The following is a 132,611-nucleotide window of genomic DNA, read 5'->3' as shown; positions in this document are numbered from 1 at the left end:
AGTGGTTAAAACCGAGGGTTTGTATAGGAGTCACTGGACCAAGTTGTACTAATTGTCGCCGAGAAAATGACAGGCGGATTTGTTAGAGTCATTGTTTGTTCGGGATTCTATTATACTGAGAGATCATTGTATGAGTTAGTTTAGGGAACTAATGTGGTAAATCATAACATAGAACACGGTAATATTAGTTTCTTAACGTAACACATACTCTAGTTTTTTTAGCATACTAGAACCCTAAATATATGAGGATTCTAACAAATTGGAGTAGTGATGGAAAACAAGAGTGAAAGAGACTAGATGTCGATGAGGCATGTGAGGGATATTTGATTCAAATGGTGGGTGCGGGCCGGGGGTTCTTCGGTCCAAAATCACATGCGCGCAAAAACGTAAAAAAATAACGTAAACTGACCCGACCGAACAATGACCCGAACCCGATTCGATACCCGACCCGATGACAACCCGAAACCGATTGTAACTCGATGAAATCTGTTATTTACCCAACCTGTGATAACCCGTTTTACCCGACCTGTTGATAACCCGACTTGTCATAGACACGACCAAATATTAAATTCAACGATAAATCTATTTTAATTATTTATTACTAGATACTGAAAAATAAAATGCGAAAAAAATTAAAACTTAACAAATTAACGTTTTTATATAAATAAACAAAAGTAAAGTAAAACTAGTTTTGTTTTTACAATAATTTCGAGTTATTTTTTGCAATTTGGATGAGATGAAAGGTAGAAATTGAATCTAACATCTTAACTGACAGTCTTTCTCTTTGTCTGCGCGACCTATGTCAATGTGCTCAACAACGAGAAAAACGGTTACACTATCACACAGGAGACTTGCATTGGCTCGAGACCCACTCACTTACCCCTCATTCCAAAAATGAAATTCAAGTTGCAGGAGTAAATGTTTTTCACTTTCACATTTTGAGACGACCAAATCGATCATTGGTTCGTAATCCATATTCACTTTATATATGTATTGACTTGACAAAAACACGCGATTATTTGGTCTATAAAAAATTTAACTCTAAAATAAGTTAAACAATATTTTTTACAATACAAAATAATTAAAATGTATAAGTTAATTATCAGACCCGAGTTTGACCCGACCTGAATTCTATCTGATCCAATTATTATCCGATCCAAATCAAGACCCGAACCCGAAAATAATTGTATTGCAAACCGAATTAAACCCGACTCGATAAGACCCGAACCCGAAATTACCTGCTACAAACCGACTTAAACCCGACCCGATAAGACCCGAACCCGAAATCAAACCTGACCGAAATGTGACCCGACTCGAACCTGACCTGAACCCGGGATAGGAAGAAACCCGACATGACCCGACCTGAAACCGACCCGACCGAACCCGAACTCAACCCGGATGGAATATTGACCCGACACGACCCGACCTGATCATGACCCGAGACCCGAGATAACCCGACCCAAATCCGACCCGATGACCTGTTTTGACAGCTCTAGTACTCATGACTATTCTATATTGTTATTCCTTTTTTTTCAGTTTTTCCCTTTAACTTCCAACAACATAACAAAAATCACGACCCATTCCCATATTTTGTTCCATAAAAAAATTAAAACAGAATATCCGAATATTAATTAATTTCCAAAAGAACTCCGCACCCCCAACCTCTTTTCCTAATTCTTTTCGAACTTCAAGGAACCTATAAATATTTAATTACTTCTCCAATTAAATTATTTCTTGTGGGCCACCCTCTTTCCTTTTTTCTTCCTCAACCTCGCGCTATAAATTCACCTCCCACCCCTGAGCCTCAGCGGTTTGAAGCAACCACTTGACTTCTAAACCTTCAAAACCTCTAAGTTTCTCTCTCCTCTCTCTCTAACTCTCTTCCTACAATGGAGGTCCAACAAAAAACCCTAAACCTTACTTCCACCTCAAATACAATCAAATTTCTATGCAGCTATGGCGGAAAAATTCTCCCTCGTCCTTCTGATGGTCAACTTCGTTACGTCGGCGGCCTCACTCGCGTTGTCTCCGTTCATCGTTCCATATCCTTCTCCGGTGAGCCTCTTTTTCTCTCTTAATATCGCGTTTTCTGTATCGAAATTTTCAAGTTTTGTTCAATCTGTGTCGATTTGAAGGTTCTAGAACTGATGGATTAAGCGTTTTTTGGTTGATTTTACAGAATTAATGACGAAGCTCGAGAATCTATGCGGTTATTCGGTGAGTCTCCGATGTCAGCTACCGAGCGAAGATCTCGATGTTCTAATTTCGATCAAATCCGACGACGATCTCGTCAATGTATTCGAAGAATACAACAGAGCGTCGTCGATTTCCGGTAAAGAGTTGAAGGTCAGAGCAATTCTATCACCTCCAAAAACCTCGTTCTCAACGTCACCAGCTTCATCTTCTTCGTCGTCGTGTTCTGGCGCTGATCTCTCTCCTACAAACGGCGATCGTCACAGATTTGTCAACCATAGACCACCGTTGCCAGCTGTTCGACGACCTTCTCCACCAGCGAGAAGAGTTCCATACGGTGTCGTTCGGGATTGCTACTACTACCATCCTTGCCATATTCAAGCCAATTTTCGGCCTTCTTCATACTTCATCCGTTTGCACTAAATTATTTTTCAATAAAACAATATTATTTTCCTCCCTTAAATTTCTGAAGTAATTAAACAATATATACAGAGTAAATTTTTTTGGCAATATGATCAAACGTTAAAAAAAATATATTAATCGGCCTTTATAGTTTTTGTATGGGGTCAATGTAATTAGTTCTGTAAAATATAGTAGCAGCAAGTTCTGTGTATACTACTGAGAATCCGGAGTTGTTGAAATTCGATTGCTCAATCCCTATATTTTTCCGGTGATTCTCAGATTCTAATGCCTATTTTTTTTGGCCTTGGATTTTTTGGAATTTGGACCCCTCAATTTTAGCCAATTTAGGGTTTTCGTTTTTTTTCTTCTTTTGTGTGGTTAAGCGATTTAATCGCAAATTCCACTACTCCGTAATTAAAACTACCACGTATGCCCTGTGTGTGTTGTGTCTTGTGTTGTTGTGTGTGTGAGTGTTTTTTTTTATTTTAAAATAAATATTTTGGCCTTATTGTATAGTACTCCGTATATATATTATGTATATGTATGTAGTATACGTATTATGTGTGTATGTGTATTGTGTGTAGCGTAGTGTATTGTGTCCGTGTAGTGTACTTCATATGTGTATGTGTATGTGTATGTGTATGTGTGTTTTGTGTATGTCCTGTTTGGGTTACTACATGGTTTGGTTGATCATTTGTTATGAATTTATTCTAAAATAGTCGATTCTGTATTTGATCATTCATATGAAGGTGCATTACTAATTTCTTTGTTATTTCCTTGATTATTGCAGGTCAAAAAGGGCAGAAGACATTGTAATGATTCTATTTCTATACAGCTGAAATATTGTTGGACTACACTTAATGAATTATGACTAAACCCCGAAACTTACGCAAAGTGATAATGACGTTTCTAAACTAATCAACAAATGGACAAATTATTTATTATTCCTATTCCTAGGAATAATGAAAAAACAAATGACGAAATAGTGATGAAAGAAAAAGCAAAATAAAACAAAGAAGATGGCAAGTGGAAATGGGCCTGGGCTTTGGTGGGCCTTCAATGATGGAGATAAGGATATGATCCGCACTTGTGACGTTAAGTTTGGGTCCCTTGGCAATAAAATTAAGGGAATACTTGAACAGTTTTGGGAAAAGGTTAGTTTATGCGGCCTCAATGTGGACGTGTCAACCATAATGTGGGACCCATTTCATACGATTGAGTTGAATTGTGTATAAGATAAGATTGAAAGGGGGCTAACAAATATGGGACCATGGCTTTCTGGCTATTGTTAGAGGCAGAGAGAGATTACATTAGTATCCATTGTCAACCATATGGAACACTCCATTCGTTTTTAAAAGATTGCTCCATTTTCTATTTATTTAAATTCCAATTTACATAAACTTTCTTCACCTATTTACAGTGAAGAATTTCACATACTAATACGCAAATCACTTGATGTAACTTTTATAAAGCAAAAATAAAAATGGATCAATCTGTAAAGACACTAGAGACTAATTTGGTTGATATTTTAATACACGAGAAGTCTCATTTATTTCCTAGGAAGTGAAGAGCGAATTAGTTGTTTGGTTGACATGAGCATAGGAAGTAAACTTCGATGTGAAACTTCCCTCCAAAATGGAAAAGTTGCTTACCTAGGTAAGTAAAATTTCTCATGAGAATTCTAACTTCCTATACTCAATCAAACAAAAATATTCCATTCCAATTTATTTTGACGTGCTTATTAAAATTATTATGTATCAAATGGATGTCGTTAGTACATGTTGTGCTTGAATAATATGATTTTAAAAATATAGGATTACTTTAATTCAAAAAATAGTTACTATGTCTAAGAAAATTGATGTGTTAATTTATTATACGGAGTAGTTACTATGTGAACAATAAAAGTCACCGGATATGTGAAAACAGTGATAGAGTAAACCTTGTACAGACGACTAGACTGAAAAGTATTATAATATTCGTTAAGGTGGTTGAAGAATTTGGAAAAGAATAATGTTAGAAAATGTGTTGGAATAGTATAAGGTGAGAATATTTTGTAATCTTTAGATTCACGTCGGCTCCCGCGTATGAGGAGGTCAAGACTTTAGAGTCAAGAGAAGGGCGCGGAATCAAATAATATCTGCTCACAGAGTATCTTATGTGGCTTTATCTACAAACGCATCGTATAGAGGCAACAATAGATAAGCTAGCTACAATGAGTTGATGACCATGCCATGGAGTCATGGACAAACCCGACAAAGCCCGTAGGGCCGTATTCCTCCCATACCGAAACTGACTACCATAAAGACAAAAATCATTTTATTCACGTACTTTCTTTTTGGTGCGAATGAGCCAGAAAGGCAATATAGATTACAAATGAGAAGGAAGATCGAACCTATGACCTACCGTATACAGCATCAGTCTTAAACGCTAGGCCAAAACATCGTTGCCTCGTTGGTATTCACACACATATATTTACTTGTATAATACCAACATAATTGTATTACTTAACTTTGACAATGCTCTCAGTTAAGTTGGAGTATTAAAAACCTCAAAGGTGTAGCTCGTGAGATCTTTCATGAAATCTTAACTAACACCGGTAGTTCGGTGTAAAGAAGTCACTATATTTAGAGCAACTAGCTCAACCACGTCACAAGGCGGCAATCCACCTCAATAAACGTTTGCGTTGGTGAAACACATGATTGAAGGCCACATGTAATGTCAAATGAGTATCACTGAAAAAACACCATGAGACTAGAACTGTAAATCATTCAATTTGGGACAAGAAACTTCAGATTGATCAAGAAAGCTGTTTAGAAGGTCTTTGATATTCATACTATACAAGATTAATGATGAATGAACACTTTACTAAGCCGCAATAAGCTCCTCCAAACTAGAAAATCGAGCAAGAAGTACCTGCAGTCGTCTTCAAGTCCTGGCAGAATACTAAGCAGTTTCCTGTTCGAATTCACCTTCTGATTCTTCAGCATTGTCCGCATCATCGTCGTCTTCTGCATCATTGTCAATTTCTTCTTTATCATTATCCAGCTTTGTTTTCCCGATCACAACTACGCTGCTATTTAACTTTTTTATTTCGTTACACTGCGAAAAAAGGAAGTAAATGGAAACCATTTATATTCAGCTGCTAAACTTTTTCCACATTTCCTAACCTGTTTGGTTGCATCAGAAAACATAAAGGAAAGCTTGACCTTTTAAACCATATTATAAAGCAAGCAAAATCACATCCAATTATTCCTTTTCTTAATAACATCATCCTAACCAAAATTCTCAGAATTAGAGCTGAATCTTAAGCTTTGACAGAACAGACAGAGAAGTTCATCCATCACAAAATAAATGCCCTCCGTTTCTATTTCGATGCCCTGAAGTGCTTGTCTGCTGTTCTTTAAATAATACTGTAGCTTGCATTACATTCTCCCTCCCATCTTGTACAATTACATAAGAGGCTTTTTTATGTCAAATCTGTGATAGTCATTCAAAAATGATGGAAAACATTAACGAGTACGTTCTGGCCTGTCTAGACTATGCTGTCCATTCATTCCAGGTCACAAGATAAAAAGCATCTAAACTGAGAGAGACAAACAATGTGCCACTTGTTCCAAAGAAGTGCTAATATTTTCAAACTCTTAGTTTTGTAATACAGATTGCAGAGTACAAGTAATATCTAACCAAGAGAATGCATACAGTATACCCTTTCCTAGAAGGTGTCGTAGGTCCTCGTCTGAAATTAGTTGTCTTCTATCCTTGTTTAGTTTGTGTGGGTTGGTGGTTACGCTCACATAAATCTCAAATTATGGTATTAATAAACCCGGAAAAAGTAAATACTGTACCAGCCCCGCATAGAGTTTATCAGCCTTCTGTCTTTCAGAGTCTCAGACAAAGGGAGAGGTACACTAATTACTGATCATATAGTTCAAAACTTATGCCACAAATGCTTTCTATAGCCTCCTTTACACAGCTAAATTTTTACCAGTTTAAAACCTCGGTAATTTTCATAGGCATTATGTTGTAAAGCTAGCGCCTAATCTAGAATATGAGGAGTGCAGTTATGCCAGTCATCAGTCATCACCCAGTCATATTAAACCAATCCTTTTTTACATGATTGGGCTTAAATGCTAATGAATTATGAAGTAATCCATATATTCTTCTGTACTCTAGACACTCTCAACCACCTCCTTACCAATCCTATTTTTCAGACCAAAATATCCTGCGTGTAGGACCCAACACTACATCACATCAAATTCTAATCATTCAGTGTAAGATGGGCAAGTGCAAGTTGCAAAAATGTAGGTGCCAACTACAAATCAAGGTCTTTGCAAGAAATCCAAGCTCAAAGGGGAATTTCCATAAGAGCTTCCATCAGCATAGGTGGGTTTGATTGGGAAGAAAGAAAATCAAGTTGCATAAGTATGATCCGAAGTTTAAAACCAATGTGATCCATAAGATTGGTAACACAATAAAATTTACATGAGTCACATCAACTCTAATCGTCTTCCAGCTCGAACTATAACTTCTTTAGTACATAGTACATAAAAGTAGGTCTACATTTTCATTCAAGTACAGTGAATTGGTCTCTCTTAATCTACTGCCACATAATATTGATAAATTATAGATAGTTACTTCCAGCCAAGACCACAAAGTGCCTAATCAAAATGTTGTTAAAACCATGCCTCTTGTGATTATGTGTCAATCAAAATTCAAAACTATTCAGCAAAAGTATCAATTCAATCGCGAACAACATGAAGCTTCTAAAAGTGGACTACAAATTCACAGAAACCTCAAATCCTTAAAATCCCACAACTTTACCAATCTCCAAAATGTTTTCACCAAGAAAATATCTGATGTTACCAACACGATTGTAGTTGGATGGAACTATTGCTCGTCAATGTTTTGCTTGATTGGCAATTATACACACTGCCTTGGAAAAATCCACATACTTTGAATTTCTTCTAGCAAAAACCCTAATTATCAATATATTTTTTTGATACATCAGCCGAATAAGGTACAAACGTAAGCAAATGTGTAATGTAATGATACTAGTGATTAGTGAACAATGATTTAACTCCTAGGGTTCATGACAGATGTAATCAAAATTAAATCAGGCGAAATGTATCACCGAAAACACGAATTGTGATAAAGGAGTTGGTGAAATCGGGCATAATAACAAGGTGTCGATTTGAAGTTAGAGCAATCAAATTGAAGCTAAATTGCTGAAATTGCGAACAAAATTAAAGAATAATTGAAGGGGAAAGAGATGTAAGGACCTTGTCTAGGAATTCGGATTCTTCCAAGGCTAAAAGTTCGTCGTCGTTTTGGGCGTTAGCTAACTGGTGTTGTAGTAGAAGAGACGCCGGAATCATCCGCTCCGACGACGGAAACTGCGTCATGAACGCCGGAAACTGCAGCATTTTCTCCTGCTCTTCCTCGTTAAACCTTGTGTGTAGACGTGTAGCGTACTTTACTCGGCGAGAATTCGTGAAATCACCTTGTAGGCTGGTTAAAGCACTGTTATTCTGAACTTTTTTTTAGTGGGTCGGTTATTCCAAATATGGAAAATTATAAATAAATAGACTTTAAAATATATATTTAAATTTTATTTTTATTCATTAATTTCACATTTTATTCAGTTAATTTTAAATTTTATTCTGTTAACCTTAAATTTTACGGATTTTTCATGAAATACCCCCGAATTTTGGCGTAATTCACCAAATGCCCCTCGACTTTCAGAAATTCACCAAATGCCCCTCACAAATGACTTAATACCCAAAATACCCTTACTAATGATGCGCCGTTAGTCCTCCGTTAACCTAATTTTCAAATTCACCAAATACCCCTATTTTAATACTTATTTCACCAAATACCCTTATTCAGAAACTTAATTCACCAAATACCAATAACTTAAAATTACTCATTTTGATGCTCAACGGCTAGTTTTTGTGTTTGAAAATTAGCCGTTGCTTATTGTTTGCTTATAAATACTCTTTTTCTGACGGTTTATTGTAGTTTTCCTATTATTTTGTTAATTTCATATCATTTTTGTCATGAGTTTTCTTTCAAAATCATCATCCACACCCAATGAGTCCACATATGTAAGAGTCCCAAATAAATTTTGTTATCATGGGAGAAAATTTGACATCCGAATATCTGATACAACACTCAATCTGAAGCTCCGGTACAACACTAAAACATAAAACACTCCTAAAAACACCTCAAAACGTCGCAACTCTTCAAGAAAATAGCTACTTCTTTTGTACCTTATTCTTTATGTGACCAATTAATTATATTTACCATGCAATCGGAAGGTATTCCTTTTTCAATATGGGAAATATCTTTAACATATGCAAACAGATTAAAAATAAAGCTCTTATTAATTTTATTCTAACGCATATGTTCCAGCTACCTCGGCTTCTATTGCTTCCATGCCACATATTTAACGTTAACTCCCTTTTGTCTCCTGTCTCTACTGCCTCCAAACATCTTTCTTCAATCTCCTAACTTTCTCTCAACCTTACAGTCGAGGCATAAAGGTTTTCCCACTTTTCTTTTGAGCTAGGTCCTATTGACATGGTCAGATTTATGGACAAATGTCTATTTTTGGATTTGAGGGAACAAGAAAAAAAAATGAAACTAAGGTATGTTCCAAAGCTCATGAACCAGTGAAAAAACATGAATCTTGGCACAAAGATTTGCCTCCAAACTCAAGATTTTCACATCATGAATCCAAGTTGAAATCGAGGTTGTGATAAAAATATATGTGTTATTGAACTTGATTTCTTAGTTTCTTTACCATTCGGACAATAAGAAAATTAAGGTGTTAGCTTTAGATTGAATTACTTCAGCTTCACTTACATAAGATCCCTTTGAAAATGGGGTTTTTTGGCCTTTTGCTCAGCTAAAGTGCATTGTCTTTACTGGATGAGGCCTGAACTTATTGGATCATAATTGAAACTTACTGAGTGTTGTATCGGAGCCTCAGATGGAAATTTCCTCCCATAATATTAGAAATTGTTTGGGACTCTTACATATGTGGATTCATGGGTGTGGATGATGATTTTGAAAGAAAACTCATGACAAAAATGATATGAAATTAACAAAACAATAGAAAAACTACAATAAATAGTCAGAAAAGGGGTTTTTATAAGCAAACAATAAGCAACGGCTAATTTTCAAACATAAAAACTAGTCGCTGAGCATCAAAATGGGTAATTTTAAGTTATGTGTATTTGGTGAATTAAGTTTCAGAATAGGGGTATTATATGAAATAAGTTATAAAATAGGGGTATTTGGTGAATTTAAAAATTAGGCTAACGGAGGACTAACGGCGCGTCATTAGTAAGGGTATTTTGGGTATTAAGTCATTTGTGAGGGGCATTTGGTGAATTTCTGAAAGTCGAGGGGCATTTGGTGAATTACGCCATAATTCGGGGGTATTTCATGAAAAATCCGTAAATTTTAATACATTTAATTCACTTTTTTAGGTTCTTTTATTTTCACCTTTTTTTCTTTTTTCCAACAACTTAATTACAAAAATTTCATGTTGTTTGCACTATTCACAAATCACAGTTATTGACATATACTTTCCCCTTTTTTTGGGCCCTGAGTGAAGTTGAATTTAACTAAACTGAACTGAATTGAATAGAGCTGAACTGAACTGAATGAAGCTGAATAAAAAATAAAATAGTACGAGTAAATATAATACAATAATAAACAAAATATAATAATAAATGATAAATAATAATATAACAATGCCAATAGTAATAGTAATGGTAATAGTGACGACAACAATAATAATAAATAAATAAATAAATTAAGATGAACATTACAATAATATTTAACATTGTAACAATACAGATGATAATAAATAAGATCATTAAAGACGAACATGAACATAATATCGTTCTTTTGAACTTAACTGAATGGAACTGATGAATGGAGCTAAATTGAACTGAACTGAATAGAGTTGAAGTTAATTGAAGAAAATAGAGCTCAATTGAATTGAATTGAACTGAATGAAATTGAAATTAAGTTCAAAAGAACAGGGCGTAAGTCCCAAAATCAGGAAATGAACTTTTGGATTTATCGAAATCGGACCTATACTCGATTGGAACCCATTTAGTTCATGATGTGCATCTCCATAATGTCTTACGGAGGGGGTTGATAAACCATTACTCGTGATTGGCCTCCAAGACCAATACCTGGGGCACTAAAGTAATTTCACATTAAAAAAACACATTGTACAATATTTTTTAGTACAATGTAGTACCGTAATTGGTATTAATACATTCATAGTTCTTATTGGTGTAAATAAAAGACATATTGGTACCTAATGTGGTTCTATGTTGGACCATAAGACATGCGGTAGTGCTCTATACCGGATATGAGGCTATAATTTCCATTTATGGATTGACGAGTTAATTACGTTCGGATCGACTCAATATTTGATTATTTTCAAAGTTATTCTTAAGGTTCTTTGCGCTACTTTTATGGAGGAGGATCCTTCTGGAGTGACATCTATCAATCCAAAAGTTCTGACGATTTAATGCAAACCGTACTACAAATTTCATGGTTGGTTACCCATGACCATAATTATCCTCTTTATATATTCACTTTTGTGCTTAGTAATGAACTGTTTCTTATCGTTGTAAAAAATAAACGACGTTATATTTCTTATGACCCAAAATACGGTTACACTATTTTTTTCATTTGTCCCCGAAACACCGTTTACTTTCCCGTTTTAGGAATATAATGAATCCACCAAATATTTAATATATCCCTTTTGCACACTACTATTTTTTTATACCTAGAAATGATCGAGACTAGACACTTCGTCACATTTATTGGAATCGAACCTAGATTCAATTGGAACATGTTCAGAAAATTTAGAACTAGGCAAGAGTGGAATTAATGGTGGAGGATGATAAGATCAAAGAGATAGAAGAGGTAACATAAGTAGCCATTGACTAGGGGCCCACCAACGTTTTTTCGTAACGGAAAACTTTAAGGGGTGTCAATTTTTATTTTTTTTATTTTTTAAAGAATTAGAGCATCTCCAATGGTTGTAGCTAGAGATTTCTTTGCAATTTTTATAAATTCCAAGCTAATAGCTTGACCATTGGAGTTAAAATAATAAATTAGCTTGGCCAAGCAAATTAACTTATTTAAGCTAATTTGCTTGAAAAAACTTGGCCAATGAAATAATATTAAATTAAATTAAATTAAAATATTGATTGACAAATATGACTATATTAAATATCAAGCTAGTAGCTAACTACTAGGGTACTAACTAGCTAGGAAGGAAAATAGCTTAAAATATTAAGTGGCATGACAAGCTAATTTAGAAATTAGCTTACCATTGTAGATGCTCTTAAGGACTGTGTTAAATTACAAAATCGACTTTTGTAAGGGATTAAACGACAAAAACTCCAACTTTTTATATACGACGTAGATTTTATTAAAAAATAAAAATTCTATTTATTTATTTTTGTTTCTCTTTTTTAATTAGTTGAAAAAAAAAACAATGGGAGTATTTCGCCCGCTTCAGTAGTCTGCCGTCGTTTGCTCGTCAGTCCTCACTCTCCCCAATCAACGAAGAAATCGCCGGCGATTAATTTCATTGAACATACCAACAGAAAACCTCAACTTTCCGGTAAATATTCCTCTCTCCTCCACTTCCCCGGTTGTTTCCAAGTCGACAATTTTTTCGAGTTTGAACAATTAATTTAATTGAATTTCACATGTTTTCAATATCCATTGATTATGTTTCCATTGCTCCCGCCAGTAGGTTTGGTGGAACGGTGGTGTTCGGAGAGATTGTGAGGGATAATATGGGCGGAGGGAGAAAGAATTTGAAGAGGGAAGTGGAAGATGACGGCTTAACTCTCCAATTAGGTCAAAGTATTATGCAAGTCGTGTCGCTTCGAGGTTCTAATCTTATTGAGGTAATAATAATGTGTTCTCATTTGCTTATTGAATTTGTTAAATTTATTTCGAATGTTTGTTTTGTTTTGTTGGGGGTGTAATTTTGTGGAGATTATCTACCATTGAAAGGGTTTAAAGTTTAATGCTTTGTTGATATGGAAGCTAACAATTTTAGTTTTAGGGTATGAGAGTTGAGTAATCTCACTATTTCTGCCCGTTCTTTGGAAATGACTATCTTTGTTGGGATATTGTGGAATACATGAATTAGCTATAGAGCGTTGAATTACTTTACAAGTTTTAAGGGTTTGATGACTTTAAAATCCACAATTACTTGATTCGCTAGAATGTGACTGGGTACGGGTTAGCAATTCGCCACCTAGTTTGTTAAATCAGACCATAAACATACCATTCTTATGTTATATTTGGCTTTTACGGTTCGCAGTTTGTAGGGTGATTAGGGAATTAGGTAGCACTGCTTTAGTCTCTTGCTATAGAGTGCCAACGTATACACTCTTCTCACCTGTTCTATAGCTGTATCTTATTCTTCAGAACTTTAAGAAGCCTTAGCCTGTGTTCAACACTTCAGCTTATAAATTTTTAGTGGATAACATGATAGGGATTCGTAGATGATTCACTGAAGTAGTCCTCTTCACACTTTGTCTTTTGCGGCGGAGTTGTCTTTCATAGTTTCACTAGGTTAGTGCCCGTGCGATGTACGTTTGTAAATTTTTTATTATTTTTTACATTATTTTTGTGTGAAACTAAATGTTTAAACTTGATTAGAACAAGATGGTATTTGAAAAAGTGAAGTCAATTGTTTGTTACAAACTTACAAACATTATCACATGCCATTTGAAATGGAAAGTTTGAACCGCTGCTAGTCAGCTTTTATTTTTTTAATAACAAATTAATTTCATGGATAAAAATCATACATGTATATAACCATTAGTCAACTTAAAAAAAACATCCACACGATAAAATAACAAAAGAAATAAGACGCAATAGATTTTCTTTATCTGCCAACTAAAATATTTCAGTAATCCACATACTCTGCATGTCCATGGATGACTGTTTGGATGCCCTGCACTGTTATAGCCAGATAAGGACATTCTTCAATAACTCTAAAGTAGACAAACCTGTAAAGAAACTCTTTAATGACCATGGATGGCTAAATGAAATGCACACTAATAGTTTTCTTAGATCATGTATCAGAATACCTATTACAAAGTCAACAAAATTTAGAGAAACATCTTTTTAAAGATATCGTGAATGCAGTTAGATACTTGTGGCATATAGATGATTTTTTGGGGTTTCTACAAAATGCAAAGCAAAAGTAACAACAATTCAATGGAAGCATTAAACAAATAGGTCAATGATTTCGCAAGATATACTATGCCATGAAACTGGAGACCAAAGTGGGACTAACCAAGAGTGACAAAGGAAGAAAAAAATATTCAAACACCAAATAAAAAGGAATAAAAATTGTTTATGTTTCAAAATTTTAAAATAAGTTATTAAATTAATTGTACTAATTATCAACACCAACACCATCCATGTCACTGAACTCTGAAAGCAAGCCAATTGATTGAAGTTTTACCTTTAAGAATTAAGGTACATATAACTATATAAGCCATCCAAATCAAACAATTCCATTTTACTCTACAATTTAAGCTTGTTTTTAAACATTGGTTACAATAAATTAAGGGAGGCCACAATTTAATCAATTCAACACTGATTTTCTCTTTTAAAACAAATTTATCGTTAGCTTTCTCATTAATTGAGATAGAGCAAGGAAGAAAGGAGATAATTTTCTACTCAAATTTTCTGAAAAAACTAAATACGATAAAGAGTGAATAGCAATTATCATATTTAATTATCAAATTTAATAACAATTATAGTACCATTAAACTGACCCTAATTAAAACCGCAAAATCAAAATAAAAACATTAGGCTAAAGGAAATGTTGACCCCAATTGACATCTCCGTAATCCTTGTCGCCGACGTCGTTTGACTTTCACCATCCTTAGACTCCACAACAATTTTCAAAATTAAGAATCTTATAGCATAACCAAAACAGAGGGAAAAAGAGAAGACAAAATTCCGTTTGAATACAACTAAAGCCCCTCAAACATTAAAATTTTATGGAAGCAGTATAAAACATATGTCCCAAATGATATATGTAGAATTGAAACTGGAGTAGATAAAAAGAAAATGGATAAGAAATTATCAGATCTAATAACAATTAGAATAAAATCTAATTAAAAAGTGAAAAAATCAAATAAAAACAATTACTTGAGCGCCTTTTTATCCCTGTTGAAATAATATACATAAGAAATCCAGCTTCTCTCTTTCAATCATTGTGTGAAGATACAATTGAAGAATAGAAGAAAGACCCACTATAAGATGTTTTGGGATTTCAGTTTGGGAATTACATAATAAATGATAGAAGGAAGGATAATAGGACATAATGGAGTGAGAACAGTGAGAAGAAATGAAGAATGCGAAAAAAAAAGTGAACGATCAAATACTTCGCGTTCCGCAACAGTAGTCAATTAAATATTAAAGTTAAAAATAAAAAATAGAAATCTTTTAGCAAAAGGAAGATGACATCACAAGTGAATTAGGCGGGATTTTTTTATATAAAGCCGCCATGTGTATAGTAATGACATCCGCGGTATTTCTTTTAGTAATAGTTCTAGATTTACCAGCTAAAGAAAGCATGGCCCAATAGTTATGATTTTTCTGACATTTGGTATAGTCTATAGACTGCTAGGTCAAAGGTTGCAGTCCTCTACTAGCATGGTTCACAGCTTGTAAAGTCTGATGGTAATGTGGGGAATGGACTTGCAAACTTTGGTTCGTGACCCTTTTTGGTTGTTGTATGTGTTTCAGGTTACAGATGCTGAAGGTGAGAAGTCCTTGGCTCTTTTTCCGGCTAAATTTCAGAAGAGTATGTGGATAAAAAGAGGTTAGTTCGTGAGAATATGAAGAACGTTATATATATCATCTTTTCAGCTGAATTTTCCCCCCTTTTTCTTAAAGGTTTTAGTTGCATTAAATATTGACGAAGTATCATGTTCTCAATGCATAGGGAGTTTTGTCGTAGTAGATGACAGCGCTAAGGTGGAGGCTCTTGAGTCTGGTAGTAAGGTGGGATGTATCGTATCCCAGGTTCTCTTTCATGATAAAGTTAGACGTCTGCAAAAAAGTTCTGACTGGTAAGATCTCACTCCTGTAGATCTCGTTCAGAATTTGTTCTAGATTCAGTTTCTAGTGTTGAGAACATCTTGGTTTGTTTATCTTGTTTTGTTTTGTTTAGTCAAAACAGTTTTATGATGAAGAATTTATTTTGTAATTTGAAGTTATGTCCTTCTATGATGCTATTTATTTAACTTTTACTAAATCTCGTTATCTTGAGGTTATATGTTGAAGCTTCATCAAACTTGTATTTAGTATATTGATAAAGCTTTTGAAAGAGGGATGATGCAACAACTACTGTGGAGTAATTTCTAACCTTCACCAGGTGACAAGTAGGAGTCTAACTAATTGTTGTAGTCAGCCTGATCAAGAAGTCCCCACTTTAAAAATACCTGCGGTCTTACTGCTGGATATACATAAGGGGCAATGAGCAATATAAGGTGTATGCATCTCAAAAGCATTGTCATCTGCTCCCCCAATTCTTCCATAATAGTAAACATCTTTAACCTTTGCCACTGAGAAAAGCTTTTCCAAAGTTCCCCATCAACCTTCTATGAGCTCTACAATATCTCACGTGATCCTTGTTTTCTAGGATATACAGTGTAATAGGGTGTATTATAATTACGTGACTGTTATCAGGGACTCATGTCACTCAGCTGAAAAACTCGGTGGCTATATTTTTTGTAGACAAGTTAGTTGCCCTATATCCTGTTTGCTATCTGCAATTAGCTATTTTATCTGAATTCATCTTTTAAGTTTTAACTTTCTCTTTGAAATCTTTTTATCCAGCTAGCCCCTCTAACTTTTTTACCCCTGATTGTACGAGCTGCTTTTTCCATTGATCCCCCGTAGGCTGCTTTTTCCTCGATTTAAGAATTCTGATTGTTCTAAATGTACTCGCTTTGATTTCTGTGAGCCTCTGAATCCATATGTAGAAGCTTGTTTGTCTTGCTAAATGACACCTTGCCTTACAAATGTTATCTTGCATCTCCAATTGTGGAGGGCTCTTAGTCCATTGTTTTTTCATGATCATTTTTAGCCACAAGCTGATGTGTTCGAGCTTAGGATGCTAGAGTTCTTCTGCCTAATTCGTACTTATTTTTCCACATATTCAGGGGTTGGGGACATTATAGATGGATACTTAAATACTCGCTCTGTCCCTAAAAGATTGCCCCAAATGCTTTTGTTCACTTTATTAAGCATCAAGTACACTCAAAATCAACTGGGTAGGTGAATTTGTTTTTTGTTAGATTAAATAATAGTGTGTGAGGAGAGACACGTGGGGACCTAAACCAAATAAGGTATGGGACAAATAAATAGGGACATCCATTTATGGTATATGGTGCACTTTTTTAGGGACGGATGGAGTACTTTAATAATTGTATATTTCCCTCTCATGAATGAAGAGGATATATGTTTCAGGGCTTGGTACACCTTCCATATCCTTAGGAGTTAGACCTAACTCCATGTAGATCCTCGGTGATAAGTTTTTTTGATACTAAGGTGTTGGTTGCACTGTTATGCAGTTGTGGTTAATAAGGACTAGTAAGAGATTGAGGACTACTGTTTTATTTTGTCATAATAGCTCGTCCTCAGCTGTTGTGGAAATGTGGACTATATAATGTAGCTTCTCCTTGATTGATTTTATTGGATCCTCCTTTGTCCTTAATTCTTTGTTGCCTTTCATTTGATTGGACATTGGACTGTTGGAGTGATCAGAGCTCAAAATCAATTAACTTCGTAATCTAGTAGGGTAGTAAGTTATCACCATAGCAACGAGTGTCATATTAAATTGCGCTTGACATCTCAATCATTAGTGAATTCAGGTGTATTTTTTGTCTTAGAAAAAGTGGTCCTTCTTTCCATGTAAGCTAGACGACAATAGTATTTTCTTATTGTTCTTCTTTCCTTCTTCTCAAGACAGATGATGTAATTTTGTCTTATTTCTTTTTAAAACAATTCTAAGATCTTTTCCTGCCAAAGCTTATCCTCAAATCATTTCTATTATCTCATTTTGGCTGTTCTATGCAGTTGAACAAAAGCTTTTTGCCATAATTATCTTTCGAGTGCATAGCGAGTCAGAGAGTTGAATTAGATAACTTGAAAATGTTGAAACCCAGATTCAAGTTGAATAATTTTGAATAAAATTGAAATTGTGTGAGACAAAGTACTGGTTCAAGTTGCACTATTTTTTTTGTTTCGTTTTGACAGGAGTGAAAAGGAGCCAAGCTCCCAAATCAGTTACATATTCCTACATAATAAAAATTCTGAATACTAGAAATTATTTTGGATAAAATGTTCCTCCATCCGCACTTGGTGTCTCTTTACCGAATATTAATTGATTTCTTGTCCAAAGGCTTGATGGTCAGGTGTCTCCAATTCCTTCTTTTTGCTTCAGAGATTCCTTCCAACATAGCCTTTAACCCTGCTTGTTCCTTGCTGCTGCAATAAATCCTAGAGGAAACCCCACTTCCATCCATCCCATCCATGTTCCAGTTGATTTTCCCTACTTCCCCACCCCACCCCTGAACTCACCATGAGTGTTAACTATTCTCCTTTCACAACTGTTCTGACCCCCAATAAGATGGTGAACATCCCTGTTGCTTCTTTGTTGTCTTCTCTCAAAACCAGGAGGTTCGTCAATGTCCATATAGCTTTCAAAACCCACGGTTCCACTGGTTCCTCCTCATTGTTCTTGACCTGACTAACTTTCTCCTTTTCTATACTTACCATTTCAAGCTTGTAGTCTCTCTCAATGTTCTCCAAAATGTTCCTGGCATTGCAGCTCTTGTTGTTGAAACTTGAAAGTAATGTCGTTCCTCATGCACCGGATGGACCAAAGTGTTGCTCTGAAGTAGCCAGTTTTATTGTTGTCTTTTTCCTTTTGATTCCTGAACATACGAAGCCAGTTCCATATCCAGTTTGCAATTGGAACATTTGTCTGGTTTTCTGTTCTTAACCCCAGTCTTCCAGCTGCCTACATATGTCTGCTGATAGTACAGTCTCTAAAAAGATGTTTAAGACTTTCAACTTCCACCTTGCAGAACCTGCACGTAGAGTCAGTAATAGTTCTCCTACGTATAAATTCTTTTCCTATAGGCAGTGCGTTGTTGAGGATAATCCCAAGAAAGACTTTCCATTTGTTCATCTTTTCTTTCCATAGGTTCTTCCAGTTTGTTTGGTGAAGCCTTTGCACTAGTACACATTGATTGTTCACATTGATTGTTCTTTGTATATCATAGCCACTCCTCACTGAATAGTGCCCATTCCTATCTTTTCTCCAAACTACTGTGAAGTACTGTGTCCTTGGTTCCCAGGCTCATAGTTCAAGTTGCACTATGATGTCTGCAGAGTCCGTACTTTTTGGTGGAACAGAGGTTATAATTGGACTATTTCTTTTCTCCTGTTGTTCAGATAGTTGAGCATAGACCATTCTTTTGCATTTATTAAAACCCATGTAGGGTATTTTGTGTGTATGAAGCGTCCAGAAGATTGAGTATTAGAGAATATATTGAGTCAAGCGTTGATATTGCATTTCGAATGGGGTCGAAGATATTATTCAGAATTCTGGATCATAAAGGATTAAAATAAAACGATTTAATAAACTTCCTGTACTGCTTCTTTATTGTACATATCACACAACTATTGTGTATCAGACGAATGGCTAATTGGAAACAGCTTTTTTTGTTATCAGAGGATACCGTTTTGTATGTCAGACCCTATTATCCTTTTCAGAGCGGAAGTTTCATCTGTAGCATTGGAGTAGTGACTTTGCTATGTCATTGAGATTAATTTTTTAGTATTTTGCTGGTTGGTGATTTTTCTTTATATAGAGACATCGAAGGTCTTTTTGTTGTGTAGAAGCTGACTCGTCTTCTCAAGTGAAGCTCCTTTTGTGACCCAAGGTTATGCTAGCGGATTCACAGACTCCCTTTTCTCATTGAGTCAAGTGTCAATAATAAAATATTGAACTCTGTCTGTCCTATGCTGATTTACTGCTAAACTATGTTACTCGGACTCGGGTACCCATGTCGGACACGGGTACATGTCCAAATGTCCGACTCGGTTATTTTGTGGAAAAAATTCATGATTTTAGTCCAAAATGAAGTGTCCAGTGTTTGTACCCATGTCCGAGTGTCGAGAATCTGACACGGGTACTTGAGGTAAAATGAAGAGTCCAAGTAACATAGCTACTAAGATCCTCGCCAATATTCTTACCTGTTTTTTATAGCAGACTTTTGGTACTTTCATTTAGTGCTCTGGTTGTTCTTCTCAAACGTACATGAATTTGAGGGTCTAGTAGGAAAAAATCTATTTCAAGCATGCTTTATGGTGTATGTGGCAAGAGTGAATCAAAATTTTAGTCCCCATAAATTTTAGTATTACTTTTTGGTGATTTTGGGCAATTGTTAGCTTAGCATTTGTGTTGTACACCTTTGAGATGTTTTACCTTCAGATTCATGCTTTCATAGGGTATTTGTTAGAGACCCTGTTTCTCCTTTGAGCTGTTCTGTCTCCATGTATATGTACGGGTGCAGTTTCCTTGCAGTGTTCCACTTTCATCCTGGAGGATAAATAGTGGAATTATAAAATAAAAAGTGGGTGATTTATTTAATGAGAAAGTTGGACGAAAGTGATAGAGATTTCAATTTGTTTTGCAACCAATTTTGATGTAGAATAAACTATGTAGTCCCTCTCTGGTGTGAGTGGCAAAGGTCATTTTCCTTTTCACTGGAGTCAATAGGCGCATTCATTCTAAAACCATGTGATATGTATTAGTTTGCCACAAATAATGGAAATGGATGATATATAACTAGATTACCATGAAATTTGATGTTTCCGGGAGCATCTTTTCCCCCCAGTTACTTCCATTTTTATAATTGCGCCCAAATTTAGGCACGCGACATGTTTTGGCTACTAAATTATACTGTTTTTCTATACAAACTTTCATATAATTAGCCTCAAAAAATGTTTGGAGTTGATTCCTTCCAAGGACAAAAACAAAAGAAAGACAATTAAGAGAATAATCCATTGTCCTAGAAAATCTCATCATTGGAGTACTACGGATTGAGTCAAGTAAATTGCATATTAGTTGTCCTATAAGGCTACAATTCTGTCAAAATCTGCACAACTAATTGCATTTTAGATTAATGCTTAGGTACTACTTACTATAAGCTTTTCGAGAGTTATGTCAACATTTGTTGTGCAATCAAAAGTATATACTTGATATATTACCTCCGTTCTGATACGTTCTTTATGGTTACTGTTTTCACGCGAATTAAGGTAAAGGAGACTTACGTCATTTTTCTGTGAACTGATTTGCTCTCAGACTTTTATTTCAAAAGATAAGTCACTTTGGAAGATTTTTATGCACCTCTCACAAGTTACTATTGCATCTTTTACCAGTTACCATTTTTGATGATAGCTTCTTGTCTTTTCAGGCCAGAAGCATTCAGGTCAAAAAACATTGACAGTTCCAGTAGAAATTCCCCAGGACCTGCTTCTGAACATGAGGAAGCTGAAGAAACAGGCTCAAGCGATGATGATGGACTTCCACCGCTTGAAACAAACACGAACAGGAGAAGACCGTATGAATTGAACGCTGGTTCGGCGTCAAATTCTGATGCAGATACAGACACTGACGAAGAATCTTAGACAAACAATTTTCTGGTGAACAGATATTAATCTTTATATTTTACTGAAATTGTACACAGAATTCTGTTAAACTCAATTCCCTGATAGTGTTACTGTTGAGATGAATTTATTCAGTTATTCAGGTAGTTCATGTTAAACTGAAAGTGTAAAGTAGATTCATGAAAGTTCCAAAATGAAGTTCCAGTTAAGTGCTATTTCTCGATTTGTACACTTCAATAACTTCACAAATTCTTACTCTGTATGTACTGTACTTCATAGCAGGGGCAAAATGAATATTTCAGGATAGACTTAAGAAGGTTGAATCTCAATAACTTTCACCTATGCATCCCATTTTGGACTGACTTAATTAATGTAAAAAAGTTATTTCCTCCGTCTTTTAATACTCGCAACGTTTGGACTTTTGCTACTATTCATATAATCTACTTTGACTATTCTTAGTGTTTTTTATATAAAATAAAACATAGTCATGTGGGATCTTGTTAGATTCGTCTCAATGTGTATTTTCAAAATATTAACTTTTTATAATTTTTGCATAAAGAGAATTGAAGATATAAATGATCAAAGTTGTGCATTGGCATGCGTGAAACTAACCAACGGAGGAAGTATTAAAAACAAACCCTTGTATAAGAAAAAGAAAACCAAATTGTCAGTAAATTCCAACCCAACACCACGTGTGAATATACCCTACATACTCAGCATTTAACCTCTCCTTCACAGTTCACATACAACGTTCCAAAAACCCTAAAGCCCACATTAAATTAAGCTAATTAAGCCGCAATCTCAAGTTCTTACTGCTTTAACTACGGTAATAAAAATAAAACCCTAATAATTACCCTCCAAAATACGGATGATGCTAGAGGTACACTTGGTGTACACTAGCATCTTACACACCACCTATGAAATGATGCCAACTCATTTTTCTTAGATTCCCTTCAAATGAAATTTTCAATTTGAATTTCAAACTCAGTTTTAAAATTCTAATTTTGAAATTCAAATATCTTTTATCTTTCCAACAACAATAATTAATTCCAAAAAAAAAGAAAAAAAAAGAGGAGAGAGAAAACATTTTTTCCAATCTCCCTTTCACGTTTCTCTCCATCTCTTGTTCTTCCTTCTTGTTGTTCTTCGTCTTTTTTCAATGGATTCAAGTTTTTTTCTGGTTTATCATTTTTTACATTGGTCTTGTTCTTATGGATGTTATACGGTATTTTTCGCTGGGTTTTTTCTCGGGCTCGTGAAGAGGGGCAGCACCACCGTAGACCGCCAGCGAAATAAATTAATTGTTCTTGTTCTTATGCATGTTCTAGGTTTCAATTAATTGGCGGATGACTTTTACCGGCGGCGGAAAAGCGACGACGGTGGTGGTTTATCTTGCTTTTCCTTGTGGTTGTTCGTGTTCTTCGTAGTTAATTTGGGATTTTAGGGTTTTCTGTATTTTCAATTTGCTTCATTGAAATAATTTAATATGTTATTATGATTTTAGTTATTTTGGGATTTCACTTACTGTGGGATTCTAGTTAAATTGGGATTTAAGAGTTTTTCCGACTTTAGGTTGTTCTTGTTGTTCCTCTTGCTGTTCTTGTTCATTAATTTGGCCGGATGAATGGTGGCCTCTGTCGGCGGCGGAAACAATGGCTTTTAGCGATGGCGACTTTTAGGGTTCTCGAATCCCTGTAAAGCCAAAAAAAATTCATTATTATGACTATAATTTTTACGGGATCATTTCAAATTTTCAGAAAATCATAAAGAAATAGATACGAATTATTAATTCAGTGTTATGGAAATCAAAAACCTTTATATAGGATCATTTTCTCTACGAGAAAACGAAAAGAGGAACTGAAGTTACTTGTTAAAAATATTTATGATGTAATTGTTGATGTGCTGATACCCCTTGCTATATTGGTCACTGCAATGAATAAGTTTCTTAGTAAATATGAGTGTACCTGGGTTCGATTCCCAGTAAGGCCAACATTTTTTTCAATATATTGACTTTAATTTTACGGGATCATTTCAATTTTACGGGAGCATGAAATTCATTTTTACACAATAAAAAACCTTTATATGGGATCATTGTATCTACGATATAATCAAAAGGGTAACTGAAATTACTTGTTAAAAAGACATAGATTAAGTACAAATATGATGTTTTAACTCTCTTTAACTCGCTTTAAATTGAATTTTAACATTTTGATCCCATAATTATGAATTTTATTTATAAGTGGGGGGCAGTGTTTAAAGTGACGTTTAAACTTCATATGGGAAATAGTGGTAATAAATTATATGCACGTTTGAAACTATTTTAATTTTGATCAAAGTTGCACGAATTTTTTGGAGGGGTATATTTTACGTAATTTTTTTTGTTTTAAAAGGATCAAACAATATTTAGATAGGAAAAAAAAACATTAAAAAAAAACAAAATCCTAAGGTCTTATAGGATTCGAAACCCGGTGTTTTATGAAGTTTAGGAAGCGTTCAAGTAACCAATATGACAAAGGGGTATCAGCACGTCTAATTTGCAATACAAATTTATTTGACATTTTAATAACGGATTCTTTTAAAAAGAATGATCCCATAAACTAATCAAAAGGGTAACAAATATGATATTTTAACTTGCTTTAACTCGCTTTAAAGTGAAATTTTAACATTTTGATCCCATAATTATGAATTTTATTTATAAGTGGGGGGGCAGTGTTTAAAGTGACGTTTAAACTTCATATGGGAAATAGTGGTAATAAATTATATGCACGTTTGAAACTATTTTAATTTTGATCAAAGTTGCACGAATTTTTTGGAGGGGTATATTTTACGTAATTTTTTTTTGTTTTAAAAGGATCAAACAATATTTAGATAGGAAAAAAAACATTAAAAAAAAACAAAATCCTAAGGTCTTATAGGATTCGAAACCCGGTGTTTTATGAAGTTTAGGAAGCGTTCAAGTAACCAATATGACAAAGGGGTATCAGCACGTCTAATTTGCAATACAAATTTATTTGACATTTTAATAACGGATTCTTTTAAAAAGAATGATCTCATAAACTAATCAAAAGGGTAACAAATATGATATTTTAACTTGCTTTAACTCGCTTTAAAGTGAAATTTTAACATTTTGATCCCATAATTATGAATTTTATTTATAAGTGGGGGGCAGTGTTTAAAGTGACGTTTAAACTTCATATGGGAAATAGTGTTAATAAATTATATGCACGTTTGAAACTATTTTAATTTTGATCAAAGTTGCACGAATTTTTTGGAGGGGTATATTTTACGTAACTTTTTTTGTTTTAAAAGGATCAAACAATATTTAGATAGGAAAAAAACATTAAAAAAAACAAAATCCTAAGGTCTTATAGGATTCGAAACCCGGTGTTTTATGAAGTTTATGAAGCGTTCAAGTAACCAATATGACAAAGGGGTATCAGCACGTCTAATTTGCAATACAAATTTATTTGACATTTTAATAACGGATTCTTTTAAAAAGAATGATCCCATAAACTAATCAAAAGGGTAACAAATATGATGTTTTAACTCGCTTTAACTCGCTTTAAATTGAAATTTTAACATTTTGATCCCATAATTATGAATTTTATTTATAAGTGGGGGCAGTGTTTAAAGTGACGTTTAAACTTCATATGGGAAATAGTGGTAATAAATTATATGCACGTTTGAAACTATTTTAATTTTGATCAAAGTTGCACGAATTTTTTGGAGGGGTATATTTTACGTAATTTTTTTTTGTTTTAAAAGGATCAAACAATATTTAGATAGGAAAAAAAACATAAAAAAACAAAATCCTAAGGTCTTATAGGATTCGAAACCCGGTGTTTTATGAAGTTTAGGAAGCGTTCAAGTAACCAATATGACAAAGGGGTATCAGCACGTCTAATTTGCAATACAAATTTATTTGACATTTTAATAACGGATTCTTTTAAAAAGAATGATCCCATAAACTAATGTACTGATCGATTTAAAAAAATATAACATGATTTTAGTTTCTTGGAAAAGGTTTGTAGTACATAGGATAAATAAAATCCATAATGATTGTGGTTTTATCGATTTTGATTTCGTCATGTAAATATTGATCCCATAAATATGTCATATAAAAAAAAATTAAATTATATGCACGTTTGAAACTATTTTTATTTTGATCAAAGTTGCACGAATTTTTCGGAGGGTATATTTTACGTAAAATCTATTTTGTTTTAAAAGGATCAAACAATATTTAGATAGGGAAAAAAACATAAAAAATGTATTTGATTTCTTTATGTAAATATTGATCCCATAAAACATGTGTATTAAAAAAAACAAAATCCTAAGGTCTTGTTAGGATTCGAACCCCGATGTTTTATGATGTTTAGGAAGCGTTCAAGTAACCAATATGACAAAGGGGTATCAGCACGTCTAATTTGCAATACAAATTAATTTGACACTTCAAATACGGATTCTTTTAAAAAGAATGATCCCATAAACTAATGTACTGATCGATTTAAAAAAATACAACATGATTTTAGTTTCTTGGAAAGGGTTTGTAGTACGTAGGATAAATAAAAGCCATAATGATTGTGGTTTTATCGATTTTGATTTCGTCATGTTAATATTGATCCCATAAATATGTGATATAAAAAATTTTTCCTAATTTGAAATTTTATTATGAATTTTATTTATAAGTGGGGGGCAGTGATAATAAATTATATGCACGTTTGAAACTATTTAATTTTGATCAAAGTTGCACGAATTTTTTGGAGGGGTATATTTTACGTAAAATCTATTTTGTTTTAAAAGGATCAAACAATATTTAGATAGGGAAAAAACATAAAAAATGTATTTGATTTCTTTATGTAAATATTGATCCCATAAAACATGTGATATTAAAAAAAACAAAATCCTAAGGTCTTGTTAGGATTCGAACCTTGGTGTTTTATGAAGTTTAGGAAGCGTTCAAGTAACCAATATGACAAAGGGGTATCAGCACGTCTAATTTGCAATACAAATTAATTTGACACTTCAAATACGGATTCTTTTAAAAAGAATGATCCCATAAACTAGTGTACTGATCGATTTTTAAAAAAATGCTCATGTTGCACGCATGTCAGGGTTGCAGTGGCCATCATGACAAGTGGGTATCAACACGTCTATAGTTTAAACATAAATTCTTTTCATCTATTTAGATGGAGAGTATGATTTTATTTGTTTTTTGATGTACTTAAAATTGTAATGATTCCACGACATCATAATTCATGTTAAAATAGATGGTTTTAGTTGTTATCGTATTTTATGTATCATTGCAAAATCATCTGTTACGATGGCATTAGTTTAGAAAATTTTATAAGCGTTTTTATACAATAGGATTATTATGACCACACCTTTTCCTATAATACAATACAATAATAAAATAAGTCGTGAAGGCTTGACAAATGAATTAACTTCGCCACTTTAGTATTCACCACATGTTATAGATATGTTGAATTATGAACCCAAGTTCGATTCGTAATGCACAAAAAGGGTAATTGGGAGAAAATAGTTTTATTTTTATTTTGATTTATTTTGTTAATAATAAATTTTATATTTGAGGAGTTCATGTATGAATTTGTGGGAGAATTACAAGTATAATAAAATCTATACACAAACTTCTTATTAACTTCATTCTATATAAATTTTTTGATAGCTTACTATGTTGTGCTGATACCCCCTGCTAAATTGGTTACTTAATCATCTCTACACTACGGTAAACCCGTGTTCGATCCTACTGAATGGTGAAAAAAAAAATCCTCTTTTTACTTCTGGTTTTATGTGAGAGAGTATATTTTATTCAAATTCTAAAATCAAAATACATTTATAAGTATCTTTTATTCAATTTATAGAATCATAGACATAACTCATACGATTTCATGTAGCTTCAACATCCCATCCATTGTCACTTAACTAAACAAATAAGCCATTGTCACTTCCAATTCATCATTTCCAGTTTCGAAAAGTCGAATAATAACACATTACATATCTAGTTCTCTTTTACACATTCTTACACCCAGTATATCGCAACTGAAACTAATTAAATCTTAATGAAACTAAATGAAACTCTCTTGGTAATTTCATCAAACAGGTTATATGCATTATTAAACCCATGGAAGTTTCTTTAATGGCAAACGTTTAGCTGCGTCGAAAATGTCATTTGCAGTACTTTAGAATTAGAAATTCATTGAGATAGTTACAAGCTTCGAAAATAGCGGAAAATATAAAGATAAATAGAAATTCAGAGTGGAAAAAAATAATCACATGGAGGTGAAAGATGAAAGTTGAGATGAAAAAATTCAGAGTGGGAAAAACCAGAAATATTCTTTGCTTTGCAGTTCCTCTTTTTATAAATGGAGGTGAAAGATGAAAGTTGAGGTGAAGAAATGTTTTGGCGCAAAAATGAAAATGTGTAGTTTGGCGCAAATACCTCCCGCTCAAGAGAACAAAATGGCGCAAATCACTGAAAATAATTGTCGCCAAATTTTTTTTTTCACAAAGCTTTTCCCTCTCTTTTTTTAGTGGGATTTGTGAGGTGGCATAATTTAATAGGTGGTGTGCAAGATACCTTTGCACACCAAGTGTATCCCTAGCCTTTTCCCCAAAATACAATTAATTAAAACTAGTTCTGTGATTCTGTCTAGAAAACCCCAAAAGAATTTACAAACAAAAACCTGTCATCACAACAGCTTTTGTTACGGGGCCCCACAACGGACAAAGACCAAGACCAAGACCAAGTCCACGTGGCAGAGACACACTTCCCAAACCTTCAATTTTAGCCGTTAATCTCACCGGAATTCAGAAGCCAACGCCAAATGTTGCCGGACGATGCGACTCCAGTTTCCGACCATTCTCTCTTCCCCACAAGCTGCAAGCTATCTCCGGTGCCGGAATCTTAGCGGCTGATCTTAACGGCGCCGACTTACACCTTGTCAAAACGAACGGCTCGTAACCGCCGCCGCCGCCGCCTTTCACTCGCTTCTGCTCTATGAAGTTTGCCACGGACCCACCACTGGCTGGGAAAGATATTGAAGACCTACCTGGCTGAATAGGAGGCTGAGCCGCTTGTTCGTAACGTTGAGGTTTGACAAGATGAGGAGGCATCGCCGCCACAGCCGCCTTATTAGCCACCTTCTTCTGGTGGCGCTCTGGTAACCACCGACTGAAATCAGTGCTACATACCCATGTTTCTTTGGACACTTCCATTGACACCTTAGGCTCACACATCATTAAAAACAAACAATCTGGCAAAGTTTTCTTCTTATTATTTTCTCCTTCCATTGACTTTCTTGCTTCTTCGTCTTCTTCAACTTGTACTTGTTCTTGTTCTTCAACAACAACTTCAACCTGGTCTTTCTCTTGTTCTTGTTCTTCCTCATCTTCTCTCTCTTTTGACTCGGCTGTTGACTCTTCTGAAGAATTCAAAGAATAAGAAGATGCAGATATCTCACTGCTTTCACCTCTTTCTCTTTCTATTTCCTTTTCTTCGTCAACAATTGAAAGTTCGTCGGTTTCTAATAATGCAACACTTTCTCTCTCTTCTTCTTCCGCCTTGGCTAATATTTGAAGTAATTCCTCTAAATTAATTGCAACCAAATCTTGCTCATTCTTATCATCTTCAACCTTCTCTTCAACCAATAACCCCTCAATTAAACACTCATCTGCATCAATTTCATCTTCAATCAACTGGGTTTCTTCCAAAGTTTCACATTTTTCCTCTTCTAACATTTCTCTGTTTTCAATAATCAGTTTTTCCTCCGTTTCATTCTTTTCTTCACCGGCGAATACCCGCAAATCTTCAAAATTTTCCAAAACCTGATCGATTTCCTCTACAATTTCTTCTGTTTTTACCTCAATAATTTCCTCTGTTTCGTCTTCCCTAATTTCCCCTGTTTTAAGTTCCTTAATTTCCCCTGTTTCCACTTCTCCAATTTCCTCTATTTTCCCATCCAATACAACTTCCCTCTCGACTACCTTAACTTCTTCATTCTCATGTTCAACATTATCATCAACACCATCATCATCATCATCATCAACAACATCATCATCTGGTTGAGGAAGAGGAACCTCCCAAAGCTTCCTTGAAAGAGAAGCCATCTTCAACGGATCAGATCTACACCTCATTAACAACAATGCATTCTTAGGAGGAACACATACACTTAATTTCCCACCCTTTTCATCACAATCATATTCAACATCATTATCAATAATTTCACCACTTCTTCCATTATTATCATTATTCTTCAAATTGTTATTAGTAAACAAATCATCAAACTCCATATCATCAAATATCGACCGCCTTCTAGAACAGTCCCTTTCCATCATCATCACCCTATTCTCAACCTCTTCCTCACCTCCCACCACCAATTCAATATCCCTCCTCCTCTTCCCTCCGCCGTCACCGTCGCCTTCTCCGTCTTGTAAAGATACTAACCACCGAAACACAGCACATGAAGTCGGAGATGGGGTTTCTTTCTCCTCCCCCTTGTCTCCCCCACCGCCGCAAAAACCACCACTACTAAAACAAGACGATTTGCAGGGGGAAAAGCAGCTAAACTCCGACCCAAATGTTCTCAAAGCTTCACATATTGTCAATGGAAGATGGACCCACCTTTGATTCCTATGATTCAAACCACATTCTTGTTGATTTTGCTGATTCTGGAGTCCTTGGTTTGTCCCTTCATGAGAATGAGAGTGTTCGATTCGTCGAAAACTCGTTTCTCCACCACCACCAGCACCGCCGCCGCTGCTTAAGCGCTTACTTCGGCAAGCTCGCATCTTCATCTTCTTCCCCTGCTTCTTAGTCTTCACTCTAACCTGACCAATGCAGGTGACTTTAGGGGAAGAAGGCTCGGGGTTGTCAGCAAAACCAGATGACCCCTTGTTTTTCTTTGAAGAGGGAAACATGGCTGGAGATTGAGCTCCACGTCTAACACTACCGTTGTGGCGGAGCCGGCGGCTGATGGAGGTGGAGAGAGAACCTTTAATATCGGAGACGGCGGCAGCACGGGCGGGGCTGAGGATAGATTTGGAAGAGAGTCGCATAGAAGAAGACTTAGAAAGGCGAGAAGTGAAGCAAATGAAGAGCTCACTTGTACTTGTGCTTGTTGTTCTATGAGGTCTTTCTATGTCCATTATTTGATGGGTTTTTTTTGTATTTTTTCAAGGTTTTTCTTTTTTAATTGGATGAAATAATTGAAAGGAAATACTGTAAGAGTGAATAGTGTAAAATTGTGGGTTGAAGAGGAAGAAGATGATGGGATGTGTGAGTTGTTGTTGTTTTTAGAATGGTGGAGAGTAATTAAGAGAGTGGGGAGAGAGAAAGTGAAAGATAGAAAAAGGGAAGTTGATAAAAAAGGATAGTGTTTGTCTTTACACAAAAATGAGACGGTACCAATGATGTCTTGGCCTAGTGGTTAAGACTGAGGGCCTGTGTACAATAGGTCTCAGGTTCGAATTCCCCGCCCCCATTTGTAATTTGTATTGCCCTTGTGGCTCATTCGCACCAAAAAAACAAAAAACAAAAATGAGACGGTGCTCAAACGGCTGTGAACTCTTGATTTTTCCGTCAACAAACGGCCGTTTTCATCTAATTTCCTTTCTCCTTGAATTTGCATTCTCCTTTTATTTTCCCCCCAATATGTTGGGCCGATTAACTGGGCGGGCCTCCTAATCTTATTGAGGTACTAATAAAGTAATAATGTGTTATCATTTATATGAATGTTGATTTCTTGAATTTGTTAAATTTATTACGAATGTTTGTTTTGTTGGGTGTGTAATTTTGTGGAGATTATATACCAAGGGTTTAAACTTTAAAGTTTAATGCTTTGTTGATACAACGGCTAACAATTTTAGTTTTGGGGAATTAGAGTTGAGTAATCTCAGTATTTCTGCTACTTCTTTGGAAATGATTATCTTTGTTAAGATGGTGTGGAATACATGAACTTTTAACTGTGAAATGTTTATTGCCAATTAGTTGCACAAGCTTTAAGGGTTTGATGACTTCAATCCATGATTACCTGATTTGATTTGTTAGTATGTGATTGGGTGCGGGTTCGCAATTTACTACTGTACTTATTTTGCTAAATTAGACCAAAGATATACCATTTCATGCTATAATTCGCCTTTTCAGTTCACAGTGATAGTGGACTGATTAGGGAATCAATTAGGTAACACTGCTTTAGTCTCTTGCTATAGAATGCCAATGTATACTCACTTCGAACCTGTTCTATAGTTGTATCTTATTCTTTAGAACTTTAAGAAACCACACTTTAGCTTACAAAATTTGGAAATTTGGGTAATATTAATCTAACCTTTGGCCGATTTTCTTTTATTAAGCTCACTTACTACATATTTTTTAACAATCTCACCTTTACTAGCAAGGTTCACAGTGTCTACAGTCTGATGGTAATGTAGGTTAGAAGGGAACGGACTTGCAAACTTTGGTAATTAAGTAACCTTTTTTGTTATGTGTTTCAGGTTACAGACTTACAGATGCAGAAGGTGAGAAGTCCTTGGCTCTTTTTCCGGCCAAATTGCAGAAGAGTATGTGGATAAAGAGAGGTTAGTTCATGCGAATATGAAGAACGTTATATATATATCTTCTTTTTCAGCTGAAGTTCTGACTGGTGAGATCTCACTCCAGTAAATCTCCTTCAGAATCTGTTTTAGACTCAGTTTCTAGTGTGAGAACATCACATCTTGGTTTGTTTATCTTGTTTAGTCGGAACAGTTTAATGATGAAGAATTTATCTTGTAATCTGAAGTTAATTAAGTCCTTCTATGATGCTATTTATTTAACTTCTTGAGGTTATATGTTGAAGCTTCATCAAACTTGTACGTAGTATATTGGTAAAGCTCTTGGAAGAGGTATGATGCATCTTCTATTGTGGAGTAATTTCTAACCTTCACAGGGTGATAAGTAGGAGTCTAACTCATTGTTGTAGTGAGTCTGATCAAGAAGTCACCACTTAGACCTGGTTATTGGACAAGGTAGTCTAATGGATGTAGGGTTAGTGTCAAGTTAATAGGGCTTTTATTGGGCAAGGCTCTTATTGAATATGACCTTTATTGGACAGGGTCATTATAGGGTCAAACTTATACCTAGGGGTGTAAATGAGCCGAGCCGAGCCGAGCTTTACCCTGTTCATGTTCATGTTCATTTAACTTATGCGAGCTCGAGCCCGAGCCCGAGCTTTTAACCGAGCTCAAAAATTTGTTCAAGCTCGGTTCGTTTAAAATATTTTGTGTTCGCGAACTGTTCGTGAACGGCTCATTTATTAATCGAGCCGAGTTTATAAACGAGCTTTCTTAAACGAGCTTTAGAGTATAACCACTTGAAAATTAATCTAACAAATTATAATTATATCTAATAATAAAGATTAAAATATACATTACTTTATTTGATAAACAAACTAATAATTTAGAAAGAGTCAAAGAGCAATAATTTAGCAATTAAAATTTTATTTCAAAATATTTTTATTCTATTATAGATTCCAAAAGTCAAAAACATGATTTTTATTTATATTTGAAAAATGTATATATGGTAAATATGATACATAACATAACTAGACGAACTTGTTCACGAACATAAATGAACGAGTTGTTCATGAACATAAATGAACAAGTTGTTCATGAACTTAAATGAACGAGCATACATATGTTCATGTTCAAGCTCGTTTATTAAGCGAGCTTCAAAAGTTGTTCAAGCTCGGCTCGTTTAGTAAATGAACGAACATGAACGAGTTTTAAACGAGCCCGAGCCCGAGTAGTTTATTGACCGGCTCGGTTCATTTACACCCCTGTTATACCGCAATAATTTTGAAAACTAAAATAGTAATGATACAAAAAATTATGTGTATAGCTTCGTATTCACACACGGCTCTTTTGTTTTTCATTTTTCATTGCTCGTTTATTGACCCGCCCACTAACGACCCCGCTATTGACCCGCTGCCCGCTTTTGACCCGCCCATTATTGACCCCCTAAAAACGACCCTTTCATTACTCGACCCACTGTTGACCCGCACCAACCCTGATCCGACCAGCCCGATAACCAACTCTATGTTGGTATCTCTCACAAGTTACTGATAGCATCTTTTACCAATTACCAATTAAGATGATAGCTTCTTGTCTTTTCAGTCCAGAAGCATTCAGGTCACAAAACATTGACAGTTCCAGTAGAAATTCCCCAGGACCTGCTTCTGAAACCGGCTCAAGCGATGATGATGGACTTCCACCCCTTGAAGCAAACATGAACAGGAGAAGACCGTATGAATTGAACGCTGGTTCGGCTTCAAATTCTGATGCAGAGATACAGACACTGATGACAAATCTTAGACAAACAGTTTTCTGGTAACTTCTCTGTAGTAGCTTTCAGATGTTAGTCAGATACTCAGGTGGCACGTACACAGACATTAATCTCTATATGTTACTCAAACTGTACACAGAAATCTGTTTGTCAAACGCAATTCCCTGATTGTGTTAATTGTTGAGATGAATATATTCAGTCATTCAGGGTAGTTCATGTTATTCTGAAAGTGTAAAGTAGATTCATGTTTTTTTTTATGGATAATTAAGTGTATAATGCATTTATCATGCTGTTATAATCACATCTTTCTCCTCTGTTGGCCTTACTTACCACTGATTTTGGCTGTATTACACCTGCAAGGCTGCGACCAGCCACATTACATATGAGTTGAATTTGTGAAGATTATGTAGAGTTAAATTTCATGAAAGCATCATTAGCATAGAAATTTCACAAGTCTCTAGCGTTAGCTGAGTGATTATGTTCTAAGGTAGACCACTCTGCCTTTTCTCTCGAAACTACCCTTCAAATAGTCAAGAAAATCCCCATTTTACCCTCGCACACACTAGAAACTTTTAAAAACGCCCTTACGCATGGACTATGGGGTCACACACTGTGTCGGTCCTGTCGGACCTATCACTCCATGGGACCACGGGTCTACGGGAGACACATGTTGAACTGAACTGAACTGAATTGAACTATCATTCATAGCCATCATAGTCGAGTTGTATGAGAAAAATCTTGGAAGTATTATGGTGTGATTCTGGTTAAGAGGAATTTGGAACGTACATATCAGTATATCACGTGATAAATGGGCGACGAATACTAACATCCAATTTGGCACCGTACAATATATGTGGTTGGCTTGTTGGCCCACCAAACACAATTCGGATAAGGGAAGTTAATTTCTCACGTTCTTTTTGTTTTGGCAGGGTAGCACTGAGCAAGTTAGCAGCAATAAACAGCATCAATTCTTTACGTTGCATGATATTCTCTCCCTAAATACAGGAAATTTATAATCGTTTATGTACGGGGTGTCCTACCGGCACCACCTGGTACCGGCAGAACTCCCCGTACGTAAACTTAACCTGCAGGTAACCTGGTCATCTTAGGTAAATATCCTCTACCGGCATTTCTGCGAGACAGCCTACCGGCATTATCATGGAGACAACCAGCCAAGGGTCACTATCAACAGGTCGCTATCTAACCACAAGGGACCTACCAGATCGTACCCTTGGATTGGTCTATATAAGGAGCACCTCATTTATTGCTATGAGGTACACAAACACTTAAACACACTTCTTTCTTACTCTCTAATCATTTCTTAATCATCTCTTAATCTCTCAGTAATCTTACTTAAGCATCGGAGGGGGGATCCTCGAACCACCCCCGAGGCTAGTTAATCCATTCTGTTGTGCAGATATCAACCGGCAATCTCGACAGGAATCCAGTATCCCACAGTCAGCTGTTCTCATTCCACACCCGAAACAATTGGCGCTAGAAGGAGGGGACCTTATCCCTTGAAACGGTAGAACAGTCAGCATGGATTTCTCACAGAAAGACGGTAAAAAATCAAAGAAAAGTCAAGAAAAAGCAACAACCCCACAACCGGCGACAACCTCCAAGTTCCAACCCTCACTTCTAAACCCCGTCCATCCGTCACAAGCACAATCAGTTATCAGCCCAATAACAAAAAACACCTCGATACCGGCACAAAGAGAATTTACAGTGGAGGACGATGAGGAGTTAGAAATAGAAAGCCCTGCCAGAGAGCAACCGAAAACTCCGCTGGAACAGACGCTGCAGGAACGCCTGTCTCCCCTGTCGGAAGTATTCACGGGAGAGCAATTGAAAACACTGTCAGCGGTGATGGCCGCTTTGTCAGAACTACCAGCCTCGCAGCAGCCAGGATCAGTCAGCAGTCTAAGAAAGACCAGGCCGACGGTTCCCCAGTTACCTGTTACTCTGTTAGGGATCTCCTAACCGCCCTGAATCAAGAAAACACCCCAGAAAAAAGAAAGCGCTCGGATCCGGCGGAAACAGAATGGCCGGAAACAGAGCAAGTCCCCATCGTGGAATACGAACGAAGAGCGCCGGTTCTACAGATAGCTAGACGGCAGACAATCCAGCCAAAGGATTCTCCCCTGTGCCGAGAAATCCTAGAAGAAAGGATGGAAAGGATAAAAATCCCGACAGGGAGATACGATGGGACGACAGATCCGGAGGATCACTGCACCACATTCGAACAACACATGATGTTGTACACTGATTCTGATGCCATGTGGTGCAAAGTGTTCCCATCCACACTCCTAGGAGTTGCAGCGAGCTGGTATAAGGGCATAGAGGCACACTCCATATACAGCTTCCGACAGCTGCAGGCGTCGTTTTTGTCACGATTTGTGAGCAAACAGAAGAGAAAGAAATCATCGGGAGAGTTGATGTCGTTCGCTCAAAGAGATAGAGAGCCGTTAAGGGATTATCTCACCCGCTTTAACAACGAGTCAATCACTATCCCCAATTTGCAGCAGGAGGTTGCCGTTCTGGCTCTTATGAGGGGAATGCAAGAGTGCGAATTCAAGAAATATCTCAGCCGAAAGTCATACACCAATCTGGGTGACGTCCTGCACAAAGCCAACGAGTACATCAGGGGGGATGAAATGATGAAGATCTCCAATGTGGTAGTGGCAACCGGCGGAAATGTCGGGTACAATCCAGGCTATAACCCACAGACGGGAAAAGGAGGAAACAATTTTCATCAGAGCAATAATCAGCAAGGGGCAGGGCAGAGAAACCAGAATAACAGAAATGCCAATCCACAAGGGCAGAGAGGCCGGCAAGACAGAAGGGAGTCCAGAGGACTCTTTGATAACTACACTCCGCTGAATACACCGCGGACGGCAATTTATAACATAAACAACAAGATGGATGGCTGGAGAAGGCCGCCACCAATGCAGAGTAGGGAAAGGAATGTCAAGAAATTCTGTGACTTCCATAATGAGCACGGCCACCTAACAGAGGACTGCAGAGACCTCAAAGACAACATTGAGGATATGGTCAGAAAGGGGTATTTCTCACAGTATAGGGCAAGGCAGGGAAATGGTAACAACAACTCGGTGGGAGGAAACCCTACCAATTCATACCGGCCACAACAGCAAAATCAACAACAATACCCTAGAATCGAGCAACCATATCAGCCGCCTAGAATAGAGCAAAAACAGCCGGAAACCAGTGCCAGAGCAGAACAGAGGGATGGCGGGAAAAAACCACCCGTGTATGTAATTTCTGGCGGCCCAGTCCACGGAGGGACAATAAGCGGCGCCAGTAGAAGCTTGGAGGAACACAGGCACATGGTAAACTTTCATAACACAAGAGTGTGGCCTAACCCACCCAGCATACCAGTGATGACATTCTCGGAATCGGATTGCAGAGGCATCATTTTCCCGCATGATGACCCACTAGTTCTTACAATTGATATAGCAAATGCCGATGTGAACAGAGTACTGGTAGACGGCGGCAGCTCAGCAAACATCATCTTCTGGGAAGCTTTCAAACAATTGCACATACCAGAGGACGAACTTCAAAGGGTAAACTACCCAGTAATCGGTTTCTCAGGATCTACAGTGTACCCAGAGGGTAGTATAAGGCTGCCGGTGAAAATCGGAGAAGGATCCGAAATGCGAGATCTCATGGTGGATTTCCTAATCATTAAAGTGCCAGCGGCCTACAATGTGATCATCGGTCGCCCATTCATACATGACGTGCAGGCGGTAGTCTCCACCTATCACTTGACAATGATATATATGTCGAACCTGGAAAGGCCGGCAAAGATAAGGGGAAGTCAGTTGGCGGCAAGGTCCTGCTACTTGACCGCTTTGAGAACACCGGGAAGAATGGTCCCAGAAGTGAACTTGACTACTGAACCGGCAAGGCAAGAGATACACTTGACTACTAAGCCGGCAAGGCAAGAACAACTGTCAAAAAGAAAGAACCGCACAAAAAGGGGTCGAACCGACCTAAACATGGAACACTTTGATGAAAGGCCGGTATCAGCACCAAGACCAATGCCAGATGGTATGACAGAAAATATCGAGCTGGAGGCTGGAAACATGGATAGAACAGTCGTGATCGGTACGGAAATGGGGAGTGACATGAAGGTCAACCTCATAAGCTTGCTGAGAGAGCACGCTGACATCTTCGCATTCTCGGCGGATGAGATGCCTGGTATCGATCCAGAGATAATGGTTCACCGATTAAACGCCGACAGAAATGTTAGGCCTGTACGGCAGAAAAAACGTAATTTCTCCACGGAAAAAATGACAGCAATACAAGAAGAGGTGGATAAACTTCTGGCGGCAGGTTTCATTGAGCCATGTGACTACCCCGAATGGTTGGCAAACGTGGTAATGGTAAAAAAGTCAAGTGGGTCATGGAGAATGTGCGTAGATTTCACCAACCTTAACAGAGCATGTCCGAAAGATTTCTACCCCCTGCCACGGATTGATAGGCTGGTAGACTCCACTAGCGGTCACGCAATGCTCAGTTTCCTAGATGCTTTCTCAGGGTATCATCAGGTCAGCCTGCATAAATCAGATAGGAAGAAGGCGGCCTTTATCACAGATGCAGGAGTTTTCTGTTATAAGGCGATGCCGTTCGGGTTGAAAAATGCAGGGGCAACATATCAAAGGCTGGTTGACAAGGTGTTTGCCGACCAAAAAGGCAGAAACGTGGAGGTCTATGTAGATGACTCTATCGTAAAAAGCCGGAAGGAGGAGGATCATGTTAGCGACCTCCGAGAAACTTTTGAAACTTTGAGAAAATACAGGATGAAATTAAACCCAAAAAAATGCGTCTTCGGAGTAAGGTCGGGAAAATTCCTGGTTTTCTTGGTCAGCGAGCGTGGCATAGACGCCAACCCTGAAAAAGTAGAAGCAATCATCAGTCTGCCGCAACCCAAGAGCATAAAAGACATACAACGGCTGACAGGAAAAATGGCCGCCTTAAACAGATTTGTGAGCAAGTCGGCAGATAAGCAAATGCCCTTCTTCACAACCCTGAGGCAAAACAAGAAGTTCAAATGGGGGCCGGCAGAGCAAGAGGCCTTTGAAGCTCTAAAAAGTCACTTAAAAAACCTGCCAACAATAGCAAGGGCAAAAGAGGGCGGCAAATTACAACTGTACATATCGGCGTCGCCAAAGACAGTTGCAGCAGTACTGGTAGCCGAAACAGAAAACAAAGGGCAGCAGCCGGTATATTTTGTGAGCCATGTGCTAAACGGCCCAGAAACAAGGTACACGTTGGTGGAAAAAATGGCATATACAGTCCTCATCGCGGCTAGAAAGTTAAGACCATACTTTGATGCGCATACAATCGAAGTGCTAACAAACTTTCCTCTCGAAAAAGCCATCAGCAAGCTAGATACATCAGGCCGGTTGCTAAAATGGGCAATAGAGTTGTCCGAGTTTGACTTGGAATTCCGGCCAAGAACTGCAATCAAAGCCCAGGCATTGGCGGACTTCATAGTTGAAGCGTCATACCAAGAGGATGAAGTACAAGCTGAAGTATGGGATGTGTCAGTGGATGGTTCAGCTGCACAGACAGGCAGTGGGGCTGGAATAATCATGAAATCGCCAGCAGGAGACATTTTTGAGTATGCTATAAAGTTTACGTTTAACGCGTCAAATAACGAAGCAGAATACGAGGCAGCAATTGCCGGCATCCAAATGTGCCTCGCAGCAGATGCCAAAAGAGTAATACTGACAACAGACTCCCAGCTGGTAGCAAGTCAATTCAGCGGAGAATATGAGGCCAAAGAACCTTCGATGGTCAAATACCTGGAGAAGTTGAGGTCGGTGTCGGCTCAGCTAGAGAAATTCAGCATTAATCTGGTACCCCGAGCAGAGAACACACTGGCAGACGCCCTATCAAAGTTAGCAAGTTCAAATGTCGCTGACTTGAAAAGAACAGTCATGATGGAAGTCATGAATAAGCGAAGTACGGAGTCGGAGATAATACGGGTCATGGCCATCACAACCACCTCAGAATGGTACGATAATATCCAAACATACATACAGACTGGAGCCCTACCAGCAGATTTTGCAGAGGCCAAAAAGACAAGAAGGGACTCGGCTTGGTACATCATCCTGTGGGGACGGTTGTACAAAAAGTCATTTAGCCTGCCATTCTTAAGGTGCCTGACAGCATTCGAGTCAGCAAGGCTGATCGAAGAGATGCACGAAGGAACATGTAGAAACCATGCCGGTGGAAAACCCCTTGCCATCATCTGTCAAAGGCAAGGCTATTACTGGCCAACAATGTTAGAAGATTGTCGAGCTTATGTAAAAAAGTGCGAGAAATGTCAAAAGTTTTCAGCTGTAATAAACTTGCCGGCCAATGATTTGATGCCCATTCTGAACCCAATCCCATTCGCACAATGGGGAATGGATATTGTTGGACCATTCCCAATGGCGGCTGGAGGGCGCAAGTTCTTGATAGTAGCAGTGGACTACTTCACCAAGTGGATAGAAGCAGAGCCGGTAGCAAAAATAACGGCAAACCAGGTGAAAAAATTCATATGGAAAAATATAATAACGAGATTCGGGCTGCCGCAGGCAATAGTTTTTGATCATGGATCACAGTTTGATTGTGCACCCATACAATGCTTCCTGGGATTGTACAGAGTAAAGTTAGCTCACTCATCAGTATGTCACCCACAGAGCAATGGGCAAGCAGAGGCGGCGAATAAGCAAATCCTGGCTGCTCTGAAAAAGAAACTAGAGGACTGTAAAGGCAAATGGGCAGATCTTATGCCAGAAATTCTGTGGTGCAACAGAACTGCTATCAAGGAGGCTACCGGCGAGAGTCCGTTCAAATTGAGCTTCGGGTCTGAGGCTGTCATACCGGCAGAAATGGCTCTGCCAACCATGCGAATCCATCACTACGATGAGGAGAGAAACGATCAGCTGCTGCGACACCAGTTGGATTTCATGCCAGAAATCCGCATGAAAGCAGAAGTAAGTTCGGCAGCATATAAAAGCAGAATGAGCAGAGCATACAACAAGAAAGTGAAGCATCGGCCTCTAGGAGTGGGAGACCTGGTATTGCGGAGAACGGCGGCAACAGGAAAAGGAAATGCTCAAGGAAAGCTGACAGCCAATTGGGAAGGACCATACCAGATATGGGAGGAAATAGTCCCTGGATCATACCGGTTAATGCAAATGGATGGTACCGCGCTCAAAAACTCCTGGAACGCCAGTACTCTGAGAAAGTACTATGTTTGAAAAACTATAATGATCATGTATGAGCAGACTGATTGCAATAGCAGTCCGCATTTTGCTGTTATGTATAATTAGGGCGGTCCTCAAATACGGCCAGTCCATAAATGAAGGAAGAAAAAAGCAAAAAACAAACGCGGCACAAATCAACACACAAAGGTAATGTATGGATGTGATCAGTAACAGTAAAGAAAATAAATGCCGTCTGGGCACTTTACTGTGAAGCGTAGCAGTCCATAATAAAGTTGTTGTGATTAGTAGCTTTGGAGAAAATAAATGCCGTTAAGGGGCACTCCATTGTGAAGCGTAGCATTCAACGAAGTGTATGGATGTGATCAGTAACAGTAAAGAAAATAAATGCCGTCTGGGCACTTTACTGTGAAGCGTAGCAGTCCATAATAAAGTTGTTGTGATTAGTAGCTTTGGAGAAAATAAATGCCGTTAAGGGGCACTCCATTGTGAAGCGTAGCATTCAACGAAGTGTATGGATGTGATCAGTAACAGTAAAGAAAATAAATGCCGTCTGGGCACTTTACTGTGAAGCGTAGCAGTCCATAATAAAGTTGTTGTGATTAGTAGCTTTGGAGAAAATAAATGCCGTTAAGGGGCACTCCATTGTGAAGCGTAGCATTCAACGAAGTGTATGGATGTGATCAGTAACAGTAAAGAAAATAAATGCCGTCTAGGCACTTTACTGTGAAGCGTAGCAGTCCATAATAAAGTTGTTGTGATTAGTAGCTTTGGAGAAAATAAATGCCGTTAAGGGGCACTCCATTGTGAAGCGTAGCATTCAACGAAGTGTATGGATGTGATCAGTAATAGTAAAGAAAATAAATGCCGTCTAGGCACTTTACTGTAAAGCGTAGCAGTCCATAATAAAGTTGTTGTGATTAGTAGCTTTGGAGAAAATAAATGCCGTTAAGGGGCACTCCATTGTGAAGCGTAGCATTCAACGAAGTGTATGGTGTGACTAGTAGCCGTACAGAAAATAAATGCCGTTTGGGCACTTGTACTGCGAAGCGTAGCAACCCATAATAATTTGTTGTAATTAAAAGTGTTAGAAAAAATAAACGATGTCAAGATGCACTCCATTTCGAAACATAACAATTATTTCGGAGTGTATCATTTCAACAAGATAGAAATATAGAAAGGCCGTCAACAAATAAGAGTTCATGCTAATAAAATGGAAGTATCATACACAAAACGAAGTAAACATACAATCAAAAAACTACTTGTTATAAATGCATGGTTACAGCAGAAAAAACACTAAAAACCGACAGCCATCACCAAAAAATCTTGCGAAGTGATTAGCTGATCACAAGGCACAAAAGATGTCGATTAAAACCGACACCCCTACAATAAAACGATGTTCTAAGATATGTTACATCAACAATAAGTGCCCTAACAGCATCTGGCAAAAAGTCAAAAGCCAACCGCCTAAGCTATAAAACCCTAACATGTACGAGGCCGGCTGGGAAAAGTAGAGGATCCGCAAGAAGAGGAGGGTGATGACTGCCAAGACCGTCAAACGACATGCTCATCACCAGACCAGTAGGCATCTTCTGGAACTTGCAAGGGGGGCAAGGTTTTTTGATTGGCATTGCAAATCACAGCCTCGGGTAGCTCCTGAGGCTCAAAGCCGGTAGCAACCTTGTACAGCTCCTTCTCCTCATACCCAGCCTCAAATTCTTGCCACCCATCCTCATCCAGCTTCTTCACATGGCAAACGACCCGATGAGCAGCGCACCAACCACCGTTATGGCGCAGAGTAAGAATATCATTAAACCAGTCAGACTGGAGAAGCTTATCAACAGCCCTCTTGGCGGCAGTCTTCTTCACCACAGGCAAACTCTGGTTAAGATCAGTCAGCTCCTCAGTCAGACCGTCTGCCCTCTCAGTTTCAGCCTTCAGCTTCGGCTCAACCTCTTCCAGCCTTCGGTTCGCCGCCTCCAAATTCGAAGAAGCACTCTCCAACTTCTTCTCGTTAATCTTCAAAGCAGATTCAGCCGCCTCAGCCCGCTTCTTCAGCTCGGCAATATCAATGTTATTCTGCGTCAGCTGCATCTGGTTCCAACGATAGACATAGTACAAATCCATGTTGGATTGAACAGCCTAAGAAACAAAAAAAAAAATGGCAAGTGAGTAATCAAAAAATGGCCGGATAGAAAGTTGTAGCAAACTAAGCAAGAAATACCTTGTACAAATCGTTGAAATGCTGAGCAGCAGGGGCGTCAATCTGACCCTGTGGCCTGTCAGCAGGAGTAATCAGATCCCGAAAAGCACGATAGCCCAAATCCCCACCGTCCTTAGCAGAATCCGTCGCCACCGACTCCCCACACAGCAGATCAATGTTTGGGTAGAACTGATCGGTGGGTTCGCCGCCAAAAGACCCGAACCATGATTTCATTGCTTCCGGGATCTTAAAGGGGGTATCCTCAATCCAACCGCCGGTACGAAGCGGCAGATGATAATTCAGTCGAGAATCACCAGACTTGTTCTCGCTGCGACTGACGGGAGGCATACTAGAGTTACCACCGGTAACAGCAGCAGAAGTAGCTTGCCGGTGGAAGTCCTCAATAAAACCGCCGACAATACCCTCGTCCAAAATCTCAATAGAAGCTGGTGGAGACGGCTGCGCCTGAAGGGCGGTATCAGTAGTTTTCTTGGCGGCAGACTCCAAGACCGGCTCATTTGCCTCGTGATCGGCGTAAGCATCATCCTCACCAGTGGCCCTTGCCCTCTTAGTCGGATTAGACCGACTGGAATTAAGAGACGACCTTTTTCGGCGGGTTCCACCTCGGCCTGTTGGATTGGATTGCATTGTGGATGAAGGCGGAGCTTGAGAAACAACGACAGAGGAGGATTTGGATTTGCAGGCAGCACTCACACGATTCTTTGCAACAGTGGCAGTAGAGCGACGAGATGAAGCTCGGGTCGAATACGTTGATATGGTGTCGTACTTTCCCTTAGGCGGCGGAGGCTGCGTGCACACAGGTCGCCAATTCTCGTCAAAACCGAGAATTTCTCTATCCAATGTTTTAGTACCTGCAAAGACAAGGACTCAATTAAAACCGGCAAGAAACTTATGCAATACACAAAGCTGTAAGTAGCAATAATAAGTACATCCCATTCGGCTGAAAATATGTTTACCAAAGCAGTGGGTGTTGCAAAGGCCGACAGCGGACAAGGGCTGATTACCCAAAATATAATAGGCATTAGGGAGCCAATTTCGATTAACAGCCTGTTTTTTGCTGAGGCCGACATCTAAAATGTCACACGCCAAATAATCAAAAGCCTTTCTCTCCCGCCGGCCCAAACCACGCTGGTCATACTGCTCCATTCGAGGCCGGGGTTTAGAAAATGTCCGTCGGAGCAAAAAGCCGTCAGGAACTTGAACGAAGTAAAAGCGATCCTGCCAATCTTTACAGCTCGACAAAGGAGGATGCACAGTCTTTCTCTTCGTTGCGCTATACGCCGACATCCACCCCGTCTCTCCATCCTTCTTCAACCATAACAGCCGCTTGAACAAATTCAACGTCAGCGGCCATTGTTTAAACAAACACAACCAGACATATGAGATAACAGTTCTGATGGTAGTAGGGGTAACTTGGGCCAAGCAGACGTTCCAGGCCCGGAATATTTTCTCAACAAAGGGGTGCAGAGGAAAGCGAAGCCCAAAATCGAAATGCTTCGCATACACAGCAATATGGCCGGGAGGACAGTCGAATATAGTTGCACCTTCATCCGGCACTACCAGCTTATACTCAGCCGGCAATCCAAGAAAAGTCCCTCCATGAACCACATGATTCTTCTTTATGATCAGATCGCGCCAAGACGTCAAAATCGCGGTTGTGCGAGGAAGACTTTTTAAAGGAGGGAGTTCTTCTTTCCTATGAACATCCGTGGAGTCGTCGGTAAAATAAGGCTGTTCTTTAGCCTCATCCGCAAGAACTTCAGCGACTATCACGTCGGCCGGATCGTCATCATCTGAACCAATACCGTCGTCTCCAATGTCTGCGTCATCCCTACCAGAAACGCCAGCATCTTCACCATCATCACCCCCATGAGCATCAACACCCTTGCCGGCGGAATCCTCAAAGATGGAATCACCATCGGAGTATTCGCCGGTAGCCATATCAATATCATCATTAACAGGCTCTTTACCAGGGCGGCGGCCACTAGTGCTAGCCGGTTGTTCGGAAGCCATCCTATCAGCCTGACCAAAAGAAACACCGAAGTTGCCAGTATTAGTTCCATACTGCCCGTGGCCACTGCCGGTGGAATTCAAGAATTCCCGGTAATCACGAATATAATACCGCACCGAAAGGGGAGAAACATCTAAAGCAGGCTCAGAAGCTGGAATAGGATGCTCGCGAGACCTCACTTCCCGTATCATTCGAGCCCGCAGATGATGTAGGGCATAACAACGCTCTCTCTCAGCCTGATTCAAACCCTCAGCATAAACCTCACGAATGGCAGCCCGTCTTAAATTAGATTGAGAACACGGCTCCTCCCGGGCCCAACTACAATTACTCTCTTGAGGAACACTCCAACCGGTAAACCCAGAAGGCTGAGAAGAAGGGTTGTCCCCACCCACATTTTTGGTCATTTTGTTTTAAAGGCGGCGGATAATTAAAAACAAGAAAAAATTTGACACCACAGAAATGCAAAAACAAAAATATATGTATAGCAAAGAGTAGCAAAATAGAGGGGTGGGTACCTACTGTTTTTTCTGGAGTTTGAAAGACAAATGAAGCACGCGAAAGAGAAAAACAGGGAGAACCTACAAAAACACAGAAACGAAAGAAAATCAAGCACAAAAATAAGAGAGGGAGAAAAACCCGATATTCGGTAACAACGAAAAAGGAGGCTAATAAACCTTGGAAAATTCAAACCACAACAACAGCAAAAGCTTGAGAATCAAACAACAACAAATTTCAGCGAAAAACCCAGGGGAAGAGAGAGAGAAAGGTCGGAAGTTCAAGAATAAAGTGGGTGAAATGAAAAATCTCGAAGAGGTTAAGGCCTTTTATTGGTAAAAGGGGGGTATGCAAAACGTCACGACCCGTAAGTTAAGCAGTTAAAAGGTCAGTTACATTCAGAATCAACGACCCAGATTAAGCGCAAAAAATAAGGCACAGGATGAAGGCCACGTGGAGGAACGTGGCTAGCAATCTCCCGCCACTTGTAAGGGAAAAAATTCGAAAAGCGGTAGTCATCTGAAGTATTCCCAAGGGGGCTAGTCGTCCAAATCTTTTTCAAGGGGGCTAGTCGTCCAAACGGCAATTTCAAGGGGGCTAGTCGTCCAAATCTTTTTCAAGGGGGCTAGTCGTCCAAACGGCAATTTCAAGGGGGCTAGTCGTCCAAATCTTTTTCAAGGGGGCTAGTCGTCAAAATCTTTTTCCAAGGGGGCCAGTCGTCCAAATATTTTTTCCAAAAAGGACCTAGCAACAAAGTCATTCATTCAGAGCGAAGGCAGTCGTCAAACTGTTCGCGGTCTTTTCTCATAAACACTCGCAACGCAGTCAGCACCTGCGCTTCACTCTGAGGGGGCTAGTTGTACCACCAGGTATCAAAATAATACTTATTTTTTCCCATTAAACTCAGAGCAAGCGCAACAATGATCATATATGCGCTTACTCTGAGGGGGCTAGTTGTACGGGGTGTCCTACCGGCACCACCTGGTACCGGCAGAACTCCCCGTACGTAAACTTAACCTGCAGGTAACCTGGTCATCTTAGGTAAATATCCTCTACCGGCATTTCTGCGAGACAGCCTACCGGCATTATCATGGAGACAACCAGCCAAGGGTCACTATCAACAGGTCGCTATCTAACCACAAGGGACCTACCAGATCGTACCCTTGGATTGGTCTATATAAGGAGCACCTCATTTATTGCTATGAGGTACACAAACACTTAAACACACTTCTTTCTTACTCTCTAATCATTTCTTAATCATCTCTTAATCTCTCAGTAATCTTACTTAAGCATCGGAGGGGGGATCCTCGAACCACCCCCGAGGCTAGTTAATCCATTCTGTTGTGCAGATATCAACCGGCAATCTCGACAGGAATCCAGTATCCCACAGTCAGTTGTTCTCATTCCACACCCGGAACAGTTTATTAGTCCAAATTTTCCAACACAAGCAAAGTGAACTTTAATTATCAAATTCTTAACTGCCACTGCTTAGATTCTCCTCTTTCACTTTATGTAGAAAGTCATGCAAACATTAAAACTGCTAAACGTAAGTCTTATATACTTATATGGAATATTAAATAAATACAATTATTTTATTCATTTTTGGTAAGAAGAGCAATCAAGACTTCTAGCAAGTAAACTGCATAGTTGAAACTTTGAAGAGATTTAATGAGATGAAAACCCAACCAACCATACCAAGTACTAAAAACTGGATGTATAATCGCTTTGAGAAAGTAAATTTCAATAACGGTTATATATATCTAAAATATTAGATGGGGATTATGTAAATACATTAAACTTTCAATGTTATTTGGAAAAATTGACATGAATAATCCCAAGATTATCAACTTTCACCAGTCTTTTAAAAATAATTTCAACTTTGGATTGTTTTATAATAGTACCATTTTTAGGGGTACCTTCTCAAAGTAATACGAACTATTAATTTTCTATATATTATAGACCTAAAACGGATTAGTGTAGGCAAGAAAACTGATAGTTTAGTTTATTTGAGAAGATGCCCTCAAAAGTTAGGATTATTTTGGAATAATCCAAAGTTGGGATTATTTTGAGAAGAAAGGTGAAAGTTGGGATTATTCATGTCAATTTCGCCTATCAAAAATGAAAATAATTGTTTAAAAAAGAACAATGGTATAAAAAAAGAAAATTGTATATATATATATATATATAAAATGGTACATTGTGCCCTTGTTATGTGTTTATAAACACATAACGGTTAGTCGCCTCTCCATTCTTGTGAACAACATTTCATCATTTGAAATACGTAGACTTAATGCTTAACTATATTTGGAATTTATTTCAACACATTAAAAAAATAATGCCAACAAATTAAATTTAATTCCCGGTTAGTTTAAAGAAAGTGGATGTATTTCTGACACATATCGCTACGTGATCCCTATTTGTGTAGCTGAACCGACTAATATATGATAGCTACTGATACGACATAAAACGTTTTAACTTAAACGGTTAGTTTATAAAATTGCGCGTAAAAGTAAATACATACGGAGTAAGGCTGCGTTCTATTCACCTGATTTCCACTTATTTTTTCTGAACTTATCTTATCTGAACTTATCTGAACTTATCTGAACTTATTATAACTTATCAAAACTTATTTTAGTTATAAATTGTATTTGGCCAACCCTTATTTTTCCTGAACTTATCTTATCTGAACTTATCTGAAATTAACTGAACTTATCTGAACTTATCTGAACTTATTTTTACTGAAATAAGTGGAAATAAGGTGAACAGAACAGGGCCTAATATGGAATATTCCGTATTATTATATTAACAACTTAACATATTTAAATGTAATTAAATCAATTTATTATGAATTGTAACGAAATTGGTAACGAAAATGCAATTTACATTCTCAATTATTATTTGCTTAAAATGGGTGTACACAAAAGTCATTAGTCAATAAAGACAAACTCACTGTTTTATTGGATTTGTTTCAAAGAAATCCAATTTTGATAAACAAAAAAATGCACTGACATTTCCCTCCTCTTCTACCTCCTCCCTCGTGTCACTTTCCTTCCTCTTCCACGTTTTCCCCCATGGCTTCCTCTTCAATTCATTTTCTCTCTCCTCCCTTTGCTTACATAACGTCATAACCCACCTCCCTTTCTCTCTCTAATAAATTTCAAGAAAACCCCATTTTTTCGCATCAAAAATCAACCCAAAACAACAACAATTACCGCCATTAATAATGAGATTGTATGTGTATATATTAGAAGCAAAGGATTTACCAGTGAAAAACTGTAGTTATGTGAAGCTTCAAGTGGGTAAATTCAAGTCTAAAACCCGGATTGTTACAGGGTCGGACCCGGTTTGGAATGAGGAGTTTGTGTTCCGGGTTCATGAATTGGAGGATGAACTTGTTTTGTCAATTTATCACCATGATGGTGATGATGATTCTTATTCCCGGTTCTTTAACGTTTCGGGGTTTTTGGTGGGTCGGGTTCGGATTCCGGTATGGACCGTCGTCGGCGAAGAGAATGAATGTTTACCCCCAACGTGGTTTTCCCTTCACAAGCCTAAAACTGGGAAGAATACGAAAAGAGATTGTGGTTTGTATTTTTGATTTTCTTGAACTCCCTTTTTGAATATTTTTTTAGTTTTGTACTATTGTTCCCATTTGTATATGAATGAATGAATAATGTGTTTAGAGTTTGATTGAGTATTTTGCATTTTGGGATTAATTGTTACTTTGATAGTGTAATTTGAACTAGTAATGTGACGACTAAATCCGGAGAAAGGTAGTATTAGTTTGAAAGTGTGGAACAATGTGATCATTATGTGTGGCTATGAGAGTTGGAAATCATTGAAATCTTGTTGTTTAATCATCATATCCTGTTCATTGGCTGGTATGGGGTTGTGAAGACATGCAATCTTATACTTAACCGATCTAGTTTAGATGATTAAATATAAAAATGTTGCTTTGCAATGGAAGGAAGGGTTGCTGAATTGCTGATACTACAAGTTATTATCAGTTTCTTGCTTTAGTAAGGGTTGAATGGAAGGAATATGGTATGCTTATTTTCTGCCATTCAACTTCAGACATGCTTGTTATTTGAATTTCTTGCTGCATTGAAAGGTAAAACACCTTCATGTGTGGATGAATGTGAAAATGTATCCTAAGAAAATATGCTCAAAAGAGTATGATTCAGAAGCTTTGTAGCTCATCTTGTTAATTGGTTGGCTAGGATTTTCTCACAACTTCGGCATGAGCAGAAACGCGTTGCCTTAAACAATCATGGATTGCAAGCCTGAAAAGATGCTCTTAAACTGTTATATAATAGGGGTGCTATTCAGTGATATTTAATATTAAAGACTAGAAGCTTTAGAGCGTTTTGCTCTTGTTATGTGGATATTGTGTCCAAATAATTTGAGGTTCAGGAGTTGCTCATCTTTTGTGGGTATTATGCGCAGAATATAGGCTATTCAAACCATGTATTTTGTGTTGCTGCAGCATTGCTCTTGAAAAGCTTGTAGTGGTGGAGTTAAATGCTCATCTTATGAACCAAACTAGTAGCTTAGGTTGTCATAAAATGTAGAAGCGCTTATCTTACCTACAACCATTTCATCAAACGCGTAAACTTCGAAAATTTGGTCTATACTTGTTTTGTTCAGTGGTTTTTGTTGGAAGAGATTATAATAGGACGTACTTTATTTTGTACTCAAGTGAGCACTGAAACTAACTTGTAGCAATTGTTTGTTGTTTCAATTCTTCATCGTCAATTAGGTTGTACAGTCCTTTTTTGTTTTTGTTTTTTCTGAGTGAGATATGATAAAACCATCTTTTTTCACTTGGTAGTTGGTATCAGTTTCTATCTTAGTTTTTGTTTCTGCTGTGCATCTAAACAAAATAACCTAACACATGTAGGAAAAATTCTTTTGACTCTCACTCTGCACGGAAGAGAACATCTTGCTAATGCGGGTCTATCTTTGTCTGAAGAACCAAGTATCAGAACATCTTTTGATAAGCAAGAGAATAGCCCTGATCATTTATCTGTAAAGTCCTTTTCTCCAACAACTCCTTCTCCAAAGGCTCGACATGGAAAAAGAATGATGAAAGCTGTTACTAAACGTTTGGAAAAGCTTTTGCATAAGAATGGGGAACCCTCTAAATCTAAAAGTGACGAGTCTTCAGATTTAAGTGTTAGTCCATGTGAGTATGAAGATGATGTTCAGGAGGAATCAATCTCATCTAGTAGCTTTGAAGAAGGATTAGATATGATGCAATGTAGAGATGAGGAAGTAGACCTGCCTGAGAACCTGCAAGGCGGAATTCTTCTTGATCAGACGTATGTGGTTACTTCGAAAGATCTTAATGCCTTTCTGTTTGCTCCAGATTCACAGTTTAGGAGAGAACTTGCAGAGATACAGGGATCAACTGATATACAAGAGGGTCCCTGGACATGCAAATCAGCGGATTCACCACGTTTAACACGTTTGGTCACCTACACAAATCCTCCAAGCAAATTAGTCAAGTCTGTTAAAGCCACTGAGGAGCAAACTTATGTGAAAGCTGATGGTGTTGAGTTTGCTGTTTTTGTAAGTATAGCTACACCAGATGTTCCATATGGGAATACATTCAAGGTTGAGTTGCTGTACAAGATCATGCCTGGTCCAGAATTATCTTCAGGTGAGGAATCCTCCCGTCTTCTGATTTCTTGGGGCATAAACTTTTCGCAGAGTACCATGATGAAAGGTATGATTGAGGGTGGAGCTAGACAAGGTGTGAGAGAGAGCTTTGACCATTTCAGTAGATTGCTGGCTCAGAAGTTTAAAGTGTTGGATAGTGAAGATTCATCAGAAAAGGATCATGTATTGGAAGCTCTTCAAAGGGAACATCAATCACATTGGGAGTTGGCTACTGAGTATTTTGGGAACTTGACCGTATTTTCCGCCACCTTTTTTACCTTATATGTAGTAGTACATATTCTACTTTCTGAGCCTCACAAGCCTCAGGGACTTGAGATTAATGGTCTCGTTTTGCCTGACAGTTTTGGACAGCTAATCACTTGTGGGGTCTTAGTACTTCTATTAGAGCGTGTATATAACATGGTTTCACTCTTTGTGCAAGCCAGATTACGTGTAGGTAATAATCTACTCCTTTATTAGTTATCTATATACCCTAATTTGAAAGGTTTAAATCTATTTATACTGTGTGCATATCTTTATCGTCGTACTCTATATGCAGGAAATGATCACGGGATCAAATCTCAAGGTGATGGGTGGAAAGTTACTGTGGCTTTGGTTGAAGCCGTCAATTTGCCGTCATTAGATGCAACAGAACTTTCTGATCCCTTTGTGGTCTTTACCTGTAATGGAAAAACGAGGACAAGTTCTGTACAGCTTCAAACCTGTGATCCACAATGGAATGGTTTGGCCTTCGCTTATAGTATATCTTGTTCATGTTTTTTCTCCATTTGATCACTGTTTTTGATGGACTTTCTATGAATTTGGGCAGAGATACTTGAGTTTGATGCTTCAGAGGAGCTACCATCTGTCCTTGATGTGGAAGTATTTGATTTTGGTGGCCCATTTGACCCGGCAGCCACACTTGGGCAGACAGAGATCAATTTTCTGAAGCACTCGGCAACAGAGTTGGCTGACATGTGGGTTCCTCTTGAAGGGAAGGCTGTTTCCTCACAGGCAAGACTGCATTTAAGAATCTTCGTGGAGAATAAGAAGGGAGTTGAAACAATCAAAGAATACCTCACGAAAATGGAAAAAGAAGTTGGAAAGAAGGTAAGGAATTACTGTATATTACTCCTTTTTTAGGGCTGCTTAGCGAAGAATTGCGCAGTTAGTTATTGTTTCATATAAAATTCCATTTGATTGTTATGAATTTGTGTCCCTTGATGAGAGAGCTGATGTAACTTGTAATGTATTTGACAGTTGAATCTTCGGTCTCCCCATAAAAATTCTTCGTTTCAGAAGCTTTTTGGTTTGCCCCCAGAAGAATTTCTGATCAAAGATTACTCATGTTCTTTAAGGAGAAAGATGCCTTTGCAGGTAACTCTGCATGAATATAGTATTTCATTGTGCAGTGGAATCATATGCAACTCGTGATAATTTTAGTGTTGATTGTTAGAATCATGATGCAACTCATGCAAATCGTTCTCTGCATTCATTCATTGAATAGGTTTTATAATACTAATGCAATTTTATATCCCAGTTGCATGTTCTTTTTATCATACTTTCCATATTTTTTTCCCCAATATGCCCAGTCGCTTACATTTTCGTTTTACCTGCTAGTGCCGACTTATTCTTTTTGCATGCAAGTGTACTTATAAGGTATGCGAAAAGAAACATGTTATATACTGTAAAGAATATGCGGGTGCAATGATCTAAGCACTGAATAACAGTTGCAATCCATGTTTTGGATGAGATATTAGAGTTATCAGGAATTGTATAGCAGTATAGGTGTGGTATTTTTAATATTTTCATATAACTCTAATATCTTATCTCTAACATTCCATATATATTTTCCTTATTTTTTAATTTTTATTTTGGTCCAATATGATTGACAGTAGTCTGTTTGTTACAAGTGAAGGATGATGTTATGGTTGTAGAGAATTAGGAATTCTCTTGAGTGGGAGCCAATGCATTCATGTGGAGAAAATAAATTAAACAAAGAAGATCTCATTTGATTCAGCTATTAAGAAACCTTCTAAACTTCTAAAGCATAATTACTCTTTATGTTGCATGGATTTGTTGTGGGTGGAGATGTAGAGTGAGTCTCATTCTATATTGTACAGGCATCCTTTGAATGAGGAGAATGAACGAGAGGGTAATTTGTATTCTGCAAATTATTGTTCAGAATAGTTAAGGCATCCTTTGAATGTGGAAAATGAACTGTCCCTTTTGTTATAGCCATTGACTGGTTTCGGATTATACCATAATTCATTTCTCTTTCCAAGCATGGGCTGAATTAGAGTAAGACATTAGTGTTAACCTTACCTTCTAATCAATTTTATGGCACCCTAAAAGTTGTGAATTTTGCAGGGTCGTCTCTTTTTATCAGCAAGAATAGTGGGATTCTATGGTAATATCTTCGGACACAAAACCAGATTTTTCTTTTTATGGGAGGATATAGAAGATATTGAAGTACAAGATCCCTCAATGGCATCGTTTGGTAGTCCTACTCTCGTCATAATCTTGCGGAAAGGGAGAGGCTCAGATGCAAGGCATGGAGCCAAGACTCAGGATGAAGAGGGAAGACTTAAGTTCTATTTCCAATCGTTTATTCCATTTGAAGTTGCCAGCAGGTAAAATTCTGCTGCTGCTCATTTGGAACTTTATTTTTTACCGTGACTGCTTTTTACGGTGTGAAATCATTCTCTTTTTGTTATGGGTGGTAGGACAATTATAGCCTTATGGAGAGCAAGAACAGCTTCCCCTGAGAAGAAGGCATTGATCACAGAAGATCAGGGGAATCAAGAAAGTCTGTTGGTTCTTCATGAAAATGACAGCTCTCTTTTCCATGTTGAGGATTCGGATAAGTTGAAGATTTATTCCACTACTGTTCCAGTCGATGTAAGTGGTTTATAACTTTATATGGCTTCTTTTTTTTGGCTATAGCTTAGATTGTCTGTCTTCCAGATGTTAACATGTTATACTTTCCCGGCTTTTTTAAAAAAAAACTTGCACCATTTAGGTTGGGCACAAAAATTGTAAATATCAAAATTGCCCATATGATAACAAACAAAAGAGAGGGAAAAAGTTAGGTAACAACGATAAATGTTAAATGTGAATAAGGGTAAAGGGAGTATTTACTATGTGAAGACATACCATAAAGAAAATGGTGCAACTAATATGCAACTTCCATGAAAGGAAGTAAAAAAAACGGAGGAAATAAAGTCTTTGTCACTTGGAATCTGTCTCACAAAAGATCCTTGGATACATGCTTAGACACACTTTGAGTTAGATCCAGAGCGGACAATAATTCCCATAGAGAAGATGTCTAATTCTTGAATTCTGAAAGTGTTAGGAAAATCAGGTAGTTGTCATTATTTACTCATAATTTTGTAGAAATAGTGGATAGTTATCATCTTTTTATAACAAGATTAAGTCTAATTACATTGCAGATCAAATCCTTGATGAAAATGTTTGGAGGAGGAAACCTAGAACGTAAAGTCATGTCAAAATCTGGTTGCCTGAACTATGTGACAACAGAGTGGCAGACAGTGAAGCCTGATGTTTACGAAAGACAGCTTTCTTACAAATTCAATTATGAAGTCTCCGTGTTTGGAGGTGAAGTTCGATGCACACAGAGAAAATCACTCCTTGGTAAAACAGATGGATGGATGGTGAATGAAGCCATGGCCCTCCATGATATCCCCTTCGGTGACCACTTTCGTGTACGTTTTACTTTCTTTTTTGCAACTTAATATAGTGGTTCTAGTTCGATCTGTTTTTAGGTACGTTATTTCTTAGTACGGAGTACAATTTTGATGTGAATTGCAGGTACATTTGAGCTATCATCTTGAAAGTCTTTCATTGACCAAAGAAGCATGTAAATGTGATGTATACCTGGGAATTTTGTGGCTAAAAGACTGCAAATTCCAAGAGAGAATCGTTAAAAATATAAACGAGAAATTCTCCCGCAGATTAAAGGTTATTTTTGAGCTCGTAAAAAAAGAGATTTTATTGGCGAATGACCATTCGTTACAATTGTAATAGTTCTTTCTTTCTTTATTTCTTTTTTCCTGGGAGGAAATGTAACGACCATTGTTATAGACAGTTATTAGCTGTAGAGTTTATAGTAGTTCTCTGTTTTCTAGTTTTTTTTTGTAGGGTGTAGTTTTGGTTGAAATGTAAAGCACATAGTTGGTGAATCAATGATAGTGATTTGTTCATTTTTTAATCAAGGAAATTGTTTGTAGTTTTTTAGTTTGTATCTGGGTTAGAAATTGTTTGTAGTTATATCTTTAATCATGTATCTACTAGTCAAACTTACCCAACTAACTTAGTAGCATGTTCTCAAATCTGAATTAAGATACTTCCTCTGTTTCGAAAATACTGCACCAATTATTTTTTACACTATTCACACTACGATTTGATCATTTTTTGTGATTTGTACGTAATGAAATTTTAATTATGTGGGTCTTGTTAGATTCATATCGATATATATTTTCTAAATATGATTTTTTATAATTTTTTACTTAGACACGATTTAAGATATTAAGAGTCAAACTAATGGTTAGAGGAGTAAAGTCAACTTCCTCGTTGAGGCTCCGTGCACTGGGAAAGCGCTCCGATCGCTTAAGCGACTACGTTCCTGTTGATCAAGTCAGACTCGAAATCTAGTTTTACGGAGATTGGAGTGTGCGAATCATAGTGTGATATTTTTGGAAAGGAAGAAGTTAATCATGGTATGATATTTTTGGAACGGAAGAAGTATTATTAATCATGGGCAAAATATCTTCACCTACCCTTCCCTATCTCTACACGTTTTTTCACTTATCCTTTTCCATGAGCAATTTTTTTTTTCCCACCTCTCTCTTAGAGCATTGTTAATGGCGAAGAAAAACTTTGCCCAATATGAAAAATAAGTGAAAAAAATTACTTATTAATGGTGGAGAGATTTCGCTCACCTGTAGGGTCCGACCATTTTCACGCTTTGGGTGGGAAAATATCTGCCAATTTTGATGCGTCATATGTCCCGTTATGAGCATCTTGTAACGGATTATTTTTCAATGGCTGCTTTTTACATTTTTCATTCTTAATAATAAAATGTAAAAGTTAACTTTTACCATCTTAAGAAATTTGACAAATTGTTTTACCACTTCTTAAATGCAAGATGGATGCAAACGTTATATTTTTTTTTTGAGGGCAAAGATTAGTGCATGCATTAATTTAAGGACAAAGTGTCCATAAGTACATACGGCGAAATCTCACTAGGACAGTTATTCACCCAAACTTGTTCTGAACCAAGAGGCACTAATCTAGCTAGATGGTGGGCAACAAAGTTCCCATCTCTCCTAACATGAGACCAATTAATAAAATCAAAATCATTACATATGCTAAAAACATCCCCCATTAGAGAGTCGAGGTCGGTGAAGAAGAGAGCTCCTTTCGAAAGTCTATTAATGACAATTTGACAGTCAGACTCCAGGATCAAGCTCTTTACTCCGTATCTCCTAACCAATTGCACCGCGAAGATGATTGCTTTGCATTCTGCTATCTCAATCGGCCATCCCCCTCTAATCCTCCTGCAACCAGCAAACAATACCTTTCCTTCCTTCGTCCGCGCCACTATACCCAAGCCCACCCAGCCATCGTTACCTATATGGGCGTCGCAATTTACCTTCACCACTTCATCAGGGGGGGCAATCCATTTTTTGGGGCTACGCTTCTGGTTGGGACTCTTACATCCATACACCTTGGTGTTATATTTGTCATGATCTTCAACCAGCCTGCGGACACACTCGATGACGACCATATGCGGGGTGTCCTTGTTATTGAACACCATATGCAAACGTTATATGAGTTCCCTTTCAAGGCTATTAATTTTGTATTAGTAAAAGATAAGGCTAATCTAGACTTTCCAAATCAATCCAACATTAAAATAAATTCAAATTTTCATAGTTTACTAATTTCTCGTATCATAAAAGCATAAAACACACCTTACAACATGAAGGACACACCTTACAACATTAAGTTGAGTTTTATTCAACTAATTTTCACTAATTTTTTCTGAATTTATCTTACTTGAATTTATTAGAACTTATCAAAACTTATTTTAGTTATAAATTATATATAAAAAAGTAACATGTCTAAACTATAGAAGTAACATACCTAAATTCGCAAGTGTGAACTGGTCTCACCATCAGTTGATGGTGAGGACAGTCTCATATAAGAATTTGGGATTATATTTCTTATCTTAACTGAAAACAAAGTATTGATTAACGGATTATTCTTGCATGGACCTGGTCTACAATAATATTAGTGTGGACCCAAAATAAATATTTGTCTCTAGCACGCTTTTTAGCATCATAGTGATCTTTATTGTTTATATGATAACTATAATAAATTAAACACCAAAATTTTGAGACATACTCCGTAGTAACCATTTTTTGAAGTATAGTATCCCTATGTTTTAAAAGCGAATTGTGACTTAAAATCACATTATTCAAGCACAAATGTATCAACGACACTATTTTGATATTTTTTCCATAAATAATCCTAATAAAATGTCAAAATTAATTAGGAATAAATTGTTGACTTTATTTTAAGACATGGTCCACAATAAATTTTGTGTAGACCAAGTCCATTTATGAATTGGTGTTGATTAACCCTTATTTTTTCTGAACTTATCTTATCTAAAATTATATGAACTCATTTTTTTCCCCCGAAATAAGTGAAAATAAGGTGAACAGAACCGAACATCCCTGGGTCACTTATTCCCTTAAAAGTCAACTTTGTAACCAGATAAGTTTTACCTCAAATATGGTTTGGCTATTTAGAGAATTAGAGTAGTATATGGAACTAAAGAAGTGCACCACTCATTTGCATCAAAACCATGTTTACTCCACTAATTACGTGACAATTATCTCTCTAATCCACTAATCCCCCCCAAAAATTCTCCCTTCTCGACTAATTAATTCCCCTTTTGTTCTCAATCTCTCCTCCACTATCATCATCATTATTTCACTCTCTCCTCACACAATGATCACGACATAATAAAAACACCAATCTCCGCCACCGTTACCTCACCGCCACCGCAGCACCACCAGTTTCTTTTCCTATCTACCTACCAATCCACCACCATGGATCCAAATCCAACAAACTTCCCCATCCTCTCCTACGTGATGGCCCGCGTCCCATCCATCGCCTCCCTCCGCTCCCCCACCGCTCCCTCCCACGACATCGAACAACCACCTCTCTCCTCCCCCACCGCCGCCTCCACCTCCGAAACCCCCTTCCATGACCCTCTCGTCGATACCATGCCTCACCTCAAGGACCCCAAAGTCATGGCTGCCATGGCTGAAGCCGTCTCCGAGATCTCCCAAACCCGGTCCATCCTCACCGCCCTCGGCGAACGCCCTGATCATGAATCAATTGACATCGCCAAATCGAAAGTCGCCGAAATTGAAGCCGCTCTCTCCTCCCAGCTTGAGGAGATCGCGCTCTCCCCCCGCCCCTCTGAAGGCGACAGCGACCGTGAAAAGGCGGAGAGGGAAAAGATGATGTATAAGGCTGTAATTCAGCTTGATGAGATGCACGACGCTTATGAGAAGCTGCTTCGAAGCGCCGAGGAGAAGCTCGTGAAGATTTATGATACTATTGTTAGAGAGAAAGAAGATGGTGATGATGAGAACGCCAATAATGATGAGATTATTGATGAGATGAATGAAGAAGTTGCTGCGATTTTGAAGGAGGAAGATGTTGAGAAGGTTGATTTGTCTGGGCGGAAGTTGAAGATTCTTCCCGAAGCTTTTGGAAAGCTTCATCATCTTATTGTTCTTAATTTGTCCAGCAATCAATTCCAGGTTTTGATTTCTGTCCTTCTCTCTCTGTCTTAGATTGATTGATTGATTAATTTGTGAGTGAATTTTTGATTGCTTTGATTTGGAAATTTTCCATTGAATTCAATTACTTCGTATATTTGTTGTTAGGTTATTGGATAGTAATTGTATTTTAGCTGTTTTGCATGTGTATGTGTATGGATGGATCACCAAAACCAAAAAGCTCGGTTTCATAGAATATGAATTAGGGAGGGAAAATGATTGATGGATCATGCATATGTTTTGTGTATCTATGTATTGTTATCTATGGTGGGATAGTTCGTCCTGTATGGTCTGGATTCTAGATCATACTAGCTTTGATTAATTGAGGACTGACGAGCTAAAATACAATTACTATCCAAAACCAAAAAGCTCGGTTTCATAGAATATGAATTAGGGAGGGAAAATGATTGATGGATCATGCATATGTTTTGTGTATCTATGTATTGTTATCAAATTAAGACTGATTCTGTGGAGATTTTGAGACAGGCTATGGTGGGATAGTTCGTCCTGTATGGTCTGGGTTCTAGATCATACTAGCTTTGATTAATTGAGGACTGACGAGCTAATGATATCGGGTTTAGGAAATATGTAGATTGTAGGGAGGAGGTCGATTTTGTGCTTAGTGGTGATTTTTTAATGGATGAGAGTTGTTAGAAGCCATGCTTTGACTTTTGGAATATTTTCATCAAAAGTTCATTTCTTCCTGGTGAAACTTGAATTTAGTTTCTAATCCAAAATCCAACCTGAAACCAAGCAAGATCCAAATTGGTCTGTCACCTCGAGCTTTTGAATAGATTTAGCTGATCTTGGAGAAAGTTGAGACAAAAAGATATGCACTTGAGTTCCGTATAGGCTTTCAGTTTATGATCACTAATTCATCTGTTGCCCTTTTTGTATTATGGTCATATGTGGCACATAATCTCAAATTTGTGTTTATTTCATTCTAATTCTAAATCTGATGAGTGAATAACTGAATCGTATGTTGACCTACTAACTTAATGCCTCTAAAAAGTCTCTCAAGAGGTTCCTGTCGTGGCAAGGTAGGGTGGTGGCTATACACTACCTTACCTCCGCAATAACAGAGTTGCTATTTTCATTTGGACCTTGATCGGATATGCGATAACTCTGTGCTACTTGACAATCAATAAGAAGGAAGACTTTGTGGTGATTAATGATTGTATTTTAGTCCTTTTTTGCACAAAAGTCAATTAATAGTGAATATTTGACTCCGTTGGACTATGCCACTATGGTACATAGATATAGGTGTTTAGTGGAATAATTGAATAATACTAGAGCTAGTTGCCGGCCTAATTCCCAAGTGATTCCTTTTTTTTCTTTTGTTAAGAACCTATTGATTTGCATTTCTGGAGTTGACTTGTAGCGAATCAGCATGGCATCTAACTATCTAAGCATTTAGCTAAATTGTTAAGAGATGTAAGAATCCAGATACGGATGATACTTCAGAGATATGTTTGTCTTCGTGTCAGAAAACTCATTCTAGTCAATAGCTGCTTCAAGTTTTGACTCCATTTCATTCTTCCTTCTTACCCTCTTTATCATTGCCCGGTAGACTTCCATGTACAGTGTATCTTAAGCAATCCAAATTTCTACGTTTAAGCTAAAGCAGAACATTAATTTGATGGTCCAACATCAGATGGAATTGAATAATCAATTGCCACTTAGTGTCAGAATTTCAACAAGCTGTCAAATTCCGTAAATTGTTCCCCCTGTACCTGTTGTTAATGCCTTCAGCAACATTCTTACTTGATAATACATTCTCTTACCATCAACCTGGGGGAAGGGAAGATTGGATATGCCAGTAATTGAGAAGTACGTTGGCCATCTTGTTTCAGGTTCTTCGCTTCTGTCTGAATGTGGGAGTGGACCGAAATGGCTCAAAATGGGAATGGTGATAGCACATAAGGGGGCTGTCATTGCATCCCAAAGTTTATAACTGTGTTTTGTCTAAGAGGTAGGGGGAGGGGAGGGGACTCTTCATCGATAAGTATTATTCCTCCATCTGATAAAGTTGGTTAATACTTTGAAAATACAAAAAAGGGGAAATGCATTCATTGATATTTTCTCTTATGTTCACTAGTCACGTACCCACATATATAAAATCTATGCATGATTAAGGGGCAATTATAAACCTATATTTTGGGATGGCTAGATAGAGAAGCTCATCAACTTTATTGGACAAGATGGAGTATAAGCTTTCCCACATCGTTGTTTCTTTTTACTTAGTGACCTGTGTGTTCCTCTGTGGAGAAATATTGGCTCTCGCCCTACTGAAGCCTAAAGGTATCAAGTCTCACGATATGAGTGTGAAAGGTGCATTTGAAGTATATACTTAACCCAATTGTTATCAGCCTGCAGCTTATTTGTGCAATCACTCTTTCACTCTTTCTTATGTTGAAGTTGTTCTTGAGTCTTTGTTGGTAGTTATCTATGTGTAAATAAACCAAATAAACGCCATACACGTTATACTTGTAGCTCTTTGTGTGTAAGTTGCCATACTTGTTAGTCAATTCTGCATGTAGTGTGACTTCTTATTTTTGAAAATTTGCAGTACAAGTTCTGAAATACTTCGTAGCTTCTTTACGCAAATGGATGTTTTTATTTCCTGTTCATATTCTGTACTAGCTCACATCTTCAAATAATGTTTTTGCTCTTTCCTTTGCCACCTTCCTTTTTCTTGGTGCTGCAGTTCTCTCAAACAAGTTTGTTCTCATGATAAATAGCTTTCTCTAGAATTGTTTTATGTTTGAAAGCGGAAATTTGGGATCTACAGTAGTATTTCTCTTTTTTTATTATGCCTTAATGTTATTCTTTGATTTGTATGTAGTCTATTCCTGACTCCATAGCTGGACTGGAAAATCTTGAAGAGTTTAATTTGTCCTCCAATTCTCTGCAATCACTACCAGACTCCATTGGTCTGCTGCTTAAATTAAAGATCCTCAATGTTTCTGGCAACAAATTAACTGCCCTTCCTGATAGCATCAGCAACTGCAGGTAATTTCTTTCTCTCGATTCTAATTCAAGTAATCCAAAAATTAAGACATCTCTGTAGAAATCTTTTTAAAGTTTTGGTCTTTTTCAGGTCACTGGTGGAGTTGGACGCGAGTTTCAACAACCTAGCATACTTACCAACTAACATAGGTTTTGAGTTGGTGAACTTGAGAAAGCTATCAGTTCAATACAACAAGATCCGCTCTCTTCCAACTTCTGTTGGTGAGATGAAATCTCTTCAACACATGGATGTTCACTTCAATGAACTCCATGGCCTTCCTCTAACAGTCGGCAACCTGACAAATCTTCTTACCATAAATCTCAGTGGCAATTTCAGTGATATGAAGGAACTTCCCGAAACATTTGGCGAACTAATTAATCTTGAAGAACTAGACTTGAGCAACAACCAGATTCATGCTCTTCCAAATTCATTTGGTAGGTTAGAAAAACTGGTGAAGCTGAATTTGGAACAGAATCCTATTGTTATTCCTCCCGTTGAGGTTGTGAAAGACGGGGTTGAAGCCGTGAAGCTTTTCATGGCTAAAAGATGGGCTGATCTTCTTTTGGAGGAAGAAGAAAGGAGCAGGCAAGTGGTACAGGAAGCACAGGAAACTGGATGGTTGAAACGAAGCGTTTCTAGGATTAACGAAGTTGTTTCAAAAGCTTCCGAATATCTGGGATCTCCTCGAAGTCCTCATGACCCGTACCTTGACCAGCCGCTATAATCAGTACATCAACTGATATGCTTGTCTTTCTTTTTCCTGTTTTTTTTACGAGCTTTTAAGGAAATTGCTCATTTCTGCAACTATACGACCACCCTGCTTCGCTCTTCCGAAATTTGGCATGGGAAGCGAGTCTTGAATCTTGATAAGGTTGCCTGTTTGCTTTGTATTAAACCCTTATGAGTTTTGAGTTATTCACTAAGTTTTGCAGATTAGTGTAGGATAACAGTTATGTCTGTTTAATAAGTATGAAAATTGGACTATGCTTATTCTTAGCTGCTGTGTGCTACATGCAGCTAGTATTTATTTTATTACTATGTTAAACACAAACATTTTATCATTTATACGTTTATAGTGTTGGGTTGGTACAATTTTGTCAAAAAACTAGAGATTGTATAACATCCACATTATGGATTTTAAAGCATAGTTTTTATGTATGTGCTTCAAATAAAGTATGCGATAAATTCAGTCATGAATCCACATTTGTTTTGGTAAAATGAAATACTCAGCACAACCTCGATTCTTAATTTCTTATATTAAGTTTACCGAAAGTTTGAGGTCTTTGTTTAGTAGTTAAGACTGAGTTATACAATAAGTCTCAGACTCGAATCAACCCTGCGTACTCTAATAATCGCATTCATAGCACACTTGTAGATTCGTCCATTTAAAGTGAATTTGTGCATGAGAGACTCTTGTACATTTAGTATATTTTGATTTCAACATTTTCTATTTCTGCCTACATTTTACACAAAGCAAGCTCCCATGACTGATTTTCTATCTTTCCATTTCTTATGGTATGTCATTTTCCTTAAATTGATGATATGCCTTATTGCCTTACTCATTAAGTCATTATCCATATTTGTGAATTGTGATTATTTTCTTCTATATATGCAGCTTAGGCAGCTAGCATTTCTTTTCTTACAATATCAAAGCCATAACTTTTATCATTTATAGTACTCCGTATTAGCTTGGCACAAATAGTCAAAAGTTGAAGACAGTAGGTTTTAAATCATACAGAGTAGTTTCTTCCTCTGTTTCACAATAGATGTAATGTTTAGGCTTCTTACACTATGCAAATAATAGTGCATCTTTCACTAAAGTTCTCAGGGTAGTACCTCTTACAAATGTGGTCCCGTAAATGCTTTTTTTTTTTTTTTAAGATGAAGCCTTTTTCACAACCACACTACGTATACTTTTTACCTCTACTCTTCTAGTAGGCCCGAGTCTTAGCCTAGTGGAAAGTATTGCACCTTCCAACCAAAGGGTTATCGCCATGCGGAATTCAGACCCGATAGGTAATTTCATCTTTCCTTCTTAAAAACAAATTGAAACAAGAAAATGGGTGGGTTGGTTTGGATTCTAGCTAGCTATAAATTAAAGTGTGTAGTTTGTTCATCATCTTCAATTCCTTCTCACTAAGTAATTCCCATCAACTGTTAAGAATGGAAACAGAAAACAGCTCCAAACCACAAGTTACCCCTTTGAAATTCTTCATACTCACCCTTCTTTCAACTCTCTCTCTTTCCATATCAATATCATTCCCCACATACATCTACATCGACCTCCTTCATCTCATATACCTTCCCAAACACTTGAGTGACGCCACCGTCGGTCATTGGGCCTCCGTCTTCTTCGTATTGCTACTCGCATTCGTCGGCTTCTATCCCCCCTTCACCGCCGCCGGCTTACTCTTCCACGCGCATATGGCCGATGTCCACAACATTAGTGAGGATGATGATGAACTTCTCACCTACAGTTTCAGGGTGATGTATCGTTTCTACGTTGGGTTTCTTCTCTGGGTTTACTTCGTTCCTGTTACAGTTGTTATGTTCGTTTTCAAACACCCTTTACTGCAATCTTCATTTGTCTTTACATTCGGTTTTCTTGGACTTGTCTTCTTCGTGGAGTTTCTGCGCATGTTAAGCAATTGTTTTGCAACAACAACAACAACAGCAACAACAACTGATTACGTAAATGAGAGTAGTAAGGGTAATAAGAGTTCATGGGGTTTGGTATTTGCTTCTTTGGGCATAGGAGTTTTCTATTTCTTGATCATTGGCGGGTTTGCCATTATATTGTTGGAACTTCCTGGGAGATGCTCAGTTTCTGCAAGCATTTTAACTGGTGTTTTCCTCTTCCTCGTCCTTTTTCATTTTAATTATGGAGTGTTGTCGGTTTTCGTTAAGATGCTGCCTCTGCCTCAACAACCATTCAGCAACAACAACAACATCAGCAACAACAACAAAAACATCAGCAACAACAACAAAAACATCAGCAACAACAACAAAAACAGCAGCAACAACAGCAGCAACAACAACAACAACAAAAACAGCAGCAGCAACAACAACAGCAACAGCAACAGCAACAGCAACAACAACAACCTGAACGAGGTCCACGACAACAAGAACAACTTGAATATCTAACACATTGGACGACGTCTGAAAGTCTTACAGAAGTTGGGTTGGTTTATGGGTGTAGTTAATTAATTAAGGTAGTATTATCAGAACTGTGTTATTAGAAGTTGATTAAATTAGGATTAGCTGGACTTTCTATTTTGGTCATGTTTATTACTCCGTAGCATTTAATAATAATTATGTACTACTCCAAAATGCACAAGTGAATGTAGCTTAATTATTGTGATACCTATACTTGTTTTACTTTAGCGCAATTTCCTTTACTCTTTACAAATCATTCAAGTGGAAGTGTAAAATGACTCATAATCAAATTCCACCAGCATACTTGATTAGGAAACTCTCAGAACAAAGGGATAACACCCTCTTCAACACACCTCTTCTCAAAGCCATCAAAACACTCTATAAATGACCTTCGTTGCATAAACAAAAAACCAGTTGTAACTTGCAAGCTCAAAACAGAAAAATCTAATTAAATTATTCAATAAAGAAAATGGAAAAATAAATAAAATAATGATCCTTATCCATAACTCCATAAGTACATAGGACGACACCTAAAGATGATTGTGGGCCGGGGAGGGCCCATGCCAGGTCCACATTGCATCGTGCCGGACCGAACCGGGCCGAAAGGTTCAAAAACATGGATCAGGTCCGGCCCAAGCCCATGGGCTTTCGTGCCGGGTTGGGCTGCCGTGCCTAAGGCTAATTTTGCTGAATTTAGCGTGCCGATCGAGGTCGTGTCGTGCCTTGTCGTGCATTTTTTTTAAAAAATAAGGTCCAGACCCACGACTTCGTGCCCGTGCCCGTGACGGGCCGTGCTTTTTTGTTCTCGTGCTGGGTCGGGCTTTTTTCGTACCGGGTCGGGCTTCGGGCTGGCCCCGCCCATAACCATCTTTAGTACTACTCGACGACACCTCAGTAGGCGAGTGATTCTCCCAACAGTGCTCTACTCCAAACGGCACTAACCTTGTAAAGATGATTCGACTTGTTACTTTACGCTATGACAACAAACCATGGTCATTAACCTTCTTAAGCCTGAAAAGTGCAACCTTGCTCTCTGCCAAAATGGGTGCTCCATCTCGCTCGAATTAAAATAACCTTATTCTTCCTATAGTGACCCTTAAACAAATAAACACAGTTCAAAACAGAGGTCAGTTGCAGTCTTTGAGCTTCACATCTCCACAAACACTGCCACAGCGGCTAACTATTTTCTGATAAAATGGTTTATTCAACCTGCCTCACCAAATAAAGACCTGATGTTAGAAACAGGGTCTACAATATTTACAATCTAAGCAGTTATTTTCTGTTCATATGATCCTTTGGTAGAGATTCATCAAACAAAAATATACTTTTTACGTGTTAATTAAAGGAATCCTTAAACAATAACATGTTTACCACATTTCCATTATGAGGAATAATAATAGTCAAGCATTTGTTCTTCAATATTATATGAGACGATATTGGAATAGCCGAATAAGTGTTGAGCTGTTGAGGAGGTGCATTTTTTTGATTTTATTTTCTTTGACAAGGAAAGAAAAATCAGGCGGACTACCTGAAATGTGCTTCATCCGAGTACATTAGATGAAGAACAGAGAGAACAATGAAACTTATGCTCAAACTCATACTACTCGGCAACCCCAGTTCCAAGTAAACAATGAAACCTATCCGAGGTGCATATGAGGATTAGCATTATAAAACCAATTTGACCAATTAAGATTTATAATCTGATGAATAAGCGACTGTAAAGCTACTTAACTAGCCGGAATCAAGTTTTAAAAGATGGAAAATACACTTGCAACTTTGCTAATCCTTCCTTTTATCCTTTTGCTTTCAGATGAGACGACAATTATTTGTCATGGCACTATCTCTCCGTTGATAAAACAAATATGAAACCGCAAAACCACATATTCAGCAATCAAGCATGAAATAGTTAAGTCAAATTCTAGTTGAAAAATAAAAAATTTAGCTTAGTTCTTAACTACACAGAAAGAACAAGCAAAGAGAGGTACCTGTTCTGCAACGCCAACAACATTGAATTTAACACCAGCAACATCAAAAGTGACCTTCAATCAATGCTTGCAAATCTGAGGCAAACTCCCAGCTTCACAGAACAAGGCAAACTCTTCTTAGCTTCCTGAAGCTCTTTATTGTTGAATACGGAGTATACTGAATTACTTTCTCTTTTTTTTTTTTTTACAGTCACAATACTCCGTGCTTATGTACTTGAGTACCGTATTTTTGTGGCTTTTACAACCAGTTTGTTGTAGGAAAAATAGAAAGTTCACAAAGAATACCATTGCCAGTTTGCCACCAACATTTGCTATATGCTGAATAATTCAGCCATATCCAAGATGGAGGTAATTCTTATTCTTCATTGCTTAAACCACTTCTTTACCATTTGATAAAATGTTTACTTCATTTCTTGGACCATTTCTGATTTGCTATATTCTTTTGCGAGCCCTTTTGTATCAGGTCCTTGATCAAATTGAGGATAGCCAACGTCCTACAGTTTGAGGCCAAGCTGCCGCAAACTGGGATTACCGCATCGGCTATAAACACGCAACCCTGCTGGAATTAGAATATAGCACCACCAACACCAACGACAATGAATTCAACGCTTTCAAATCTGAGGCAAACTAGCAGATTCACAGAACAAGGGCAAACCCAGATCAGTATGCCACAAAACAGATTAGAGGCACACTTTTACCAGCAAAACCATCCAAAGTGTCTCAGTAGTGCAACAACTGCAATTCCCTGGTCAAAAGTCAAAACACATACTTATCAGCTCTAAAAAAAATCATTCTATACCCTGATTGATCCACAAATACTTGGAATTGCAATTGATAAGTTGCTTCAAATGAAACTACATGCCTTTTGATTTCCTGGAAGGAAAGCCTAAAAAAATCATAATCATCCCTCAAATTTATAAAATCACTTCCTCTTCTACAATTTATGAGCAACTGAATCAAGTTAACCTAAATTAGGCAGATTCTAATCGATAAGTTGTTCCATAGAAGTTATCTGATCACTCAACAAACTGTACACACAAAATTAGGCGATCAAAAGCATACAACAAAGCAACCGGAGTTCATTAGATTATGCAACTTTATCCAAACCTGGATTTGGAATATTTAGCTAAAACCCTAATTGGCCACCAATTGAAAACCCTAAATCAAAATCGAAAATGACAATGTGCAGAAGAGATAGAAAGGAGACCTGGAATCATGAAGTTTCGCGGCGGATTCCTTCTTAACACCGACAACAACCGTCGAGCACCGGCGGTAGAGTTATCCGTAGCCCGGCACTCTCCTTCTTCCCCCCTTTTCTTTCTTTGCCGGAGTTCATTCAATTTTCTAGGGGTAAAATCGATAATTCACTGAAAAAACGCCAGCATATTTTAGATGAAAGGACAATTTAACCCTTTAAAAGAAATGAAACCCTCTTCAGTTTTCACCCCTCCCTCTAAACTCTCTGAGAGTCTGAGCCATTGTTGCTGACCACCCTGCCATTCTTGACGACCAACCACCGGCCAAACTCCCAAACTACACGGCCACCGCTCCCACCACCGGCGAAAAATCTCACCCTGCTGCTGCTCTACTATACACCCTCCCAAATTTAAAAAAAAAATGAAAAATAAAACAGAGCAAGCATAGCACTGCTGCGGAGGAGAAGGAGCAGCAGAGTTGCAGATCACTAACGTCTCGCGTAAGCAGAGGAGGAGCAGAGAAGGAGGAGGAGCAGAGCAGGGGGAGGATCAGAGCGGAGCACGGACGCCGGAAAAAGGGAGAAGAGCTGAGAGGCAGTGGAGATGCCGCCGAAAAGAGGAGCGCCGATGTCACCCCTGTCTAACCCACCGCCTGCGCCGCCGCCTGTGGTACGTTTGAACTTTTTCTATTGTTACAGTAAGAATCATCCTCGCGATCTGCGGCTGAGCCATGGTCACCACCGCAATTTTCGTGCGGCTCGACCATGGTTCAGCCCGCGATTATTGAGCGGCAGTCAGCCATTTAAGAAAATTTAAAAAAAAAAAAATTGAATCAAATGGGCCATAAGCCATTCAGCCCCAATTAAAAAAAAGGGAAAAAAATTTGGATGATGAATTAAATTTGAATCAAAAGGGGCATTCAGTATGGATAATTTTGCAATAGCTACAATGAAATGGTAGCCATTGTAATAGATTGAATCTCAACCATACAATATATAAGACTAATCTTGTCCATCCATTTAGTGCACTTTAAACATATTAGGTGGCAGTTATTAACAAAAAAAACAAAAATAATTAATAAAATTCCGCCATTTTAGTCCCACGACTAAACTCATTTTCTTATATCTGTTAAACATCTACGGATTACTTCGTAATTTGAAAAATTGTGATACTCCAATAATCAGTTCTTCGAATTAGGAAACAGAGAGTTTGAGTTTGCTCAAAAATTCACGTTTTATTTGTAGAATTTACCAATCCTTCACTTTTCGTTCGTTTGTGGTTGATGTATAAGGGCGATTATATTTTACTGTACAAAGTAAACCAGTTTGAATTCATTAGTTCTAGCTTTGATTTTCTTTTTTATCCTCTTTATTGTTAGTTATAGGAGATTTTTTTCCTATTATCTGTGGCCATAAAGAGAAATTTTTCCGGTTATGCTTAATTACAGTAACCACACCAAATTTCTGTAAAGGAGCAGTAGCATTGAGTTTATGCTCTACATGGAGACAAGGACTATTTTGATCTACTCTAGGAAGATGTCAGATTATGCTTGCTTACAGTAACACTTTAAATACATTTTATCATCAAACTAGAAGAATTACATCGTCATAAATGGGATTTATTTATTTATCTTGCCATCTTGGATTTTTTTTTTTGTTTTCTATGTCAAAAGAAAGTGTTATCAACCATCAATAAAAAAAAAAAATCGACTCGTTTGGTCGCAAGCAATTAGCTCGAGGAAGGAGATAAACTTCATATGAATTGCAAGAATAACATATTCAACACGTTGTTTGCTTGACATAATATAAAATGGGGGAAAAGGAAAGTTAATTAGGTTATTTTTTCTTGGCCATGGTGAACAACAGATGGAAGAACTTCTCTTCGTTTGGACGGCCGCAATAAACACCTCTATCCTTGCCGAAACTCTTCTCACATAAATGGAAAAAGAATGACCAAATAAAGATGACATTGCAGAAGAACAAAAAAAAAATTCGAAGAAAGAACTACCTACTTATTAAGGAAAGTAGGTTTTTATTTCCTTACAGTGGAGTTAACAGCGAAGTTTAAGGGGGAAAGAGAAATAGAAAATCGTGGATGAAGAGTGCTTAATTTTAATTTAATATTTTTATTGTATAACTGATTTCTATTTTGTTTATGGTCAACTAAATAAATGGTTGAGATTAGTCAATTATAATAAAGGGCTGAGATTTGATAAGTTGTAGTGGCTACCATTTTTGTGTAGCCACTGAAAAACCTTCCGGACAATTTTACAATAGCCACAATAAAATAGTAGCCACTGTAATTCATTGAATCTCAACCATCTAAAATATAAGATCAATCTAGACCATTCATTTAATTTACTTTAAATAAATTAAAAATCAGTTATTGACAAAATTACAATACCATAAAAAAATGAGTAAAAATATATCCACATTAGTACCACGATCCATCTTTCTGGTATCCATCTCACTTATCTCTCTCTATTTCCATTTACCTCCATTCTTAGCTCTGCTGCCTTTACCTACTAAACTTTTAAATTGGAATGTTGATGATTTTGAGTTCTTCAATTACGACTACCGAACTTGGGATTCGTCAAATTATCTTTTCAAATTTGTGAAACAGAGAATCAGATACGAAGTATTACATAACAATAACCATTCACGCACAAATGCACAATATGTAATTGGAGAGGCAGTTACAAGATTTAATGGTGTATACTTGTATACTGAAAAAAATTAGGCGTTTTTATATTATTTTTCAAGCATTTGAAGGATTTCTATATATTTTTTTGGGTGTTTAGCAGTATACGGAGTACTTGTAATTAAAGACTTAGATTTTTTTTTTTGGAATCGCATGATTTATTAAACGAAGTAAGTTATAGTATGGAATGATAAATTTAATGACGGGCAATATCTACAAGAAATAAAGGTTTATCAGAGAATAAAAATGGAAGAAGAAATCTAAGTGCGGAATAATTTTTAAGGAAAGAGCAAAAAAAATAAGATGGTATAACCGTGTAGATAGATCGTGGGATTGTGTGGGGGTAATTTTAGTTCATTTTTTTTATTAAAAAATTGATGTTTTTATCTTTTTTCTAATATGTTAATAGTCAACTTAATTAATGGCCACGATTAGTCAACATTTTTGGATGGCTGAGATTTAAATAGTTATAGTGGCTACCATTTTTACGTAGCCACTCAAAAACCTTCCTCTTTTAAAATTATGAAAATAGTTTTTATTGTTTTTCTGTTTTAATTAAAAATCCTTGAATTATTTTTTGATTTTATTTTTGAAGTGTTTATTTGTAATGTTTTTTAATTCAATGTTCATTTATTCGGTTATTGATGTAAAGTTTAATTAATTTTCGGACATGTTATCATTACCATTAATTATTATTATTGTTGTTATTGTGTAGTTATTATTAATTTTATTACATCATTAATCTTATTGTTATAAATATAAATATATTTTTAAGTTTTTGGTGAAATTAACAAAAATGGATACAAAGTGTTTGAATTTTGAAATTGAATGATTATGTTAATAAATGTGTTAATAATTTTAATGAGGGGATGAAGTTAGTAACAATTATATTAGTATTATAAGTTAATAATAATTGTAAATAATTAAATTAAAGTTCTAATATATATATGTTATAAGTATAGTAATTAACGAATAATGTTGCATTGATGTGAATTTATGTGAATACATATATTTATGAAATGGAATTAAAATTTTGAGTGTAACTAGCTAACATATTTCACGTTTGATGAATAATAAAACCTCGTTAAGGGTTCTATTCATAGCTCTGAGGGGAGTACGGCGACTATCGGGTGTAGCCGTAGAGATCGCAAGGCTAGGGATAGAGACACTTGGTTATTTACTGGCCCGATGGGAGGAGGTCCTAGACTTGGTAGCCTTATTCCTAGCTACCCGGCTCACGTTGCTGCGTGCCTATGGGATGGCACTTTAGATCGAGGTAAGCTACATTGTCAGAGTAGATTTGTGGTTTGTAAGCGGATTAAGAAGTGGTACTATGACATGAGTGTTGAACTGAAAGAGAAGGTATTTGCTACTTCATTGAGTCATTTGCCTATGATCATGGCTCCCCACATTGACGCTCCTTTGATATCTGCTTTCGTGGAGAGGTGGCAACCGGATACGAACACTTTTCACCTTCCATTTGGAGAGATGACGATCATGTTGCACGACGTCGAGGCGATACTGGGGATCCCTATTGATGGGCGTGCAGTGAGTTGCTCCCAGACCGACCAGGAGAGGCCCTTGATTAATCAGGTTTGTGAGTTGCTTTCAGTGAGAGAGGATAGGCTTAGAGTGGACCCTGCGCGTATATGGGATAAAGGCGGTGTGAAGATTTCCTCTATTATTGATAATTGTTCAGCAGCGGGTAGGGATGGAAAATGCCAGGTGACTGGCTGGTTAATGACTGCTATTGGTTGTTGTTTGTTTACTGATAAGAGCAAGAGTCGGCTTTCTGCGAAGATCTTGCTTGATCTCGGTAATCTGGATGATGTACATCAATATTCTTGGGGATCGGCTTGCTTAGCTTTTTCTTTATCGGCAGCTAGGTGTAGCTTCACGATCAGAGTCACGAGGTATCGGAGGTTGTCTGACGCTTCTTCAAGCGTGGATATATGAGCACTTTCCTTGTTTCCGACCTCGCTCGATCCGGAAGGATGTAGGACCTAGTGATCCTCGAGCATCGAGATGGGTTTATGCTCCTGAGAGTAAGGACATGGATAGATTGGCTTCGTTTCGTGCTCGACTTGATAAGTTGACACCAGAGGAGGTAATGTATGATTAATTTATTATAATGTTTTTTGTTGTGTTTTAATATAGTTATAATTTAACTTGATTTTGTTCGTAGGTTCTGTGGACGCCATTTGGCGCCAACCCCTCCGCTCAGTGTTCGAGGACTGTTTACATTGGGCCCATATGTTATCGTGATATCGGCGAGTATAACCCTGATCGAGTTACTCGACAGTTGGGGTATGTGCAGCGTATTCCGCGGGATGTCATGTTCTTTGGCAAAGCGTATAGGCCACCAAACTTTAGGCAATATGAGGTGGATTTCCATGATTTGTCATATTTAGAGAAGTGGTGGAACCGTTTCTCAACTGATGGTAATTACTCCTCTAGTTTGATTCTCACGTCTTTGACACCTGTTCCGGAAGGTGTGCCTTACATGTCTACAGATAATTACATGGAATGGTTCTTCGACGTCTCTCATCCACACATTACTCCTGGTTTTGGTGAAACTCCAGTGACCGCGCCTATACATGATCGGTCTCATACCGAATATGTAAGTACAAATCTTTTATATAATTGACTATATATAATAATTTTATTGTCGTTAACATTTTACTTTAATTCATATTGTATTGCAGTGGGTTAGCCGATATGAACGAGTGATCCATGCATTAATACAAGAGACGAATGATCCTGATAACCCGATGGTGGTAGCCGCTAAACAGTTAATGCAGGATTGGAAAGTTGTTTGTGATACTCAGTGATTGTAATAGAGTTGTTATGTACCTTATATTTCTCAATTTAACTCGGAACTTTTATGGACTTTGTTATGTAATTTAATTTTATGGACATTTTATTTAATTTTAATGAACATTTTATGGAGTTAGTAAATTTATTTGTTTTTATGGACTTAATCGAGTCTGGGCTTCAATCCGCCTGATATCTTGATTCTCATTCAAGAACATAATCTTGATTCCCATTTACAAATGCCAGCACAATCTAGTTGTCGGCCTAGTGGCTTCAAAACGATTTTCCAACGGAAGAATTGTCATGTTAGGGATTAAACTAGATTGAGCACCGATACTGAAGATGACAACAAGCGCATTGAGGTGTGTGGCGAGCGGCCATAAGTTCGGATCACTACCCCAGTGTTCATATCTAGTTATCTACACCTTCCACATATCCAATCTATTCAATACAAGGTATCAGCTATATTTTCTGGACAATAAACTCGAGTGTATTGTCCAAGCTTTTTAATCTCTCCAACAACCGTTGATCGAATCTCGCCATATCGTTCTTGATCACCTAAAAAGAACTTTATTGCACATTGGAATCCGCAGCTACCGCCAGGTATCACATCATTGTATCCTCTAATACACTGCAACATGATTCTGGTAACGAAAACGAGGAGGAATTAGATCAATGATCATGTATCTTCTTGTGACATAGCAAAAAAAAATACTTTAATAGTACGCAAAATATATCAAACATTAAAAATGAATATAAAGATCAAAAAAAACTTGTACCTAATGAAAATCTTGATTGTTGGCTTGCCCGGTGACGACGCACCTGGATCTCATATTACGCACATGTTTGACCTAACTCAAATTCCTTGTAGTTGAGTTTCTTTGTTTCTGTGGTCTCCATCTCCTATTTAGGTTGGGTTCTGGTTCCTCATAACCCGCATGCTTTGGATGAAACTCATCGTGAACGATCCTTGAAATATCTCGAATAACTGCAATATCTCGAGATAGTACGTCGTCGACAAGGGATAGAACTGCTCAACAACTTGTGCGGACTCCTCCATAAACTCCGGAATGTCCGCCCCATCTTCTGTTAGGTTATGAACAATCTAATTTCATGCGGAAAAACCATAAATGCCTGAATCCAAATTAAATGCACATAATCATTTAGCATAATTTAGTGAACACACTTTGTGATGTGTGCCTTCCCTCACTGCTCCCGTACCAAACAAGAACAAGTTAGAACGCCAAACGTCGTCCCTCCGTAGAAAGTCCATAGTACGTTCAGATCCGCCTTAGATCGTACCAACTAGGATATAAAATAAGGTTTATGATTTCGGGATCTCACTTTTAAGTGATAGGCAAAGTGTATTGAATTGTGTCTTTTAATTCATGACCATAAGCCACATATTTATAGGAAATAGGAAAAACCCTAGGAGCCAAAACCCTAGAACGAATTAGGCAAGTTTTGGGAATATACCAAAAACCTAAACCCTAAAACATTAGGGTTGGCCGGGTGCTTGCATAGCAAGCAAAACCGGCCAGTTATGGCCTTGATCGCATAGGCCCAACAACGCTGACCAAGAAATAAGCGCAGCATCGATGGCCCGTGTGCTAGGCGCAGCAGCGATGGCCCGTGTGCTAGGCGCAGCAGCGCTGGCCTTGTGCTTGAGCGCTGGCTAGCTGGCCCATGGCACTAAGTGTTGCGCTACGGCCCATCGAGCGATGGACATTGCTTCGAGCGATGGTCCGTCGCTCGTTTTGTGTTTTCGATTTGGTTTTCCCGGAAAATATTTCCGATTCGAACAATATTTACGTTTTCGATAATATTTACAATTCCGACAAAATTTTCGATTTCGGCAATATATTCGATTCCAGTAATATTTCCATTTCCGGTAATATTTTCGATTCCGGCAATATTTTTATTTCCGATAATATTTCTGATACAAACCATATTTACGTTTCCGGTAATATCTTCGACTTCGATAATATTAATATTTCCGTTATTAACCATATTTCAGTTTCCGGTAATATCTTCATTTCCGACAAATATTCTTTCTTTGCCTTTTGGAAGTTTGTTTAGATCCCACTGAAACCAACATCCGTCATTTCCGAATATCCATAATTAGAGTATTTAACGAATATAATGTTCACCTAAATACTTGATCCGTTCACGTACTATTTGTGTGACCCTACGGGTTCAGTCAAGAGTAAGTTGTGATATTAATAACATTAATTCCACTTGAACTGAAGCGGCCTCTAGCTAGGCGTTTAGATCACTTGATCTCACTGAATAATTGACTTGCTTAATTAATAATGAGCCACATTTATTAGACTTAGCATTAAATGCATTAAATGCAAACTTGGACCAAGGGAATTATGTCCTTCATCTTCAATCTCCAAGGTCCTCCAATATTGATGGACAAGGTTAATTTATATCACAACTCCACCTTGGATCGTACGTAAATATTCTGCAGGCACATGGGAGTCCATGAGTCGCCAACATATCACAACTGCACCTGTCAAACACTTCGTTACTGAACTGTGGCATCCTCGTATGTTCATCCAAAATAAGCTCCAAAGCATGATGGGACACACTACCAATAAGGTGTTGGTATAGATTAATTCTTGAATAAAACACCATGTCGTCGTCTCGAAACCTCTAAACCATTTTTATTCTCTGTAACTTGATTATTGATCGAAGCATGCATTTCTCTAAAAACAGTATACAATGACCCTTGTGAGCTGCCAAGCCAACTCTTCACGATAGAGTATTGACTCTCGACCCTACAAGTCATTATGTTGCCAAAGTGAAGGACCTCATTCATTCAAGCTAGAACGAACTTCATTCCTATGATCAGTAAGCCATGTTTTTTTGCACGTAATCGACAACGTCCGACTATCTTCCATAACAATCTTCCATGATTACAACTGCATGCACGTTCGTATTTTGTCTCAGTCGTAGCCTCCATGATTCTTTTCCAAACTCTGTTCTTGAACGCAACACCAATATCCTTGTTCTTCTTGCACAAAAATGATACATGGGCCTCCATGTCATTGTTGATATGCCAAGTACATAGAAAATGTCTAAAATGTGGGAATACTTCGGCGGCTTGTCTAATAAGACCACCCTCTTTACCCGTCACGATCGCCGATGGAATGATGGCCTCCCGAAGGAACAACTTCAACTTCTGTAACACCCAACATTAGCTCTATTTTGTTTCGTCTTTCATAAATGCGTAGGCGATCAAGAAATTTTGATTTGTCGGTGTCATACCAACAATCTCCAAGAAAGAAAACACATCTTTGTTTGTCTTGTACGTCGAATCCAAGCCAATAACCAGTGGATATATGTGTGTAAGACTGTTAACACCATTGTGACCCTCGCGGTACACAATCAATTCGTGGTTATGTGCGCCATGATCGTTAAGCAGCTCAATAAGCCAATTATTTTCTTCTACTCGTTGTTCACACTTAATCAAAAACCGACAACCACATGCCTTACTCTTTCACACTTACTCTCCTTCCCCAGTCGCATTTTTAAGTGCCGGTACATTCGACCATCTTTTCGCGTCTTTTTGTACGAGATACTTATCAAGATGAATCCTAATCTGATAGCCACTTGCCTTGCCCAATTCGTTACGTTCTCAAAACCACGAATATTACATTTGTCATAAGATCGATATAGTCAACACCATCACCACCATAATCTGAAATTATAACCTCCGGATTAGGAACCTATTATAAAAGCACAACATCTTTATTTAATATTAATATGATTTAACTTGACGCAAATTTATATAACTAACAATATTAATAATATTCTACAAATTTGTTTTATTTAATTAATTAACAATGCATAATTTAATCATCATATTAATTAATTAGTAAATACTTTATATGCTACACAAGAAATTTAAATAGCGCAATAACATGCAAATTATATAATTAAAACGTATTTGATAAGTTAATTTTTTAGCCATAGAAAATTTAAATACTCATTATCGTGTTTAGTTATTTATTCATGACATACAATTTAATTTTCATAATAATAACGTCAAACGTATAATTAAAAATATTATATGACATCCAATAAACAAGTACTTCGATGCTTAAATAAATTAATTACATAAATAATGGAATTAAATTCTAAAAAGAATGTTTTAGAAAAAATACAAAATTCTATTAATTTGAAGGGAAAAAAAAATCAAAATTCAACCCCTCATTACTTCCAAAAATATGCAAGTAAATTTAATTTTAAAAAATATACAAAAAAAAAATCTAAGAAAACATGCTCCTTTAAATTTTTGAAAGTTAATAAAAATAATAATTAGAAAACATATAATAACCTAGCCATTTAAGATATTTATTTTAAAAAATGCTCATTGCCGCACACGAGTCGCAGCCACCACCATGGCCGACTACACAAGATCTGCGACACCGACCATGGCTATGCCGCAAATCTTGTGCGACCAGCCTTGGTGGCGACCGCAATTAGTGTGCGGCACTGTGGGCTTAGAAAAAAATCATCACATCCAACAAAGCAGCGTGCATCATAGTCGACGACCACGACGTTGAGGAACGTCGTCCATGATGTTTGATAACCTCGCGTGAGGTGCTACAATGTGTTGTTGCAATGTTCTTGCGATGTTGCAATGCTTTGCCTCTGCTGTGACTGTGTCAAGGTGTTGCTACTACTGCATGAATATGCTGCTATACGTGAAGGTGGTGGTGCATGAAGGTGTTGCTTGGTGAAGGTGGTGGTGCATGGATGACCAAGAACGTGGAGAAGAAGGTGGTGGTGCGTGAAGGAAAAGGCTGACGGATTTTCGCCGGATTTCAGGAGTAGGATGTCGGAGTGGAAGGGTGAAAGTTGGAGGTTATAAGTGAAGGGGGTTGGGTAATAAGGGCAAAATCACTGTTTTACATATTTATATTTGATTATTTTAGCGTACGCAGACGTTGAATAACGATACAACTTTTCATATCAATATGGGCCCATTTTATTTCTATATTTATTTCATTTCTTTTTTTAGTGTGGGTATGGGCTAAAACACCCCCTTGGTCCAACTGCGGTGTATCACACGCCTCAGGAATATCTCTGAAAAATCTCCATTAAAACACTACAGACTGCAGCAGACAGCAGTAGTTTCCACTTCAAATACTCTAATTAAAGAATCTTCTTCACTGCTCTCCTAATTTCATAATATTCACACGGCGATTTGGTTGATTTTTCTGGAATAAATCTTCTTCTTATCCCACTTTTTAGTGCGCTCATTATCTTCAGCTGGGACAGGCCAGTGTTCATACTTCATAGATCTAGCTAGTTGAAGGTCAGTTTTGTTCCATTTTTTTCTTTCTTGAACATTTGATACTATAAATATCTAGATAACCCATATTTAATCTTCTGTTAAATTAGCATAATCTTCTTGCACTTTTTTTTGGAGATTTTTTGGGTTTAAGCTTTGTCCATATCTACTTTAATCAAGCCTTTTCCTTTTTGCTTGAATTATTGAGATTTTTATTTTTAAAAAAATGAATATTTAGGTTTACTTTATGTTTTATAATCTGATGTTATTTGTAAATTAATTATCTGGTTTTGTTATACTTATTCAAATTTTGATCTGGGGTTTTCATGCTTTTGAGGGTTTTACTGTTTCAGAAGCCAAAAGTTAAGGTTTTATATGGGGTTTTAGAGAAGTGAACTTTGGCCTATTGAGATATTTACTTTAAAAAAAATGTATATTTAGATGTTTTATAATCTGGTGTTATTTGTAAATTAATTATCTGGGTTTGGTATATTATTCTAATTTTGATCTGGGTTTTTCATGCTTTTGAGGGTTTTACTGTTTCAGAAGCCAAAAATTAAGGTTTTATCTGGGGTTTTAGAGAAGTGAACTTTGGCCTATAATGGGAGGCTATGAGTCTGAACTTCCTGCAAAAAATGCAGAAGATGACCTTATTACTGCTGCACAGCATATAGTGGCAGTATTAGGGACTAGAAAAGCTTTATCTCAAGATGAAAGGAGAATATTGGTTGATCTTCGAACTCGATTGACCGCCATAGCTATGATTGATGAGCCAATGACTGATGATGAGTCTCCTACTATGGGGGTCAGTGAGACTGAGGAGTATCTTAATATAGTTTCAGAGAAGATAATGAGTCTTGTATCAGATGAGACCATGATATGGGATTTAGGTCAAGAAGATGCTTCTGAGTACCTAAAGGCGGTTGATGAGGCACGTATTTTGACTGAGAAATTGGAGGGTTTGTGTATGAATAAGGATAATGAAGAAGTTGAGCTTTTAAGGAAAGCACATGATGTGCTTCAGACTGCAATGGCAAGACTTGAGGAGGAATTTGGGCACATAATTGTGCAGCATAGCCAACCTTTTGAGCCGGGCCACAAGTCGTTCCGTTCTAGTGAGAGGGGCGATGTGGTGGGTAGCCCGGTTTCTTTGGAGGATGACCCGTTAGAGGATTCGCTTCAAAGAGAGTCTGTTGGTAAAAACTTGGAGGATTTCATTGTTGATTTAGTACAACCAGATGTGATTCCTGACCTAAAATGTATTGCAAACTTGATGTTCATCTCTAATTATGACCGCGAATGCTCCCAAGCTTATGTTAATGCAAGGAAACATGCACTTAGTAGATGTCTCTTTGTTCTTGAAGTCGAACCATTAAGCATTGATGATGTACTCAAAATGGAATGGGCCGACTTGGATTCTCAAATCAAGAGATGGGTTTGGGCCCTTAAAACTTTTGTAAGGGGATATCTTGCAAGTGAGAAAAGACTATGTGATGATGTATTTGGGGAGTTCGGATCTTTGAGCTCTTTGTGTTTCACGGACTCATCCAGAGGCTCGGTGATGCAGCTTCTAAGTTTCGGGGACGCGGTGGCGGTTGCCCCGAGGCAGCCCGAGAAGCTGTTTCGGATCCTTGATATGTATGAGGTTCTATTTGAACTTCATCCTGATATAAACTCTTTGTATGCTGATGATCAGGCTGTTAGGGATGAGTTCTGTGAGGTTTTGAGGAGATTAGGTGATGCAGTTAGGGCTACTTTTCTCGAGTTTAAGAATGCAATTGCTACTAATGCATCGGTTAACCCTTTTGCCGGAGGTGGGACCCACCATCTAACCCGGTATGTCATGAACTACCTAAGACTCCTCACTGATTACAGAGACACTCTGAATCAGATTCTTGAAGAAGCCGAAACAGAGGAATCGTTTTCTCCATTAGCTAATAATAATTCTGTTTCATTTGGAGAAGAGGTTAACCAATTTGACGGTACTACTTGCTATTCTACTACTCCAATGGCTATCCATTTCCGATCCCTCACTTCAGCCCTCATAGCTAATATAGATGAGAAGTCGAAGTTATACAAGGATACGGCTTTACAACATTTCTTTCTCATGAACAATATTCATTACATGGCAGAAAAAGTGAAGAATTCCGAGCTTAGTGATATATTCGGGGATAATTGGATCAAAAAACACAACGGGAAAGTTCAGCAACAAGCAATGAACTACGAACGAGCTACCTGGAGTTCCGTCCTCTCCCTTCTTAAAGATGATGGAAATCAAAACTCTGGATCGAATTCAAGCATTAAGAGTTTCCTAAAAGAAAGGTTGAAGAGCTTTTACGCTGCGTTTGAGGAAGTTTACAGGAATCAAACTGGGTGGTTAGTGAAGGATTCTCAGCTTCAGGAAGAATTGCGAATTTCAACATCGCTTCAGGTAATCCGAGCATATCGAAGCTTTGTGGGACGACACAGTAATGAAATCAGTGAGAAGTATATAAAGTACACTGCTGATGATTTGGAAAACTATATAATAGATTTGTTCAGTGGATCTCAAAGGTCATTGAATAATATCTATAGAAAATGATATGTTGGTTGAGCTTATCTGGGATGGATCAACTTAAATTTGTGATTTACTGATATCCAGTGTAATTTCATGACTTTGTTGTAGATTTCTATTACATATTACTAATGGTTGAATCTCTGTATTTCACTCTGTAGTCAAAAACTTTGTACAATATGTGGCACTTATGTAAAGCTGATGAATTTGGTATTGAAAATGGCAAGATTTTGAGATAAATTGTCGAAGATTTGGTATAGCCTCCATGCTCTTCCTACAATTTATTTATGAGTATATACAGAGTACTTTATTTCTAGTTAGATTGGCTTATTCTTTGAGATTGGGTAGGAAAAAGTATTGCATTTGCATTTCAAAACAGGGATACATTCTTACTACAGAGTTACAGTTACAGGAACATAATCTGCTTCCCAATGATGCAGGATTGCAGTACAGGTAACAATTGATAAAACTACTGACAGTAAAAGTTATGATCTTAATCATACATAAGTTGTGTATGACAGTAGTTCTTTGTAGTAATTCTCTGTTTAGAGATTTTAACGTTGGGTTTTAACAGAATGGTCATGGAGTGCTGGTGAATCCTACGGGAGAAAATGGGAATTTCATCATCTTCACTGTTGTGTTATAAGGCTTGACCCAACCCAATTTATGTTCAATCGGGTTGCCAATACCCGTAAAGTTGCAAATAATGGGGTTTGTCTCATCTTAGACACGGAAAAAACGTTGACGATTGTAAGACTTTTGAAGAGGCAATTTTTTTAACGACGGGGCGGTCCTGTAGTTTGTTCTCGATGCTACTAAGTACTTAGGGTTTTTTGCGACATAACAAAATGTATTAAAGTTACGTAATTTAGTTTAGCACTAGTTAACTAATATGGGATAGTATTAGTATTTTTGTGGTTTTGTTGTTTGACTATTGAATCCCCTAAATATTTGTTCCTTAGCTTGGTAGACTTACTTTGTGAAGATGAAACATCACATGTAAACTTAATGTCCAACCACTAGCTAAAATCCCATAAGAGGAAGGTTATGCCATTAATGGAAAGAAAACTACCCGTGAAGAGTGTTTTTGTGATTTTTTTTCCCTTTTTCAAACCATTTCTATCACAACGTTGAGGAAAGGTGGTCCGTGCAAACTTAAAGAAAATTGACTGAACTTGTTTCAATTGTAAATTTAATTTGGATATTTTGTAGTTTTCTAAAACTTAATTTTACGAAAATACATAGTAGTATTTTTAGTAGTTCACATTCTAATTGAACAATTTGCATCAAATTAATTTCATATTCTGTATTCATCCTATACCGTTGTTTCAATATTTTTGTTTTTCGTTACTCGTCTCTTTTATTGCACAAAGAATTATGGCTAACCTATTTAATTAACAGAAAACATATGCATCGTATGCGCTAAAACTAATTCAACTCAATTTAAGTTATGATCAATTTTGATTCAATTATCAACTTGTGTTCAGATAATTTAAAGTCAAATAATCATTTATTTGTGCCCATATCAAATATTCGAAGCACGATTAACTGATTATCACTCCGTTTCATTTTTTTTTTTGGGTTTGGGTGTGAACTCCGTCTCACATCTAATTTCATATTAACCACAAGTCACCATTTTTAGGTCTAAATCAATCTTAATGTTACATTGACATTTTCCACATGAGTAAAATGACCAAATTACCCTCCAATACCATTCCTTAGCCTAGTAGTCTTTCTTTTCGAACAAGAAACACAATACCCAACTTGGCAACCACTAGCCTATATAAACTCCATAAATGAACCCAGATATTTATATTTCCAGACAAACAATATCAAACTGAGTTGGGAATCTCAAGAGGTTACGAAGGAAGAGATAATCGCGGCTAACGGGTACGCGCGTGAATATAGATAATAGTGCGAGTACATAAATTAAGATCAATTTCCAAGATTTCCAATTATCATTTAGGATCATCATTAGGTTTTTTTTTGCCCTTAATCTCCCGAAATTCTCTCTCCAGATAAAAAATCAAACCTTTGAAATTCTCTCTTCGAATTAGGGTTTAGGAAAGCGGATTACTGGCACGCTTTTTTTACTTTTGATTTCTCGTCCCTGTGATTCTCGAGTTCACTGATCATGGCTTCCTCCGTTGTCATCAAGGTTCGGATTTCTTATCAATTTTGTTTTGCGATTTTCAATTTTTCGGATTGTTGGATTTCTTTGTTTTTTGTTTCGACTTTCTCTGTTTATTTGTTGATTGTCCGTTAAATTGCGGTTTAATTCGTGTTTGATTGAGTGTGAAAGTGTAATTGCATGTCAAATTTATCTGATTTTTCGTTTTGATTTTGGGAATAGCTCGTCTAAATTAGGTTTTATCCTTTCGATTTGGCCTGTATGTTGTGATGAAATCAAAAAATTGATTTGTGGTTGATTTTCGTGTGGGTTGATTATTGAGACCTACAAATTGATTTATTTATTTTAGCATTTTGTAGTTGTCATCATTTCTCTTTGATTTTTTGAAGTTATGAACCGAACTTGTTTGTGCACGTCATATGAATTTAGCTCGTGGTAACTCTGATGAGTATTGGTGATCACTTTGATCAGTTTTGCTAAATTACTTGCTGTTTTTTATGATTAAACGCCAAACCACATTTACAGTAATAACCAGTCCTGATCAATAGCAGATGTTAACTATCGTTACTAAATTGGACTCCTAATCAACTAATCTACTAATGGGATTCGTTTCCCTTTGTACCTGTACCATCCTCAGACATGTATTCAGGTCCCCAAACGGACGTTTTGTAAAATTTCGCTTGATTTTGGTCCAAAATGAAGTGTCTTTAAGTCATATCTTTGTCCTGGTGTTGGGTATTTGACACGGTTAATTGACTAGTTGAGGTTGAAATGAAGTATTGGGGTAACATAGAATAAAAATTTAGGATTAATGTTAGGGTTGAGAGATTACCAGCATAATACGAGTAGAAAACTTGTAGAACAAAATCATGTTACTAACCCTAATACAAGTGTTACATTTTTCTCACTTCATTCAGTCTCTGTATTACAATCAAGTTAGCTAGGGTCTTACACTTCCATGGTTTGAAATTTTGGATATTGCTGGTTACTACCCGTTGCCTGTTGGTCATCCAGAGTTATAATTGGTCTTCTGAAGCTTGATGTTACGCTTATCCTCTCATTGTATTACTTTGTAGGTCAAATACGAGGATACGCTCAGGCGTTTCAATGTTCCTGTTAATGGTGATCAGCGCTTAGATATCAACATGGAAGGTCTGAGGCTAAAGATTTTTTCTCTTTTCAACATGCCATCAAGTGCAAATTTTAGCCTGACTTATCAAGATGAAGATGGTGACTTGGTTACCCTTGTTGAGGATGAAGATCTGTATGATGTGGTGAGGCAGGGATTGAATCCAGTTAGGATCACTGTTAGCCTGAAAACAGACAAGGCTGCTCAACCTAGTGCCACATTCAGTGAAAGCTCAACCCCTAGAGAGTCGTCCTCGCCAAGTTTGCAACAGACCGTCAATCCTAATGTTGCTGAATTCTTGAAATCTGTTCCAGAGCCTCTGCGTGATACTTTTGCAAAGATCTCTACTATGTTGACATCAAAAGCTGCATCTACTTCTCCTATACTTGCTGATCTTGTAGATGGTTTTTCGAAAACAGGGCAGCAATACCTGAATGTATCTCCTTCTGATTGTGGTACTTCTAATGTAAGCAGTCAGGCTGAAGGCGATAAACAAAACTCTCAAAGTCGGCAGGTTGATGTTTCTACTAGTGAAGGGGTAAAGCATACTGATACTAAAACATCTAGTTCTGTGAAGCAGTCTCCCAAAAGTACCCCTCAAGATACAAGAGAAGCAGAGCCCATTCCACTTCCCCCAGCTTGCGCTTATACTGTCAAAGGCAAGAACGCAGCCTCTGAACCTTCTTCTCACAAATTGACTACTGCTGAAGGTAAAAAGAAGAACAAGGAGGCTATTGAAACCTCTGCTAGAAAATTAAGTGCTGGTGTGCACACGATAAACTTCTCTAAAGGTAGCGTCAAAAAGCGTGTTTCCTCTGAGAAGGAAACAAGTAAGTCCAACGTTGGTGGCACTAGGAGTTTTCAATTGGGTGGAAGCTCTTTCAAGCCTGTAGGTGAGTGCCCTTTTTCAGGGGTTACCATGCCAACTGGAAGCATGACATGGCGTGACCAAGATAACTTTGTTGATCAAATTGGGCAAAATCCCTATCTGTTCAACGAGAGCTACAACAAAGTTGATGCTATGGGCACCATTTTCCACAAAGGAGTCCGCTGTGATGGCTGTGGGATTCTTCCAATCATCGGACCACGGTTCAAGTCCAAAGTGTAAGATTTATCTTGTGGTTTTAAGGATATTGTCATTGTTCTTCTAAATTGATCTACTAACCTTCTTTTTGCAGGAAACATGATTATGACTTGTGCCACATTTGCTTTGGACGAATGGGAAATGATGCAGATTACTCTCGATTTGATTTCCCTGTCCACTCCAGGCATCCAATGGCCTTCAAAAGCTTCTATGATCCTGTACGTATATCACATTACCACCCCCACCTAACTTAATTTTCCCACTTTGTTATTTGGAAGAGTTTTCACTTACTTTTAAATGTACTCTTGAAGGGTTTCAAGGGTCTTCGCGTCCCTTTCCCTCCTGTCCCTCCTGTGCTCCCATCATGGATGAAGCTACCTACAGGAAAACACCATCGCTCTAGACTTGACAGTCGCTTCATCACGGATGTCAATGTTATGGATGGGACAATGATGTCCCCGTCGACACCCTTTACCAAGATATGGCGTATGCGTAACAATGGCTCACTTCCATGGCATCATGGACTACAACTTGTCTGGATCGGGGGAGATCGGTTTAGTGCCTCTGATTCAGCAAGGATTGAGGTATTCATCTCCCAACCTTGTCCCATAAGAGATCTTATGTTTATTAGGAATTTTTTTGACGGTGCTTTTGTTTTGAAATCTTTAGTTACCCGTCGATGGTGTGAATGTTGGTAAAGAAATCGACATAGCAGTTGATTTCATTGCACCAGAGTTGCCGGGCCGGTATATTTCCTATTGGAGAATGGCAGAGCCATCTGGACATAAGTTTGGGCAGCGGGTTTGGGTTCTAATACAGGTCTGTTCTCAACTTCTCATGACCCTATTTATTTAGAGAACATCTATCTATACTAATATTTTAAAACACAAGAAATTTACTACCATGATGCCACATGTCCTTTTATATTTCGTCTTGCTTTTCTATTTTTTCTTCAAACCATCATACCTTTCTGCTCTCCTTTTATATTCATTTTTATAAACCATCGTGTATTTAGTTGCATTTTAACTTACTTTTAGTAGCTCATATTTCAATTTTCAATTGAATAATTTATATTTAACTCGAAACTCATCATCTACCGTTTTTTCAATATATTTGTTTCTCATTCCTCCTCTCTTTTATCATGTGTAGAGAAAATTAAACCAATATTTTAAATTAAGAATGAACTCAGTGCATCGCACGTGTTAAAAACTAGTTGTGATTAATGTTCTTTTTTTATTAACTAATCTTTCCTTTTCTCCATCAGGTCGATCCTTCTGTAGATTTGACAAATGAGGGTACTTCAGGGTTGGACTTGAATCTCCCTCCCGAGACTACTGGAGCCCTTCCCCCTCAGGGTCTAGACGTAAAGGTTGAACCTGCATTGAACTCTGAAGAAGATGTTAGGGTTCCATCAATGGTTGAGCAAGAACCTAATGTTGTGGTTGAGCAGAAAAGTAATGTTGAGATTGAAGATTTGAACTTTCCGATCAATAATGATTTACTGATCACAAGTGATGATGGGCTGTTCCCCACTTCAGCTGTAGCTTCATCATCAGCATCACCAGCTATTGTGGCTGCTGATACTAGTTTATTACCTGAGGAATCCCTTTTGTCAAATCCTGATGTTGCTGCTAATGACAACCATGAATCACCGCCATCTGCTCCTCCTGCAGCTTTATACCCCATCATCGATATGTCCGAGGGATTTTCTTCCAACACTTCTACTGCCAAGAATGATGAAAACAACCTTGAGCGAGATAATAATGAGAAAAACAACGTCGAAGAGTGCCTGCTGAAGGAATTGGAGGAGATGGGTTTTAAGCAAATTGACTTGAATAAAGAAGTTCTTCGCGTAAATGAGTATGACCTGGAGCGGTCTGTGGATGAGCTCTGTGGTGTTTCTGAATGGGATCCTATGCTTGAGGAGCTGAAAGAGATGGTAAGCTAGAGAAACCAATTTATCAGCTTTCCTTTGAGTTGGTTTTAGGCCTGATGAAAAGGCTGGCCGGTCGGGTTCCTGTCGGGCCGGGATATAAAAACAGCCCATCACATCAGTCGGGCCATGATTCAGACCCAATTTTGTGCCCAAACCCGTGCTTTTTGGGCTGTGTCAAATTTATAACTAAGTGTAGTTTTACGTTGCCCAAAGCCCGCCAAAAAATTTAAAATTTACATCGGGCCTCAACTTCTGCCCAAACCGGCAAAATTTTGGGCTGTGCTGATGTTGATCAGGTCTAGTTGGTTTGTACTTGGTTTAAGTTGATTTTTTTTCCCTTTTGGCTATACAGGGTTTTGAAGACAAAGAGATAAACAAGAAGCTGCTAGCCAAGAACAATGGAAGTATAACGCGCGTGGTGATGGATCTGATTTCTGGGGAGCAATGATAGTAGAGACCTGAACTGATCCTACATCAGATAAAGATAAACCTACCTAGCTATCTTTTAAGCCAGTTATTATAAATAAATGGTTGTGTTTTTGAACTTGTATCCTGTTTTATGGTTTTGCTGAGATTGTGCCTCAGACTCAGTCAGTATTCTGGGATTTGGTTAAATAGTTTGTATAATATGGCAGTTGGAGTATATATATTTGCAGCACTGTTGATACTATATGCATGTCTTTTTACTCGTGTGTGGATGCTTTTTTTTTTTTTCTTTTTTTTTTCTGAGTATATATATATATCAAAATAAGCTTATTGAGACATCTTCATCATCGAAAAGAACCCCATTGAATGTTACAGATAGAGGTTTGGTTCTCTTCTTTGATAAGTTGAAACCTGGAGTATGTACAAAGTTTTTTGATTTTCAGTTAACTATTAGCTTATCACATAGCAGGGACTATGGTTGTGACTTGTGAATTAGCCGAGCTGCGACTGAGACTTTACAAGCTCAGCTCGAGCTTGAAGCTACATCAAACCGAGCTCGATTGGGTTCGAAGCTTGATCATCAAATGGTAAATTAAGAAATATGTTTAAAATTTTATTTATACAAAAAAATTATTTTATAACAAATACATGGATTAAAAATATCTCGAGCTGAGCCAAGAACTAGAGCTTTTCACGAGCTTTTGAGCCGAGTTATTGATACCTTGAGTTTTTCTTATTAAGATTTCGAGCTGGACCCGTTTGTCTATCTCAAGCATCGAGTAGTTAGTGAGCAGGCTCAGTTCATTAACATCTCATGACTCGGCGAAATCATCCTTACCAGGACAATCCGTGGACTATGAACCATGGTGCACAGTGCGCATGGTGCACCATGTGCACCAAAAGAACATGATACTACGACAAAAGAACATGCAATATAATGTTTCACTTTTTTGTTATAAAAAATAACATATTATTTCACTATTTATTAAAATTATATATTCATGTTCTTTTCACGTAACCAGATGTTCTTTTAATTATATACTAGTGTTCTTAAGGTGCATCATGTTCTGTGTGCACCATGATCCACCTTCTAAATTGCGTTACTATTGTAGCTATGCTTGGTACTTTCGTATACTACATCTTCGTTTATATTTAACATATAATCGCCACATAGATATCTGGAGGCTCCTCAAATACTAATTGAGGTATTGGTTTAGTAGTTAAGACTGAAATTATGTGTACAATATGTCTCATTTCATTTGTAATTTATTGCTCATTTGCAACAAAAAATAAAAAAAGCTTCTCAGATTCTTAATGAACTTCATCACAAGTCAATCCAGAGTGTTTGCCATCCAAAATTGTACGGAGTACTCCCGATCAAAAGTATCCGATTTGGCCAATTGCGGCGGGGAGTAATTTTGATAAATTCAGGGGATATTTTTTTTTTTTATAAACAAATTAATTCATTGATAAAAGGTCATACGACATCTACACAAAGATTTAAATCTAACATATACATAACAATCTAATCAAATAAAAACTTTCTTTCACCATATAAAAACTTTCTTTCACCATAGCTACGATCGTAGTATATCAAACATTCTGTATACCCTTTTTCATATCGTTGTAATTTACAGCCTTTATTGACGAGGGGGTCTATAGATATGTTGTAGCCGTGACAAATATGATTTCCGTCTGATTGGTCTGATTGTAGTCGAAAGATTGACATCCTCTTCGATTCCGCATAAATCTTTACCAAAGAAACAACTTGAACTAAACTAAACACACAAAACTTAACTAAAAACAAACCCACCATATGAATCATGGTAGTCGTAGCAAATAAGCATTTGAAACTCGAAAGGATGATTTGAAGGTGATCACAGATTACGTGCAGGAAATGAAAAATTGGTTCCCCAACAACCAGTTCGTTACACAAAAGAGTATTGAAAATTACTCCATACAATTCCCCAACAACGTTTGTGCACATTGATTTATATTTACCGGGTTAATTTTGTACTACAAATCTACAATCAATCAACACAAATTAGATTAATTTCAGAAAGCGTCTTGAAGAATCTTCAATATAGAGCAACCTATCTTCTGAATTATCCCTGTATAACGCAAAACTAAGCAACTAACGATTACTAGAGATGGAATTAAACAACATAATATTTCACAGGAATAATTACTTGAATTAAAAATGATGATACAGAAAACTCCTATAAATCTGCAGTAATTAGTTTTGTGTCACTCCTAAATAATACCTCCCTCCAGCTGAAACTGCTGTATTGAGGGAGAGTCATGGCATACAGCCACGTTCGATAGGAACTTATACACAACAGAAAAGGAGATGTGACGGAAAACAAAAGGTTCAACATCTATGGTCTATTTGTCATGCTGAACACGAGCTTTGAGTATTCCAGGAAGCGGTGGTGATGTTGGAGTCTTCATTGCTGTATTCGGACGTGAAGGGGGCAATAGCATCTGAGGTTGGTATGAGTTCGATGGAGGTGATGGTGGCGTACAAGTTTGAGGTTGATACGGTTTGGGTGGTGATGGTGGCTGAGAAATTTGGTTGTGATACGGTTGTTCAGGTGAAGATGGCTGAGAGATTTGAGGATGGAACGTGCTAGAACCACCTTCACCTGCATTATTAGCCACTATAGCCAGAGGAGTATCACAAGCCCCACCACCATCACATGGAGAAGGTTGGTCAGAAAATTTCATTTGTTTCAGGACGTAGTTGTCATCGTGGAGTTCGAAAGGGGTACTGCATGGAAATAAACAATAGTTTAAAAAAGAATGCAGAACGGGTAAAAATAATTTGCAGGAACAAAACTGTACTGTTCTTCAGGATGTTCTCTTTTCCTTGCCAGAGGAAATCCTTTGTGAGTTCAGGCTCTGTTTGGTATGGCGTAAAACTTTTTCAGTGGAAAATGATTTCCAATGGAACATTTTCCAAGAAAAAACAAAATTTCAAACTAGTTTTCCTTTGTTTGGTTCTTTACAAGAAAAATAATAGAAAAAGGAAAATGGGTGAAGATTGATGGAAAAAGGAAGAGGGAAGCAAGGAGGAAATGTGGTTTCCCTTCCTTTCAATTGGAAAAGGTTTTTCCACCTTTGAGGGAATTTCGGAAAATTGTTTTCCATCCCTTGCCAAACCAAAAAACATAAAATGGTTGAAAAGGGGAAAACCGTTTTCCATGAAAACATTATACACCAAACCAAACGGAGCCTTAGAGCAAAGTTGCCGAGGATTCACTCTTTTTTTTCAAGATTATAGACAATAAAAGTTGAAAGGATTCAATTCACCTGTTAAAATCAAAATGCACAAGCTGCATATCTTCTGATATTTCCACTTCAACAGTAGCATTTGGTCTAGTCTGTAATTCAAACCATAAAATATCAATCGAAATGACCACTGCTTTGTTTCAGTCTATTATGAAAGATTTTCTTATATAACGAGAACATCAAGAAAGCACCATTTTCCTCACTAATAAAGTCATACAATCTTTTGCTATGAGCCATTAAATAATCACCCTAACATAGGTAACGTAATGCCAAGAGGTATTAGCAACAGCATAGGCTTCTAAGGGAGAGAGCTGAGCCGACTTTTTAGCATATCCTCTTTTTGACCAATATAGTCTGGGTTTAAAAAAGAAATATCCTAGTAAATCTTGAAAATTTTCCACTGAGCTACTCAGATATACGGAGTACTTAGTAGAGACTCTTCCCATAAACATTAGTAGCACGAGGTAAGCTTCCTTTGTCATTTAGCTTTACATGAATACAATTAACAAGGGAAATTGTTTAGGGTTTAGGGGAGAAGGCAAGTAACCACAACCCTAAATAGTAAGTTAGTAACCACAAGCTCCAAATTCAGCAGAAAGAAACCAAATGATCTCTTAACCATTTTCATTTATTAATTTCAGTGGCAAGCAATGGAACACGTTATCCCCATAAGGCTTCTATATTATTGATCTCTGATGCACGGAAATGTAACTTTGGGTCCAAAATTCCAGTTTCTAAAACATTTTCAAGTTGTATAACATCAAGAAAAGTAAAACTCGAAACACTCTGAAAAGTTGTATAAAGAAATTTGGTTTCAAATTAGAAACGCCAAATTCTAAGAAAAAACAGCCGCCTTTCTGAGTTAAAACGCTGAACCCACCCAGCTTTAACCTAAGTAATGGGGAAGAGGACCGAAACATGCCACTGAAAGACTCTACTGAGACAAAACAAAGATGGGCTGTCAAGAACGTAGAGGAGGTAGGATGGGCAGTTGGTCAGATCTAGTATGGATCGTACATGGAATAGTAGTTGGAGTCGGCGGCTCTCCTGGGGTTCCCTAATCTTGGATCCTGGGGAAGAGGATCAAGTTGGCCCTTGCGAACAACTTGATGCACTATCTCCTTTCAACCCTTTGAGCGAAATGCGGCAAAAGGAAGGAAAATCCATGGACCGACCCCATCGTCTCCACCCCGTAGGAACTACGAGATCACCTCAAAGCCCCAACCCCTTTCTCCCTCTCCTGCAAAGACAGAACCTTAGACACAATCTCTGGCAATGGACATCTTCAGCATTCCATTCACAACTCTGACCACTTACCTCTCACCCTCTCTGAAGTCAGCAATTGCTCGATAATCACCAGCCAAAACTATTCTTTAGTAGTCCCCAATCTCTCTCCTCCGCCAATACCTACTCTTGCCTCTTTCAAGCAGATAGTGATGTCGATATTGTAACTCACCCTTGTCTCCACTCAATTCCTTCAAGGTTTTGTAGAGTTTTGAGGCAAAGTAAAAGAAGCAATGAAGAGAAAGATCTAACTCATCTAAGAACCTCTACGAGAGAGATAATTATACAAGGGAGGAAGGGGGTGAGGATAGAAGACAGCAGGGTTCACGTATATAGGAGAGTTTCTAGATCTTAGGTATTTTAATGGTAGATGTAAGTATGTAACTGGGATTTTAGCTGGTCAATAATTTACCTTGTTTGTGAATCTTTTTCATTTCCACTCATATTAATATTTCTCATTGCTTTTTCGTACAAAGAAATTCTTTATTTTAAATCTATATCACAGATTAGCTCCAATATTTTTTTAACATTTCTTATTTCTGAGTATTTTGTGTCTCCCCGAGACCATCTTCATTCATATTACAAAAATCCTTTATGGACTTCAGTTAACATTTAGAGTAGCAATCAATAATTATGATTCACAAAGGCATACGAAGTACAAATTATGAATGTTTAGGAAACAAAACTTAAAGAGAAAAAAGTGTCGTTCAGCACTTGGAATTACCTGAACTAGAATAAAAGGTAAAGCCACACCACCAGTAGGAGCATTCCCATCACAATACAGTTGCTGATTACGTTGGATGAGGTTTTGATATCCTATGAACTTCAAGGATGCAAAGGAATTAGTAAAATAATCACAGAAAGCAGGAAGGGCAAATACAAGTTTCAGACTCTGTCACTTTACAAGCACATATATTAGCCCCTGAGCTAATCAAACGGGCAATAATATAAAAGGATCATTACTTGTTCCTCCAGTTCCCGCAAATACACAGCTTTCTTTTCTATTCTATTTCTCAGTCCAACCCGCTCTGCCTGCAAATGGTAAAAAGAGTCAACCTGATAAGCTTACACTTAATAATCCTCTCAAAAGAAAGGCTGTGTAATAGCAAATGAATTTCACACCTTTAACTCCTCAATATCATTCAAGCTTGTTCGAGGCAGACCTCTCCATTGTATTTCCTTTTTATCCTTGGAAATTATATCCATTGCCATTAGAACATTCAATGCGTCATACACTCTTCGGCGAATGTTTTTCTCATCATATCCTGGCTGAAACGAAGAGGCGATTTCATGTTATTGTCTCCTGAATTTTCAAGCACATAAGAGTAACATTTATCTAATCTGATTTAAGGAAAACATGCATACAGGTTCGTTCGTCCCAAGAGCATTACTTGCATCTGCATATTCAGCAACTAGTTCGTCTGCTACCTGGAGATTGTTCCAATCATCAGATCTCAAAGCACGAGCATGTGACAAATGAGTAGCAAAGACAACTTGGCAAAAAGAATGAGCAACCTCAGGAGCTGCTAGTATGCATCAATACAAAACGAAAACACAGACAACATGGAAAAGGTGAAATGACATCACATATCTAGCAGTTCTGAAAGGCAAGGGATAGGATTGGAAACTATTATAGGTTCGGACAATTGGCCACTGCCTCAAATGCTTACAATATCAACAAAAAAAAGTATTCCAGCACAAATAATCTTCTTAGACACGGATCCATTCCTCTCCATCTTTTTTCCTTTCCATTTCCCACTCAACCTTTTAAGGCTTCTCTAGCACCAGTATGGTCAGTGTATCAGAAATTCAGAATGGAGAAACGTGTAATTCCATGTAATAAATCACACACTCAAATCTCTAAAATACTAGATGTCAAAATTTTCAACAGAGATTTCAAGCCCTTGACTCATCTAGTAAACATATTGTTGCCAATTTTCCCGGCCTGTTCCACCCAAAAGTGAGTAACTTAATGTCACATGGTGTCCTCTTTTCTTGTAACATATTCGAAACGCAAAAAGACTGAAGTTGTTTACAGAAAAGCTAAGCCATTAAATAAACACATTTTTTTTCTAAACCGGACCATTATCTGCAACCTCATGTTACACAATACTGCAGGAACAGGTATGCTTGTATCCAGACTTTATTAATGCCTACACAAGGTGTTCCGTTGTTGAACACAATCTATGTCAGAGAAAAGATAAATAGTGCATTGACGTGCTGAAGCTACATCATTTGAAAATGCAAGAGGTGAAACTATAAGTAACAATCCAAAGCAGGAAAACAGATCAAGTCAATCAAGAAATAGCAAAGATGTGTGGCATACTGGCATCAAACAAAGAAGCTGACCTCGTTGTATGTTGTCCTTCCCTTGCTCTCCACTTTCTCGCAAACTAATAATTTTGATAAACAACATAGTCATGTACATAGCCAATAGGTTGATCACCACAAATCAAGAACACAAGAGTTGTAGGAATTACACAGGGGAGTATGTTATGACTTTCTAGGAAACTTTCATCTATGAGGATATGCTGTTTACCTTTCATACTGAACTGTCGAAGTCCACGACCACTTTTATCAGTTCCAGTTGCACGTTGACCTCTTTTTTTCTTCTTACTCCTGTTTAGAGGTTAAACAATGTAATGTATGAAGGAAGAAAAATCTGGTGAATGAAATAACACATAGCAACACAAATAGCAGCAGAAATACAGAAACCACACCAAGACATGCAAAACCTAACAATGATACCATTCAGAAGGCTAACAAGGAAAAACAAAGTACTACGTAGCACATAACGAACCAACGAATAAAAAGGAACAGGTTACCATCACAGAAACCGTATAGCAACTTAAAATGGAAGATACAAGACTTACACAACAGCAGCCTGAGAGGTAGATTCATCACCGTGAATCTCAAGGTGGCTTAGTCTAAGAACAGTACTGTCACGAGCTGGTGTTGTCATTCCAGCTTCGCTACGGCTGGTCGGTGATCCCACACTGCCACTAGTTGATACTGATTGTCCTGAGGCGGCAGGTCCCCATGACCGCGTAGCTCCTCTAGGATTCCTCTCTCCGTCTTCCTGAGAAATCCCAGTTGCCATCCTGCTGTATGTGAAAATCAAGAATTAGACAGTTTAATCTGGCTAACGGACTTTTTACTTCATGCAAGTGGTAGATGTACTCAATGGTTTATAAACCAGTGTAACCATTGCAGCAGTACATATCAGATATTTCAGAGTTAGGTAATGATAGCCTAATATGGATTTAATCTTGTCCCGGAATTTCAGTTTTTTTTTAATTTTTATGTACAAAAACCAACAATGCATCAATTCTATGATTTTATCTTAAAAAAACCCAAATAAATACAGCAGCAACTTAAGAAAGTTATGTACTTGCAAAAAAGATTGGGATTTAATGTGGCTTCCTGACAGAATTGACTTAGGTCAAAGCAAGAGTTATTTCTGGCCAGGAACATTATAGCGAGTAAATTTTTTGCTCTTTTCTGCTTCTACTCACTCTTTACAAACACATCACTTAATTAATAAAATAAAAACTAAGTGAAAACAAGATAATTCACTATTTACAGCTAATAAACTAATTAAACATAAAACCATGCCAACAAAAAACCTAACAGGATAATGAACAAGATTTCATCATTTTAACTCCTGAATTCCCCAATTCTTTTGATAATCATTAACAAGAAATGCAAGGAAAAATCAGCCCCTCGTCCAATTTATACGTCGAATTCCGCTATAATCAATTTTAATCATCAACGAGATACAAATTCAATCCACAATTCAGCTCAAACAAAGAACAACCGCCCAAATTAACACAAAGTGATAAAAAGACAGGCATGATCATCGAAAATTGAAGTCGGCCCATCAAAGGAAATAGCAAAAAAGGAAAGACCTCAGGCGAAATCCATCATCCCCACATGAAAAAACACTTTTCAGATCCATAAAACAGTTAAAATCAACAGAAAATTCAAAACAATCGCTACAAAATATACGAGTGAAGAAAATACATGAAGAAAAAAGCATACGCAGTGCCGTCAAACTGAGAATAGCGGCGGCAGAGAGGTGGTTGTGGGTCCTTCGAATTGAAAACCTACAATGGCGGTGGCGCTAACTATAGGAGTTGGTGATAAAACTAGAAGGTGGTGGTTTTGTTGAAGGGGAGTAGTTAGGGTTTTGATGAGAGAGATTGAAGGCGGAGAACGGAGGAGATGGAGGAGTTGAAGGCGGAGGAGCAACGAGTTGGAGTTTTTTTGAGGGAAAATCTATTTTGGAATTTTTTCCTTTTTTCTTATTTTACTTTTTTATTTTCTTTAACTGATACTCCGTAATTTCTCTATAAAGTTATGGAGATAGGTTTACAAATCCACAAAGATAACTACTCCTAGGAATGTAAATGGGGAGGGGAGGGGTGGGGTGGATGCGAATGCGGATGCAGCCATGCAGGTCCCTCCATCTCTATAATTTCACTTGTATGGACTCGGTCCATGCTATAATTAACGTGGATCAGGATATTTTTGTAAATTAACATATCTTCATAATAGAGTCATTTCGATAAGAATAACTATTTTATACAAAGAGTAATTATATGTTCTGTAAAGTAACTATATCTTCATAATATTAACTATGAAAAAATAATAATATAGCCATTTCGATAAGAATAACTATTTTATCTAAAGAGTAACTAAATCATATAGAAAAATAATTTTAACTGTAGAACAATTACTCCGAAGTATATTTAAAATAAACAATATATTAACTTTTTCGATTATAGTTACTATTATTTCATATATTTACTGAAATAAAAAAAAAAGTAACTATATAGAAAGTAAGAGTAATTATAACTCTTGAACAATAATTAAGAAAATATTAACTACGTGATTAGTTGTTTTTAGCTACGACATTCTAATTATTTACATCTATTCAATAAGACACATTAAACTCAAATGTTTTTGAACTAAAAAGTACTAATCGCCACATCCACGTCCCTTCTTTACACCAACACGTCCTCTCCTTCGACGTCCGTGTCCTCTCTTTTCTCTACCACGTCCTTGGTTTTCATTGTTGTCAAAATTTTCTTCTTCTTCTCCTGCTTTTGTTTTCCTTGCAGGAGTTATTCTTCGCACGACTTCAATTCTAGATGAATCATCTTTGTATTTCTGAATTAATAATATATAAACTAAGTTAATAATTTAACATTTAAGTGTGAAAAAATGACATAGTAACTGTGTTTAACATATAGTTTCTATTATGCATCATACAGTAACTCTTATAATTAATGATGGTAAGATATTCGTAGAATTGCATATACAGTTATTGTTATAGTCATACAGTTACTGTCATAATAATATAGTCACTCTTATTACTAATAACATAGAGACAAAAAAAACATAAAAAGAACAAAATGATAACATAGTAACTATTAAAAACATATAGTTACTATGATATAGTATATTTTAATATTAATGATAGTCATATATTAGCAGAGTTGCATATATAGTTATTGTTATGATCATATAGTTAACGTGATCATAACATAGTACCTCTTATTAATAATAACATAGAGGACAACAAAGAACATAAAAAGAACATTATGATACACATAATAATTATATCAAACATATAATAGTTACTATCAGTGACGGTGCCAGTACGGGTTCAGCGGGTTCAACTGAACCCGTACTGGCCTGGGGAAAAAAGCGTTAAATAGTTTCTGAGACTATTAAATATTTATATACGTTTCAGCGCTGCAACTAGACAAGATATGTAGGTTGGAACATTGGTCGAAGCGGGAGGTCTCTAATTCCATTTTGTTGCTTACACGTCGCGGGTTCGAGTCCAAGCAAGAGGCATTTTGGACCTTTGATATATTTTTCTTTCTTGTTTTAGTTGGACTAATATTTTGTTTCTTACACAAAGTGGCAATAGTTTAAAACTTTTAATAAATACAAATTTTTATACATTCTTATTACTAAATTTCTATCAAATTTTGAAATTATCTAATGCTCTAGAGAAAAAAAATAATTTGTTTTATTCTTTTCTTTGAAACTTTATTTTAAAAATATTTATCTTATGTACTACAGTATGTATAAAACCTATTATTTGCACATAAAAGTCAATAAAATCTGCCAAAGTACGTTTTGCACAAAAAATAACTTATGTTTTAATTTTTCGAACCCTTAACACATATTTTCTGGCACCGCCACTGGTTACTATTATACAAGATATAATACCTATAAATATTATTCATGGTCATGTAGTCACATAGTTGCAGACATAGTTGGTGTGATAATAATATAGTAATTCTATCACTAAAAATATAGAATAACATCAAAAACATGCACAGAACATAATAAATTAAAATAGTAATTATTTCAAACATATAATAACTATATAAAACATACAAATACTATTGAAGAAAATAAACATATGGTAACAAATCATGATAAAATAAACATAGTACCTAATTCAAAAATATAGTAATTATATAAAACATGCATATATGAACTATTATTATAATATAGTAACTATTGTACACATATAGTAACCATTATAATCATATAACCACTATCTAAGAAGCGAACAAAAACATACTCTAAATAACATAGTACATAATGTAATCGTATAGTAACTATTATTTATCAAAAAGTCACTATTAACTGTTAACATAATAACTATCTTAAACACATAGTTACTGTTTTAAACTTATAATAACTTTCTAAAAAATATAGTAACTATTTTGAACACATAGTTACTGTTTTAAAGTTATAGTAACCTTTTAAAAAATATAGTTACTAGCTCTAAAAACTACTACTAACATAAACACAACGAACATTCCAGTGACTATTAAAAACACTATTTCGCAACATAAATTAAAGGTAACTATATAATTTATATACTAACTATGTGAAACACTAACCTTAATTTCAACAAAACAACACACATTTCAAATCACTCAACAAAATAATAACCATTGTACACATATAGTAACTATTGTACACATGTAGTAACCATTAAAATAATATAGTAATCATTGTACACATATAGTAACCATTAAAATTACATAGTACCTCTTTAAACCACATAGTCTGTATTACTCTTACAGTTACTATTTAAAACCGTGAAGTCACTAATCGAATTCACGAAGTGAAAACGATATTTCGGCAAAACACAAACATTAATTTCTCCAAAACAACAAATATTTTCAATTTTAAATAAAAATAGACTTAAAATTCTTTAAAAAACAACAAACTCAAATGTGATCTCTAAAAATTCTTGCGAAGATTTGTAGACGAGCGTAAATTCTCCGATTCGGTTTCGGTAGCGACGAACCTCCTTCTTAATCTACTACTTCCTCTAATTTTTCCTCATCTAATAGATACAATTGTAAGAATTGTAAGATAATTTCGAAGAAAATCGAACAAAACCTAGAAGTTTGGGCTAAATTTTGAAAAGCATAGAGAGAAAATGAAGAGAGAGAAATGAAAGAGAAATGAACAGAATGTAGATCTGAAATTTTGAAAAATAAAAAAGTTTAAAACGTATATAAAGTGGGTTAGACACAAATCGCATTTAAACTCTACAAAACACATAGTAACTCTTTAAAACACATAGTTACTATAATACGCATATAGTTACTATTTAAAATCACAAAATAACTGTCACGTGACAGTTACACATATTGCCCATACAAATTACTCCGTTGCCCTGGTCCACGCTGGACCAGGTTTATATTAGTGTAAATACCATCCCTATTTCTGCCCCATTATTTAAGGCGGATACAAAATTCATCCCCATTTCCGCCCCAACAAGTATAAATTAAAATTCATCCCGCCCCATCACCCAACTAGGTATTATCCCCATCTTATCCCCACTCCATACCCGTGTCAATACCTGCCTAATTTTTCTTATTTAGCAAATATTTTCCATGTATACGGGTACCCGTGTCAATACCCGCCTAATTTTTCTTATTTAGCAAATATTTTCCATATATACGGAGTAATGAAAGATAACTTTAGCAAAAAAATACCTTATGACTAAAGTAACATGTGTAATCAGAAAAAATACCCGTCATAACAAAAAAAAGAAATCCAAACAAAAAACTTAAAAATCTCACATAAATTCACATTATCACCTAAACATGCAAATAAATCCAAACTCACCCCATCACCCATGGCGGGTATGAAGCGGGGCAAATGGGATGTGGCGGGGCGGGGGGAATGGGGCGGGTTCAACACAAAATCCACATCCATCCCTTCACCCATGACGGGTACGATCTTTATACCCATCCTCGCCCCATCACCCGCCAAACCTACCTCCATCTCCACCTACTTGGGGCGGATGCGGGGCAGGTCTCCCGCGAAACCCGCGCCCACTGACATCCCTATACTCCATATTGCATAACTCGATTACAGATTGGCCCGTTAAAAAACAATAAAATAAGGATTGACAAGTTGACAACTCGTATAATTGGTAAGAGTTATATCTTAAAAGATGTAATATCGATTACATAATTATCTTTTTTCAAGTGGTTTTATCATGTACTCTAGCTTTAAGTTGAAGGATTAGAAGTAAAAGTTGTGTGGTATTGTTAAATGAGTTGTATGTTATACTTCTTCCCTTCAGTATTGTAGTCAATTATTCGCATTTCTTGAGGTTAGACGTTTACAAAATATGCAGTGTATCATTAGATACATACTCCATACTACAAATATTTATACTTGTAGTTATAATAGGCTATTTGACCAAATTGGTAAAAGAAAGTGGGCGTTACGTGACAAATTGTAAAAAAAGTATCGTAGGCGACAATTTGTAAATTTAAATCACAATGGCGACAAATAAGTCAGAAAACTGATCGGAATTGAGAAACTCAACTACGTGAAATTCGCGATCATAATATCATTTTTATCGACTTTTTCCCTCATTTCTCTCTCATTTAATTTCATGATCAACTACCGTATTTTTTCTTTTTTTTAAATTCCATTCCTAGTCTCCTCTCCACTTTCCTTCCATTGTCCTATTCTCCTTCTCCTCCATTGTGGATTTGTGGGTTTCAAAAAAGTAATTGTGGGGAAAAGCTAGTGAAAGGGGCAATTCCTTTGGCAGCAATTCGAGGATGGGAAGCAGTGAAAAAGGATGAGATGTGAAGTGGGTGAGAAAAACTAGTTGAAGGGTTATTCACCTTTACCACGCCAGATCCTTGTACTAATGATGGTTTTCCCTTGTTTTTGTTGAGTCGACTCAGTAACTCTGCTCCAATGAACGAATCTTCAGCAACGGCGTGTAAGCAAGAAAATGGAGGAGAAGGAGAAGAGGGAGAAAACTAATTACTCCGTAGGATCTTTTTTTTGTCAACCTAAGTATTAATCATGAAATTAAATGGGAGGGAAATAAAGGGAAAATAGGGGGGGGACAATACTAGGCGCGTGCGACTCGAGCGGTTGAGTTTTCTCAATTCCGACAATTTTTGTGACTTATTTGTCGTCGTTGTGATTTAAATTTATCAAATTATCGTATGAGACACTTTCTTTTTACCAATTTATCGCACAACATCCACTTTTCTTTTTACCAATTTGGTCAAATGATCAGTTATAATATATATTTCGATACATATACAAAGATAAAATAAAACAAATAAATAAAGCATTTGCGCTTCATGTCAATATAAGTTTCAATCTTAATTATTGCTTAATGATATGTTCTCCTTGCTAAAAACATTTGCACTTCATGTCATTATAAGTCTCAAACTTAATTATTGCTTAATGATATGTTCTCCTTGCTAATGACATTTCCCGATTTACTTATTCTTGTAGACATGAACTATATTTTTTAACCATTTTGAGAAAACAACTTAAGTTGACCTGTATTTTTTTGAAGGACTTAAATTGACTTCTTTAACTTGACTTTATTTAAGTTGACTTGTTTAACTTAACTTTATCTAAGTTGACTTGTTTTTACTTAACGTAACTATTTTTTATGGATTTAACTAAACTGGATATATTGAATAAGTTATTTTTGTTAAAGAGTTTAATAATCAATTTCACGCATGTTTAACGTCACAAGACTCATAACTTAGTTTCACTCTTTTTTTTTCCACTGTCCACCAATCGTTATTTTTTCTTGCTTTTCCTACCCTCTCGTGTTACTTTAATTTATTTTGTCTGATTATTTAACTCCTTTATTTTTATTTATCCATTTATGACTAACATCTCATACCTCGTAAAAGACTCAAAAACTAGTTAATGTTTTCAATCATTGATTCATTGTCATCCAAAGGTGTAGCTAAATGGAAGTAATACAAAGGCAATTATGCATTTTTATGGCCACAACTATTATTGTGCTTTTATGAGATGGGAGCATCAAATGAAACCTAACTATATCTAGATAATGACATGGGAAAGAAAGAGTTCTCAAATCCATAATAAGACAATCAACTTTAAAATGTATTTATTATAATGTCTAGAAAAATCTTAATGAGTACCTATCATTTCTACACGTGAATTCAATCTACAATAGTTTGAAATCGCTATAGAAGTTACATGTTATGTTTCAAATGCGTTTTATTTTGGATAAAAATCTCTAAAATTAAAAGTTCTTCTATAGTAATAAAAACAATTGTTGTTGAAGTGAGTTGATACCAAAGCATCCACCACCACTAAATTACCTATATGGGCAATTCGACTCCTTAAAACAACGAGGTATATATATATAAAAAAAGAAGTAAATCATGCAAAAATAAGCTCGAGTTTAACCTTTTCAATCCGTGGACTATGGACCATGGTGCACATTGAGCATGGTGCACCAAAAGAACATATGTGTATAAGCAAAAGAACACGACAATACGACAAAAGAACATGCGTTATAATAATTCACTTTTTTTGTTATAAAAAATATTATATTATTTTCACTATTTATTAAAAATATAAAAAAAAAATATATTCATGTTCTTTTTCACGTATCAAGATGTTCTTTTGATTACATACTAGTGTTCTTAAGGTGCACCATACTCACTGTGCACCATGGTCCACCTTCTAAGTTGCGCAGGGGTCTATCTAGAGAGTACTATATAAACTATTTAGGTCATAACCTAGTTGCATCCGGTAATCTATACTCCTCAGATCAATAAAACCTTCCTTCCCTCTGCATGTGGACGTAGATAACACATTGTTAGTGAATCACGTTAAATCTATGCGTTATTTATTTACGTTATTTAATCTTTATTTTCTTCCGTTATAACAACAACAAATCTTGTTCGATGGTTGTTATCTACTAACCACAAGGACATAAGAACTCAGTATTTTACTACACCGTATCATAGAAAGATAACGTACATACAAGATCTTGTGATATCCACAAGTAACCCAATGATATCCTTACACAACAATGGTACAAATTTCGTACGATTGTAGTACACAACAAGGTCAAGAGAGTCATGGACATATGCCTCATGGTAGTAGCAAAGACCACACAAGATGGGGGGGGCATTTGTTTGTGTCCAAACAAAGTCCACAATAGAGTGTGCGTTGCCTACCCCAATGTTGGGAAAGATCCTTTTCCATGTGCAACTTTTCATTATTTTTATACAACTTTGCCTCCCTTCATCTTCAATTCTTCACCACTCTTTTTCTTTTTTTACTATTTCTTTAATTTAATCCACTCAAAAACCTCTCTTTTTCCCATGATTCTGTCCTTAGATCCGTGAGTAAGGTTCTGTTAACATCACGTACAACCCTTTGAACTTTGATTTTTTTTTTATAATCATCTTTCTACCTATTATAATCACTACTCATTATATACGGAGTACTTCATTATCTAGCTTAATTATTTAGCTTATTACACTGTTTTTTTGGGGCTGAGTTCTTAAAAAAATCCAATCTTTTTTTGTTTTGATTGAACTTTGTTTGATTGGTTCTTCTCTCTCCTTGTTATGTCCCCCAAATTGGGGGGTTTTTGACAATTGGGGCTCGAATTACAATAAATTTTTCTTGGGGTTTGCGCTTTATAGCTTCTTCTGCTATCCATATCTTGTAATTTGAGATGTGGGTTTTGAATTTGGTATTATTGGGAAGCTGCCACCAAAGTAGCAGTAGAAGCAGCAACAGCAGCAGCAGCAAGCTGGGATTCTGTTTTTGTCAAAGCAAATGTTTTTTTTTTATGATTGTTGTCATTCTTATTGATTGATCATTTTGTATTTTGTTGTTGATTTTGTTGATTTGAAGTGAGATTTTTTTTGGGTTGATGAGCAGAATTCTGGGTTTTTTAGCTGAGTGATTAGTTTGATTCTTATTGTGGGGGAAATGGATTCTGGAGATGTGTTTTACTCAGTTGATGAGTTTAGTTTAGATTCTAAGTGGTTGGTTGATCCAAATCATCTCTTTGTGGGACCTAAAATTGGTGAAGGAGCTCATGCTAAAGTTTATGAAGGAAAGTAAGTTCACAAATCTCTCTATCTCTTGTTTGGATCAAAGTTAGCAAAAAAATCAAATTGTATACTGTTTTGATTGTATTATTATCACCCCCACCGACGCTATGGACGGTGGCGGCGGCGGTTGGGGTGGTTGATGAACTAATGATTATGTGGTTGAGACTTTCTAGGTTACATGGAATATATAAGATCTGAATTTTCCTTGTCACTAGTTTACTCATGATATTTTAGCATTGAAATGATTTTACAGTTTGGTGAAGTAATTTAGGCAATCAAATGTTTTTTGTACATCATATTAATAATTTGAGGTAGTTTCAAATTTTTTGTACATCATGGTAGTTTCAATGAGTTTGCTAATTTGAGGAAATGCAAGTGAAGTTCAAAGACATAATCCTTGCAAAATTTGACACATTGTCTAAAGATAGTCTGTTTTAATAGTTTGTTTTCCCTTCCTTATCACTATTTTACTCATGTTATTTTGCAGAAGAATTACATTGAATTGATTTTGCAGTTTGGTGTAGTAATTTAGGCAATCAAATGTTGTTTTCTGTACATCATATTAATAGTTGATGATAGTATCTATGAGTTTGCTGATTTGAGGAAATATAAGTGAAGTTCAAAGAGATAATCCTTGCAAAATTTGACACATTGTTATGAAATTGAACTTGTTAAAGATAGTTCTGTTTTCCCTTCCTTTTTTATGGGATGGATTTCTTCAGGTACAAGAATCACAATGTTGCTATCAAGATTGTTCATAGAGGAGATACACCAGAGGAGATTGTCAAGAGAGAAGGGCGGTTTGCGAGAGAAGTAGCTATGTTATCTAGAGTTACACACAAAAACTTGGTGGAGGTACTTTAATTCCACACCTCTCATTGTTATTATCATCAAAATTTGCTATCTATTTTTTAGTAAGGATGATTTTGAGATGAGTTCTGCCTATTGACTTCAATTTAGCTTTATGTGGTCACAGTTTATTGGTGCCTGCAAAGAACCGGTTATGGTCATTGTAACTGAACTTTTGTTGGGGGGTACTTTGCGTAAATACTTGTTCAATTTGCGGCCGAAATGTTTGGATAGACGAGTTGCTATAGGGTTTGCACTGGATATTGCTCGTGCCATGGAATGCCTACATGCTCATGGGATCATACACCGGGATTTAAAACCAGGTATCGTCTGAACTTAAAGCCACATTTCTGTTTAGTCCATATGGTCATCTATTGTACTATGTAGTAAATAGCAATGAAATCTTATGGCTCTGATGATTAGCCCGGCCCGGCCCTAACCTGGCCCGTCGAACAGGTCTAATGTGGACCATCGGCCTTGTAATCATCAACAGGTGGCAGTGATGCATTTAGGCATTTATTCAGAGCTGGTGACCAGCTATAATATATATACCGCAAATCATCAAAATGTTATCATGTCAAGCATTTTGCCATTTATATGGTACGGCGTGAAACAGAAAGAGTGACAACTAAGTCCAAACCACACAACGTACAAAATGATTTAGTCTCATAACTCTTAGTGATCGAGAGTGAGGGATAGCTCAGTTGGTTAGAGCTTCCATCTCGGTTCCAGGTGATCCTGGGATCGATTCTCATCCCCGCCCTTGTGGCTCGTTTGCACCAAAAAAAAACTCTTAGTGATCAGTTTGCCACCAAATTTTATCTGTCACTTAGTTTTGGTATCAGTGTATTGGCTAGCTAGGTAAAAACAGTTGTACATTCTCTGGTTGGTAGATTTTATCGTACTGTGGGACTTTTGTATATTGTTCATATTTTCTGAGAGTTTGCAGGCATGTGAGAAGAGCTGAACTTGCACGTACCACTCAAGTGTGTCTTTCTTTGTGCTATTCTGAACCGTTGTGCCTTTAGTCACAGTCTGCAGCAATGCAAATTGGTTATAATACTTGGCTAATTTAGTGAGACTATTCTTCTACATGTCTGAATTTCTGGGTGTATTTGGAATTTAGTTGAGGTGAACCCGTGCATGGTAAAAAAAGGGTGAGGACATGGGTTCCATAAGCCATAAAACAACAAGTGCTTCCACTTCCACTTCCGATTTCTGTTTCTCTTTCTGTTATAGGACTTGGTTAGATTAATTACAGTTTCTTGTATGAGCTTACAGGTATTGTGTTTTCCTTGACCTCGTAATTTCTAATTTTTTTTTTTTGCGAAAGTCTTCTAATAAAAGTTTTTACAAAACGAAAATGATTGCAACTTGCGACCTTTATGAAAAGCCATCCGGGCATTACAATGGGATCAACTTTCGTGAGTCTGAAAACAGTATTTTGCAGCTTTTAGCATTAACATGGAGTTCAATTGATATTTTTGTGCAAGTGCTTGTGCTTCCTTTGTGCAGAATTTTTAGTAAAAGAAAAATATCAAACAGATTAATGAAAGTGATGTTCTGGCTAAAATTGTTGATTAAATAAGGTGTACTAGACCTGTGGTCCTTCCAAAGAGGGAAAAATGTCGGTAGTTATTTGCTTAGAGGCTTGAATAGTAATGAGTTAATAATGACTGGTTTTCAGGACAAGATACAGTTATAACTCGTGATCATTTCAGTTAATGATAACAGTTTCTCGTTATCTTTTTTGCAGAGAATTTACTATTGACTGCAGATCACAAAACAATAAAACTTGCAGATTTTGGTTTAGCGAGAGAAGAGACTTTAACAGAGATGATGACCGCTGAAACAGGAACTTATCGATGGATGGCCCCCGAGGTACCCTACTACGACAGCTCTTAATTTATTTATTTTTTGGAGAAAATCCTGATGTAGAATATATCACCCCCCAAGTCCCAAAATTATATATCATGTCATATAATTTTACTCTTAGGGAAAATTGTTTTACACTCCTTTGCAAACCAAACAATATAAAATTGAAAATAGAGGAAAATGTTTTACGTACTACCAAACAGAGCCTTAATACTTCATCCCAAAATTATAGGCCACATTTGTAAGGTGAAGATTTAAAAATCTATGTGTTAAGATAATTTTCTGTCTAAATATTGTTTTTTTTTTTTTTGTATGGCAGTTGTACAGTACTGTTACTTTGAGGCAAGGCGAAAAGAAACATTACAACCACAAAGTTGATGCTTATAGCTTTGCAATTGTATTGTGGGAGCTGATGCACAACAAGCTGCCGTTTGAAGGCATGTCAAACTTACAGGCAGCATATGCTGCTGCTTTCAAGGTAAATTTTGCTCGTTTTGCTACCTTTCTATACCCGTTAGTCTATGTTTCTCAGACTCACAACAAGTGTCAAACACACAAGTATAAAGCCATGTTCAGATTTTAAACTTAAACTTTGAAAGCTAATTTATAATTAGCATGCTTTTAGCCCAAAATTAAGTGTTAATGTCAAACAATAAAAATCCATGTCCTATTCTGAACTTTGAAGTGTTAAACATGAGTGTTGGAGGTGAAATGTGAAATCAGACTGTCTAGCGCACTCCACAGGGTCAAGTTGGAATCTTGGAGAGAAGCCGAGAAGAGTAGAGAGTCCATGACTTTGGTCTTTTGTTCCATTTACAACTAAATTAAACTCGGATAAGTTCCAACAAGATTTTATCATGAAATGTGAAGTCCAAATTGCAAGAGAGGGTAAAATATCTTAAACCTAAATCCTTTCGAAAAGAGAGATTTTGGGAGATGATAGATTGGTGGTAGGGAAGCATCATGTGGTTATTTTGGCACATTGATGATGACCAAAGTTTTTTTAGACGTATACTCCGTATAAGAAAGTGGCTCACAGTTACAAGAATCATCGCCATCGGATGTCTTCACATAGTTTCTCTTTCCCTTTTTGTCTTTTATGCCATGAATACAAATTTTTATATAAGGCGGTCTTACACAAAAGACCACCTTGGTGACATATAAGTTAAGCAATGAAACCAAATAGTTAAGCACTAAAACCAATTGGTTAAGCACTCAAACCAATTGGTTAAGCACTAAAACTAATTAGTTAAGCAAATAAAGCAGTCTTTTCTGTAAGCATTTGGGATTACTATTTTCTGCATGTGAACTATTGTTGGATTGTTGCCTATAATGAAATGTTGGTTAATTTTTGCTTTCATTCTTTTTTCCCAGAATGTGAGGCCGAGTGCAGATGACCTCCCTGAAGATTTAGCACTGATTCTAACATCATGCTGGAACGTGGACCCAAGTGCCCGACCCAACTTCACTCAAATAATCCAAATGCTGCTCCATTATCTCTCTATCATTGCACCACTAGGCCCGGCAATACCTCACCGGATTATAACCCGAGAGAATTCAATCCTACCACCCGAATCGCCAGGCACGAGCTCTTTGATGGCTAAAAAAGACAGCACTGGTGAAACACCGAGGACACCGATGGAAGACAAGCCTCGAGGTTTTTTCTTTTGCTTTGACGAATGTTATTAGTAGCCTTAGACTGGTAGAAGAAGAAAGCAACTTTCTACTAAACCACCGAAAAAAGGGGGTTGTTCGGAAAGTAACAATGTAGCATAGTTTAGCAAACAATGTATTGTAATTTGTAACTTCAAATAGACAGACCATTTTGATGAAATAGTACATGTCTAAAATTGCTTCCACTTTTTTCTTCTTCTTTTGTTTAGGTCTGCCTGATATGGAACAGATCAGTTAGTTTCAGAACCAGCACGAATACAGGATCAGTTCCTTCAGTGTCTGAAATCTGAATTGACATGCAGATATCCCATCCTTTGCATCCCATGAGTGTTATTAATCCTTCATAATTCTAAATGCTAACACATTCAGATAATCTAAACACATATCTATCAAATTGAAGAACAACAATTGACAATTAACCCACTAATTATAAATAAATAAAACAACTAATGTAGGAGAGGCAGAGAGATCAAATGAGAAATATGATCGACAGACACTACACAATGTGACAATGCTCGGCTTTTAGCGCTCCACTAAATATTCCATAGAATTTCCTTTAAGACCATACTCCTTTTAATTTGTCACGTCTAGTCGGATCATGGTTGTCTTAATAACAATTGAGCGAATTTATGCCCAAAAAAAAATTGGAAAGGAAAATGTTAGCTTGGTCGCTCTCGTAGTGTCGTACATTTTTTTTTGGTATTACCACCCGGTTCATCTTTCGGGTTAATTTGGACGGGGCGAGTTCTTGGTGAATAGGTTCCAATTCCATTCCAATTGTTGATGCGGGGATTGAACATGCGGTCCTCCCTACCAAGTTCAGCTCAATCACCACTGAACCAACATGTAATTGGTTCGTACATTACGCAGGTAAATACGTAACCATTAAAAGTATCTTTGTACAAAAAAAAACAAAAAAAACTGTAAGAGTATCGGGTTTAATCCGGCTATATTTTATCTAGCGCAATCAATTGCTAGAATCGTTAAATAAGGCTCCGTTCGGTATCGTTTTTTATTTCCAGTTTAATTTCTATTTTTTACAAAACTAAAAATCAAAATATGAAAACCACAAAAAGTACTTTCCAGTTTTTTGTTGTTAGTTTTCAAAATCAAACATGTTTACTATAAGTATGACTATTTTTTAGTTAATGATTCAATCAAAAGCATGACTTTAAACCAACAAACCAAAAACATGAAATTGACCGTGATACCGAACGAGCCCCAAGGGGTACCTTTTGTTTTAATGTGTGATTTGAGGAATATATAAATCATGGGCATTATTTGCCATAAGATCATAGAAGATCTTATCTTGGAGAATCATCAACCTCAACAACCTAAACTTTTGGGGAGTATGTTAATTTTTCGTCTTGCATTCAAAAGCATCGCCTCTTTATCTACAGAGTACAGAGTACTCCACTCCGTATATAATAAGCTACATAGTCTAATAATATGGTCAAAACTTATATGTTAAAATAGGAACTTCGTGTTTACTTTAAGACATTTCCATTATATGAGACTGTTTGCTAAATTGAGTAATATAGACCTAGTCGCTTAGCATGTAGGCACAAGCCTCACGAGTCACGACTCATCAAGATATGAGGGTACATGGGCTTGGGTCGTGTCTAAACTGCCTTTGAAATTATTAGCCAGACAAGAAACAAGTTGGCTTGGATGGGCTGGGCCCTTTTAATTTACAAGGCACGTGGATTCGACGTACACGAAGAACAACTCAGTACAGTGACAACCATCTTTAACTCTTCTATGTTGTTTCGACAACTTTTGTGTAAGACCGTCTTACCGAAAAGACCACTTTAATTGTTTAACTAATTGGTTTCATTGCTTAACTGAATTAGCTCCATTGTTTAACTAATTGGTTCTCGTGCTTAATTAATTAGTTTTAGTGTTTAATTAATTGATTCCACTGCTTAACTTATATGACTCCAAGTCTTATACAAAGCTTTGCAATGTTTTTTTTTGGGTGCAAAAGAAAAATTAAACAATTTAACTCTTGTATGTAATATTCTTGATTGAAATTATTGATGCCTACTTGCCTAGTTAACGGTTAAAAGAAAATGGCATTGGGTGCAAAACTTTTGTGGACCTTTTATCACCTAGAATAAAATAAATAAAAGTGCTTTTATTCCACGCTTACAAAAACCTTGCTATTTTTGCATCCAATACTTGCAACACTAAAAAAATCGTACACAAAGAGGAAGAAATGGCCTTCCATACACAACCCTATCGTAGTGACTACTACACAACCCATGGCCACATTTGCAACCTCAACGACGTCGTCCCTCGTTATCCGAGTCTTTACGACAACGATATCGGGTCGGGTTATGAGGACGAGGATGGAGTAATTCATATCGAGCACCACCACCACCCCCAACACCACGTGCCGGAGGTGGTTCAAGCGGCTCGCCACCACGGCCACCACCCTAGGGCTCGCTTCGTGGATTTCGTGGAGCCGAATAATGGTGAAAGAAAGGCGGTCAAGTTCGCCAATAGGGATAATGAGGAGAAATTGGGTGTTATAAGGAGTGTTGATGATGCAGCAGATGGGTTCATTAAGGCTAAGCATAGGGGGTTTGGGCTTCGTCATTGGAAGACTTTCAGAATGTGACCAACATATATACTACGTACTATATGTACGTATATATTGTCTCTTTGTATTGTCTACTGTAGTATATGATATTTCACCCCTTGTGGCCTTGTGGGGGTGTTTATCGTATTGTTTTTCCTTTTCTTCTTACCATTCAAAAAAATAAATTAATTATCTACTACGTAGTGTTTATGTACGTACATGATTAAAGGTGAGTGGTATGACTAGTTGTGGAATGAAGCAGTCCAATTAACTAAATAAAATATCCATTTTTTTTTGCTTCGTATGGACTGAATTGAAGAAGTACTAGTACTTCTCCTGTCCCTTAGTACTCGCACCGTTTTGGCTTGATACGTTTTTCAATGCACAACTTTGACCACCAATATCTTTAACTACATATTATAAAAACTTAGAAAAATATTAATATTTTGAAAATATATATTAAGATGAAGCCAACAATATATTATATACTAACATTTGTTTTCATATAATAGAAATAAAATAGGGTCAAAGTAAATTATGTGAATAGTGCAAAAAGTCAAAATGGTGCGAGTATTAAGGGACAGAGAAAATAGTAAATATTTTTGTTCATTCAATTTTTCATGCTAGAGAAGAAACATACTCACACCATAGAAAGAGTATGATCAAATACAAGCCTTGCAGACTTCCATACTGAAATCAATTGGTAGGTGGCAATTGGTAGATGGTAGTAAGCCGAGTATCATACTATAAGAGAAAATTGATTTTGACACACCTCCATCTGAGTAGAAATTGTGCTCTTATAATACGAATGTAACTTTTTGGTGTCATGGTGTGTGCCTAGATCACTACCACACAAGTCCATAACATCGCAAGAACTTAAAATAATTGATTGCAAATTTGCAATAACATTAACTACTTGCCTAATAGTGTCCCTCACTCTTTGTCCTATTTTTTTTTTTTTTGAGAAGACACTCTTTGTCCTATTTAGATTACCCCATATGTAAAATTTCACAAATTCTTATTTACAAAGGGTGTACAATAAATATTGTACATCTAAGTAAAAGTTAACATAAAATGCTTAAAAGTTAAGCTTATATAGGTAAAAGTTATTAATTTTTTAGTGATAAGTTTTTTCATTTTAGTAAAACTTATTTCTTTAAAATCACTAATAATGTATAAAATCAATCATTTAAACCTTTAATATGTTTTCTATCAACTATATTTTTACTAATATAAAAGTTAATCAAAAGTAGGTTAAAGTTCCAAAAAAATAGGTAAAAGTTATCTTGGTGTACAATAAATTTATTGTACACCTTGTGTGCGTAAGACTTTTTGATAAAATTTTGCTATTTTAAGGTTTTGGTAAAGTTTGTCCGGCCATGTGGTATGTGTTTTGTGAGGACATGTTTGTGTACGAAGTATATGGGAGTCAAGGGGACAGAGGGAGTACCAATAAAGATAGTTGTGGGTCGAGCAGGGCTTCGGGACTAGCCCATGCGCAAGCCTGTTTGTAATGGGTTGGATCAATTTTTTTAATGTGGCCCAGGCCCACGTGTCCTCGTGTAGGGACGCATCAGGGCGTCGTACCTATGTCTAATTTTACTAAATTTAGCGTGTTGGACCAGACCATGAGTTGTGATGCGTTTCAATCCAAAAAAAAAAATTGATGCCTAGGCTCGGCCTTGACTTCTTTTCGTGCCGAGGCCCAACCTGGACCACAACCATCTTTAGGTAATAGTTATCAAAATATATGATCAATAACCAAAAATCTCTACTATTAGCCTTTTTATTAACTTGATTAGAGTGCATACAATAGAAATTCCAAAGCCAACTAGCTAGTTGAATTTCTTGATATTCAATCAAGAAATTTGAGGTTTATCTATCATCACTAAATCTCCTAGAAGACATGATATTAAACAAGTTCCTAAGACTATTCTTACTCTCCTTCCTTTTCTTAAACACCCTCAATTGCTCATTCAATTTTTGCAAATCATCAAAATCATAGTTCAATACTAACCCGGTTTCCAACCTTTTAGACACCGCAACGATCTCAAAGGGGTCCCAAAGAGACTGGTTAAAGTTCCATATCCCTTTACTCGCTTCTTCATCCACCTTCAACTTGTTCGTTGCCTCAACCTCGAGTTTAAACCTCGTTGGCTTGTTACGAAAGTTACGCCTTCGAGCATCGAATTCGCTCGTGGCTTCCTTTTCATTGTTGAAGTGACTATGCCAAGCTTGAGCAACGGCTTTTATGAGTTCATATTCCATTATTCTTCCATGTTGTTTTTGTTCAACTATTTGTTCTCTCTTGTTTTGTTTCATGGTGTTTGGTTTTTGAGCATTGGTGTTTCATCAGGGGAAAGGGTGTTGTGTAAGGGGACCATGATTAATGTTTGGGCCAATGATAGCCTTTCATTTTAGTTATCTAAAAAGGGATGAGTGTATGACATTTGACATGGGTATTTGATGGGGAAATTTAATGACTACTTGTTCTCATTCATTCTCTTAAATAGTAGAGGTGGCTTTGTTTGTTTGCTAGGTGGATGAGAAATGTGAGATGGATGCTTCAAGGGGTCTTATGTATTAGCTAGGAATTGCTTCATACAAATGAGTGAAATGTGATTGAGGATTGAACACGTACAAGATTTTTTTATATATGTGTATTTGATTATCTGGTAGTTAAGGAGAATACGTTCTATCATGTCGGAATTTTATACAAGTCAATCAGTCTGATTGAACTATTGTTATCAGAAAAGATTCTTTACAAGGGAGAGAGAAGGATAAGGGAATCTCCACCTCTAAAGTGTCTGTAATATTGTTTGACCTCAAAATTTTATGGTTACTTTGGGAAATGTAAGTATGTAACTCTCCATCAGAGAAGTCGTCAGTCCTCATTGCATCTTGAAGCAAATAGGTTCAATTGAACACGCTTACTATTTATAAATAGGTTCAATTGAACACACTTACTCTTTATTACTTTGAGTAAAATCCTTTTATTTAATGTAAACTCATGCTTCAATACTTCACCAATTAAGAAAATTAACCCATTTAATCAATTTTCAATCTACTCAATAAATTTAATGACTTATTCTCATTCATTCTCTTAAATACTAGAGGTGGTTTTGTTTGTTTGTTAGGTGGATGAGAAATGTGAGATGGATGCTTCAAGAGGTCTTAGGTATTAACTAGGAATTGCTTCATACAAATGAGTGAAATGTGATTGAGGATTGAACACGTACAAGATGTTCTATACTTCGTATGTGTATTTGACTATCTGGTAGGTAAGGAGATGACGTTTTAACAGGCCATATTCTTATATAAGTCAGCCCGATTAACATATTGTTATCAGACAATATTCTTTGCAAGTGAGGGAGAAGGATAAGGGAATCTCCACCTCTAAAGTGTTTGTGGTGTTAGTTGAACTCAAAACCTTGACCATGGTTACTTTTGGAGATGCAAACTTTCCACCAGAGACGTCACTATTGCATGTTAAAGCAAATAAGTTTAATTTACACACTTATTATTTCGAGTAAAATTATTTTATTTTATGTAAATCCGTGCCTCAATACTTCACCAATTAAGAAAATAAACCTATTTAATAGTTTTTTAATCTACTTAATAATATTCGAAGGAGTATAAGAATTAAGAAGTCACACAAAAGGGTAAACCATAAATATTTCCACCTTTCCTTCAAAAAAGAAAATAAAATACGAAGTAAAATTCTACCCAATAAATTCCCGCTCAAATTCAAAAGCAAAGAAAAAACCCCCAAAATGTCGTTCTAGGGTTTCCCACAAAAAAATAATCAATTTCCGATTTCTCTCATTCCTTCTCATGCCATTTCACTCGTTTCTCTCTCTCCGATACTCTGCATCATCACGGAGAATACAATTTCGCCGTCTTCGTCAATCAAATCCAACTCGTTGCAGAAACCCTAATTCCAAGAAAATGAGCTCTCCAATGGAGATTTCAGTTTCAAAACCTGAATCCACTGAAACTGTAGCTGAAACTGAAACCATTAAAATCGCAAATGGTGTCGTTTTGGAGTCAAATGTTCCTGCTCAGACTCAGATGATTCCAAAACACTCCCCCCCTCCCCCTCCTCTTCCTTCCGTTGCTTCCGAAGTAGCTGCTTCTCCTTCTCTTCCCGACGACAAATTCCTCGTCTCAGGTTCTAGCTTTTATCTCTTCTACATTAATTTCTGCTAATTATATGTTTTAATTAGCTCCAATTTTAATTTTATAAAATTTGGGGGTTGCTCCAATTTTTCCCCTAATTGCAGTTGAAGTATGCTTGAAACCTTCCAGTACAGCTCGATTAGATGATGTTCGCACTTGTGTTGAAAGGTAATTGATTGAACTGTTTCGCGGTTCAATTGATAGTTTATTGGTTGTATGTTTGTAAAAATGAATGTGCCCGTTTAAAGCAGCGTTTTTTGGCTGGTTGATTGAAATTTTATGTGTAGCTGCTCATTTTGTTGTTCTTAGCAAGTTGTCTCTCGTGTATCAAGCATTCGTGATATTTTAGGTGCATTGTGCTCTAATGCCATGCTACCATGTAATTTTAATGTATGTGCTTAAAATGGGACTTGGTTGTGCTTGTAGTTGTTCTCCCATGTTGCCTTGAGATGGACATAGACTCAAGTGTGGATACAATACCAACAAAAGAAAAAATGCAATTCTGAAATATGTGGGGTGTAAATTATGTGACCATGTGCTGGAGGCATGTACGTGCTTGAGTAGTGGATACGAGACACACCACCTTTGAGAAGTATCCCTAGTCAACTACTCCGTATATCTGAAGTTAAAAGAAATGCCTTTGCTTTCGTTTAAACTGTTATGGGTTGATCTTAATTTGTATCTAGTTTCTTGTTGACACATATGGATGAGTGAGAGGGAGCGTAGGTGAAAGAAAGTAAGCAGCTAGAGTCAGCAAACATTCCCCAACTTGTGGTTTGGGTATCCGGTAGTGGGAGAGTGAGACTCTTTCTTTAGAGACCACCTTAATGAAATTTAACCTTTTATCTGTAGTAGTACTAAGTACACTAGTACTCAACAGAAATCTACTCACTTTGTCTAGAAATAATAGTCATGTTATCTGAACATCTCAAAATTAAACGTATGAATATATGATTCAATTTTACTCAAAGACCCCCTGTAATAGTTTGTCCGTTCCCATTTATCCACATCTCTGCTTCTTATTAAGGGTTAAATGATAAAATCTACAACAAACCATTACCTATTTTTGAAAACGTGACAACTTTTTGACATCCTAAGACCTAAGATAGTACTTCGTATATGTGGCAACAGTTTCTGAAAGGAGGGAGTAGCTTTCATCTAATAGTATACTCCGTAATACATTCTTGTGGCTGAATTTGGGAAAGGGCCATAGAAAAATCTCTGTCGACCTAGTTGTAGACTTGCAGTTATAATTTTTTTTTTTTGTGAGGGGGTTTCTGAGCTTATTCATTAACTTTTTCTGTTCATTATCAGAATGCTAGAGACAAGATGTTTGAGTTACAGCAATGGCCCTGTTCCTATACCTAAGGATGACCAATGTCTTGTGGAAAATGTGCAGAGTATTTGTATATGTGATACAGGTATGATTCTTTTTATACATATTTGGTGCTGCCTGAGATTGGTGGTTAGTTCTGATACATTAGACAATTTACCTATTTTTTGTAGATGAGTGGGTGAAGAATGGTGAAGTTATTTTATTCTGGCAGGTCAAACCACTTGTGCATGTGTATCAGGTACTTGCATTATGGTCATACTTGGCTTTGCTATCTTACTTGTTTACTTGCTTCTATGTTGATTAGTTTTCTTCTAATTTGCAATCTTGTGGTTGTTGTACTAGCTTAGTGAGGAGGGGCCTTGCGAGGAATTAGGAGGAGATGGTCAAAATTCCAGCTTTAATGAATGGACTCTTCCAGCTAAAGAGTTTGATGGAATGTGGGAAAGGTGTGTATGTCTTTCCCCCCTTGTTGATTTTGTTCGAATTATAACAATATGACTGTTGCATCTGCAGCTTGATCTTCGAATCTGGACTGAAGGAAAGATTGTTGCGATATGCAGCGAGCGCATTGCTTTTTAGTGAAAAGGGTGTTAATCCGTTCCTTGTGTCTTGGAATCGGTAATGGAGCACAAATCTCATATTAGTGGTATTAGTTTCATTCTTATGTATGTCTCTTGTTATGTTAGTTTTGTTCTACAGATTAGAGATATTCATTCATACATTTTAGCTACTGTAAACCTGTGTTAGATTACATAGGTTTAAAATAACTAAAATCTAGTAATGAATGTCTCTGATCTGTTTAACAAACTAACAGCATAAGAGATATGCATAAGAATTAAACTAATATCATTAACATGAGATCATTTTATCCCATATATCTTAATTTTTGGTATGTTGTCTTGAATCTATTAGCTCTGTTGATAGCTTATGTTTTCTATTTCACACTACTATCATATTTCTCTTTTAATCAGTTTTTTTAATCATTATATTGGATCGGTTTAGAGAGAGTTTAAAATGCTATAAAGTATAAATGGAAGATTTCTACGCTGTGTTCCTGCTACAGAAGTTTATTTTTCCTCTTGAAAGCAGAACTATATTCTTTTCTAATACAGTAATAGTAGTGTAATACAGAGTACAGGTCATCATCTGATTTTTTTTAAATTTATTTATCAGAGAGAAGGCTAAAGGTTCTCTAATTGCAGTTTCTCACCTAGATCAGTTACTCCTAATAACTGATTACAGCAACTTTCTCATTAACTTGTATGACTGTTCAGTCCTTTCATCAGCCAAAAGCCACGTAGTTTAAGGATGCTCAGCTTCTTACTACAAACTCGATTTATTTAGAAGCTTGCAATAAGTTAGCTGATTAGCAAGCATTGAATTTATGAAGTTCAGTGTTCATTGTTTGATACTCTAGCTGGTAAATGATGATCACTGAGTTAAGTTTACAGGCTTGCTGAGTAGCAATAAACTAGATGTATGTCACATAGACACATGCTGAAAGTGCATTCTAGAAAATGTGTGATACAACACAAATTACTTAATCTAAGACCAGCTATAAGAGAAAGAAGTACTCCGCATATTAGAAAGTGGGCCCAATATACTTGAACTTGCGTTATCTTTTTTTCCTTTATATTTATCTTAAGCTTTGAAAAGAAGGCATGCTATAGAGAAAAGACCATTTCTTATGCTTTAGAAGTCACTAATTATGTTTATGATCCTAAAAGTTGACTTTCACTTGTACTGATGTCAAATGCCCTGAATTTGTATTTTAAAATTACATTCATTTCACATCTTTGAACAGGAAATATGTTTCTGAATAATGTATTATAATAGCAGTATGGAAGTCATCATTATAACAAAGTAATCCTGTAGATATCTTGACCATGTTTTGAATTTTAAAAGCTCCATTGTGATTAGACCCAAATATTATTGTTTGAAGTTAACACTACTACATTCTTTCTAGATAGATACACTGGGGTTGCTAGTGGAACAACCCCAGTTGACTACCTTTCCTTTTCCTCTCTTTTTCTACTAAGTCTTTCCTTTTCAATGGCAGAATCATTCTTCTACACGGACCCCCAGGTACTGGTAAAACATCATTGTGTAAAGCATTGGCTCAGAAGCTGTCAATTCGGTTCAGCTCCAGGTTTGGATGTGTTATGCAGCTTGAGATAATTTATCACTCTGAGACCGTGGTATAAACTTTTTTTTGACCTAATAATTTCACCTTACAAATTCAGATATCCACAGTCCCAGTTGATTGAAGTTAATGCTCATTCTTTGTTCAGCAAATGGTTTTCAGAAAGTGGCAAATTGGTATGTGCTGCTCATCAAGCCTGATGTTAGTCCATTTACACATTTCATTTCAACTCTTAGAGCATACTATTATAAAAAAGGATAATGTCTCATAGATTTTAACTTCAATTTGTGCGATCCATTCTATCCTATCAGTTTAACATCAGCATGTAATTTTATTTTATTTTCGTAACTCAAATAAACTGATTTACTTTTTGACATACTCCACTGAATTAGATGTTTGCTCATATTAGGTTGCTAAACTGTTCCAAAGTATTCAAGAGATGGTTGAGGATGAAAACAATCTGGTGTTTGTCTTGATCGGTGAGTTATATATTTCCACAAACATAATTATTAAAAAAAATCATGAAAGGAAAGAGGCTGTCTTTGCTTTGATCTCAATCCTGCTTATGATTTGTGTGCATGATCTTGCAGATGAAGTTGAAAGTCTTGCAGCTGCTAGAAATGCGGCCTTGTCGGGTTCTGAGCCGTCTGATTCGATCAGGGTATCTTGCATATGTTGCTCAATAAGTTTTCTACTTTTCTTATATGGAACTTCATCATCTGAATGTATAGAAATGTCTAATTGACTGCCCTGGAATACTATTAATTCATAAATGGCGTCTCAGGTTGTGAATGCTCTACTTACCCAGTTGGACAAATTGAAAAGCTCACCAAATGTTATAATCATGACAACATCCAATATTACAGCAGCTATAGGTATGTGTTTACTGTAGTTTTGGACCTGTACCTTCTTAATTTCTTTTCAGGGATGGGTTCCAGAATCCAGATCGGGCACTTCATATCTTAGAATTTGTTAGAGGATAGCATTATCTAGTTGCCTGTTAAAAAATGTCTAGACAAGTCTTCTGATCAAGCTTCCTAACAAAAAACTGAGCATATCAATCTGGTGCATGCCTGTCTGGGATTCAACAATCTCTTTTGTATCCTATATTCCTATGCTATACCTTTGCAGTTACACAAACCTGAGAAGAAATCATGAAACAACTGATAAGTGTTTCAATGGATAAGTATGTTAGACCACTTCTAAGTTCTAACACTTTCACCCATTTGATACAAGGACATATATTGAAGTAACTGTAATGAGTTGTTTGGAATTATATACAGAATGCCTCTTATAAACATTTCATGTAATGGACATTAGCTCTCAAGAACGTGTTTTTCTGCCCTGATTTTCATCACCATTTATTAGCGTTATTACATCCTCTTTAGTTGATAATAAGTTAGAATGAAAATCAATGAAGAAATGTACCTACATGAATGGACCTCAATTAATGACAATTTACCAAATAGGGCCATCACTTTAGTAGAAAGTCTCATCTCCAAAGGATGCTGCACATAATCTGTAAATTTTGGAAGCCATTGGAACCGAGTCTTTTAGCTTTGTTATTCTGGTTGAAGGCTCGCCATTTTTATCTGTTTGATTGCGTACTAGGTTTACTGTCTGAATTTTGCTCTCATTGCCCTCATTCAAGTTTTTCGAACATCCAGTTCAATGTGTACTTGCTTTCTTGCTTTGCAGATATTGCTTTTGTTGATAGGGCAGATATCAAAGCTTATGTGGGTCCTCCAACCTTACAAGCTCGTTATGAAATACTAAGATCCTGCTTGCATGAACTTCTAAGAAGTGGAATACTGAAGAATTTGAAGGTCCTTATTTTCTGTCTTGTACTTATCATCCAGTTTCCCATTGCATTACAATTTACATCCTCTATTATATGTGGAGAGCATGAATAAACTTGTTTAATCTTGTTTTTGAGTTCTGATTATAATGGAAACAGGATAAAGCCCTCGATATTCTGACTTTCCCTAATCTCAAGGAAAAGTTACAGTCAAGTGAAATGCAAGAGGCTGAAGCTTCATTAACAATGTCTAGACAATTGTTTGAAGTTGCAGAAGCATGTGATGTAAGTACGATTATATTGTTATTTATATTGCTTTCTCCCTTGAATCATAACGAATTTCATGTTGCTTTCACCAGGGTTTGAGTGGAAGATCGTTGAGAAAGCTTCCATTTTTGGCACACGCAGCTGTAGCTCATACCTTCAACTGTGATCCTGTCAAGTTTTTGTGCACAATGATTGATACAGCTAAAAGAGAGTGTTCTGAGATACCAGACTGAATTTTGGTGTAATTTTGTATCAGAATTTTGTTGTACCAAAGTTGAAAAAAAGGAGGGCTTGGGGGTTGTTTCCCTTGTAGCAGTAGGGGTCTTTGTCTTTTTACCATCACATCCGTTGAGTAGTTTTTCACTTTATCTAGCTCTACTAAAAAATGCGAGGAAGATAATTAGTGTGGTTAAATGATTTTGTACAGAATTGGATCATGCAAAATTGCAAATGAAATTACAATTAGGAAACCTTCCTCCAGATATTGTGCATATATTGTGTCCACAGCTTCAGACCGGACCGGTCCAAGAATTTTATTTTTACATGGACTGAAAACTGGACAGGAATTTTTCAAATCCGGTTTTGGACCAGATTTTCAAGTCCAGTCCAGCTTAGGACCTATTTAGACTGGTTTTTTTTCCTTCTAACTTTTGACACTTTTTAGGTTGTCTATGCAAAGTATTATTTTTTAATAATTTTCTATGCAAAGTATTTTGTTCCTGCATCTATTGTGTTTATGTGCACAAATGCACAATGCATTTACCCAACTCATTTGAGAGCGATGGATAGCTCAGTTGGTTAGAGCTTCCATTCCGGTTTCAGGTGATCCTGGGATCGATTCTCATCCTCGCTTTTGTGGCTCATTTGCACCAAATTTTTTTTTTTTCCCAACTCATAATTGACCCCTTTATAATGTGATGACGGTACATTGTTTTACAGTAACATATAATCAAGTATAGGTGGTCTGGATTGTTAACATATTACTGTAAACAAATTTTTTTCGAGGGAAATTACTGTACACAATTAACGACAACTACAAAAATACATACTTTTATTATTTTATTAATGATACGGGTCACCGGTCCCCACCGGAATTATCCGGGTGTTACTCTGACAGGACCAGAAACCCGTGATCAAGTTTTACAAGGACCGGAGACCGGATCAGAATCCTTCGGTCCAGTCCGGTCCGGGCCTTGCACACCCTTGTGTGGTAGACTGGTAGCAGATAGATACAATAAATATACTTGCTTCCAAACTCCAGATCCAAAGCCAGAAACTCAAATTTTTAAAAAAGTTTTAAAAAAGAGAAGTTCAATACACAGCTTATTTTCAGTTAGAAAATCGTTCAATAAGCACAATAAACACATCATCTTCTGATAAATACTTGAGCACTAACATTAAACATTGATTGTTGACTCTTCCTGCAATAATGGAAGAAGGAAATATCTTCCACATATAACAATTTTGAAGGGCAACTTAACATCCAAACGAGATTGAACATCTTCATTGAATTCCCGAGATATTCGGAATACATCACAAATTATCATTTCCCAGCTTTGACAGTATACTGCATGATGCTTTCAAACAAGAAGCAAGGAAAATTCTCTTAATAGATTTCCAGAATTTAAAGTTCATTGATAATTAATGGTTGATGCCATTCATTCGACACAAAGAACAGTTATCTTTGATCCAATACATACTGCCTCAACTACGAGAGCTGTTTCGGAGGCTCAAACCCAAACAATTTCTGAATTTTCTTTTGCCTCCGAACCTTAGGAGGACTAACATAAAGCAAATCCTTAGCTTCAGAATGTCTACCTTTATTAAAGAAAGATGTAATAATATTTACATAAGCTTCAATGGATGGAGTAGAACCTTTCATTGGCACAGCTGCTAAGAGCTTCTTCGCATCCTGCACAGTTCCAGATTTCGAGATATATTCAACAAACGGTTCAGGATAAGGCGGATATTCCTGCTCCTTCATCATACTAAGAAGGTAATATGCTTTATCAATTTCTCCATTTTGCACTAATTTCTCAATCATCAGTTTGTAAGTTGCCTGCCATGGTTTTAAGCAAGCTTTTCGGACCATTTCAACAAGAAACTTATAAGCACCAAGCAACTTATCATGTGAAATGAACCCGTTTATCAAAACCTCCAACATATCAGCATCTGGGTCGAGGTTTTTATCTGGTACTTGTGCAAAACATGTTAATGCTTCATCCATTTTGCCTGCTGCACAATACCCTTGGATTAGTATTGTCCATGTCTTTATATCTGGTACACATCCTTCATCTTCCATTTGGTTTAACACCAGATTAGCATCTTCAAACCTTCTCAGTTTACAGAGGCCGAACACTTCTTGACTGTAAGTAATGTTGTCAGGCTTAAAGCCTGCTTTCCTCATCTTGTCTACTATCTTCTTCGCTTCATCAAATCTCCCGGTTTTACATAAAGATCTATGTATACAATCATATGTAGCTTTATTATGTGTATTTCCCACTTCTACATACTTGTTAACAACCCTGTTTACCAAATCAATATCTGGGTTAGTATCATGTGCAAGGATCTTCAAAAGCCAAATACAATCTTTCTCCGAAAGCTTGTATGGACCATCCATGATAAGCTCAAAGAGGTTAACAGCATCTCCATTGTTAAGACACCTTGCAAGCTTCACATAGCCATCAATCTCATGCCCCTCGCTTCTCATTCGAGTCACCAGATCCCAGAATTCACCCATTAGTCCACCAAGTGATAAAACCCTAGCCATTCTGCTATAAGTTACACTACTATGCTCATATTTTCTGCAACTCACAACCCAATTGAAGAATTTCAGAGCATTCAATGGCTTTTCCTTCAATCCCCAAATCACCCTAAACACGACATTCTCCGATAATGGAAAATTCAGCCTCTTCAACTTACTCTCAACTTCCTCACTCCACTCAGACCCCATTATTACCTTAACTACATTCTTGACAACATCATTTTGACCATTCTCCTTCCACATTGAGTCGTAAAATTTGGTCCATTCTGCAGCCTCCTTAGCCATCTTTTCCCTTTCTAAAGCCCCATTAACAGCAACATAAATCTGGTAATCAATGCATAACCCTTTTCCCTTCATTTCAGAGGCAACAGCCCAGAAATCTTCCATAAACTCTCTACAAGCTAAAGTCTTAAGCAATAAAGTACAAGGCACATATCTAGTCTCAAACTTCTTTTTATCGCGAACCCATTTATAAAAATCCATTGATTTTTTAGGGTTTTGATTCAATTTCTTCAAAACATAAACTACAGATTCATGATTCACATTAGGGTTTAGCTTTTTCAATTCATTCTCAATTTCTACTGACCAATCATCTTTGGAAAGTATAAGCTCAAACATAGACTCTGATTTAGTGGTGAAGTATACATTTTGATGGGAATTTGAGGAAATTAAGCTTGAGTGTGTAGGTTTAGCAAAAGGAAAGGGGGGAGATTGAGCTAAGTAGGAAAAGTTAGTCACCTGATTTAACCTGAGCGAGTGGAGTCCTGGTTGCCGAGTTGAGGAAAGCGAGTTGATGAGTCGAGCAGATAAACGGATTAATTTAGCTCTGTTCATGGCTGGAAACTGGAAAGTGATTGGAGAAGAGGAGAGAGAAAAGGGAGGGTTTTTGAAGGGTTTATAAGTTGGTGTTTCACTGAGTTGAATCGCTCATTTCGTGATTTTGCAAATGGGAAATGTTTGTGGACTTGTGGGCTGCAAAGAGTTGGACTCTGAAATTAAGTTTGGCTCATACGGAACAATAATTTGGAGGAGACTGAAACCTATCCATTCAGAACTCGTCCTGAATTCAGATTAGTCATAAAGGTGAAACGGGTGGTAACACCAAAAAAAAAATTGGCTCATACTCGACAGTCGGCAGGCCCGGGAGTTCTGACGGTTGTGCCACATGGATTTACGACCCTCTCAAATACCAGGAAAAAATTATGGTGAGTGTAAGAATTTATTTAAAGAATAAATTGGTTTATTTTTTTTTGAATTAGTTGAGAAATATGTGTTGTACCACTCGACATTTACAATGGTTGTCAGAAATTTTTACCGGTATACACAGTACACCTTGGTTTCAAAATTATATTTTGTTGGGCAACCAACGGCTAAGAAAGCGAGAACGGGTTTGGGTTTAAAAATGTGTGTGAAATGTTGATCTTTTATGAAGGTCTAAAAAGATGCACAATTTAACCTTCAATTGTGCTAATAAACCCTTGAGAATTAAAATTTTATTATTTAGTTAAAAATAAGCGAGTTTTAATGGTGTTATACTTTGAAAATGGCGTCGATGACTAATCCACAAAATTATTTTACACTAAGAAATGATAACATTGATTCTTTTTATTCTCTAACACTCTTATGACAAAAAAAAATTGAACAAATACATCATAGATAAGTAGATAACTTCACAACCTCAATTTGGAAGAAAAATCTCGACCCTTTAGATTTTTATTGAATAAATTAACTGTGACTGTCGATTACTCGATTGTCATATGCTAGACTTAAACTTTACAAATTTTTTTTTTCCTAATGTACATTTGGGCGGTGTTAGACCTAACCTTGATTTGCTCCAATTCAATTTTCCCAACAATAATCGAGTTTGATGTTTTCAACATCAACCTTTACTACAACTACCTGAATGGCCGAATGTATATAGGTTAAAATTGACATCACTCTCTAGTTAATTGATTACATATATATAAGAAATCTTTTTTTTTTTTTTAGAAAGATAAAACAAAGTTAGGGTAGCCTTCTCTCAAGGCTGCATCACCATACATTTTTTACATGTAAGCCTCATACGAAGGACTCCTGGATTTGGAAAAAAATCCTCCAAATCCGACCACTCCTTCTCAAATGACTTAGATGGAAAATAGGATCGGAAACAAATGTACGTCCTTTTCTGGCTTGATAATTGGTGTTTTTCAACTAATCTTGTCACCTATTTGAACTTAGATACGTCGGTTATCCAAAATCTATATCTTACAGTTAATCAATTCATCAATGATGATCGCACGTGGGATATTCAAGCCCTCTCCCTGATTCTTCCACCAGGTGTTGTGCAAACCATTAAAGGTATCCCATTACCTGTCACTGAAATACCAGACGAACCCTGTTGGGGTTTCTCTAGCACTGGAGATTTTACCGTTAAATCCGCTTCATGGTTAGCCCATAATTTTCTTTCTCCCTCAAAGTGGGAATTCTCCTGGATATGGAAGCTAGACATTCCTCCGAAATTAAAATTTTTTGTCTCGCAATTACTGCACAATAGCCTCCCGACTCGGGATAATTTATCTTATCGGCATATTGTATCCCTAATTGTTGCCCGTTTTGTGTTACTCAAATCGAAACACAAGATCATTTATTTTTTCATTGTCCCATAGCTAAAGAATTCTGGGATGCAAATATTTTAGTTCGTTGGCTTGGTACTCATCTCTGCTCTTCTTCTGTTATTACACTTTTTCAAGAACTACGACAAAATGTCACCCTCCCGACCCGAAAGATAATCACACCTATTTGGAGTATTTGGAAAACGCGTAACGCCTATATTTTTCGACAGACTCCTGTCACAATAATGGGAATTTACACTAGAGCTTACAAAATATTCACAAAATGAAATTTGCGCACATGTCTAGATTCGTCGATTGATACCGTTCATTACAACGCTATTATACCTCCTTCACGCAGTATACGTGTTGCTTGGACTAGCTCCTCCTGCTCCGGGTGTACTCAAACTCAATTTTGATGGGTCAGTTCGACACCACTCTGGAACAGCATGGGTTGTTATTCGGGACCACCTAGGTAATAACGCAATCAGTAGATCCTACAATCTGGGAACTTCTTCTCCTCTCCTTGCGGAAGCTATGGCTCTTCGTAACGGCCTCCTATTAGCTATCAATACCTAGTATTTAAAAAGGATAACCATCACCATTGCAATGACACATAAGCAATACTATTTTGATGACACGTGTCTCAATCTTATTAATCTTTCTATTTACTTTTTGTTATAAAAAAAATAATGGTCATTCATTAATCTACTTTATTGTCATTAGTTATTACGTAGTATACTATTAATCTCTGTCTCTTTAATTTACTAGAATTGTACTGCATCCATCCCATATTTATAGTATTATTTGACTAAAAATACGGGTTTTAAGAAAAGTATAATATCAATACCTAGTATTTAAAAAGCATAACCATCACCATTTCAATGGCACATAAGCAATACTCTTTTGATGACACATGTCTCTATCTTATTAATCTTTCTATTTACTTTTTGTTAAAAAAAAATAATGGTCATTCATTAATCTACTTTATTGTCATTAGTTATTACGTAGTATACTACTAATCTCCGTCTCTTTAATTTACTAGAATTGTACTGCATCCATCCCATATTTATAGAATTATTTGACTAAAAACACGGGTTTTAAGAAAAGTGTAATATAGTACACGGAAATTTAGAATATAGTTCATTGATAATTGATTTGTATGAGAAAGTAAAATATAATACATGGATAAAGGAATATAGTACATAGAGAAGATGTGCTGGGTTTTCAGTGCATTTTTAATTAATATAGTACAAGGGAAAGTGGAAAACTTGATGGCCAGAAATAGAAACATGATTATAATTTTGGGACGCTTAAAATAGAATCAGGACTACAAAAACGGGACGAAGGGATTACCAAAAGTTAGCATCGATACTCAAATTGATTATGCCTAAACTATCGTCCCCTACTTCATCTTCCCCATTCTTCTTCACCTTCCCATTAACTCTCCAAGATTAATTATTTTCAATGTCAATTTAATTCAATCCCCAAATCTTCTCCCCTTCTCCTGTAGCATTAATTCAAAATTTAACCTCACTAATAGACTTTTTAACTGATCCGTTTTGAAACGGTAGGAGATTATATGGTGCTTTAATTCAACATTTCTATTGTTTATTTTCATGTATGCAATTCAAGCTGTAATACCACCTCCCCCCCCCCCTATCTCTCTCTAAGCACGTTGTTCTTGATTTTTCTCAAGCACATTGGAAGTATGTTGTTTATTTTTCTTGCTTTATTAGTTGCAATTCATTTTGCAGAGAAGGATAATCTTATAATGTATGGTTTCCATGCAAATGATTAAAGGTGGGTAAATCGGCATCGGCATCGACATTTTGAGACTTTTAGGTGGATTTTATTTGTATATTTTTGTTGTTAGGGGAACTTACAATTAGTTTTAGTTCTCCTACAAGAAAAGTTTTGTCAGTATAGTTAAATAGTTAGACTTTGTTAAGTCTTTCCTTTAATTGGATAACATGAGTATAGTCGTAAACTGTAACAGTTGCAAATTTGTTGGTCTTTGTACAAATGATATGTTATTGGTGGTAATAAGTGATTTAAAGTGGATCTACTTTTTCAGAGAAGATGAACATAAGCAGAAAAATGTAATGATTAAAAATACAAGACTTCATAAATTAAAGTTTTAATTATTGTCATTTTAGTTTAAACACCTTGTAACACCTACTTGAGAACAACATAACTTCTAAATTTCATTACCCGACCAACATATAACCAGGCCGTTCGTCGAACGGGCCCAAAAACTAGTTGATCATAACATTCGTCACATTTTTATAGAAGGTGATAACTTATTGATCATTAATTAATATATTACAAGGTCAAGCCCAATGCCCATGGAAGATTCAGATGTTAATGAAAGATGTCACCCAACTTTTAGAACATTTTGAGACTTCTTCCTTGCGCCATATTTATAGAGAAGCCAATCGCGCAACAGACTACGCTACCGCAATAGGTCACAATATCCAGACCCATCAAGACATTGACCCATATGTAGATAGTAAATTTTCTTATTTTATATCTTTTGATAAGTTAGGGTACAACCTTGAGAGAAGGCCACCCTAACTTTGTTTTATCTTTCTAAAAAAAAATAAGAAAAAAAAATAAAAAATCTTGTGATGATAGTGTAATGTATCTTGTGTAAACAGAGTTTTGTCTACAATCAAAGGTTGAAACAAAAAGCGTTTGCTACCCTTTGCTTCGAAGTCTAGGTAGGTTTTGTGTTTAGTTTGTGTTATTGTAATAGGTGTAATGGTGTTTAAAAACCTTTATTGTTATTTTAGTTTGTAATGTGTACGTGTGTAAATTTATTAGAAGTTCCCATTTGTTCTAAATTTATGGAAAATAAATTATTTAATCAAATTTATGGGAATACTAAGTTGCTTGAGGGATGATCACCATCGATTACCCACCTTTTGTTTTATGGAAATTAAAATTAAAATAAAATAAAGGAAAAATTATTTTAAATAATCCAACCTTTTGTCGATTTTCCATTAATAATCCAACATTTTAATTATTTTCTAATAATCTAACCTTTGTACCCATTTAACTTTTATTGCACCCAAATTACCGTTTTCCTGTTACGAAGGTCATCCTACATATATAAAAATAATAAATAATAAAAAATAATAAAAAACTTTTATTGAAATACAGTATAATTGTTGCTTTAAAAAAAATAAAAATCACACTCCTCCCCTCTCTTTCCTTGGTCTCTTTTATTAGTCTTCCCCCACATGATCAGTTTCACCAGAACACTCGTTGATAGCTACCAGCCTACCACCAACGGCAATTTGAACTATCGTCGTCGCCCTTTCAAATAAATCCGGATTCGTACAAGCCAACAACTACTCGGAGTCAGATTCACACAAGCACCAATAAAATCAATTTGGGGGAAAAGTTAGGGTTATTGTTCAACCAATTTGGGAGAAAAGTTAGGGTTATTGTTCAACCAATTTGGGGCAAATTTTAAACAATTCTTCTTCTCATTTAGGCATGAATTCGAGTATTTGACGTGTAATTTCTATCAAATTAATCATGTTTTACAACCTGGATAAGAAATCAAAACTCACATTCAATAAAATTAAATTGAAAAAAAAGTAGTGTATGTATTTTGGGTTGGAGGTATTGGTCGGCATCGGTGGTAGTTTTGATGGTCTTCTTTGTTGTTGCGGTAATGGCAGAGATGGATACCAGGCTGATTTTATTGTTAGTTTTCTTGTGGGTTTCGGTTGTCAACAATGATAGAATATTAATTAGAATATATTCTTATGTGGATGTGGGTGAGAAAAGAAGAGTGAAAATTTGAGTTATTTTTCAAAATTAGGGTTATTTTGATGATTTGTTGATGATTTTGATGAATTTGTTGATTTTGATGATCAATTGATGATGATGCCAATGGTGGTGGGAGTGGGTAAGGAGGCAATGGAGGAAGGAGGACAAAGAGGGGATTTTGGGGCGGTGGAGAAATGAGGAAAATGATGATAATGGTGGTGGAATTTGAGTAAGGATGACAGTAGAGGGAGGAGGACATAGAGGAGGGGGGCATGCCTCCTCTGGAAGAAGGAGGAATTAATAAAAGAGACAAAAGAAAAAAAAAGTATTTAATTTTTTTTATAACGAATGGTTGCATGACACGTGTCTTAGTTACCTGCTGTATTAGGTTGGTGACCGGTTGGGTGCAATAAAAGTTAATGGGGTACAAAGATTGGATTATTAGATAATAATCTAAAGGTTGGATTATTAATGGAAAATCGTTGAAAGGTTGGATTATTTAAAGTAATTTTTCCTAAAATAAAACCAAGTACTCCTAGTACAGTACTACGTAGATCAGTCATCATAAGGGAAGATTAGATTCAAGATACATTAGCTCATAGACACTATTAACAATAATAAAATAGAGTAAGAAAGATAGAGACTTTGACAATCTGGACGTAAATGCACACTCCATGACTGCAATTTACAATACTCGTGTCTTTGTAAATGACAACTAACTATTTTATTTGGTTGAACTCTATATAAATGACAACTAGTTTTCATTCAGGCTTTATTTGATTGGGTAAAACATTTTCTGTATAAAATAATTTTCATGGAAAATAATTTACAATGGAAAACACAATTCCAAATTAATTATCCGTTCATTTTGAAAGGGAAATTATTTTCCATCACTGGAAGGGCAATTTTACTCATAGGGAAAATGGTTTTACATTGCTTTGCAAATCAAACAATGTAAAATTGAAAACAGAAAAAACTATTTTCTCACAAAATGTTTTATGCCTTACCAGACGGAGTCTAAGTGTTCATAACTTTCCTTATAACTATCTCTATTATATAAGTGAAGAGTTGAAGTTATTTTAGTAAATTCACTTTTGGTGTTTCCCTTGAATTAATAAAATAACACACACACTAGC

At 36.7% G+C, this 132,611-nt stretch overlaps 16 protein-coding genes and 1 long non-coding RNA gene across 23 annotated transcripts; 10 read left to right on the top strand and 7 right to left on the bottom strand.

The window, feature by feature from the left end:
- Nucleotides 1–1,799: 1,799 nt before the first annotated feature.
- Nucleotides 1,800–4,097, top strand: LOC110792547 (uncharacterized). Its single transcript, XM_021997366.2, has 2 exons — nt 1,800–2,055; nt 2,180–4,097. The coding sequence occupies exons 1-2, from the start codon at nt 1,890–1,892 to the stop codon at nt 2,614–2,616; spliced, it is 603 nt and encodes a 200-aa protein (XP_021853058.2). The 5' UTR covers nt 1,800–1,889; the 3' UTR covers nt 2,617–4,097.
- A 1,211-nt stretch (nt 4,098–5,308) lies between these two features.
- LOC110792559 (uncharacterized) lies at nt 5,309–8,140 on the bottom strand. Its single transcript, XM_021997387.2, has 2 exons — nt 7,875–8,140; nt 5,309–5,694 (listed from the first exon to the last, which is right to left on the bottom strand). Exons 1-2 carry the CDS (start codon nt 8,016–8,018, stop codon nt 5,539–5,541), a joined length of 300 nt encoding a protein of 99 aa, XP_021853079.1. The 5' UTR covers nt 8,019–8,140; the 3' UTR covers nt 5,309–5,538.
- A 3,957-nt stretch (nt 8,141–12,097) lies between these two features.
- LOC110792560 (uncharacterized) lies at nt 12,098–21,575 on the top strand. Of its 2 annotated transcripts, none has more exons than XM_021997389.2 (5): nt 12,098–12,256; nt 12,392–12,548; nt 15,421–15,496; nt 15,620–15,746; nt 21,168–21,575. In XM_021997389.2, exons 2-5 carry the CDS (start codon nt 12,435–12,437, stop codon nt 21,379–21,381), a joined length of 531 nt encoding a protein of 176 aa, XP_021853081.1. In that variant the 5' UTR covers nt 12,098–12,256; nt 12,392–12,434; the 3' UTR covers nt 21,382–21,575. The 2 variants fall into 2 exon arrangements, with proteins under 2 accessions (XP_021853081.1, XP_021853080.1); XM_021997388.2 differs by having other exon boundaries at nt 12,099–12,256; nt 12,389–12,548.
- Nucleotides 21,576–27,999: 6,424 nt separating this feature from the next.
- Nucleotides 28,000–30,733, bottom strand: LOC110792561 (uncharacterized). The gene has a single exon (XM_021997392.2). It carries the CDS (start codon nt 30,520–30,522, stop codon nt 28,186–28,188), a length of 2,337 nt encoding a protein of 778 aa, XP_021853084.2. The 5' UTR covers nt 30,523–30,733; the 3' UTR covers nt 28,000–28,185.
- A 5,129-nt stretch (nt 30,734–35,862) lies between these two features.
- LOC130461288 (uncharacterized) lies at nt 35,863–40,968 on the top strand. Its single transcript, XM_056829312.1, has one exon. It carries the CDS (start codon nt 35,863–35,865, stop codon nt 40,966–40,968), a length of 5,106 nt encoding a protein of 1,701 aa, XP_056685290.1.
- Nucleotides 40,969–42,171: 1,203 nt separating this feature from the next.
- Nucleotides 42,172–45,850, bottom strand: LOC130461932 (uncharacterized). The gene is made up of 2 exons (XM_056830240.1): nt 45,683–45,850; nt 42,172–44,007 (listed from the first exon to the last, which is right to left on the bottom strand). The coding sequence occupies exon 2, from the start codon at nt 43,781–43,783 to the stop codon at nt 43,142–43,144; it is 642 nt and encodes a 213-aa protein (XP_056686218.1). The 5' UTR covers nt 43,784–44,007; nt 45,683–45,850; the 3' UTR covers nt 42,172–43,141.
- A 2,754-nt stretch (nt 45,851–48,604) lies between these two features.
- LOC110779057 (C2 and GRAM domain-containing protein At5g50170) lies at nt 48,605–55,554 on the top strand. The gene is made up of 9 exons (XM_021983585.2): nt 48,605–49,246; nt 50,563–51,780; nt 51,883–52,065; nt 52,153–52,433; nt 52,584–52,700; nt 53,694–53,956; nt 54,050–54,224; nt 54,776–55,048; nt 55,155–55,554. Exons 1-9 carry the CDS (start codon nt 48,886–48,888, stop codon nt 55,365–55,367), a joined length of 3,084 nt encoding a protein of 1,027 aa, XP_021839277.2. The 5' UTR covers nt 48,605–48,885; the 3' UTR covers nt 55,368–55,554.
- A 2,629-nt stretch (nt 55,555–58,183) lies between these two features.
- LOC110779056 (plant intracellular Ras-group-related LRR protein 9) lies at nt 58,184–65,573 on the top strand. Its single transcript, XM_021983584.2, has 3 exons — nt 58,184–59,182; nt 62,046–62,212; nt 62,301–65,573. Exons 1-3 carry the CDS (start codon nt 58,460–58,462, stop codon nt 62,932–62,934), a joined length of 1,524 nt encoding a protein of 507 aa, XP_021839276.2. The 5' UTR covers nt 58,184–58,459; the 3' UTR covers nt 62,935–65,573.
- Nucleotides 65,574–65,722: 149 nt separating this feature from the next.
- LOC110775085 (uncharacterized) lies at nt 65,723–68,698 on the bottom strand. Its single transcript, XR_002529642.2, has 3 exons — nt 68,559–68,698; nt 67,352–68,096; nt 65,723–66,575 (listed from the first exon to the last, which is right to left on the bottom strand). It is a non-coding gene; the product is annotated as an uncharacterized lncRNA (long non-coding RNA).
- Nucleotides 68,699–69,076: 378 nt separating this feature from the next.
- On the top strand, nt 69,077–74,205 carry LOC110775084 (uncharacterized). 2 transcript variants are annotated; one of them, XR_008920579.1, is made up of 5 exons: nt 69,077–69,216; nt 72,337–72,523; nt 72,605–73,354; nt 73,433–73,867; nt 73,953–74,205. XR_008920579.1 is itself a non-coding variant. In XM_021979687.2 (4 exons), exons 2-4 carry the CDS (start codon nt 73,301–73,303, stop codon nt 74,076–74,078), a joined length of 615 nt encoding a protein of 204 aa, XP_021835379.2. In that variant the 5' UTR covers nt 69,077–69,216; nt 72,337–73,300; the 3' UTR covers nt 74,079–74,205. The 2 variants fall into 2 exon arrangements, 1 of the variants encoding a protein (XP_021835379.2); XM_021979687.2 differs by having other exon boundaries at nt 72,337–73,354.
- Nucleotides 74,206–79,102: 4,897 nt separating this feature from the next.
- Nucleotides 79,103–82,168, top strand: LOC110775094 (exocyst complex component EXO70E2). 2 transcript variants are annotated; one of them, XM_021979699.2, is made up of 2 exons: nt 79,103–79,390; nt 79,913–82,168. In XM_021979699.2, the coding sequence occupies exon 2, from the start codon at nt 79,968–79,970 to the stop codon at nt 81,945–81,947; it is 1,980 nt and encodes a 659-aa protein (XP_021835391.1). In that variant the 5' UTR covers nt 79,103–79,390; nt 79,913–79,967; the 3' UTR covers nt 81,948–82,168. The 2 variants fall into 2 exon arrangements, with proteins under 2 accessions (XP_021835391.1, XP_021835392.1); XM_021979700.2 differs by having other exon boundaries at nt 79,897–82,168.
- A 1,511-nt stretch (nt 82,169–83,679) lies between these two features.
- Nucleotides 83,680–88,870, top strand: LOC110775093 (protein JOKA2). The gene is made up of 7 exons (XM_021979697.2): nt 83,680–84,078; nt 85,128–86,284; nt 86,359–86,482; nt 86,576–86,848; nt 86,934–87,083; nt 87,529–88,203; nt 88,553–88,870. The coding sequence occupies exons 1-7, from the start codon at nt 84,055–84,057 to the stop codon at nt 88,646–88,648; spliced, it is 2,499 nt and encodes an 832-aa protein (XP_021835389.2). The 5' UTR covers nt 83,680–84,054; the 3' UTR covers nt 88,649–88,870.
- Nucleotides 88,871–90,782: 1,912 nt separating this feature from the next.
- On the bottom strand, nt 90,783–97,558 carry LOC110775083 (transcription factor-like protein DPB). 4 transcript variants are annotated; one of them, XM_021979683.2, is made up of 10 exons: nt 97,225–97,558; nt 96,075–96,305; nt 95,741–95,820; nt 95,551–95,594; nt 94,567–94,629; nt 94,324–94,470; nt 94,165–94,233; nt 93,926–94,024; nt 91,939–92,009; nt 90,783–91,396 (listed from the first exon to the last, which is right to left on the bottom strand). In XM_021979683.2, the coding sequence occupies exons 2-10, from the start codon at nt 96,299–96,301 to the stop codon at nt 91,012–91,014; spliced, it is 1,185 nt and encodes a 394-aa protein (XP_021835375.1). In that variant the 5' UTR covers nt 96,302–96,305; nt 97,225–97,558; the 3' UTR covers nt 90,783–91,011. The 4 variants fall into 4 exon arrangements, with proteins under 4 accessions (XP_021835375.1, XP_021835374.1, XP_021835377.1 ...); XM_021979682.2 differs by having other exon boundaries at nt 96,075–96,302; XM_021979685.2 differs by having other exon boundaries at nt 97,243–97,558.
- Nucleotides 97,559–104,708: 7,150 nt separating this feature from the next.
- Nucleotides 104,709–110,218, top strand: LOC110775082 (serine/threonine-protein kinase STY13). Its single transcript, XM_021979681.2, has 6 exons — nt 104,709–105,641; nt 106,358–106,490; nt 106,612–106,807; nt 108,241–108,365; nt 108,679–108,837; nt 109,734–110,218. Exons 1-6 carry the CDS (start codon nt 105,511–105,513, stop codon nt 110,046–110,048), a joined length of 1,059 nt encoding a protein of 352 aa, XP_021835373.1. The 5' UTR covers nt 104,709–105,510; the 3' UTR covers nt 110,049–110,218.
- A 4,157-nt stretch (nt 110,219–114,375) lies between these two features.
- On the bottom strand, nt 114,376–115,137 carry LOC110775079 (uncharacterized). The gene has a single exon (XM_021979679.2). It carries the CDS (start codon nt 114,937–114,939, stop codon nt 114,493–114,495), a length of 447 nt encoding a protein of 148 aa, XP_021835371.2. The 5' UTR covers nt 114,940–115,137; the 3' UTR covers nt 114,376–114,492.
- A 1,214-nt stretch (nt 115,138–116,351) lies between these two features.
- On the top strand, nt 116,352–122,820 carry LOC110775090 (pachytene checkpoint protein 2 homolog). The gene is made up of 14 exons (XM_021979693.2): nt 116,352–116,788; nt 116,901–116,964; nt 118,111–118,217; nt 118,303–118,370; nt 118,475–118,578; nt 118,646–118,750; nt 120,192–120,281; nt 120,376–120,451; nt 120,685–120,754; nt 120,866–120,936; nt 121,060–121,150; nt 121,974–122,101; nt 122,233–122,358; nt 122,433–122,820. Exons 1-14 carry the CDS (start codon nt 116,452–116,454, stop codon nt 122,571–122,573), a joined length of 1,578 nt encoding a protein of 525 aa, XP_021835385.2. The 5' UTR covers nt 116,352–116,451; the 3' UTR covers nt 122,574–122,820.
- Nucleotides 122,821–123,622: 802 nt separating this feature from the next.
- On the bottom strand, nt 123,623–126,058 carry LOC110775095 (pentatricopeptide repeat-containing protein At3g48250, chloroplastic). The gene has a single exon (XM_021979701.2). The coding sequence runs from the start codon at nt 125,936–125,938 to the stop codon at nt 124,049–124,051; it is 1,890 nt and encodes a 629-aa protein (XP_021835393.2). The 5' UTR covers nt 125,939–126,058; the 3' UTR covers nt 123,623–124,048.
- Nucleotides 126,059–132,611: the final 6,553 nt, after the last annotated feature.

Source organism: Spinacia oleracea, chromosome 5 (assembly GCF_020520425.1).
Source record: "Spinacia oleracea cultivar Varoflay chromosome 5, BTI_SOV_V1, whole genome shotgun sequence".
NCBI classification, from domain to species: Eukaryota; Viridiplantae; Streptophyta; class Magnoliopsida; order Caryophyllales; family Amaranthaceae; genus Spinacia; species Spinacia oleracea.
The sequence above is the reverse complement of the archived record's forward strand: the minus strand, read 5'-3'. Positions and strand labels throughout refer to the sequence as shown.

Coding starts and splice junctions, on each gene's coding strand:
- LOC110792559 (XM_021997387.2), bottom strand. CDS start 8,018: ATGCTGCAGTTTCCGGCGTTCATGACGCAGTTTCCGTCGTCGGAGCGG. Junction 5,695..7,874: donor AATCCGAATTCCTAGACAAG/GTCCTTACATCT, acceptor CTTTTTTCGCAG/TGTAACGAAATAAAAAAGTT.
- LOC110775084 (XM_021979687.2), top strand. CDS start 73,301: ATGGATAGATTGGCTTCGTTTCGTGCTCGACTTGATAAGTTGACACCA. Junction 73,355..73,432: donor ATAAGTTGACACCAGAGGAG/GTAATGTATGAT, acceptor TTTTGTTCGTAG/GTTCTGTGGACGCCATTTGG. Junction 73,868..73,952: donor ATCGGTCTCATACCGAATAT/GTAAGTACAAAT, acceptor ATTGTATTGCAG/TGGGTTAGCCGATATGAACG.
- LOC110779056 (XM_021983584.2), top strand. CDS start 58,460: ATGGATCCAAATCCAACAAACTTCCCCATCCTCTCCTACGTGATGGCC. Junction 59,183..62,045: donor TGTCCAGCAATCAATTCCAG/GTTTTGATTTCT, acceptor ATTTGTATGTAG/TCTATTCCTGACTCCATAGC. Junction 62,213..62,300: donor GATAGCATCAGCAACTGCAG/GTAATTTCTTTC, acceptor GGTCTTTTTCAG/GTCACTGGTGGAGTTGGACG.
- LOC110775094 (XM_021979699.2), top strand. CDS start 79,968: ATGGGAGGCTATGAGTCTGAACTTCCTGCAAAAAATGCAGAAGATGAC.
- LOC110775083 (XM_021979682.2), bottom strand. Junction 94,471..94,566: donor CTCTTGGGACGAACGAACCT/GTATGCATGTTT, acceptor TCTTCGTTTCAG/CCAGGATATGATGAGAAAAA. Junction 94,234..94,323: donor ATGATATTGAGGAGTTAAAG/GTGTGAAATTCA, acceptor TACCATTTGCAG/GCAGAGCGGGTTGGACTGAG.
- LOC130461288 (XM_056829312.1), top strand. CDS start 35,863: ATGGAAAGGATAAAAATCCCGACAGGGAGATACGATGGGACGACAGAT.
- LOC110775093 (XM_021979697.2), top strand. CDS start 84,055: ATGGCTTCCTCCGTTGTCATCAAG. Junction 86,483..86,575: donor TCAAAAGCTTCTATGATCCT/GTACGTATATCA, acceptor GTACTCTTGAAG/GGTTTCAAGGGTCTTCGCGT. Junction 88,204..88,552: donor TTGAGGAGCTGAAAGAGATG/GTAAGCTAGAGA, acceptor TTGGCTATACAG/GGTTTTGAAGACAAAGAGAT.
- LOC110792561 (XM_021997392.2), bottom strand. CDS start 30,522: ATGGACATAGAAAGACCTCATAGAACAACAAGCACAAGTACAAGTGAG.
- LOC110775082 (XM_021979681.2), top strand. CDS start 105,511: ATGGATTCTGGAGATGTGTTTTACTCAGTTGATGAGTTTAGTTTAGAT. Junction 106,491..106,611: donor CACACAAAAACTTGGTGGAG/GTACTTTAATTC, acceptor ATGTGGTCACAG/TTTATTGGTGCCTGCAAAGA. Junction 108,838..109,733: donor CATATGCTGCTGCTTTCAAG/GTAAATTTTGCT, acceptor CTTTTTTCCCAG/AATGTGAGGCCGAGTGCAGA.
- LOC110775095 (XM_021979701.2), bottom strand. CDS start 125,938: ATGAACAGAGCTAAATTAATCCGTTTATCTGCTCGACTCATCAACTCG.
- LOC130461932 (XM_056830240.1), bottom strand. CDS start 43,783: ATGCAATCCAATCCAACAGGCCGAGGTGGAACCCGCCGAAAAAGGTCG.
- LOC110779057 (XM_021983585.2), top strand. CDS start 48,886: ATGAGATTGTATGTGTATATATTAGAAGCAAAGGATTTACCAGTGAAA. Junction 53,957..54,049: donor CCATTTGAAGTTGCCAGCAG/GTAAAATTCTGC, acceptor TATGGGTGGTAG/GACAATTATAGCCTTATGGA. Junction 54,225..54,775: donor CCACTACTGTTCCAGTCGAT/GTAAGTGGTTTA, acceptor ATTACATTGCAG/ATCAAATCCTTGATGAAAAT.
- LOC110775090 (XM_021979693.2), top strand. CDS start 116,452: ATGCCATTTCACTCGTTTCTCTCTCTCCGATACTCTGCATCATCACGG. Junction 116,965..118,110: donor GTTCGCACTTGTGTTGAAAG/GTAATTGATTGA, acceptor GTTCATTATCAG/AATGCTAGAGACAAGATGTT. Junction 118,371..118,474: donor CACTTGTGCATGTGTATCAG/GTACTTGCATTA, acceptor TTGTTGTACTAG/CTTAGTGAGGAGGGGCCTTG.
- LOC110792547 (XM_021997366.2), top strand. CDS start 1,890: ATGGAGGTCCAACAAAAAACCCTAAACCTTACTTCCACCTCAAATACA. Junction 2,056..2,179: donor TCGTTCCATATCCTTCTCCG/GTGAGCCTCTTT, acceptor TTGATTTTACAG/AATTAATGACGAAGCTCGAG.
- LOC110775079 (XM_021979679.2), bottom strand. CDS start 114,939: ATGAAACAAAACAAGAGAGAACAAATAGTTGAACAAAAACAACATGGA.
- LOC110792560 (XM_021997389.2), top strand. CDS start 12,435: ATGGGCGGAGGGAGAAAGAATTTGAAGAGGGAAGTGGAAGATGACGGC. Junction 12,549..15,420: donor GAGGTTCTAATCTTATTGAG/GTAATAATAATG, acceptor TATGTGTTTCAG/GTTACAGATGCTGAAGGTGA. Junction 15,497..15,619: donor GAGTATGTGGATAAAAAGAG/GTTAGTTCGTGA, acceptor CTCAATGCATAG/GGAGTTTTGTCGTAGTAGAT.